The sequence below is a fragment of the Apus apus genome, chromosome Z, assembly GCF_020740795.1.
Source record: "Apus apus isolate bApuApu2 chromosome Z, bApuApu2.pri.cur, whole genome shotgun sequence".
Lineage (NCBI taxonomy): Eukaryota > Metazoa > Chordata > Aves > Apodiformes > Apodidae > Apus > Apus apus.
The window spans coordinates 59,611,609-59,755,787 of NC_067312.1; the positions used below are offsets into that span (position 1 = coordinate 59,611,609).

A 144,179-nucleotide genomic window follows, 5' to 3' on the forward strand; every position below is an offset into this window, starting at 1 on the left:
ACCATCATCCCTGCTTTACAAAGTTGCAGTAAGATATAGTGGCAATTCTTACAGGCACAGCTTAGAGCAGTAGTCTGTCCCACAGTCTGCCAAAACACGTGCCTGTTTTTCCCCACGCTGGCTTAGAGGAGGAGACAGAGCAGTGGGGACATTCTTTTCACCACATTGGCAAATCCTATATAACCTTATTTTGTTTCCCTGCACATCTTGAATAGGATTAAAAAATAGAGTTTTTTCCTTTAAGCTCCAATGAACTTTACTAAGATACTCAGAAACTGCATCAGAAGTTTTAAATAGTCCTTCTCAATGGTGGTCTCTTGGCACCATCATTTCTAGTCTTAACAGAGGCACTGACACTTTTTCAGTGACAGTTCTTCTATAGCTTCACCAGTGTGGATGACATATTAACTTTAAGCAACCTAGATATTTTATTTGCTGTCACAGATCTCTTTAAATATTGACCTCTTTAAACATTAAACATTACAGACAAATACCCCAGAACTGATGATGCAGGGATTGCAAAACACATTACTGTTTAAACCATGGAATGTGCAACATGACAGTTCAGAGCATCTGTCAGGGCCACCTCCAGCTGCCTTCTGGAAAGTGCTCTTACCAGCTGTGAGATTTGTGCTAACAGTGGTTTTAGACTTATTTCAGGAAGCATTATTTTCAAATAAGCATTTTGATTAATTGCTTTAATGACTCCAAATAAATCTCTTACTGTCTGCCCTCTGATTGCTGGAGTTATTAGTTTATAAAAAACAAAGTGTTGTTGATCATTTGGACACACCAGAAATGAAAGTTTATGACTCGAGATTTAAAACTTCAGTAGTGAGGGCTATATCTTTGTCATTTCCTCTCCTGGTAAAATCTTATTGGTCAGATCTGGTGCTGAAATCACTTTGGCATTCATGTCTGTGTTGCCTCAGGGAGCTCCCCAACGTCCAGTTTCAAGTTCTCAGAGTCAAACACTTTGCTGGATGAGGGAGAGCAAATTCTAAGCCATTACCAACCCCTGTCTGAGTTTTCCTGCCAGATCTGTCTCCTTTTCACTACACTTGAAAAAGAAGTAACGACTGTTCTCTGGCAACCCTCAGAAGAGTGTAAACAATGCCATAGTTACATGCCATACACCAGATACTTTTTACTTCAGCTGAGAAATAATCTTTGCAAGCAAGTTTACCTCTAATCCAGTAAGAAGACTTTTAGCAAGGGAGGAATTCTCAAGACCACATCCAGACTCAGCGCTTATTGCAGGACGTACAGCTGATGATACGTCTTCAGGACAGAGTGAAAAACCATGCTTCTACCTTACATTTTAGGTGAGATCAAGAGTGCAGCTTCAAAGCAAAACTGGTTTTGTTTGTTTGTTTTGTTTTGTTCTGTTCTGTTTTGTTTTGTTTTCCCCACACACCACACCGCAGAGAGGTCTTAAATAATATTAGCTGGATTACCTGTACCTAACACTAACACAAATGTGTCAATGGAGTGCTCCAACCACTAATGAGTTTTCCATTCACAGGTCAGATGAGAACCAGTCTGAAGTAAAACCAGTCCAGAGTACCAAGTGCTTTGTTCTACAGTTGCACTCTTACTGCGTTACCCTACCTGTCAATATATGGATAACCCAAATGTTCTTTTGATATCCAGTTACCATATATTACATTTTCAACTAGATTATCACCTTCAGTAAGTGTTGACTAATTAATAAATAATCTAGCAATACATTTTTTAAACCACAAAGCAAAACAAAAGAAATGGTCTCTGGTTCAAAACAGGCATGTCACTTCTCCCTGATGCCTTTTTTTCCACCACTGCAAAATCTGTGAAGGAAACAGCAAGAGCCAGGGCTTCCAGCTGCAGGCAGGGCTAAGGCTTAGATAGTTAAGACCACTTACTTCACCAACTTTGGTGGATGAAATAACTGCACATCCCAGATGAAGGTCTAGACAAATAGTATTTTGCTATAAGCACTGACTACATATTCAAAACTCAAGGATAGATGTAAATGACTATAAAAAGGACACTACACTAGGACAAATAACAAGATCCACCCAGCTGTTTTCTGTTCTCCGTTCCAAGCCACCATCTTAACTACATTAATGAGGACCTGCTGGAAGGATGCCTGGTGAAAGCCATGGGAAACAACAGCTCTATCCCATAATGGTCCACAGACCTTGAGTCAAAACCCTACTCTTTAGGTTTCCTGTTGGGTGTTAAGTGTCTCTGTATGTGTCCCTCCATCTATTCACATGCATATATTCTCAGCTCAGTCAGTATTTAGAAATTACTTCTGCCTCAGATGTTCACATTTCTTTCTTCCAGTTTGAACAATCTTGTTTTGATCTACTTTAAACAAAGAACATGGGTTCTACCTCATATTTTTAAGGAGGTTTCTCTGAGTCTGTGTTCTAGTTAACGATATTCCTCTCAGCAGAAGCTGCAGGCTAGTTCTGCTCCTAAAGATTCATATTGCTACCTTAAATTTCCAGATTCTGTTTCTAAATGAATATTGGTATGCTGGAAAATAATCTACCTGGAAAAATCTCTTTCTGTTTGGGAAAGATATCACTCCTTGGCACCTGAAGTTACTTCAATGCCTTCCCCATACACCATTTTTCAAAGGCACTGGAGTTCCATCCCTCTCCTGCGTTTCCAGTGCTGCTAGGTCCTGACATTTCAGAGAATTTCTTCATTTTCTTAGTGACCAAAGAATTTCAGACCTTCTTACCAAGGGTAGATGGAGGTATGCAAAATGACTGCTATAAAGGGAATGCTGTTGAGTGTACATAAGCTGGAATTTTACTGGGGCTCATTGAATTTTAAAATCTAAGTGGAAGGTTATAGCCAGCTGAACCAACCTGTGAGGCCCTACAGATAAAAGGCACAGGTTAATTCAGCTGTAAATCTGTGCAGAATGGCATAACCACATGATAACTGTCCAAAGCGGGACTGTTGGTCTAACTTTAAGCAACTGCCGAAAACTATTTTCCTGAAAACATAACAAACCTAGAATAGACTTATGCCATCCAAAGGGGATTAACTCTTATGCAGAAGATGCCAGGTGACTAAACAACTTTCCCACAAACCCAAGGCCTAGGACACAAAATTTAACTTTCATGAGAGAATCTGGACTCCTAGACACCTCTGAGCAGACTGACAGCAGTGGTGCTGCTCTTGAGTCTGCTCGATGTTGGATGAGCTACTAACAATTCTCCTGCCACCTCTGGTGGAAATTAAAATCCAAGACAAGTTACAATAAAAGCAGCAGATGAACTGGCAGCTTTAGCCGATGTGCCCTTTAAGCCAAATGAGTCTGAATATTCAATTTTGCAAATGTGATTGTGCAGCTCAAGATAACTTCTGCACTTCTGTGCCACCGCCCTTTAGCTACTCACCACCTGCAGTATTTTCCACAATGCATGTCATTGAGACTATCCTGTAAAGATTATTATGAACTTATATGCATGAAGAATTTCCTTTGTGTATGTGAGGCTCTTCTTTTCCCACTGCCTCTTAAAAAGCCTGCTTCTCCTTCTTTGCCTTCATTGCTGCTGTCTGCACATTCAGAAGGACTTTACTGCAGGAATAACAGCATTGGTGGAGCCACTCAAGGGGGACATGCAAAACATCTCAGAAGCTGGCCAAGAGTTCAACAATTTTTCTCTCTTTAAATATAAGAATAGTTCAAATCATCCATGTATTTAAAGTCAGAGATATGTTTACATTACTTAATCAGGTTGGGACATTACACAGAAAAAGACTTTAAGTCTGACTTACCTACTGCTTTCTGCTGGTGCTACCAGAGTCAAGCTGAGCCTGTGACATCAAGTGCAACCAGCATATAAAAAAGGAAACAGCAGAGACTCCTGATTCTTTCACTTAAAGAAGTTGCTCCACTTGGGGATTTATTTGGCAGAACTTACAATATATCAGATGTGACTGAAGATCTGGAAACTGCTCAGTGACTTGCTTCAGTGTGAAAAAGAAACTGCTTCAATGCCTTGAAAAGGGAAACTTACCCAAGACAAGTACAATTAAGACTGCAAATTGTTTATGAATGTGAATAAAAATGCAACCAACCAACTCACACATCTAAAAAATGTGTTCCTAAGGCACACAGCTGCACTGTTGGGCTACCTGATGGTCAAATCTCAGAACACAAGCTTTCATCCTCCTGATAAAGAGATTCGATTTTAAAGAGTTTATATGGCCAACTTTCTAGCTGTGAAAGGTTGTTGAAGCATTTCAGTTTTGTTTTTCACACACTGTAAAAAGATTTTTTGTTTCAGCTTGCATGCTTTCAAAGGGACAACAGAAATATTTACAAAGGCACTATTCTCGTCAGTATTTAACTACTGATGGAGATCTCTTCTTCTGCTTGCTGGTGAAAGCTTGCTGAATTGTAGCTTTGACTGGAAGGAGCTAACAGTGAAACTGAACACCTCTTCTTCAATCCCAAATCTCTGCAAATCTAAAGAGCCTTTTGTTGAAAGCGCATTGAGTTTCAAAAAGCCAGGCAACAGGGGATTTTTTTTTTTTTTTCAGTTCTTTCCTTGTGCTTGTTGCTACAGAGCCCAGCTCTGACCCCTGAACTTAGGATATATTTTTCTACTGTCCTCATCAGCATGCCATCTGACAAGAGGTTGTTAGCTACTGTCAGGTATTTTGTTTCCTCCCACATCAGTTCAATGAAAGACGGACAAAGTTAAAATGCTGAGTGTTTTTATGTTTAAAATAACTATGGTAGAAAAAAAGAGAAGCTGATGAAATAGACCTTGTTAAGTAAAGAAACCCTGTTTTCTGTATATGTCCCTGGAAATTTTGCCTTTTCAAGGCATGAGCTAACAACTGAAGAAGTAGGTGTGTCGTTTTGGTTTCACATCTTTTAACACTAAGTGATTTCAATGTTTTTAAGCAATATTTGCACACAATTGTCTGCTAAAGGAAATTCAGCAAACTTTCCATAAAACAGCTGCCACTCTTACCTTTTTCTAATATTTTGAGCTTTCCTTTTTAAATCTCCCCTTACAAAACACTAATCTGAGTATTGCAAGACAAACATTGTGGACTTTGTCTATCAAATACATGGAAACAACTTGGCATTTGCATGGTCCAAGATACTTAGGAGGGCTTTCATATCAGTGGTGGACTTTTTGAATGCTTGTACAGAATCAGCCCCAATATTCTACAGTATAAGAATATAACAGGAGCAAGGGGTCTTCATCTACATTAGCATTTGAATTGTCTTGCTGGTATGAGAAGGACCTCTATAATTTAATGTTTCAGGATACTCTTACACGTCAAACAAGTGTGAAATAATCAAACCAACAGAAATATCAAGATTGTTATTTTTAAAAAGTGGGAAAGTCTGAAAACAGGAGACAAGCAGCAAAAAGAGAACAGCAAGCTATTCATAAATGCACATTTCCCATCCAGCATTTTGACAAAAAGTTTTTGTCAGACTTTGTTCTCTGGGTGCCCAATATTTTTGTCATACTCCTAAGTGTGTAAACTCTGAGAGAGAGTGACCTCTGTCTCAGTATTCATTACTTGACACAGAAAAGAGTTTCTTGCTCTTCACATTCTTTTAAACATCAAAGCATACTAGAGAGATGACTGTGGCAGTCAGGCAGAGGAGCCTTACATCAGCTTTTCACACGGTCTCTCCTAATAAATGACGTGTCTTCTCACATTCCTTTAGTAAAGTTGCTTGTGTCATCAGCCTCTGAACAGTCAGCATGTCTATGGATCTCTTTGCAACCTTACTGTGAAGCTTTCATTTGAAACTGCTGTTTCTCCTATCTGCCTTTTATTATGACTTTAAAAATGATATTTCTCCAAGTGTTGATTTCACTCCTGAAAAAAAATAATAATCAATTGAAGCCATAGTCTGGATAAGATATTGGGAGCACAATGGTAGAAAAAGAGAACTTTGAGTAGAAGGAATAGTTTTAAATGGCAGTTTTACCTTCCACTTTTCAACTTTTGCTGACATAAACTTACACCAGCAAATCTTTAAAAGAACTACTTTAAATGCTTTCAGAGGAAAACCAGGAAAATGATCCTGCCACAGTAAAATAAGAAATTTGTCTGAAGCTACGCAGACATCACTTTGGTAGGGCCCGTACTTGGGGTACACAGAGTAGCCCAAGACTAAAACATAAAAACCCAACACAACAACAACAACCCCACAAAATTTCTTAGGAATTCAAAAAGGAATTTCTTTCCCTGTATGTAAAAGGAAGCCTTCTCCAGCCCTATCTCCTCCAATTAATTTTGACTTACAATCCTTTCTTTCTATTTTATATGCATCTAAATCTTGCACATGCACATCTAAATATTTAGATGTGCATATAGGCATCAACATTATTTCAAATTCAGTTTTCCCTAAAGTTTTTTTAAATTCAGCCTATTCCAAAACTTGACTCCCAGGTTGCTGGAGGACTGTTCTAGCATCAGAAGCATACAGTCAGATTCAGTACAAGAGCCTGAAAATTTCACAGTGAACTGCACAAAATGGCTTCTGAAATGCATCCCTGGTTTATCAGCGTAAAGTGAGCTGTCACAAACATTAGAGCATTTTAAATAGACTTATTCTGTGGTGTTTTTACTCCAGCAGTAGCTGTGGTGAAGTGAGCATGGCTGTCTTAAAACTTCACCTAAACTCTCACAGACCCTTTTTGCCAGTAAAATGGGTTCCTCTTCTCCCAGTGTCTGTCTCAGTTCTGCTTCTAGAACCATCTAAAACTTTCACCTGTTTTATTGTTCTGGACAGCTTTTTTTACCTGCATTACAGGAGATTTAGACACACTATGTGTAGATATGAACACTAGCTCATCTGAACCACTTTGATTTGTCATTATGTATATTTTTACTTTGCCCTGCACAAAGCTAGGTATTACCCGAAGAGCAAAACAGACTGGAAAAATACTCCAGTGCCTCATCCAGGAGCAGTGAGGACAGTTCCACAACCTCTGTTAGCTTTTAGCCAACACTCTTCTTTTTTTTGCCTAAGGTTTTCTCTCAGAAACTGTGTAGTAATACTTCCTTTCCCCCAAAACTTTTCCTATTTTTATCTTCAGACACTAAGTACCTGGTGCAGAAACTTCTTGCTGTGTCTTTAACTGGAACCAGAGTGAGAAAACTCTGTCTCACCTTCCAATTTTTGTCCACTCTGTTGGAATGACACTAAAATAAATGCTGAAAATATTTGGCCAGTTCTGTTGAGGCCATTCACACAAACATTACTTTGGGCTGTTTTCAGATTTTTCTCATTGTGCAAAATAGTACTTTTATATGTGTTATTGCTAAGTTAGTTTTATCAGTTCCTGTATAAACACAGCTACTTACCATCTGAACGGGTACATCGTTTTTCCCAAGGTGTCTGGCTAGAGTGAATTTCCTATAAAAACTTATGTAATGCTTCCTCTTGTGAAACAGACAGACAGCTTCACCTGTGTCATCCCAGGGCCACGCTGCAAAGGCCTGTTTTTGTGCCAACAGGGCGATGTGACCTGTCCACATCATTTATGCAAAAGTACTGGCAAGTTTGGAGAACTACGGTTGGCAAAGTTAGGAGTTAGCTTTGTGACTTTCACTTGGGGCTCAGTGACTGGAACAGACGTTACACTTTAGACAAGCAAAAGAAAAGAAAAACAAGTTTAAAATGGAAAACGATTTTTATATATCCTCTACATTTAGACAAAAGCAAAAACTAATGCATATTCTGGCCAAAGGCCAAATGCTGAGCTCTGGCTGCATATGCTTGGCTCTTGTAATCAGCAGGAACTCTGTGTGAGTGTACCGAAGGTCAGAACTGAACCCTGACTTCAGTTCAGATCAATATAGCCACGTGATTTCACCAGCTTCATCTAAGTGTAATAAAGTGGAACTTAAACCATCATATCACTGATTAATGCATTTCATGTTTAATTAAAGATATAGAACTCAACTTGAAATAAATGGCAGTTCAAGGAAACAAAAATTGGTATAAACTTAATTAATGCCTTGCTGTACAAAATGTAAAAACCCAGCCATTTATCATAGTGTAGCTGAATTATTCTGAGTACAAGATAGCAAATAAGAAATAATAAGAGACATGCTGAGAAAAGAGACTGTGGAAGGAAAAAGCTGCAGAAGGAGAAGCAACTGATGAGTGGATTTGAGTCAAACATGTCACCTTGATGACAGCACAGAAGTTTAAAGTACAGCAAGGAATCTTTATCCTTTAGTGCTGATAAGAACTGAACACTTCCAGTTGGATCCAAGCAAAAAGTACACAAGCTGTTCTCCAGTCCCTCTGTGACTGAAGAGAGGAGTATTTTCCCTTTTGAGTGTCCTACTGCCTTGCATTAGTTTTGCATTGTCTATTACATCTGTGCCTATGATGGCAGCAGAATACTATGCCTCTTCCAGAAGATCAGTTTTCATCCCACCCTCTGCCTTGGCTGTCCCTTAGAAATATGACTGTATGAACCTCAGGGTCTGCTGTACAACATGAGTTAAACCCCTAGGCTGTCTGCACTTAGCAATGCAGGATTAGAAGTACAGGGCAGTTATAACTCCATTCTAGCAGAAGCCATGCAGAACACCTGCTGTAGCTCTGGCCACTCTTCTCTGCATCCTATGAAAGCAGCCAGGCAGGAACTGCTATCTAAATTCAGTTCCTGAATAAATAATTAATATTTTCTTTATTAACAGTCATTTATACAATCCATACATACAGATCTAGGAACAGCTGGTTAGAGCTGGTTGTTTTTACACACATAGATACAGTTGGTTGTGTATAAAAACCTGTCCTGAACTGGCACGTCTCCTAGTAATTATTTTTCTTTAAAAAAACCCATTTTTGGCAAAAAAAATCTTCCTTGTCCATTAAGAATGTATTGTTCAATTTACATGCTTAAAACAGGAAAAATTACCCTGCAGAACCCTCCCACTTTGCTTTCCTCTAATTATTCAGTTTAGCTGAGTGTATGTATTTAGAAAACAGGTTGTATTAGTAAAGCCAAGGAAAGTATAAAATGTTAAATCTGAAGTGTTTGAGAGTTACGAAACATTTTTGAAGTTTTGGTCTTTCCATGTGAAAATGGTGATTGTGTAATATGCTGTGATGTAATATGGGCTCTATTTTAAATTGTATTATGATTTAAAATATTATACAACTAGAGAAGAAGTACTCAGATCTTAAACAAGCCAGGCTTAGAGTAAGAGCCAGAAGTAATGAAACTGTCTTCCAGCTGCTACTGTGCAACATACCAGCATAGCCTTTCCTGTTGGCTGCTAAGGTTTATGTTACATTTAATGCTGAGCTGCTCTGGTAGTCTGGAGCCGTTTCTACTTCTTTACTCCATCATGGTCACATTAGTGTGATGATATATCATCAACAAGGCATAGCAAGGCATACCCCCCAGGTGGTACTGATCATGTTGTTTGCACAGACAGCAGATCTGGCTCTTAAATTCTCTCTTCCTGCTTCCCTGAGACAGACAAAACCTTTGTGAGTTTGGTCTTAAGCACTGAAAAGACTCCCAAGAAAGGTCTTGCAGATTATGACAACTCTTTATTCTGAAACTATAATTTCTTTGTTGTTTTAATACCCTTTGCCTTCAACACCCCAGTTGTAACCACAGCATCCTATCTATTTCACTTAAAGCAGGAAGCCTTAAGGCTAGCAAATATGAGGTCCCTAAGGGAAGAGGTCCCTCTTATGTGCAAGGGCTTGTTAGCCTTGATATAATGTCACAGACTAGAAGAGAGGGAGGCAAGACAGAATCCTGTCCATTTGGTACATTTAACCAGCAGGTTCAAGCCCTGAAATAAGATATAGTTTGAAGGTGTTTTAAAATAGTATATTAGAGGAGTGGAATTAAAATCTAAATGTCTTCCACACTAGATGTGTTGCTTTGCCTGTCTATTTAAACCATCCACTCTGGTTTGTCAGAACTTCTCCCCTTAATCAAATTTCCTATCCTGACTGTAGCTCATGATGCATTAAAAGTAAGGTGAAGGTGTGGGGTGTGGGGGAAGAAACTAGGAGGAAAAAAGGAGAGAAAGCAAGATGGAAAGAGGAAAAAAAGAGGAAATAAAAAGATTGAGAGCTAATACTATATTCTGACAGAGCCAAGATAATGAAGAATAAGGTTCAAACCACATCAAACCACTTTAAAATGCCTGTCTTATTTCCACTGAGCCAGAGAAATTACTGGTCAGCAAAGAAGACATCCTCTTAGCTTAAGAAAACATTCCTCCATACTGAGAAATATAGCCACAGACCAACTGATGTTCTCCAGTGACTAGTAATGCTACTTACCAGAGTAAGGACAAAAGTGGAAAAAAGAAAAAGTATCTACTCAGATCTGTAGAGGGAAATAATATGTCTGTGTGGAAAAAGGTCATTTCCGAGTTAAAAAATAATCAGGAAAAAAGCCTGAAATAGTGGAAAACAGTAAACAAATTCCTGTGAGATGAACTAACATTGTGCCCTGCAATGAAAAGTAGTTGGGAAGTAAAGAAAACAAGGAATTTAGTGCCAGAACATGACAAAAATCATCACAGAATCTCAGATTCCAGCTAGCCGAGGCATTTCTGGTGTGAGGCACCTCTTGGAAGAACAGTCTGTCTCCTATTTAACCCAGGAGAGTTGACAGGAACTTATAAATCCTAGCTGCCTCTGAAGGAGGGGATCTAACAGGTATAAAGAGCACTATCGCATTGGTGCTGCCCTTTCCAACCTCACAATGGCAAAAATTCACTATTACATCATTAGGATAAAAAACAACACCCCTGAATCCAATCCTGCTTCTATGGGAGTGAATGATAACACTCACAATTTGTTACAAATGTACTTGTCTGAAAAGCTTTTCTGAACTTAGCCATTGAGCCATTGTATAATTTTGCAAATCACGTTATTACTGGGTTTTGTTTATTTGGGTCATTATTTGTTGGCTGGTATTACCCTTCTATAAAAGAATCCCAACTCCCTCAGGAGTGAGATTGCCATCTTAGACATAACTTCATTCTGAGATGAAGTCAAATGTGTTCATTGTCTCCAAGTGGGAAAAAGTTGAATGTGCCAGAGACTTGTCCATCTTTCCTAATTGCACTAGCTGGTCTAACTGTGATGAAAAGAAGTATTGTTTTATTTTGTATAGGTCTCTGGGGCATTATTCTTATGAATTTATGCGTTATAAAAATTATAGGTCCATCCTATCACAAAGAACCCCCATCATGATAATCTGTATGTTAGTTACCTTGCCTATGCCTCATCCAGAAATATAATGCCAAAGGATGTGTGCATGGAAACTACTGATGAATCTGGGGAAGCCCATGGTAACCTCTAAAGTTACCCGAGGAGGAACCTGAGAAGGCAGCTGGCCTGTGAGGTCTGTGTCAACACACAAATAACTAGTAAAGAATCCGTGCTTGGGAGAAGTACCAAGAGAGCTGCAGCATCCCAAAAGCATTTAAGAGGACAGTGGGTACCCCAGAACAGTGGTCCAGTGAGTGTGCTGCAGCGGATTTCTGTCAATCAGAAAAAACAAACAGTCCAGATATACCTATGATTCGTGCATATGAGATGGTGATACTGGCTCCTATAACCCTTCATGTCCCCGCCCTTGCAGACAAGGCCACGTACTTTGACCTGTAATAGGAACTTCATGTACTTATTCAACAAAAATCACTTCTCAGCACTCTTAATGATTCTTATAAGCTATTTGCATCACAATAACATGGGTAGCAATAACATTGAGAAACCAGCACTGCTTTTAACTGCTCAGTCATTGCCCTTTCACCAGTCAATAATTCCAGATCTTTTCTAAGGGAATGCTTTCCCCAGAGTCCTCAAGGGAATCTTACATGGAGAGATCATATCTGATTATAGGAAGCAAAGACTTGCATAAGAAATTCATTTGAGGTCTGATTTATCTAGGCAACCCTGGTCTTACAACCTTGTGATTAGTGCCAGTAGGACTGCTTGATCCAAGGTCATAATCTTTCCTTCTTTGCTGCATGGTTCCTCATGCACGGATATTTAAATTCTGTTTATTTGAACATGGGATCATTTCCATGAACCTAGACTCTGGGTTAATACGTAGGTGTATCTGTGTGCAGACTTAACGTACTGATACTTTTCAATAGTGCCATAAGAAAGAGCAAGCTGAAGCCACTTCAGGCTACTGTACATTTTTAACAACCAGGCCAGAGCTCCTGTGTAGAGAGTTAAAGCAGCAGCTAGTTCCATGTTGTCATGCAGGAAGTAGATCTGATACAACACCAACATGTTTTCTTTCTTCTCATTCTAAATCTGAAGAAGGTAGCTGACAGCTGAAGCCGTTGCTCCTTCACTGTTAGTGGAATGTGATCTCGCTGCCACGTCTTCCTTTCCGTGTTGCATCAAGGGCAGCCAAAAGTATGTGTAGCTCCTCATGAACTTTGGTGATTTGCCACTCTGCATGTAACAAATCTGGCACCAACTTCGGTGTGTATTGATATGCAAAGCTGCAGACTGAGGTGGCTTAGAATCAGCATCATGCTCCAATGAGGCTCCAGCCTTTGGAAAACAGACAGATAGAGAGAGAGAGGGAGAGAGAGATAGCTGGAGATAGCAACTGCTTGGCCTGTCCATTTTAGATCAGTGAGCAATCTTGGTCCTGAGTGTTTCTCACTGAACTGTGCAAATGTCTTCACCTGGCTAATCCCCAGAGAGCCTGTGGTCCTTGGCAAAGCCTGAGTTTTGGAATTTGTCATACAGTACAGATGAATCTCAACAGGGGTCACAAGCCCAAGCTAGTGGCGCCGTGAACGTGTAGCCGTTTGCAGTCGCTGCTTGTTTTTTTTTTCAAGTGATAGGGAGATATCCCTTTTCAAATAATAGAGGGAAGTAACTGTTTCAAAGATATGACTTGAAATTAAGGTAGACATTTAATGTTGCAGTGACTCCACGACTCTTGATTTACTTGGAATCCTCTTACTAGCTGCTCTACAAATGCAACTAAGGGAATTCCAAAGGCAAGTCAGTATTTGGGTCTTGTTTTGTTTAGAACTAACTGCTTTCCAAAACCCCACCTTTATTTTAGTATGAGTCTGTGGAAATAATTTTTCACTTGTTTTGAATAATATTCAGCTCTAGGGAAAAGACCTGCACTAGTGTTTGGGACTTTTTGATTATGAAAGATGCTTTTATTGAATGTTATGATTGTGACTTCACAAAATATCTAGTATTTCTTTTGGAAGTGGGTTTTCTCTCTAAAGGAGCATCTGATATTTCTACATCTTTGTTCAAAATTTTAGTCTTACAATGAAAGCATAAGGTAACTGAATTATAGATGCTTTGTAAGAACATTTACTTATATTTTACCTCTCTATGGAAGATGATACTTTTTTAAGCAGCAACAGAAATACAGACTAGCTAAATGGATCGGAAACCCGTACAGGGTCTGCAACACTTTTGCAGACTTATCTGCCCTCTCTGACAGAAGGTTACCAATTCCACTGTGCCTCAGTTCCCTTATTATTAAAGAACTTAATATTACTTAACATCACCAGTCACAGCCTTGATACAGTAGGAATAAATATTTTCAGGGGCTTAGATGCTGCAGCAGTTAAGGTTCCACAAGTTACTTAGACATAATTTAGCTCACTTTGTGTATCAGAGTTTAATTTTCTAATACTTATATTTCCACAGACTGTTGAGGAATGGCATTATTTTTATCACATTGCATGTAAGAAGGCAAAAATAGTTGACACTCTTGTACCTTATGCATTTAATTTTCATTGAGAAACTTGAGTACTTTTTCTGCCTGGTTTAAGAAAATTCACAACTGGAATATTGCACTGTTCTGCAAAATGCCTGAACCACTGTGTTAACAAAAATTCTAAGCTTGGGGAGTCTGTGTGACTTAAGCTGTTTTTTCAAGTGCTTTGTGCCAACAGTGGAGGGGCCAGAATTCAGGCCACAAACCTTAACCCAAGGATTGTATTTTCCCAAGATATCAGAACCCCAAAGCGGGTACTACAAATGAAAGGACCTCCTTAATCTGAGTTTATGCTGCAGTGAAGCAATGAAGTGCAAAAGCAAAGAGGTGTGCTATTTGTTTTAAGTGATACAGTGATACGGGAAGAGGCTTTTCCTCTCATACTTGCCTTTTGTCCAAATACTCCAATTCTAAATACTCATGGCAAACATAAATCCTTGGAGGGTAAAGCCTTTCTCAAGCAACGAGGGGGTACCTCACCCAGGAGTAACCATGTTCAGGGAGGGCCACAGTTTGAAGTCTCAGGTAATAAATATAACCAGAATTAAGCACTCAGTCCCAGTAAAGGCTTAAAATAAGAACCATTGCTTCAATCAGTGTGAAACATTGCAAATTGGTTTGTGATGGCATTGCTATTCCAAAATATATTGAATAAAGATCCAGTCCAAAAAGGTGATGAGGCTTCCTCCAGCCTCTCAGTGTAAACATTGCTATTTAACACATTTATTTTGAAGCAAGCTTTTCCAAACGCTGTTTTCTTCCCTGTGAATATGCTCAGTAAATATTCTCACACCAGCAATTGCAAGCCTATTTGGAGCCCTAGTTACAAAGCTATGGGTTTTCAATATTCTAGTGTAAGGTTCAAACCACGGCTTCTACAACCATATGCAGCCAGACCTCAAGTGAACTTGGTCTTTGCTGTAGTAACAGACACTTATCATTTCCAGAGTAGTTCTCTAATCTCCGTAGGTACTCCTGCTCCTCAGGCTTTCCTGTTCTTACGCTGAGAACATGCACTTTCCAGGCCATCCTTTAAGCAGGTGGTTTACAGGAGGTCCCTGCAACCAGTGCCAAGCACTCTCGTAGCTGTTTTGAAGTTCTTTTAAGGGCAAAGCTTTGTGGCTACCTGCAGATAGGAACAACGGAAGAAAGGTTTTCCAGCATGTTTATTCGATCAATGTGCTGTTTGCAAACAGGTGATACATTGCAGTGTCCTTTACACCTAGGGAGAAAAGAGGGTTGTCCATTCTTCTGGCTGCTGCTTTCAGAGCTTCCTGAAACAATGACTTACAAAGAAAATCAAACACTTTGCATTCACGATGTGATTTAAAAAACAAACAAAAATGAAAAACAGAAATACTGACTTTCTGACTGTGAATGCTGAGTGGGAGCAGAGAACAGCATGTAGAGGTCTTCTGGAGCAGAAGTTTTGCTTTCTGGTCAGGCAATATGTTTTATTCAAGGTAGCTTTGTGACTTCTGTGGATCTCAGGGATTCTGGCCAGATTACAGTAGCATGTGCCACACAATCCTCTTACGGTGTTTTTCTCATTATTATGAATTAAGGAATTGAGCTAATAAAGTTTCATCCCCTCAGAAATACATTAATTCACATTCAATAATCATATTTTTAAATGTTCTCCACCACTGTTGGCCATAGATAGCTCCAGCAGTTAGTTAACCTAATCCTGGGAGACCACAGGGCCCTGAAAGAATACGCACTTAAAAGCAAGAGCAGGATAGGCATAAAAAATTAATCAGGAGCCTATGGACAGCATATATACTTTGTGGTCCAGAAAGGGATGTTTTTTCTTACTGGAAATGAAATGCAAATTGAGTTGATATTCACCTTCTGTGCTCAGTTAAACCTACAACGAGACAGGGAGTTGGCGCACCTCCGATGTCAGTAAGTCAAGCTTTAAGATAAAATAATTACTCATCTGTCTGTACCAAAGGTTTTTAGGGAATTAGAGAGTAAAAACAAAGAGAAAAACAGTTCTGAAAAATATAGATGTTTCATTATTCGTTAAGAAAAACCCCCAAACATTTCTTGTGTAGCATGCAGGAATGATTAATTAGGTTAGAAGAATTGGTCAGTGCCTATTTGGGGGTCATTAATCCCTGGAGAAATACAATGTAGCACAAAGTACCCACTGGATTCAAAGATTTGAGATCTAATTATTGAATAAAGCCTCGTAAGAGCTTCAAGGGTAAGATATAGTCTTGAAGGCCTAAACAACTAATCCAGGGTGGTTTTGCTTCATTAACAAGCCAGAGGGGCTGGAACTACTGTCCCTGCCTGGAACATAAGGCTCACTGACACTTAAGGACAGAAAAGTCTTTCATGAGCTAAACCAGCAGGAGCAGAATTTATTGTATGGTTGAAAAGTACTGAACTTCACATTGTTCTGCTTGTCTCTACAAACGAAGTTAGTGTAGGCAGGTCACCTTTTTTAACCTTAGGAAGGCTATAATCTTGCAACATAGCTTTCTCTTGGCCACGAGAGGCATGTGAAAATATAACTGTAAGGATTAGCTAGTGAGTAGCACATCTTATACCTGTGTGGTTCAGGGAAAAAAAGTTTGAAATGGAAGCAAGGTTATACATGGGGTGGACTTTGATTCTGCTCTGTTCCTCTATACATCAACAATGGAAGAAGACAAATAACGTTCAGACATCAAGAAACTCAATTAAGTGTCATGCAGGACTAAATAATCAAAATAATTCATGTATACTAAGATTTTGTAGTGAGTTAGACAGAAAGTGACTCTAGGCTCAATAATCCACAGGAACACTAAAACCATGTCTATGCAGCAAGAGACCCTCTCAGCAACAATTCCTGTTAGAGGTTGCAGGGCTCTCACACCTCAGGATGGGAAGAAAAGAGGGGGTCACCTGCTAGTTATACATATGTGGAAACCCCCGGAACACACATCCTGAGCTTCCATGAATCTACTCCTCAGGACCTACAGACACATAGGCAGGGATAGCATTTCCACTCCTGGAAGACTCCATGTAGTCAGCTTCTCCCTTGCATATAGCATATGTCTTCTCAGTCACTCTTTGCTACAGAACCTTCCCCTGTAAAACATGTTTGGTGAACAATTTACTTTTCTTGCAAAATTTATAATAATGACTCTCAAAAAAACCCCAATAAAACTACCAAACCCTTGCAATTTGCTGAATTCATCTAAATATTGCACTTCATGTCACTCTCGGCATTACTTGTCCCTGTGTCTTTCTGTTGAAATCTTAGTCAATGTACCAAACCATAATTAGATTGGGTTCCTCCTTCTGTTGTCAGTCAGAATAATTTAGTAGTAATAAAAGTTTATGGCAGTATCTCTTAGCACTGAAGGATTTTAGCTGCAACCCTGGTAAACTTTAAGCTCTCTTACATGTATGGTGACACTGCTCAATAGCACCTTCCCAAGACGAAAGCATATGAAATGCTGAACATGTGTTCATTGCCCAGTGAAAGCTAATTGTCAGTCTGCAGCCTCACTGCCTCATCAAGTAGCCAGCTAGCACTACTCCAGAGCTCAAGTACTTTCATATGCTAGCAGGTTTAATTCCTGGGCCATTCAGCCATAATAGTCTGCAAGTACTGTTTCGTTGTTACTGGTTTCTGCATTCTAAGCCAGCACAGGTTATGTGAATGTATTTGTGTGAATGAAACGGTAACTCTGTTTCTCATTATATTGCTTGATATTTATTGTTTAAATATGGCTTTTGGCAGGCATTAGCTTTGTGCTTGTGCCATACAGAGCACAAGATGCATAGCTAGTTGTGGAAGTAGCAAAGGTGGCAACTATGGTATGTGTTCTAAGGACTCTGGACCAAATTAATCATTCTCTTGAGGTTTGGGTTATTAGAGTCCTTTATGTTGAATAGGCTACCCCCTTATGTTTCCAGTATGCAGGGCATAAGTACCTGGTAAGTACCTAGTTCTGAAACACCAAAATTCCTTTATTATTCTGTGAAATGTATGGTACTCTATCTACCATGGCTAAACAGTGTTTGGACAACTTGGGTAGCTAGTTATCTTTTCTGCTTATGGTCCCTCTGCCTCATGCCAGGCATGTGTGTGGCTGGCTGCAGTACTGCCTAAGTTTCTGTACTAATGGAGCTTGGTACAGCTAGCTGCTGTCACTGTTGCTGTGGTTCTTGGCTGTCTCTCTCACTTTTCCACTTCCCCTGACCTGAGTGAACCTGTGATCTATAAGCTGTTGGGTTTGTCCTTCAATTTTGCCTTGTAAGCAAAAGCATGATGAACGTGGTATATTTGAAGTTAGTTAAGAACTGTTCATGCCCTGTGAGAAGGGGGGGAAGACAAAAGGCAGTGGGTGCAAGCTGAAATACAAATGTTTTGTCTAAACATAAGGCTTTTTTACCGTGGGGGTGGTCAAGCACTGGAAGAGTTCTCCCAGAGAGGCTATGGTGCCTCCATCCTTGGAGATACTCAAAACCCAACTGGACACAGTCCTGAGCTACCTGCATGCGCAGGACATCTGGGCTGCCAGCCTCAGCTGATCTCTGCTGCTGTGACACAACAGTTTGAATCATGCCAAATTAAGGTGCTCAAGCCCAACATCTGGCTTGACAACATTTTTCAGGAGTTGGATCACAGTGAATGAGAAAAAAGCATGCTGAAGCACAGGGAATTCTTTATGCCTGTGGCATTGCTCCTGATGCTTCTTCCACTACTGGGACACACATTCCCTCAACTCTTCGTTGGCCCAGCCTCCAAGTACAACTCATGAAGTCTCCACTTACTACTGATGCTTATCAATGTTCTTTTCCCTCTAGGCTTGCCTTTTTTTTTTTTTTCTTTTTTTCTTCCATGCCCCCTTTTTTCCTCCTTCCCAGCCTCCCCAAAAAAACAATAAGTAAAGAAAATAATTAAAATTGTAAAGCACCTAATGATTTCCCACAGGCACTCAAGGAGTAATTGCAGCCCAAGGGCATAGGTTAATTTAAAAACTGTTGCACTGCTAAAACATTCTTTGAAAATTTGACACAGTTTTCCTTGGAAACACGAAAGTTTTACTTATGAAGTAAGTATTTTCTGGTCTTGTCAATAAGGAGGGAAATATGTGACTTATCTAAAAACGATACTGTTAAACTGCTGCTGCCTCAGCTGGTACCAAACTAGGAGACTTGTTGCACATTCTTTACTTGACTTAGATACTAACTGCATTAATGAATGGAACAGTCTCAGCACAGGCAGCTTTCCTGATTTCGATATATTTAATTAGAGTTAACATTTTTCCAGATGGTTCTTTTCTTGTAACTAAATCTGAAGGATAAAACTAAGCATCAGTGAACTCAATGGCAGAATTCCCACCAACTTAATTGGGATCAAGATTCTTTGCATATTTTAAATACCTTCAACTTTTTAAAGCCTTTTCTAATAGTTTCTTGCTTGGAAAAGACTTAGATGTTCACGAGGCATGTGGATTTTGCTAAAGTGTGATGAATATTTTAATTATCAGGAGACAAAGGATGAAAACTTTGAAATCTGTGCACAAATCCAGTTTTATTTTGGTTACCTTCTTCAGTAGCTATAGAGAATACTTTGGAAACTGGATATTAGCTGAATTAAGTATGATTAGTCTTATTACAAACCCAAATCTCTGCCCAATCAGTTTTGAAAATCATTGTGCATGAAGCATTTCACCGCTCCTGTTTAAAACTAGATCTGGCAAACGAAATTGTAAAAAAAACAAAAGTAAAAAATGCACAAAACTATCAAAATGGCCTAGAGCATTAAAATCCAAAGATTTAATTTAAAAAAAAAAAAAAAAAAAAAAGGAGAGCTGCTGTTAGTTGTATCTAGTGTACTACCCATAGGTACAAGTGACTGGAAGCTTAGAAGTTTATATAGTTATTAATTACATTGAGAGCTTACACACATAGGCCTATTAAGTAGTGTCAGATTATATTTAAAAACCCTATTTCTGATATTCTTGGCTTGGTATCAGAAGTGGAATTAAAAGGAGTCTAGAATCAGAAAACAACTATTTTATTCTGATAGAAGCCTAAGAAAAGGCATGTAACCTCTGAAGTAGTTTATGGCTCTAGTTAGTTTAGTGCCCCATAACTGGCGTTTGCTCGGGGGAACTGGGGATGGCCTGGAAGCTGCCCTAGTGTACTTCTATGTACAAGGTAGAGAAATATAAGTGGCTGTCAGCCTTAGCCATTCAGGTCTTCTGTCCCTGGTTAAACATTCAGCAGGTCTTATGCAAATGCTTGCTGGTGCTTCTCAGTTGTTCTCCTGTGGCACTGCTGTTGCCTAAAGGGAAAGAGGAGATGGTTGCTGTTTTAAGGGAAAGAAACAGTCATCACCTGCTTCATGTTCTCAGCATGGGCCTTTACTCCTGCAGTAGCTCAGTACCTTAAAATACTCAGTGCATTTATTTTCAGTGATCCTTGCCGGAGTTTTATAGAAGGCACAGTGGACTTGACAAAATCACCCTGTCCATTGGTTGTGTGTGACCGTGAGCCAGCCCACAGCAAAAGGACAGATGAGGACTGTTTTCTCCTTCAGCCCGTATTTTCTTCCTGATACTCTGCTCTACTTTGTTTTGACAAAAACTGCTTGAAAGTCCAGCTTGAAAGACAGGCTGCAAGGAGAAACCACCTCACCCAGCAAAATTCCTGGCAGCAGGAACTGATGCACTGTGACACCCAAGATAAAACCAGTTTTCCCTCAGTGAACTTTTGCATTGCAGTTACCATGGTTTGTGCCTGAACTGTGCAAACACTTTCACAGGCAAGTCCTTGGACATACTAAATGCAATTTTAATTACTAGGCCTATGTAACTTCTCAAGTATTTACTGGAGATTTGGTTCACTAAGACTTCGTCATGGCCAGAAGGCACTAGGGACTTACCTGTGTGTTTTACCTACAGAAAAATTTGAGGCAAGGAGGAAGCACTGACTGTGCTATAGCTAGGCAGGTATACCCACTCATAAAAGATACACAAGTATACTTTATTCTCTTGGCGTTCTTAACTTACCGCTCTCTGTCTTCCTACTTTCTATTGAGATCTAGTAAGAAGAAGAAGGTTTGATTTTCCAGACAGTTATTCAGAAAGATGCACAGAGACCAGAAGGTTTTTGTATCATGAAGTCCTTTCAGACCACTGGGTGGCCCAGACTTGCTACCATTTTTCCCCTTACTGGAATTCCATTTACAGGAATTCATGAAAGAGACTCAATGACTAAGATTTCCCTCTCTCCTGTAAGCCAGATCCAGTTTCCCACAAAAGGTACAAAGACTGCCAGATGGTTACAGATCAAGGACAGGAAAACAGTCCAAGTCAAAACATCTAGTCACACTTGTTATCTTACATACTTCATATTCAATAAACACTTAAAGAACCCCAACAAATCAAACAAACACTGGGTTGTTGCATGAATATTGTTCAAATTTTTCCTATGTTTATTTCCCTTTAAAACTGTAATTACAAATTTGAGTTTACTCTCCCAAGGATCTTTGATACTTGGGAAGGTCAGTTTGTGTGTCAGCTGTTTGGAAAAGTTGTAATCACATAATGTGACAAACTTCAAAGAAATAATTTATGTGGTATTTGTTGATTAAATAAAACTTTAACTGGATCTTACTAAGGGCTCATGCCAGGAAACTCCTGAGCACTGAATTTCTGACTTCAGTGAAAGGTGAAATTGTTCTATATCTAACAAAACTGAACAGTCTTTGAACCTCTGTGGCTAAATGTCAAGAATTTGTCTTTTCTACCCATATAAGTAGCTATGTTTCCCAATACATGGAAGAGTGCTAAAAGGAACCCTGTTAAACACTCCCAGATGTTGTAGCTCGGTCACCTAAAATTGATCTTAAGATTTATTTTCTATTCAAATAGAAGTCTCATGCCATTGCTCAAGAATGCAGACAACAGCCAGCCAGTCTACTCTCACTCTCAGAACAAATCTGTGTCAAAATTTTGATTTTAGATAATTAAATTAACTTCATTTAAAAATTCTTTACTTTACAGTAAGCTACAAGGTTTAAAACAACTGACTTGAAATGTGATGCTTTTTGGCAGAACAGTTTAGCCAGGAAATGTTACACATGACTTAAGTTGGCCAAAACAATGTAGCTGCTTCACAGACTTCCATTGACTACGCTGAATTTACCATCATTTGCTGCCTAAAGACACTTAGCTAGCAGCAAAATTGTCATTAATCCTCCTCTCTGCTTGGAACTGCTCTCCTGATGATGAAGGAGGGGCAAGCTATAAAGTGGGGAACTGCGTAGGAGGGAAATGCAATTCAGCAAATTGCATGGTATTTGGAAACAGGCTTTATACTGGTCCTAGATGGGGATGGCCAGGGAAAGGCAGGACCTTCTGCCTGTCCCAGAGCACTGGCATCCATCTGGTGCAGGCGGGGGGCTGCCCCTTGTCCCCGTCCCTGCAGGGACTGAGGGCTCAGATCCTGGGGCTGGGTGGGGAAGTGTGTTATCTGGTACTTACACAGTGAGTCCTTTCTCCAAACTGGCTGTAGAAGGTCATCTTGACTTTGTTTTTGTGTCCAGTCCTCTGATCGAAGGTGTTGCAGCTGTCGAAGGGTGGGCTGTACAAATGCAGGCTGACGGCAGACTCTGTGTGGCTTATGTTCTCCACACGGTGCAGGCCAATAGAGTCTACACCAGCCAGGGCATGAAATGAGAGGTTGTGTCAGAGGGAAGATTTAAAAAAAAAATCTCAGATGCATGGAAAAATGATTTCTAAACCAAAACAGAGGAGTAAGCTAGTTAGGCATGCCCACACATTTAGAGGCAACAAGTGAGCACAGGGAATCTGACTGCTGTTCTCTAGCAGATTCCTAAATACAGTGGTAATTCAAAATACATTATTGCCTTCCATACTTCATGTAACTTCTGGATTACCTGCTACAGGATAAAAGCCAACAGAAATTCAGAGAAACTTAATGAAGGCCATGCCATCAGTAATTTTCCAGCTATCAATCTCAAAGGGCTTCTAAGTTATTTTCCTTGGAAATGCTGTTTTAGATGCTCCAGAAGCAGCAAGATTTGTATTTCTAAAAATTAGTGAGTGACTTTATAGGGAAAAAAGCTTTCTGTACAGCTAATTCTCAGCCCAGTAACAAAGATATTAGTCACATTAAAGGTCAGTTATGTGTTATTTGGGGCATGGACCTATGGACAGAGATAGAGCTGTCTTCTACTGCAGGCACCTGTTTCATTATTAATCCTTCCAATGTATTAGTTTGGATAACAGGCTTTCCATTTGTCTGCTCTTTTGACTAAAGTGACAAATTAGTAGTGATTGGCATACTTCCAGCCTTAACTGAATAGTAAGCGTAATTGAACACATAATAAAATAAGGCGCTGTCTGTTGCATGGTTACTGATGAAGTAGTGGCACTTTTTGCAATGTGGAGTAGAAAATCAAGCTATCATGCAAAAATGTAAGGTATGAAGAATCACATCCATGAAACAAACAATTTCCATTCTTCACTAATGTGGAGTTTTTTAGTTACTTGAAAGAGATCTCGAATTTAAATTTATGACCCTGCTGTAAAAACAACTCAGGCCTTTGTACTTGAATTAAGATGTTATATAATACTGAGGCCTGGGTTGTGCAATACAGGCATGACATCCTAAGAAGCATGAGTGCACTCTAAACTCTGATACATTTGAAATATAAGCCCTAAGTGTCATTAGCAGAGTTTACCTAAATAGAGGACGTAGGGGAAAAAAGTCCTAACTCTGTGCTCATCTAAGGGGAGACTTGAATAAACTCTGTTTAGTGGGTTGGAACCTTAAAAATAAAGTACAAGAGGAACTAAAGTACAAGAGAGACCAAGAAGCATGCGATAGAAACATCAAGGTCACTCACTATTGATGTAGTCAGGGCACTCAACACACTGTCAGTGTTTTCCTTCTATTTGTTTTACCTGTTTCTTTTAAACCAAAATATCTGTTATGGCAGAGATCCAAACTGCCTCAGAGAATCTGATACCAAATTTGTTTAAAACAACTAAGGAAGATTTGGATCAGATACACACGGAATGCAATTGCTTGCATCGGAAAGAACCAAATAGGTTGGAAAAAATGAGTTTGAGAACCCATGTGTCATGTTTTCATTACATGTGGCACACCTTCAATAGAAGGCTGCAGAGCACTAGTTTTCCTCCCCATAGTTGGGGTAATTTAGCCTTCCCATTATGTGATAGACTAAGCCTCACCTTGGCTTAACCCTTTACTCAATGTGAGGCTCCCTCCAACCGGGGAGTTCCCAAGCTCAGCCCCACAAGGTGTGTGCTCTGTTTTTTGCCTTATCACATACAGAGCAGATGGACCCCTTCTCTGGGAGCTTTGCCTATGTTCTGCTGAACTCATTGCTGTTCCACATGATGTGTAATGTCTTTCACAGCATCAGAATATGTAACACCCTGCTGGCCACTCCAGGGTGGCCTCCCACATAGTACAAGATGGTGATAGTTACAGATATGTCTAATGGCATGAATTTAGGTACCTAGGGAAAATTACTGGTAGAGACTCAGTTGTCTCTGAGCAACTGTGCAGTCAGGCATTATTTCTGTAGATTGGGTAGACTTGAGCATTTAAATTCTGCTGATGCTACACTTGAGCACTACAGCTATGATTGATTTGGGTAAGAAGTAGCTTCTGCTCCTCAATGGTCAATTTATTCCATAGACAGCTTTTATGTTTTTGATCTAGGGTTTCCATGACTGACCAAAATGATTATTTATTTGGAAAAAATCAAGGTGATTAAGCTACATAATCTTTGGTTTCCTTATTTCTCACAAAGTACTATTTAAGGTGTATGTTTACAAGCACTTTCAGGTAGTAATAGGTAGGCACAGTGCTGAAGGTTGTTTGGCCTCGAGGAGATACCTGGCATATGTAAGTATCAAGCAATTGCTGCAAGGTCTTAAGAGTGAGTTAAAAGGATGTTTTTGTTGTTTGTTTTACTGAATACAAATACAGGTTTGTACAGAATCTAGAGAGGCATGTGCTTAAACTGTGCACAAACCCATTAGCATTATACTGTTTAAGGTAGGACACGAGAGCAGATGAGCTTTTTCATTAGGAATAGTACTCATAGAAGGGTAGTTGTCAAAATTAATAGCTTACCATTGATGTAGGCACACTGATTTTCCCTCAAAACTCGTTCTGATTTCTTAGTCATTTCACCATTCCCTTTTTTCTCAGGCCACTCAAACAGTGTCTCCTTTAGATTTCCCTGGAGGATCTTCATAAAGCAGTGTGAGTCGGTGTGATCATGGATACTGCTATATATGTAAAAAAAATAACCAAACTCAGTGTGATATTCATATTTAATTTTAGTACAGCAAATAGGGAACATGGCATGGCACAGTATTATTGTGTCTGGACAGAGCACGAGAATGACATGCCATTGCACAAAAATCCTAGGGAAAAATTTTAGCAATTACTATTTAACTACTTAAAACTGTTACTTTAGAACTGTATTGGGAAAAGCTCACATACAGCAGGACTTGGAGAAGAATCAGATATTGATCAACCTATGACTTTGCCAGAGAGAAATACAAAGGAAGTCTGGAGGAGCAAGAAGGACAGAATAATTATTCAGAACAGAAGAATTCTTGTTGGCTAAGAAACAAAATCAGACTTTTCACAATGACCCCAGGGAGAGGCTGGTATAAACTTGCAAATATACCTGGTATTTGCAGATTCACCATGCTTGCTGCAAAAACAAGTGAAAAATCTGCTAATTTTGCTTATTTTCCATGGTCTCTTTATTGCTGGAGTGCACAGGCATTTGTTGAAGAAAAAATTCTGTACCTCTCACTCTGTTAGTAGAACCAGCTTCAGTAAGCTGTGACTTTCACTAGTTTGTAAAACTTGAACAAAGCCAGTAGGATCTGCCTCCTTGCTCTGAAGTATGTTTTAATTGCTACATTTGGAGACATACAGGCTAGATAAGTAGTTTAGTTGGGGTTTTTTGTTGGTTTGTTTTGTGTTTTTTTTTTTTAAATAGAGGACTAACTGTTACGGAAATCAATGGGATTAGGACAAAAGGGAGAGCTCTCCACTCCTGAGGGTTGAGGGAAAAGGGGAAATTTGACACTCCTGGAAGTACAGTGCTAATAAGTTTAAATAAAAAACTTGGTACTTGTACATTACTGTTCCCAGTAAACAAATGTCAGGGTTTCTTACTAACTGAGATGCCAAGAGAGCAGAGCTTGCTTCAGGCACAGAACAGTTCACAAATGCCACGTTGTCCTGCTCCTTCTGCAAGCCATGAGAACAATCTGGTCCTCCTCATGTAGGAAGCAAAAACAACTTGTGGTCTCGGTCCAGCTCTAGCAAATGCTTATCCAAACCATCTAGAGCTCGACATAAATTACAGGTTTTGTGAGAATAGACTGGAAGGAGTAGAGGTGGTAGGCTTGGTTCCTATATCCCTCTGAGTATAACATCATGGCATTCTCTAGACAATACTGTAAATGTTCAATTGCACTCTCGATTAAAAGACATTAAAAAAAATCATCTCTGATATCTCCTTTTCTATTTATATGTGAGAATAATCAGTCAAACCTGCAAGTTTTGTTATACTGTATTGTGTTTTAGTCAGCATTTTGTGAAATCTGTCCAAGGGACAGATTTTGCCCTCTGGAGGCCACAGCAGCAGTGGGGTCCATTTTGAGGGAATGGATGGGGTGCATGGACCAAAAGAACCAAGTAGTTCTAGAAAGGGGCTCCCTTCTCACAGCCTGCAGTCCTAAACCAAACCTACTCTTCTCATCTTGTTGGGATTTAAACACTATGAGAGAACAAAGACTATTCAAACTGCGTCAAGTCTTGCTTCTGCAACCAAGTCTTGTATGGGTTTGTTCTATGGGAGAGATTGAAAAGGGCCTGTTTGACCTGTTCTGCCTAAAGGTCCTGCAGTATCTCTGGGGCAGAAACTTCCTCTGCCAGAACGGGTGCTTCGATTCAGTACAAAACCAGAGTGATTTTAAAAGAGTGCTCTAAAAATGTCCATGAGGTACAAACTTGTAAAAGATATGGCAAATATTCAGGACTGTTACAAAAATAGGAGGTCTGCAGTGCTTTGTTTCCAGACATTTTCTGATAGCTCACATAAGGGCACATTATTTGTGTATTTTTTTATGATAGGGAAAGATCGAGTGGCTTTACATCTGTTTGCTAAAAACATGGTCTTCGGATACGAACCTGCCATGCCCTTCACCCCAGCACAAGATCATTAGGTTGAACTTTCCATTTCCATTGTCCACAAGATTTCTTGTATACCTGAAATACAAAATGTTTGTTTTTTACTGCTTTTTACTGATATGCCTATAATAAACGTAGTTATACAAAGATATTTATGAAGGAAGGTTGTATTACATAAAAATCCTTTATTCTTCTTTTTCTTGAAAACCAAGCTTTATTTGGAAAAAAATGAAATTGTATTTTTAAGCTTTTTTTTCTTTTTTTCTTTAAGAGTCCCTTTTCTGGGTGGAAAAAAATGGACATATTTAATATTTTATAATCATAGCACTTTTGAATTACATAGATGATTGGAGTTTGGAAACTGTGAGTCTGAGACTAGAGTAGTAGACAGGATCAAATCAAAATAGTTATTGAATGAAGTCACTTTGGCAGCTGGCTTATAATTAGAAACAGAGGACTGCACTGAAACAAGAAAAATACATGGTTACATTCTTCTGTAGTTCCTTTTCAGATATTCTTGGCTTCTGTTACGCAGCATCAGTTGTACAAAGCCAAAAAAACCCAAAAAAATAAGACCTCAGGCTTCCCGTACATGGTCCTTCTACTCTGTTCCTGAAAGTTCTACATCTTGTACTGTAGCAGTTGTGCATTTATGAATCACCTGTGAAGTAACACGTGCCACCACGTACTTCTGAAAAAAGTTTATCACAGCAGAATTTCTTTAAAGTTTTTGTTTTTGTTTTGGTTTTGGTTTGGTTTGGTTTGGTTTTTTTACGTAACTTGTAGGTAACAGAACAAGCTTGCTTCTAAACGCTTTTTATCAATAGGTGTGTCCTAGACCATGACTTGGTCTCAGGGCTTAAATAGCAACATCTTGTGTTTGTTTCCTTGTACTTTCCTGCAAGCCTGTTCCCTCCCTTTGCCCCTACCTGCCACTCATCTCATCCTATTGAAAAGTTCACTAGAAAAGGGACCAGGTTTTTGCTCTAGATGTCTTTTTCCATGGTGGATCCTCTGTCCCAGAGCTGGTGCTTCTAGCTGTTATGGTGCAAATAACCCAGTGGGACCTCCTGGTTTACTTTTAGCTTTAGTCATGAATATTCACACTCTGTCAAGTAAAGCAAATAATTATGTCAATGACAGGACACCTCACACTCACCTAAAAGATGCAAGCAGGAGCACACAGAAAGTGCACTGACGTGAAGCCAGTGTTAACCCTTCCCCACAAGACCACTGTGTTTTAATCAAGATAGAATCCCCATAATTAATTACTTTCAAGGCTTAACATATCTATGCTGACTCTCACTGCATCCACAACTCGTGCATGTATTAGGTAGACATGTTTTTCCTGTGATATCAGAACGCAATTAATGCTGGTGTTTGACTGAAATTTTCAAGTGCTGTTATTTCTCTAGAGCAGATTTGGCTGGCCAGAAATGAAAAGCAAACAAACAACCAACAATAACACCCCCCCCCCCCAAAAAAAAAAAAAAAGGCAAAAAAAAAAAGCACAGCCCAAAACAAAAACAACAGAAAAATGCAACCAACCATCAACTAACAAACCAAAAAACTCCAAAAAAACCCAAAGAAACAAACCCACAAAAAAATCAAACCCAACTAAAAGAAACCCACTCAAACAACCCAGGCTGCCATGCATACTTCTAATATTAGCACATTTTGGTTTTCAGGTTCTTAGTTTTCCTACGTCGTGTTACAAATTTAACCATTTGCTCTGAATGGAGGAGAGTCAACGCGAGGTGAAGGGAGGCTAAAGCAAAATTTTTAGAAAATAAAAATTAAAAAAAGCAGAGTGATGTTTTCATTATTTATCTTAACTTAAAAAATAAGAAAATGAAATTTTTTTGGCTGCTTCACTAGGGGAGCTCAAACAAGTACCGGCGGTCTCACGGCTGCGAGCCCGCGGCCGCGGGACCCCCGGTACCGGCTGGGTGCGGCCGTGGGTCCCCCGGTACCGGCTGGGTGCGGCCGCGGGACCCTCGGTACCGGCTGGGTGCAGCGGCTCTGCCGGGCCCGCCGGTGCCGCCATTGGCCGCCGCCGCCCCGCCCGCTCCCCGCCCCCGCCCGGCCCCGCCGCGGGGCACAGCGGACCGGCAGGGTGTGCGTGTGTCCTGTCCACCATCCCCCCGCAAAGCTGCCCCGCACCCTCTCAGGGGTCCTTTGCCCCGCTCGACAAACTCTGGGGCTCCCCGTCCAGGGTGAGGGGCGCGGCGGCGGGGTCGTGGGTGCTGCGGGGTGTTTTGTACCTGTACTGGTCGAATTTGGCGTACTGCAGCCACTCCTCGGGGTTGCTCTCGTACGACTCCATCAGCGCCTGCACTTCCTCCACGCTGACTTTGTCCTCGGCGAATATCCGATGGAGGATGCGGATCAGCTCCTCCAGGCTCCGCGCCTTCCACGTCTCCGTCTGCACCGGCTGCTCCATCACCGCCGGCTGCTCCATCGCCGCCAGCCTCTGCCCCCGGACCGGCCCCTCCGCCTCCCTTTATGCGCCGGGAGGCACGGCGGGAGCCTACCACCGCCCCGGCGGGCGGGCCCGTGGCCAGCCGTGCCCATCCCCGGCCCCGGGAGCGGGGCCACCGACCCCGGCGGGCGGGAGCAGCCCGAGCTGCCTGCCAGGGCGCGCCCCGCACCGCCCGCTCGGCCTCCCCTCCGGCCGTCTGTCCATCCGGGGGGACCGGGGCAGCTCCGGGTTTAACCCCTCGGCGGGGCGAGCGGGGGTTCAGCTCTTCGATACCCCCGGTGAATACGGAGAGAAGAAGTAAGTGGCGGTGGCTGCCGGGCGGGGTGCATCCCCGCCTCCACAAAGCTCCCCCCTGTCCCTGCCGAGCCTCTTTGTGTGAGCATCTTCATCCCGTCGGACGAGGTCTGCGGCTGACAAAGCGTGGCCCGGCGCTGTTCCCATTCCTTATGTCCCAGAGGAAGAAGCTTCCAGGCAGATGAGCTGCAGCAAAGCAGTGTTCATTTGAGGCTGGCCTTAAAAAAGATTAAATCTAGAAGCTCTATTTAAAAGCAAAACAAAACACACTGGTATCCTATTCACTAAGAAAACTGCTGCTGGAGGTTACATGAACACAGCCTGCCTGTTGAAAGTGCTGTTCCTTGGAAGCTGTACACTCTGCAGGCACATTTAGGGCTACTGTGACCACTAGAACTCAGCGTGTACACAGAAATGTAATGGTTGGGACAAAGGAGACCAGGCTAAGGTGACAGATCATCCTCACACCCCTCAGTCTGTCAAACCTACATGCTGGCTGGAGAACAAGCAGATGCCATGTCAGCTGTCTTCATTTCCAGTTCAACTTGTAAATAGCATGTTTATTAGTCATGACTTCTGGAACTCACTAATGTCACAGAATTGTGCTTTTAAAAATCCATCTTTCTGTTCTATAAAGAGTTTGGCTATTCACGTCTGCCTGGTAATTGTGGGGTGAAAGTAAGCACAGTGGTTGTGTGTCTGCTGTAGCTCTGAGGCATAAAGGTGCTCACAGTATTTGAGGCTTGTGGTTTTCCTTAGAGATAGGTACATTGAGGTATTCCTAGTGTGCCTGCTTGCTCTTCCCTCTTCCTGACCAGTGCATCAAGCAAGTATGAGAAAAAGAAGCACCATTAACACAGTAAATACAACTTGAGAGGCTGGATGAATTTCTGTCTCCACTGCAGTTGGGAATACATTCCCATAGATTTAAGTGGGGGCTGGGATCCAGTGCATTAAAGTGAAATATGAACGGATGCAATAGATACCTTGTCCAAAACCTCTCCTGGCACCCAGAAAGCAGACCCAATCTCATAGCTACTTTTTAAAGCAGTGACATTTGTGTGTGTGTGTGTATGAGAGTACTGTGATAATTTCAAGCAGACTTTTTAAGATCCAAAAGAACTGAAAACCACACTCAGTTTCTGACACTCAACCAGTATACCCTGGCACTGGTACCAACAGCCTAAATGTGTGGCTGAAGAAAAGGTAATCCTTCTTGGAGAACTGCAGGTAATGAAAAAACACATCAACTCCCTTAGTAATTTGTTCAAACTCTCAGTATAGAACAAGTGCTTTGCTTCCTAATGAAATTTGCCTCAGGTCCAACTTAGCTATTGCTTGGTGGCAAAAGATTGTATAGGAAAATACTTCTTTTCAGACTAGCTTGAGTATTCCCATATGGGCACCATTAAAACTGCTGTAGGTTGTGAAAAGACAGAACTAGGGTGAAATGCCTTGTGACAATTACTTCACAGTCAGAACTCACACCGTTTTAGAGGTTGTAGAAAACACTACCCAAAGAGCTAAAATATCTTAGAAGAATTAGGTAAGGTGTAAGGATGATCAGAATGGGTTGTGAAATGAACAGTGAGATAGGCTTTCAAATATTATTATAATTTTTTAATTATTATTATTATATTCCCAGGATCTGATTTAAATTATTTCCCACAAGCTAAATATCTCTCTGCTTACTTGTACAAATATGTGTTTGGTGATATTCTGGTATTTAAACCCAGAAAAAAACCAAACAACTAGGCTTCTACTGTAAATCCCAAAAACCTTAGAACTTTGATTGCCACAATGATGATGAGATAATTAGTGATGCTCTTAAATAATGCCAGTAAAAGCAAGTGGACATTTTATATTTTCCCCTATTACAACTGAGGGATCAGGTGGGATCTAAATATTGCAGTTTCAAACTGCTCTTGTTTCTATAGCTCATCTATAGTGCTGTACCAATTTGCCAGTGTTTTCCTTGATGACCAAAACCTGAAAATTCTCAAGTGGTAATAGAAAACATTATGCTTCTATTTACTCCTATTCAAAAGTGTTTACAGTTTTAAATTCTTTAATCTTTCATCATAACTTGATCCTGAAAACTTCTATAGGAGTTGAGTACTTGATTGTATGAATATCACTAGGATCAATATTTATACCTCTCCTGCTTATGTTTTTGCTAATACTCTACAGATAGAAATGGTGCAAGGATCTGAGCACACAGAGCAGTTAAAAGATTTTAGCGTCAGTCACCAAAGTTATCTGTCACTGAAAATTTAAAAAATGAAAAGAGGACATTGTAATCCACACAGCATGGAAATTGTCTTCACGTTCTCAGTTGTGTTTTATATACAGGAATGTACAGCATTTTACCAGTTTGTTTTTATTTCTGTAAATCATACATTTATACCCCTGTAGAAATTAGCTATTGCATGCATTTCTCAGCTATTCTATTATTCTAGAATAATAGTCTCTGGGAGGCTTTGTTCCAAGAAGTGCACAGCATGCTTTTTTATAGCAAAAAGCTTAGGTCCCTTTAAATTCCAATTACTTAATGCTTAGTTAAGTAGAAAAAAGGTCCAAAGTTGAGGCAAATGGCACTGTGATTTACATCTAGATATATTACAATGAGGTATGCAACACTGCAGCTGATGCTCATTTCCTTAGGAGCTGGATTGCACACCAGTAAAGGTACAATGGATAGCCACACATCAATGAAGGTTAAAAATCTACAGGAAAAATTACTTTTGATCGGAACTCAGTTGTACTAACATGTCTCACAAATTAGGTCTTTGGATAGCACCAGATCTCTCTGTCCCTGGCTTTTCAAGATTAGCAGGTACTTAGTACTATACTCCCATTAAATAATTAATTCTGCTAGAATTACATTTGCTAGCTCCTGTAATCAAGGTCACTTATCTTGTTCCTCTGATAAATGAGCTATTGAGCTTTACTTAATGATGGCACACCTTGGTGTTTCTTGGAGGAGGTATGTGATCACATTTAGTTCTCCTCAATGTGTATGATGCTATGACATCCATAGGATGACAAATGAGTACTTTGTACTTCCTGTGTACAAAACCCACAGTCCCTAAAGAGGATACATAATTTTGGAGCTACAGAGAAAGAATGAGCATGGAGCTCTGGGGAAGAAGCATAAAGATCTACGGTCTTTTCCTGTACATCATGTTATACAGCCCCTGTGAAAAGTACAGAACCATGAAAGGTTCACACAGAAAGCAAGTAATTCTTGTGTTCTTCATGACATAACTTCACTGAGAGGCAGAGAGGAAACCAAGAAACCATTCTTGCTGATACCCTGGCAGTTAAAACCCTGTCTTGGAAAATGGGAGTTTGGGCTTTAGGTATAGAAACTCTGCTTTATAGACTGATGCCCAACCACAAAACTATTAGCCAAAAACCAGTTATAAGCACTTCAAGCAATCATGGGACATGACACCTTACTCAGAGAGACCTACCAGCTGAAGTGCCCAAGCATATATTAGCACTTCATCTCCTGTGCAGCTCACCAGCTTTTTCTCCAAACTTACTGAGGGAAATCTTCAATTAGGATTGATGGAACTAATGAACTCCAGTGTTAGACACTTTGCACCATGTATTGGGCATGAATACATAGCTTGGAATTGAAGACTTCATGATGCATCTTGTCATTTGAAATAAAAATTGTGGGCAAGTCAAAAGCGGGATCCAAGATATGTGAATCCTCAGACTGCTACAGCAAACAACTACACTGTCTCTTTGGTCTGTTAGCCTGGAGAGATAATAGCACTTCAACCCCATAGTGAGCATTTACACCTCCTCCTCTAGACACTATGGCTTTTACCTCTTTAGAAATGGTATTAAGTCCCTGTTCACCTAGGCTTCTTTAGGTTTGCAGAGAGAACTTTTGTAAGAGAAAATGTGGATCTGCAGCTGTAGTGCAAGTTTTGGGGCTACATGACTCAATGGCAGTACTCCTCTGAGGACACTTATGAGAACATTTTGTCACATAAATCACAATACAGATGAAAGGTTAATAGCCTGCACCAGGGGAACTCATGTTACCTTAAGCATACAACAGTGTGTTGCATAGTTTCAGAGCATTTCAAGAGGTTTACTGACTTTTCCTTTCAGGCTTTTCATGATTTAAGGACTGCAACCTGCATATGAAAACCTTAAGTGCTTCAGAATATAGAGACCAGAGTTCTGTCCCTTTTATTTCACCTGAAGGTCTTTGAACTCTTGGAAGGATACCAATTGCACAGAAAAGACCTTTCATTTCATAATCAACAGGAAACACAAGTAAATGTTTGTTGCAGACGTCACTCAGATTGCTATTTGGAAGCAATGAACCGTCTAAAGCAGCACTTCCCAAACCCTGGTCTACCATCTAAATCTAAATGATTGTGGAGTCCTACATGCAAGTGGGATGACTCCTTCTGGGGCTGTGGAATAGCACTGCAGCTGTTCCTCAGTCATATAACCAGGAAAGTGAGATTGATCCCTCACTACACAACATATTTTGCATGAGAACCTGCTGCTTGCACAGTGATTCGCAGAAAAAAAAGCCTGAAAACAAATTGTATCAAGCATAGATCATCCAGTGAAACATCTTCAGGTTACAAAATGCAGTAATGACTGAGTGAAATGGGGCACCACATACCAAGTCATGCCATACAGTGAAGACACTGACTACTAAACAGCATGTGTACTGCTGAAGGAAAAAAATAAACCACACTGAAGAGCTGTGTGGCATTAAACCACACAGCACAGAAAGAACTCCTGGAAGAAGTCAGTTTGATCCTCTTTTGGTGGGAGGTTAGTACACTATGCATGTGTTCTTAATAAAATATTGATATTTCTGTGAGAAAGATACTTGAAAATCAGTTTCTTTTTATTTCAATTTGTGGTATTTATATGAGAAAGCTAAAGTGCTGGCTGGCCTTCTCTGCACTGACAATATTTACTGTTCAGTTTTCTGTTGGAGCCCTTTTCTTCTTTGAGGTTTCCTGTTTCAGACCTCAAGAGCTCTTAATGCATTTTAGTTCCCAAGAGTTCTTGGGGTTAGTTCCATTACCAAACTGGGTTTGAGAGAAAGACATTTTTGTCTGCCTTTATGTCATATAATGATTTTTGCAATTGGAACATGTAACTGAACACCTCCCTCCCCCCCCCTTTTTTTTTAATTAAAAATTATGCTTAAACTCTCCATGCAATTACATTAACTCATTCCAATTGTTATATATTTATATATAAAAAAATACTTTCACATGGAAACATTCCATGAGACAACACAGAGCAAGGACACTGAGACTCCTGTACTTTTTCCTCAATGTTACAGTGTTTGTAGTCTACTTCTAATTAAAAAGTGAATTGAGATGTGTAAGTAGTAGTCCCTCACCATCTGGGATCTGTATCCTTAACAAAAAATGTTGCAGGACCTAGCTATTGGCATGCATTTAGATCAAGCATGTATGTGATAATTACATGGAGGGAAAGTGGGAGGACCACTTAAAAAAAGCAGTTCTGAGAATACTCCTGAAGTTCCAAGAGGGACAATGTTTTTCTCCCCAAGGTTTAATTCCCCTCAATATGCAAACAAGGGATTGAAACTCACCTGAAATTGGGACTGTGTCTGTGCTAACAAATGTCCCAAGGACTGCCCTCTGGCACAGAGGCCAACTTGCCAAGAGCAGTTTGCATCCACATTATTTACCTTTCAGCCTCCAGAACAGGCTGGTTGTTTCCAAAGTGCCCACCGGGAATGGTACCTTGCTAACTCCTGAACTGTGCACTCCTAAATCTGTGCCAGCAACTGTTACACCAACTAAGTGCACAGATGAGCAAGCTACAGTGTGCCAGAAAATTTTCTGGCACTGAGTCTACCAACATAGATCAAGTGTGACTGGCTTAAAGTTAAGCCCTTAACAGACTTATTTTGGTCTCTCCTTAGCCAATAGTATGATTTATTCAACATTTCTTAACCATCCATTTTAGGGTGAAACAAACTATGTTTTTGTCCTTCTAGGTATCTTGGCATCAAGTAAAAAGTTTTCTCACACACAAAAAAAATATGGATGCCCCATCCCTGGAAGTGTTCAGGGTCAGGCTGGATGGAGCTTTGAGCAACCTGGTCTAGTGGGCGGTGTCGCTACCCATACAGGGTCATTGAAACTATATGATCATTAAGGTCCCTTCCAACCCAAATAATACTTTGGTTCTATGAAAATACAGTGAGATGCATCTGATATCTCATGGTGTTGTGGTTACTGAAACAAGTGCAAAGCAGAGACAAGCAGAATATGTAGAATTTTATGAAGAATGGATATGTGAATTTCATCCCCCTCACTCTGATTTTACTGTAGATCAGTACATTCAGGATTATGCTGTGGGAATAATTAGGACAGACACATATTCTGTTAATGTCTTAGCAGTAATTCTTCAAGACATAAATGTCTATATAACATTTGCTCAATATGCACACAGGTGACATGACATCATTTAACTCTCAAGGTAACTTTGGTTTCACTTATCTCCTTCATCTTTTCCAAGTGATTTTAAGTCTAGTTCAAGCCACAAATGAGTAATACATCATTGATGCTAGTCTCTAAACCATTATCTCAGCAATAACTGATATGAATAATGCCTCCCAGCTCAGAGAGTTAGAACTTAGTGATTGTTACCTTGGGAGATCAAGGGAGGTTCTTCCACCCCTCCACTGGGCCTTGGTGAGACCTCACTTGGAATATTGTATCTAATTCTGGGCTCCTCAATTCAGGAGGGACAGGGATCTACTTGAGAGAGTCCAACACAGGCTAAGAAGATGATTTAGGGACTGGAATACCTGCCTTATGAGGAAGGCTGAGACACCTGGGGCTTTTCAGTCTGGAGACGAGAAGACTGAGGGAGGGTTTAATTAACATCTATAAATATATGAAGGCTGGACATCAAAAAGGCAAGCTCATCAGTAAGCTCTTTTCACTTGTGCCCTGTGATAGGACGAGGGCAACAGATTCAAACTCGAACGCAGGAAGTTCCACCTCAACATGAGGAAGACCTTCCTTACTGTGAGGGTTACAGAGCACTGGAACAGGCTCCCCAGAGAGGTTGTGGAGTCTTCTTCTCTGGAGACTTCCAAGATCTGTCTGGATGCCTTTCTGAGTGATCTGCCCTAGTTGTGTGTGGTTTTTTGGTCCTGTTCCAGCAGGGGGGTGGACCCGATGATGTCCAGAGGTCCCTTCCGACCCCTAATATTCTGTGATATTCGGATGTTGTAAAGTAATAAGTCTTTCATAACACCAGTATAATAACTCTGCTTTCCAACACTTATCTTTATTTATCAGTCTTTAAAAATTAGTTTATTTACTGAATTTTTTCAATTTACCAATTTTTAAATTCTATTACATAAAATCAAGCTAATTAAATTATATTGCAAATATTGGTAGTTCAGTGCTCTACCATCTCTGGATAGAACACAATACTTTTCTAAGTTAACTATTTTTGGGTTTGTTTTTATTTGCCACTCTCACAGACCTGCACAAAATGCCAACCCTTGCGTTCATACCCTTTTTCCCTCATGCTGCAGCAACTGAAGTTACTTTAACCATACAGTGAACACCTTTGCTCAAGGCAAACTGAACAGAGAACATATTTCATGTTCTACCTAAGATTTGGATGTTTCCAATTTAATGGAAATATTATTTTTAAAGAGGCAAGTACATATATTTTAAAGCAGGATCATATATGATTTTACATGCTAAAAATGTCACTTCTTAAAACAGGAGAACTAAGATGTCTTTTGCAAGCTTTGTCTTTTGCAAATTCTACAAGCAATGTGCTGCTAACAATTTAAATGTTCACGCAATATATCCTATACCTGGTATCTTTGCAGTCTAGTCTGCTATTTAAGAATATGCACAAGGAAAGAGTCAAGCCCTGGCTCCAGACAGAGAGAGCCCATGGTCCTTAAGGAGTTACCAGAGATAAACAAGCACAGATTGCCTCCCTGATGTGAGAAGGCAGAAAACTATAGGGAAAATTGGCAAAAAGGAGGACTGGCTCTGTAAAGAGGGTACAGAAGCTACACAGAGGAATTAGTGAGATTGGAACTGGCAGTCGTTGAAAGGAAAGAAACAGAATAAAAGCAGCCACTTAGAACATTCAGGAAACAGAAAGCAAGAGCAGGATCAGGTGAGTAGTGGCAATGTACTGGTAAACTACGGCCAAGAAGTAATTAGTTAGGGTTGGAGAAAAAATAAGAGCAGAAAAATGCTGGAGTAAACAGTGATAAATAAATACTGTTCAAGGCACAAGCTGAATCTTAAATAAATTAATACCTCAAATCTGCATAAGTAAGTTATCCAAGTTAAAAAATGTACATGGTGAATAAAAGAAATGCAAAGCATTACTCTTCTTAACATTAGTGGACTATTACCTTTGAAGGGGTCAAGGTAAAGATTAAATTATCTACGGATTCAACATGAAAGACAACCTTCTACCTTTAGCTAGATATCACAATCTACAGTTCTCCTTCACCTCAAGATGTAGTAGATCCACACTGCATCAAACACAAAATCCCCCCAAAACCACACACACACAAACCAACCTTCTTGCATCACTTCTGAAGAGCACATATGTGTTATATTAGTAATTTCATTTGTTAAGATCAAATGAGGTGAATGGTATGAATAGAAAATTCTTTAAAGAGAGCCAGACTCTCCCAGTAGCTTATCTTAAGCAAACACACTGCCACACTGGAGAACAAACTACTTACATTTGTAAGGCCAGTAGGTGGACATATTACGAAAAAGACTGGGGGGGTGGAGCCGGGAATCTAGGAAAAACTACACAAATACCTTAGTCCTTGTGTACCCTCTAGTGGCCGTGCAAGGTGCTGTTGGCCTCACCGCAAACACCCAGCATTTCCTTAAGACTGCACCAGAGTGCTTACCTCTGCAATAGCTCTCTCCTATAGACAAGAGATTAATGAGATCAGGGTTCTAAGCAGGCAAAAGTATGGATTATTTTGAAATATTTACGTTCACAACCAATTCTGCTTTTAGCTTAATGCAATTAATTCAGGCTTTTCGCTTTAAAGTGGTAAAATACATCAAGCTATTCCCAGAGCAAACATTCAGGGCATGTGCACGTGTTGCTATGCCATGCAAACTGCAGCACCATCAGTAAATTAACCTGATAATAGTTCTCCAGAAGTTCTTTAAGGATGGAAACAATCTGCTACATAGGTTGCAGAAACCACCTGAAGCAGCAATGAACTGCTGGAGACCATGGTCCCAGCATGCTTTGAACTAGAGCTGGTTGCTTTGCCTGCAGGTGCTGAGGAAGTGGATTACATCAGGGACCAGAACTGTATCCAGAACAACACTTGGCCAGCAAACAGCTAACATTTAATTTAGTTCAGTTTAGACAAACAAGGAAGATTGTACAACAGACATTGAAAATAAACCCACAAAAAAAACACTCCCCACACCCAAACCATCAAATAAATAGAAGAAAGGTCAGTACAAGGTAGCAGTTCCTCTTCAAGACCAAAAAAAAAAAATAAAAATTATGATGTTATGACTGAGCAAAAGGATATGAAGTGCATTGTTTTGTTAATGGAACATGCAGCTGGTGAAACAAGAAAATAACAGCAGCCAAAACAAGAATGTAGAATGTGTAAAGTAGGTTTTTAGCACCTGATGTCTCTTCATTAGACGTAACAGCCAGATGCATTGCTTGACTAACAACACCAGTCATTAAGCAGTACCAGAAGAAACATCTTGGCAACTGCTGAAGTGCTCAGCCTTCAACAAATCACTTCACAACTGGGGTGGGATGAAACCATTTCTGAAGCCTATCATTATGTTGTGCCACAAAAATGAGGTACTTACACTACCAATACAATGAAGTCACAGGACAAAGGAATTATACTATGTACCAACACCTACATATCAATGATGAGAAAAAAAAAATAAATCACAACACTGTCCTGAAATTACATAAGGCACATTCAAGATTTAAGACTTCATAAAGAATAGGACACACATAACAGATATACATCTCAGAAATAAACTGAAACCCAGGAAACACATACAATAAACATCCCTTTTAATAAAAAAGGAACTTTTATCTTCAGTACAGCACACAGAATGACAGCGCTGGCCAGTCCTCCAGACAACTATGAAACAGCTTCCCTTCAGATGCACCTCAGCAGCAAGAGAGCTGGCTCTACTTCACAGACGGCAGATGCAGGGGAGTTTTTCTGTATCCTATATGTACATCAGAAAAAAGCTTCAAGCTACATGATCATATAGCCTAGGTTTCTAGGCTAGGTAGAATTCTCTTACATTATTCATCTGCATCATTTTTATAAATGTACAGGCATAAGCAGAAACACAAAAATCCTTCCTTCCATGTGTATACAAGTTGAGTTTAAGAAAGTTAGTCCCTTTTCCATTTTTGAAGAACCTTCAACAACTGTGTTGCTTGTCATTCATCCCCATGCCTGAGTTTTGCAATAATGCAGTACAAGCTTGCCATCACTCCCAAAACACTGCAAGAAAAAAGAAATACACACACACAAAACAAGAGCTGTTATTCAAGGGCTAGTATATACATGAAGCAAAATCAAACAAACCCCACCTACCACCAGATAACTGAGTGGTGGAATGCTGCTACTGCTAACAAATCTCTCCATCACGACAGGAGGCATGCTGACATACTGCATGAGAAGGAATGCAATTCCAGAAATTGTATGAAGTCATGTCTCCTTAAATCATATTCATCCAGGTCTGTGAACATCAGCTACATTACAGTAAATGCAAGGTATTACCAGCATGTCTAGGGGCAGTAACAGATGTCAAATGCCAGAAGTATACCAAAAAATTCTTCTAAGCACATCTGAAAAGGATATTTAAGATGCAAGTCACCTCATAGAGGGTGCCAACTTCTTGGTCTGGAGATGGAGCAAAAGACTGGTTTACATATATGAACTGCAAGAAAAGAAAACAGAAGACGGTGATCTCCCCATAGCTCTCATAGATCACATAAAAGAAACATGATGCAGCCAGAGGTGGATTAATCTGTCCTCTGGTCACAATTTCTTTTACAGTCTTGACAGTGCACACCAAAATACCATGAATTAGCATTTTCATTACTATGTGGAGGGGCAGCATGACTTCCAGGAGTCATCTCTGACTAGCCAGAAGGACCAAGCTTATGTGCTGACTCCCTTCTGCAAGCTGACCCACCAGTCTCCCATGCAGCAGCTCAAAGTGCACTCACTGGCTTAGTTCTTGCTCTTATTTCAGGGTATTCAAACCATTCCTGCCATTCTAAAGTTGCTCAATTAGGAAAGCAGTCACAGAAATCAAAGTTATTTTTTTCTTTTTTAAAGTAATCCTTCTCACTTCCTGCTTCAAATGTATATACTCACACAGTAGCTAGTTTTTAATGTCAGAGGGCCTTGGGATCTGCAGTGTGAGATGGCAAAGTGTAGTAGGGTATCATGTGCTGTTTCCAAACAAGAGTCCTAACACTCCTAGGGCTTTGTTCCTGAAGTATAGACTTAAGCTTATACCACACGGGAAGACTCCATGCTCCTACATTTTTTTCCTGAGACAATGAGATGGCAGTTAATGATTTTTACTGTTGAGAACATCCATGAACAGTAAAAACCTGAACAATTAATATTCTTTGAGACATTAAGCCTTGTGAAAAAGAAACATGTAATGATTTCTAGATGAAAGAGATAACTAGCAAAACCATTTGCACCTACATGCTTAAATGCCTCCAGACCAAGAGCAGAGTTATTTCAACTAAAGTTTAGCTACACATTTGACTATTTTAATTAGTCTAGCTTCAACTGTGTATCTTAAATGAAAGTTTGGAAGTGTATTGATCTTGTGGGCTTACTGCTCACTGCAAAATTAGTACAGTCACAGTTCTGAATCTGCTCCAGCTCTTCCAACATGACCAGGAAGCCACTTGGGTTTCACAGGAAGGAAGATGTGAATAGTACTGTTAATTTGCTGCCAAACTGCAAACATTTCTAAGCCACTCATTTGAAAAGAGAAATCTGTCCCATGACAGTAATTAAACTGTTTGAGAAGTTATGAAGGAAACTGATTCTGATATTTAGAAAATCACCCTCAGGCACTTCAGGCTTTTCCCCAAACACTCCTTCCACACACCCGACCCCTGCGGTTACCCTGTGCGGGTGAACCTCTCACTGAAGTGCACCCAGACAGCTCTGCACCGCCATACAAGCAGCAGCAACAACCCGAAGGCTGGAGCTGAGCACAGCCCGACTTCCCCAGTTCAGCTCGTCTCACCCCGCGCACTTGGAAGAACTTCCCTGGTGCCCCCACGCCAAAGCTCCCCGCCAAAACCCGCAGCCCGGGCGCACGGAGCCTCCCTGCCGGGCGGGACCGCCCGGGTGGCGCCGGGCTGACCGGGCTCCCCGCACCGGGACGCGCAGCCGCCTGCCCCTACCAGCTGCTCGGACGCCATCAGCTTGAGGAACTTCTTGATGAAGTCGACCAGGCCCTGGATGGTCCGCGTGCGCTCCACGGCCCACTTCTTGGTCTTCATGATGGGGGTGTCGCCCACGGCCTTCAGCAGGACGTCAACTGCGCGAGCCGCGCGTCAGCCCGCCGCGGGCCCGCCCCCCGCCCCCATTGGCCCGCGCCGCCCGCGCCCGCCGCCGATTGGCCCGCGGCCCTGCTCGTCCCCGAGCCAGCCCGCCCCCCGCCCCCCATTGGCCCGCACCGCCCGCGCCCGCCGCCGATTGGCCAGCGGCCCCGCTCGTCCCCGAGCCGTCCCGCCCCCGCCGCGCCGTGCCCGCCCACCCCATTACTTTTCTTCTTCGTGTCTCCCGCGGGCTCTTCGGCGCCCGGCGAGCCGGCCGGAGCCGGGGCCACGTCCGCTGCCCCCGCTGCAGCTCCGCCCTGCGGGCCCTGCTCGCCGCCCTCGCCCTGCGGCGAGGCGGGACGGGGCTGCTCCTCCGCTTCCGCCATGCCGCTCGGCGGGCAGCGGAAGTGACGCGCGGCCGCCAGGCACGCGGCTCCCGGCGGGACACCGCCCCGGCTTCCCGTCAGGTGACCGGGCGGGCGGGTCACGTGCCGCCCCGCGCCTCCCGCGCTGGTCTCGCGCTCGTCCCGCCGCCCGGGAGCGGGAGCAGCGGAGGGAGGGAGGGACGGGAGGGAGGGAGGGAGCAGCCCCCGCCGCACCATGATCAAAGCCATCCTCATCTTCAACAACCACGGCAAGCCGCGGCTCTCCAAGTTCTACCAGCGCTACGTACGGGCCGGGCCGGGCGGGGCGGGGCGGGGCGGCCGCGCTTCCGACGTGGCGGGTGGTTCCCCCCGCGGGCCCGGGGGCGGCTGTGGGGCCCGGGGGGCCGTGGGGCCCGGGGGCGGTGTTCCCGGGGCGGTGTTCCCGGGGCGGGGCGCGGGAACACGGGGGACGCTTCCCAGGAGGGTGCGGACGAAGCAGCGTTTTGTCCGTAGTGCTCGGGGCGGTGCCCGACTCGCGGCTCTGGCTCTTGGAGAAGTCGGATTTAACTTTGCTGGGAGGGACGTGTCTTCGTCCTGCGTCTCGGGGCAGAAGCGAGGGCTGTGCTGCCCCAGGTGGTGCTGCCAGGCTTCTAATTACAGCAGTGCAATCGATACGGGTCGTTGCTATGAGACCACTGAATTTGATCCCTTCTCCTTTATAAAGGCAGTATTGGGAAATTCTGATCGATGGTTTCGACCCAGTTTCCCTGCTCATCACTTCTGGGTTGCCAAGCAAATGTCTTTCCTTTGCCATTTTGAATGTAAACATTAAAACGGAAGATCCTTACCTGTACACAGTGATAACTGTTCCCCTTGGGTGCATCTCCACTGTCCTGGTACCTTCCAATGCAGAGCTACAATGAATGAGTACAGAAGTTTCTTTCAGTTTATTTTCTTTTTTTTTTTTTTTTTTCCTGGCATTATGGAGGGTAAATGCATAGGTAGCTGAAAGACTCTGAGAAAGCATGCAAAACTAGCACTGATGCCAAACAGTTAACTTCTATTATCATTTTCCATTCAGATGTATTTAATGTTCTTGTGTTTTCTATTACTGTTGTGTGATCAAAGTCCTGAGAGGGAGAGCAGAAGGACAGGAGTGAATGGCAGGAGGGTATGAGATTTTTCTTGTCAAGTCCACCCTGCCCTGCCCATTTTCATAACTGGAATTAGAGCAAATCCTCAATGCTTGAAGGAGGGTAGTAAGTCTGTGTGTAAACAGGACACCTTGAAACTTTGAAAATGTGAATACCACATGAAACTAAGAATTTATGTCTTTTAAGTGGTTTCCCTAAAGCTTTGCAGCGCACAGACACAGTTGTAGTTGGTTTGATTGTCTTTGTGTGACTTCAGCAAGGCAGGTTTGTTTATGGACTCCTTGACACATGCTTTAATCTTGATGGAACCAGTGCTGGAGTCAAATTTAGGGTTGTTTTTTTCTTTTTCTACAAATGGGAGCATCTCGTGCTTTCTAGAGAGATCAGTTTGGTCAGATCTGTGAAAGAGGTATTTTTGTGCATCACAATACCACCTCTTATGAAACACGTGTAGCATTTTTCCCTGATATATATGAGAATAGAAAGAGTTTAGTTTCTACCGCATAAAAGGAAGTTAATAGTCTTTGGCAATGGTGTAGCAAGGTAACATTTCATGGCAGTTATATAGGAAGATGTGTGCCATGGTTTTATGTTACAGAATGTAGAACTATGACCATAATTACCACGTTAAAAATAATTTTCTGAACAACTTGTGAATGAGGGCAGGTTCAGTATCTCGTTTTCTTAAGGAAAAAAGGCACACTGCCTTCTTCCTGCAACTGTAGAAAATACATGGAAAGTAACTGAACTGACTGTGGTAGAGAACAGCAGGGACTGTTTAAGGCACACAAGCCATAGAAGGAGGAACCTGCAGTTTCTTGCTCTCTTTTATGAAGCAATTTACTTGTCCTGGAGCTTTTTGAGGATGCCTTTGTGGATTCTTGAGGTCTGCAAAATAACACATGGATTAAGATGACGAATACAAACCACACCAATGCCAGGCTTTGTTTAGCAGATATGCAGGGTACTGCTTTGTTCCAGCTGAAATAATGTTTGAGATACATGCACCAGTTTTGATTAGATTGTTCATAAAAATGGTTTAAAATGCTGACGTGCATACTCAGGCAGGGTTGGAGTCTATTTGTCCTTAATAACTTCAGGGCTCTGTGTTGAAAAACAGATGTAGGATTTTAGGAACTGCATCTAGATTTCTTTCACTATGGACATGGAAACTTGTTAAAAATGAGTACACTCTTACAGAAGAGTAGCAAAAAGCAGGTGTGTAGGAGTGCTGGAGTTGCAGTGGGGGCTCTAGAGGAGCCCAGTGAATTCAAACTCAGAAGTGATGTTTCTGATCTGCTAGCTGTTGCTCATGATGCTGTTGTATTTAAAGCTATTTCTGAAAGTTATGTATTGTTGGAATTTTAGCTTCCCCACCCTTCAAGCTTTTGAGACATTGTTTTCCCCCCTGTTCATGGGTGAAAGTAGTTTCAAGACATTTCTGTAGCTGTTCAGGCTATGGTGCAGATAAAAAAAATCCAGAATACTTGAGAAGACTTCCCACTTACTTGAAGAAAATGTTTTTTAAAGGGCTTTTTTAGATGTTTCTTAATCTTTTTCCAGCTGCTTCTCAGTAGTGTATAAATCTAATGCAACTTGTAAAAATATCTGCAGCTTGTAAATTGGCATATTTAAGGGTTCAGAAGTAGATAGTTTGAGGGTGCTAATAAAGTTTGTGTTCTCTTTATTATGTCTGTGCTGTGCATTGTTGAATAATCCATTTTAGCTTTATAGTAAAATATGTTTTCTGTCGTAGAGTGAAGATACGCAGCAACAAATTATCAGAGAAACTTTCCATTTAGTGTCAAAACGTGATGAAAATGTCTGTAATTTCCTAGAAGGAGGACTGTAAGTACCAAGTTTGAAATAAATTCCCAGTACTTACTGGCTAGCAATATAATTACGGCTGATTTTAGTATAACTGTTTTTACAGTTATAATGTAAATGCCATATCACTTGAGGTATTTTAATACACAACGAATAATACCATGTTGCACCAGGCATACTTGTTCTTTACTAACTGAAGCGTACATATACATTTTGTTTGTATGTGTATATATATGTATCCAAATGATGAATAAAACTGTATTTAGCTGTATCTAGTGCTAAAATTGTTTCAGACACAAGATGGGGAGTAAACAGGCAGATGATACCTGACTAGTTTCCCTATAATCAAGCCAGACATTTCCGGTCTCATTTGAAGTGACGTTGATACTTGCCATTACCCACTGAGAAAATAAAATTATTTTGTAGCTGCTACTTTCGCTTGAGCTCCTAAAATTTGAGTGAACAGCCCCTGATAGTAGGATTCCTCAGCCTTTTTATTAGGGTTCAGGCTTGCTGTGTAAATTGGGAAGAAAAAAAGTAAGCTTTAAATGTGTTACCTAAAGCAGTTTTGCCAGTCTTTTCTTGTTAATACAGGTATACCAAGGTAGGAGGAAAGCCAGACTTGCATCTTCTGTCTGTAGAAGACACGCCAAAATATTCCTTCTGGAATCATCTTGGTTGTTTTTTAATGTGGTCATCAAGAGTAAATGGTTACAAAGCCACCTTCTAGGAAAAGGGGTCATAATTGAGGGAGTAAGCTTGTGATCTCCAAACTAAACGTAGAGATGGCCGGAGCCTGTACAATATTGTAATTGTAGAAATTTATGATTACTTAAAGTTAGCATGTTACTGCCTAAATTTTCTGTGTGCAGTTAAATGTGTAGCTGTACCATGTCAACTCTGATGTCTTTTTCTGATCAAGATGATTCCTGATTTTTTAATTTGATTTTTTTTTTAAACTAAAATAATTATCTTTCAGCTGTTCAACTGGTGATTTTATCGTTAGGTTCTTGGAGATAATTTCAAGCTGCAAACATACTGGCTTGAATTCTGTAGGTGAAAGACAAGCCATTTTGAGGCCTTTTAAAAAAATCACAGCTGTGGGTTCTTCCTCCCCCACCCAAGCATTAATGCAAAACGATGTGCTTAAGCAAAGATGACCTAAAAGATTTAATGTTCTTTTTATTTTTTATGTATTCTTTTCCTATGATAAAGGCTGGAACTAAAGGGATGAGTTGTGGTACAACAAACAGGTGATTCAGTTCTGGTACAGAATTAAGAGAGAGTTATGTTTGATAGTCATGTAGATTCAGGCTACAAAATGTTTTCTTTTTATTTGAGCAGGCATCCTACTGCTCCAAGTAAATGGGATGAACTGAAGAATATCTCTTCTTATGATTTATGTATGTTCTTTGTAAAGGCTGTAGCAGAAGGGTAGAAGGAAACACCTGTCAAGACCTCTTTTCTTCTTGTTCAGTAACTTGATGATTAGTGTTCTGTGAGTTTAGCATTGCATCACAAACTGTTAGTTGTAGTACAGTCTTATTTCTCAAAATATCAAACAGTTTGTAGCACAAGAGTGCTACATGTTCTTGGTTAAGTGGACCATAAACCTGCTTTAAGGCTTTTTCTGTAATCCAAATGGCAATCTGCATTACAGTTTTATTTTCCTGTTGATGCTCCTCTGAGAAGGGCAAGGAAGGATTCATAGGCATGTGCCCTGTTAAGCTGTAAAGCAGATTAATCCCTGCACAGTGCCTGCTAGTGTGTGATTGAAGTACATTTAATATTAATTTTCTTGATGAAACTGAATTACCTGTTTTAATGTATTATAATAAAAAAGGTGCATATGTTGATGTAATTCTTATCCATATGGATAACAATAACTGCTTGTGTGGTAAATGCAGCTTGGGCTGACTTGGTTCTTAGTTTTCTTCCCTTAAAAGCTGTGATACAGTTGCATTTGGGAAGGCTGCAGACAGCCATTAATAAAAGGGCTCCTATTAGCTGCAGTAACTGTGAGGATTTGCCCAGCTTATCCTGAGATGCTAAGTAAGCTTTCTTGTTTTCTTTCCTGTTTAGATTAATAGGTGGATCTGATAACAAACTAATTTACCGACACTATGCCACCTTGTATTTTGTCTTCTGTGTGGATTCTTCAGAAAGTGAGCTTGGCATTTTAGACCTCATACAAGTAAGTGGTTTTTTGCTGCTTTGTTGGGTTTTGTGGTTTGGTTTTTTGTTTGTTTGTTTTTGTGGGGTTTTTTATTATTATTTTTTGTTGTTGTTGTTTCTTTGTTTTGTTTTTGTTTTGTTTTTTAATGTGTGGAATTCTATTTTTAGTAATTAGAACTTCAATATTTAGCTGTGTCTTTTTCTGTTAATATTTGGAAGTGAAGGTGACTTTCATTCTGTCAACACAGCCAAAGTGCTGAGTATTACTTTTAGATTGTTTGCTGTTTTCTGGATTGTCTTTTTGAATACGTCATATCCCAGGTTGGTGAGAAAGCAAGGAAACTGTTTGGAACCTACTGAACAATCAGCAGCTATTTTCTGCTGCAGCTTTTAAAGGCCTTGTTTTGGCTGCAGATAAAAATGCTGCAGTTCAAATACTTCCTAGGTAACTTTAGATGATGAGCACCTTAATACATAGAGCTGCGTGGGTGTGTATGCACACAAAGACACATGTATATGTATTCACTGCAAGTATGTAATAGATTAATACACGCAACACATCAGCCACTTTGGATTAAACTTTTCTTGTGGCTGTCTATTCCCAGATGATCTTCTGATGAGAAGCTCCTGCTGCACTTTGAGGTACAGGCAAGGCCATGCAGGTGACATTGTCACCAGTAGCAAGTGAGAGCTGCTTGTTAGGCTCCTCTGTTACAGTGAGCTGACTGAGTTTATCCTTCAGCCAAGGAATCTGTGCAACAGAGCACAGGCATGTGCTTACCCAGGTTAGGTGTGGATCACCAGCTCCTAAACAATGATCTCTTGGTCAGAATCAATACATTCTACTCCTTGATGCACCTGCAGTTTATCTTCCCCAAGGCATTGTAAGTTATGGATACGTTAATAAGATACAGGCTTCTCAGGCCCAGTAGAGGAGGCATGGCCTGTTCAAAATCACTAACTTGGTGAATACAGTATCTTCTGCTGGCCTTCAAATACATGTGATTTAAACTGTTAAATATGTCTCTATGAACTCAGCAACAAAAATAATGTCTGGTAATGTGCACACTTCTGTTATGAGAACTCTGACTACACCAGTGATTTGTCAACATAAATTTGCACATAAACAGTTTCACTTACGATTGTTAGTGTAGTCAGATGGGGCAAAAAAATGGATCTTTGAGATACATATATATATATATGATCTGCTTACTGTTAAACCTTTTAAAAGCTTATCAAGATAATTAATTTATTATATGTAAGCAAAATCTGTGGTATCCTGAGACATGGGCCTGTATCTATTGATAATTTCACTGCAGAAAGCACTGTGAGCCTTAAGGGCCCCACAATTCCCTGCAGACCTGTCTTGAAGCTGAGTATCTTCTCATAGTCACCTACTAGTGTTTAATGCTTTTTTGAACAGTAGATCCAAATTGCTTTCTGAGTGGCTGTGTGGGTGGCAGGGAACAGAACTTTTTCTACATTCTTATATAATATTGGGTCGTAGAAACATTTTTGCAGGATCCGAACAGTGTGAGCTACTGATTGTTACAATGGACTTACCTGTTTGTGGCAGTTAATTGGACAGAGTTGCTTTCTTGCTTAGTGTGTCTTCTTACTTGGAAGTGCTAAAATACTTGTGAACTGGGAGAAGATGCATGTTAATATTTAATTTGATTCAGGATGTTTTTCAGGTGAAGTGGATATTGTAAGTATCTTATGTTTAATCAGATAAGAAGGATAGGATTTATGTAGATTGATCTGGCCTGTTACATTTTGCAGGCCCATTATGCATGTTCAACTAAGCTATTACTCATTATGGTATATTAAAAATGTCACATCAGTAGCTTCCAATTATTTTTAGTGTAACTGTGTAACCTAACTTTAAGGTGTTGAAGGAAATTGTTTGAGCCTACTACTACCTATGTTTTTGTAGCTTTCAAACTCTCTGAATTAGGAAGATCTTAAACTTTTCTCTAAATAGTTTTCCCTCTTATGCCAGAATTATTTTGATGGATTTTCGTCTCTCAGGTTTTTTTAATTTTTCCATTATCCCTTGATGTTAAATTACGTGCTAGTATAATCACTTGCAGAAAACAGAAATAATATTTATAGAAATACTTCACTTTTTTCCTGACCTTTATAATTTTGTTTATAAATGCAATCTTACCACAGTTTCTGCACCTGTTCAGTATTCCCATTTCTCTAGCTCACTGTAATTCAACCATATGATTATAGTTGAAAATATACAGAGATTAGTTAAACATTTTTAAATTTCACTCTGGCTCACAAGAAGGATCTGGTTAATCCTCTTAGCAATAGCCATCAGAATTAAATGTATCTTACCCCAGAAAGTCACCCACAGAAAGTTTATTATTACATCTCAACCCCACCTGCAAAACGAACTGGCAGTGTATACACATACACACCTACTCAAGCAAATAAGCTTTGTCTGGTTTTTGTTCAGAAATGTTGAATCATTTTCAAACATCTTTGCTTATTATAGTTCAGAGGCAACACAGGTAAGACCAAGCCATTTGGACTTTTTTATGAATCATACATACACTGAATTGTTTAAAGTAGAGGGACGAGTTTACGTAGAGGGCCAGTTTATGATCTCATGAAAATAAACTGATAAAATTGAACTTGTTTTGGTTTTTTGGAGGCGGCTTTTTTTGTGCTGCTGGTTGGACTTTGTGATCTCGGAGGTTCTTTCCAACCATGATGATTCTGCGATTCTGTGAATATTAACCTAGAACTCAGTCTGGCACTTTCGAGTTCAGTGTCTTGTAAACGGAATAAATCTTTAGCAGATTAGATTACATATGGTAGTCTCCAGTTCTTTCCAGTGTAAAGCTTTTCTGCAGTACTTAAGATACTCATTGAAGGCCACTTACATCACCATTAGGTCAGAGCTGTTTCACAGGAAAATCTTCTTGGCTCGGGCTTAACAAATGGACTGTCTGTGTTACAAATCACCTCAGATTTTTTATTGTGTTCAAACTAAGATGGGTTGGAACACCTCAGGCAAATGCATACTGTTAATTTCTGTCCATTTTCTTTCTTTTGTAACACAAACATAAGATTAAGTCTATTGGTTTTGATTAATTGGATGGGAAATAGGTCAGCTACTTGGTAGGTTTTGCAGTCTTTCTTTTGAATGCAGTGTAAATTGCATCCTGGGTTGTAGCTGTTTCACACTCCATTAATCAGCCTGCGATGTAGGTTATTGCACATGGAAATAAAATGCATAAGAAAATATGACTAGCTGTTATATTGTGAGGAAAAACTGAGTGGTATTTACATACCTGACTATCTTACGGACCTAAAAGCCAAGTCCTAGCATTTTTGAGAATTTAGCCCATTGCTGTACTTCCAAGACATGTTGACTTGAGTAAGCAGCTGAATCTGTGAGATCAGTCTTCCATGAAGAGTTGTATATATCCTTGAAAGATTCTGTTCAGTGAAATGTATATGGGAAATGCAGTGCAATTTATGAAAGATGTTTTCCTCAATTCTTAAAAGGTAAGTCTTCCAGACCAGAGATGCTTTTATGCTAATTAAATAAAAAAGGAAAAGGCATATGACATGGATACCTATTTTGGCAAAAAATCCCTAACTAGTTCTCAGTTAATGCTAGTATCTTACGTTGGAATTAGGTGGAAAGTAAAGGGCTGGAATTACGAACAAACAAACAAAAAAAGTTTTGACCTAAAAAGCCTTATTGTAATACATTAAGTCTATTGGTAGGTCTGCTTGCAAAACCTAACACTGATCAGCAAGACTTGTACAGTCTTTCCCGTATGCTGCAGTCTTGGCATCCTCTGTATGATATATAAATAGTTAAAAGAATATATATATATTTGAAGAAAACTGGGATGTCAGTGTAAGTGTGGGGAAATGCAGTGGATACGCCAAGGATTGCTCAGTTAGAAAGGCTATGCAAACACTGTAGTTGTTTTCATATGCTTGGAATAATATGTGAGTGATGATTTACTAAAAGCAGAAGGCAAACCAGACTTACGTATGGACAACAGGCTGTATGATCAGACTATAATGCTCTAAATTAGTTGGCCTCTCAAGTAGCATTTGAACAATCAAAAACAGTGAAGGAGAGGACTCCATTGGCAGATTGAATTAATTTTGTATTAAGGTTTGACATTGCTGTTTAGCCTAGGAAGAGGAGTAGCATATTCTTGATAAGAATTACTCGTGTTGGTTTTACTTCATCTTTTGTACCTACTTTTGTTAGTATTTGACATTGTCTAGCATCAGATGCATTTAATGGATTACGTGTTCTGATTTTTCTGCTAGCCTTGTTATCTTTCCAATATTAATATATATTTTATTCCTTTGTCATCTTACTTGCCTAATTAAAAAACAAGCCCTTTGTGGTAAAGGTGTTTTACGTTTTGATATATTGCTGCGTATAGGGAGCTCCTGGCTTGTATATATGCAGTAGTAATTTGGTATTTTGATTCAGGTACTTTACTCTCTGGCTGTGTACCTGGCTTTATTAAAGCGTATTTACTACAAAAGAAAGGCATGGCAGGGTTATTTTATTTTTTTATGTTGCATGGAGATGTGAATGGGTTATTCATTGAATTGTAAAAGATTATTCCTTGAAAAATTAAACACAAGGGGGGGCTAGCAATTCAATATGCTTTCATCCTTATTTTTCTGCTGTTTGACTCATTCATTTATGTTTCATTTCCGTTAACATCACAAGGTGCATTTAAACTGATGGGTGTGTTCCCTGAAAAAGTTGGTGTTTTCTGATTATTTTGATCTACAAGTTTTTAGCATCTGAAGTAATTACTGAAGTACTGAAATTCTTGCCATAGTATGCAGTTCATTTGACCCATCTACTGAAGTTATGATGCAAGTGTCCCTGATTTTATTTTCCGTATTATTATTATTTGATGTTGTCTTAAAATAGGTCAAGGAATGTTAATGTAAAAAGATCTACATTGCCTTGTAGACTAATACTTTTAAAGACCAGCTATTTGTGGTAGTTGTATACCTTGTCAGAGCTGGCTTTACTCTTGCTGAACTCTCCATCATGAATAGGAGATTGAGGAAGTTTCCAAAGTTTCCATGAAAAATTCTTAGCCAGTGAAAAATCCCTCTGAAGAATATTTAGTGCCAGCTGATTTCCCTTAGATTAAAAAATGTTTAGCTTGCATTACTGATCATGCATTGGAAGCAGAGATCTCTTGAGTTGATTCAGTGTGTGGTGGTGTCACTAAGTCATGGGTAAAGGTTTAAAAGTAACTGCTGTAACTATGAATCAAGTATTTATTATAGAAGAAGCCCTAGTTCCTGGAAGAAGGTCACAAAAATAAAACTTCTGTGTTGATGTGTGGGCATACACATTGCTAATACGTGCACATATCTGTTGGGAGCCCTTTTGGAGGATTTTTGGGCGGTTTGTTTTTTTAAACATATTCCTTTGTTTTCCAAGGAACTAGATGGATGTCAAAGTCAGAGTATGTAAATCTATATGTGAACTTGATGATGTATTTAAAAAATAGTGTAAAACTGTTAGCTCTGTCAACTAAAACCTTGGGATAAAGGTTACATTTACACTCTATTTCCAATCTTCTTCCTGCAGCTAATACCAAACAGCACTGTCCTTGTAACCACATTCTCCTAAGGTGCAAGGAAAGTAAGAGAACATCTTGGTCATTTGTCTTGCTGCACTTAGTTGTGAACTGTGTAGTTTATTCTGCTTAACACACACATTCTTTTTGTTTGCTCGCGCCCCTTCTTTGTAGAAGACTTTTTATCACAACAAATTAACAACTGCTTAAAGACAAAAAAAAATCTGCTTTGCTTAGTCTCAGTATAGTTTAACTAATAATTAAGATTAATAATGAACCATGTTAATTTACTTAGCTGTTGTCAGCGAACCTTATTGTCTTGAGTCTGCCTCTGAAAATGCACTGTGTTCCTCATTTTAAATTACGGATTGGTATTAAAGAATAATTCTTGTTCTAAATGCATGGAACATTAGTTAGATCTTGTTTAACTTTAAAATGGAGATTTGTAATAGTTGTAGTAGCAACAGCACCACGTGATCCTCTTTTATAGTGTAAGCAGGATCTGGGAGAGGGATTCAGAAATGGAAGACTTCTATCTTGATATGCAAGGTAGACAACTGGAAATGCCTGTTATCAAGTAGACCTGTTTCTCTGGGTCTGTAGACCTAAATATGTATCAATAGAAGTAGGCCTTTTCTTAACTTTATTTTTGTCAGCAGAACATGGCTTCTCATTCCTATTTCTCTGGGCCTAGGCAGTTTGAAATCTCATTCCTCTCAAAGACTAAGATGGGGTTAATAAACCATGCTGAAAAGAGAGAGAATGAAAACCAGATGTTTAACTTCTGCCGTGTTGCTGTTTTAGGGTTTGAGTTTAGAATTGAAAAAAAAACAAATCCCAACAGTGACAACTTAATAAACAATATTAAATGCATATTGTGACAAAACAACTTTGAAACCAAGATTAAAATTTTTCCAGAAGTTGCAGTTTATTTGCTAGTCATTAATAAGTTCTTACAGAAATTATTTTTGATTTTAAGGACCAGAAGCTCTCAAGCTTAACCATATGTTTAATTTGAAGGTCTTGGCATCTAAGTCAGTAGGAGTTATCCCTTGCATGAAGGAAATTGAGCTTATACATATCTTAAGACTGGAGTCTTTTGTCAGCACTCACCACAAACACACAGTGATTGGAATTCAGGAGTTTTGGAAGTGCAAGTAATCTTTTCATTATCTGGCCTAACTGGTAACTGGGATGCTTTTAGTGTACCAAAACTGGCTAACATGAATGCCAAGGAATCTGCTACAGAAGTACCCAGAACACAGCAACAAACAGTCAGTGTCTGTCAGAGATCATCATTGGCTGGATTTCAGCAGCTGCTTGGATTTTTCTGCTTTGCGCACTTACATTCTAGATTTCAGGGAGGGGGTTATTTGCCTGCGTACAAACTGCTGGGCTTTTCTAATTTTATGTGGTGATATCCCTGAGAGGATCAGGAGCCAGCTACCTTTTTTCTTGTTCCACCCTGAATTCACGAGGTGAAAGTTTCTGTACTGTTGCTGGAAGCTGTAATGCTGGCAAACTTGCATGATGCTGGCACTTTGCATTGCCCATGTGTCTCTGTGTGGCAAAGTAAACAATAGTCTGGCTAACCAGAAGATGCCTGTAATCTAGTAATTGTTAAAAATTATTATAATTAGTATAATTATGAAAAAAAAACAACTAGCTGATTTTTTTGCTGAATAGTTGGATTCCAATGAAATGGGAAGGAGCAGTTTGAATCTCACCTGAGAAAATTGTAGCATGAATGATGTGACCCTTTTTCAAGATGCCACTTTTGTTTAAAGTCATGACTTTTAGCAGACTTATAACATAAACTGACTTGTGCATACAGTTTTGCCCTGTACAAATAACATGCCAATGACACAGTAATGTTAACAAGTTAATTTCTATAGATGCTTTTAATGCCTCAAAGTCTGCCCAGTGTTCATTTCCTGTTTATTTGCATTTATTAAACCTCACACCTGTTGGAACTATTGAGTTTCTGTTAAAGCTTGACCTCTGGTGTTTTTTTTTCCTGTTTGCAGGTATTTGTGGAAACACTAGACAAATGTTTCGAAAATGTCTGTGAACTGGATTTAATTTTCCATGTAGACAAGGTACTGTGATGAGCTCCTGTAATATTTCTCGTTGGGCAAAATGTTTAGTTCAGCTGATACTTGGTATTAAACTCTGCAGCAGTTCTGCTTCTGTTGTCAGTGAAATTGAGGCAGTTTCTATCAGCATATTATTTTTAAGACTTGAAAGCTGTGATGAAGCATGGTTTTTTGAGGAAGAATAATGTGGAAGATTTGCAGAGTGTTATTGCACATCTCATTGTCAAATTGCAGACATCTGAATATTCTTAGGGTATGACTTAGTGTCAAGAAGTAATTTGTTCTGTTTTGTTTATGGTTAGGTTTTACATTACTCAGAACTGAAATTGTTACAGGGTTTTCCACTTAGGGCTGGCAGTTGCCCTTCACATGCTATGATTATGTAATTTAAATGTTGTCTGAATCTTTTAAGTCTCAAACAGGTACTATGTCTTTTATCAAACATGTATAAACAATCTTCTTTGAATATTCTCAGTTATCAGGAACAAGTGTGCTATTATTAATCTAATTTTGAGAAATGCCATTACTATAGTAATCTTTCGTTTAAAAGGATCTTGGCACATCTTGGTGTAAGATGTAAGACGCTGAGAACTGAATATATAGAATCTATTCCTTCAGTTCCATTTTATGCCTACTGTTGCTTTCTGTGCAGTCACCTTTCCTCATCTGTGAATGTTTTTTTTGCATCAATAGCAAAAGACACAAAAGGAGAATAAGACCAAAAAATAATTAAAAGTGGACTAAAAATAGTAACCAGTTAAGTATTGGAAATAACCATTTGGAATTTACTCTCTTTTTTTCAAAATGAGGAAGTTCTTCTGGGAGAAACACTACCTTGACCAGACAGTGAAATTCAAATGACCTTGAGTAGGCATTTGAACTGACAAATCATGAGCTGGTCTAGTCTGTCTGGAAGTCATTGCCTGTTTCCAAAATGGCAGATTAAAGTACAAAAGAATTTATTGGTGGTTTATATGTTGGCTTCAATCTTAAATAACCTGAATACTGGGGATTTTGATCTTTAGATGCAGTTGGAAAAAATGTCACAGAAAGCTATCGTAAGCATCTTTTACAGCTAAAATACTAGAATACATTCAGCTAGGGATGTAAGGAAATACTTTTATTTTTCCACAAGTTTTTGTTTCCTAGTGAAATACTCCTGGGAGTATCATGGTCTCTTCCAAGAGTTTATTATCTGATCAGAACAGTGAACCCTCCAGAATCAGATTGCAGCTTGAAGACAAGAAAATGTGTTTGCAAAATTTTCCTGGGAGTGTTTTCTTGATGCATTCCTTCTCCACCATTTGTTAAAGCATGTGTTCTTGCTTTTAGACAGAGCATAGAACTGAAGTAGGAAGCACTTTTTATTTTTGTAATAACACCTCAGAATTATTACTGCTTCTTCACTGCATCTGTCGTAAAGTGGGTAATGGCAATAACTACCAAAGGCTGGGTATTAACACCAGTCACACAAGAATGCTGCTATCCCTATAATATTCAAGTCTTCTGCTGTTCTGTGGGCAGCAGTGCTATGATGGCCCAGAAACCTGAAGTTTGTCTTCTGCCCTTTTGTATCTGCAGGCAGTGCTCTCTTGTCAGTTACTTCTTAATCTGTAGCTTGCTTGCATGTTTCAGACTTCTTTCAGAACTTATACCAAGGGGAATTCATGCCTTGGTCAGATGCATTCTTTGAACCTGTGAATCTAATCCTTTCGCTTGTTATGCGGTGGTTGGATTGTTGCACTTGAGCTACAATCTTACTTGTATAATCAGTGGTCTATGTACTTGAGAAGCATTTATTTTTTTTCTTTTTAATTTATAAAATTGTAAAACAGTTCATCTTCCTTGTTCTTAGAAGCACTGAATAATTCATACTCGAAGGGACCTCTGGAAGCCATGTGGTGTAGTTCCACTGCTCAAGCTTGGCCAGTTCTTGATTTTGTTTGTCCTCATATTACACAAAATGTCAGATGGGTCAGATCAGTTGTTCCCTGAACTGTCATACATAATGTGAACTTACTGTAGAGACCTTGCAGCATTACTTTTTTTTAAGGTGATGTTAACAGCTGGCCCTCTTGATGTCATCTATTAATCAATATCTGCATCTTCTACCAGGCTGGAAAAAAAAGACAGCAAACAATAAACCAAGCCAAACCCCCCAAAACCAAGTGCAATCCACAGGCATTTGTTAAAAACCGTATGCAAAGGTGCTATTGCACATGCTGTGAATTCATAGTTGAAGATGTGACGCTAAGTAATATACTCAGTGAGGTCTAGTATCTCTTTCAATCCAAGTGATGATAGGGAACATTGATATTAATGATACTGTTTTCAAAAACCTTTGGAGATTTGTTTGGACACGTGTATAACTGCCATGATCCTGCCACACTTGAGAAGTAGTAAGTGTTTGTTTATTCCTGAGCAATTTCATAATCTGGCTTTTATCACAGAATCATAGAATGCCAGGTTGGAAGGGACCTCAAGGATCATCTGGTTCAGTCTTTCTAGGTAACACTGAAAATTTCCTACTCGTCAAGAAGTCAAGGCTGGATAAGCCTTTGCAGAAGCTTAAAAACACCACTGATCTTGGAATGCAATGTAATTGTGAATGAAGCTGCAAATCTGTCTACTTCTGAAACACATCTCTTGTACCATCTCTTCCCTAAGAAATTACCAAACCTAATTTTGTAACTTTTTTTTGTAATTTATCAGGGAAAAGATTTCAATTTTGTTTCTGAGGTGTGGCACAAAACCACAAAAGTGTGAGGGCTTTTGTTATGCTACTTGGAATTAATCTTTAGAATTGTTTGATTTAGAGATTTGCTTTTATCCTTGATCCATGGGGAAATTGTGTGAGTATCCAAAATAATAGCAGAATTATGCTTTGAAGTACCAGGTTGCACAATGTATTTATTTCAGAAAAATAATGTTCCTTGTCTTCAGAACTACAATGGGATTAAAATATTATACATTACATAATAACTCTGGATTTTTACTAGGAAATATGTGGAAGTGTGCTTTTTTAAAAGAAAAAAAATATCTTTTAGATAAGATGCAAATACAGACTCTGAAGCAGAGAATCATGAACCAGGGGTCACATCCCCAAATCAGGGTTGCAGGGCAGAGGGGTTTTACATGAACCCATTTTATTAATGTCCCCCATTGGCTTATGTAGGCCTTCAGTTTGAATCCTACCTGTCTGAGTCCTAGACGCTGAAGGCTCCCTGTTTTATGGTGTAACTCAGGTGTGTCAATTCTTCTCTAAGCCTAGTCTGGGTAACTGGTGGCTGAGCATCGCTATGTCTCTCTTCCTTCATATGCAGTTGCTATTGGTTCTTACACATCTGCGAACAATTTGTTTAACCTTTTAGAACCTGTTGCTTAGATGTATTACTACTGTTTTTTGCTAATTGGAGCTTTTGTCTGAAGCCCTTGAATAGAAAACATGTACTGAAGAAAGATGAATGTGAAAATTTCCTCTAGCATTGATAAGCAAAGTGGTATAGATAACAAGTTTGAACACAATTATGAGCAAAGAAAATACTGGAGAAATGAATATCAGTTTATGAGCTTTGTTCCCAAATGGTTTTAAATAAATTGCTAACATTAACTAAGTTACAGAAGGTATCTGTTCGTGTATGGATGATTCTAGACAACATATGTCCAGATGTTTGTATGACTTTTTAAATTTCAAAATTTTCTTTTGTTTGTTTTGTTGGTTTTTTTTAGGTCCACAATATATTAGCTGAAATGGTCATGGGTGGAATGGTTTTGGAGACCAACATGAATGAAATTGTCACTCAAATTGATGCTCAAAATAAACTGGAGAAATCAGAGGTAAGAGTGACACACTGTGTAGTTTCTGAATGAAAAAATGCTTGTAGGAAGTGCATGCTATATAATGCTGTTTCTCCTTCAGTTGCAAACTATATACAGCTGCTTGCTTATAATGCTAAGAACTGACAATGTGTTTTTAGGTTAGGATGTGGTACCCTTTCATCATAAGTAATAATTGCTTACAGTCACTGCTGATTAGTTTTGCTATTTGTATCTAATAGCATTGTGTGCCATTGCAATTGAGATACTTCTGTAGTTGTCTAGGTTTCTCTTGCAGAAAGCATTTTATTTACAGTTTATTTATTATACTGGACTAGTGACTATAACACTTAAATTAAATAAAGAACCAAAGTGTGTATACAAAGATGACCTATTCCTCTATGCTAGTATCTTTCTAGCATCTGAAATAAATAGCCTATTTAGTGTCAGAATAATACTGCAATACAAAGTAATAAATTGGACTGAAATGGACTAGATAGATTTTAAAGCCCAGTTTTAGACCCTATAAAGAAAATATAAATTCTGCCATTTTAGGAATCTGAACATGTAGTTTTCAGTAGACCAGATTTGAGTGGGAAAATGATGTTCTGTATATGCCCGTAACAATCTGAGCAAGGGATACTCACAGAAGTTGTGGGAAACCCTTTTCAATTCAACAATTGCTGAATTTGTGTTTCAGAAAAAAACCCACTTAAGACTAATAAAGGATTTTAGAAATACTTTAGCTATGGCACAGAATAATACAGCTCCTTTCATGTGTCCAGAAGTGCCTCATGAGCCAAATTACTATTAGTACATCTCAGTAGTTTCACAGAACAACAACACATCATCTAATTTTTGAAGTGTAATATTCAAACTTCTAAAAATTGGAGACTTCTAAAGTTGAAATCGTTTGAGTAGATTAAAATATTGCAGGTGGCATGAATATGAACTAAATGACATTTTAGAAGACTCAGAAAACTTCCTAGTTTTAACTTTAGTGCAAAAAAGAGAGAAATGAATTCTTCAGCTTTTTTTGTGGTACAATGAGTACTGTTCTAATTCTGCAATCTCGCACTCCACTATCTCAAGTCTTTTAATACCTTTAGTTGTCTGATTTGCACAACTTCCAAACTTTATTCAAGAACAGGACAACATTGTGGGAAAAACAGGAAAAAGCTAGGTATGATATGATACATTATACATCCAGAAAGATTGTATTGTATATTATGAAGATGTCCAATGTTCCTTTGAACATTTTTCGCAAACTCAGAATGAACTATTGATCATAAAAATAAATATTTGGGATTAATCTCACAATTTTTACTGTGTTTTAATAACTGATGTATACATGTTCTTTTCTGTATTTGTTGAAAAGTTAACATAGTGTCCCAAAAGCTGAACTTACTGAGCAACTATGTTCTACCATGCATTATTCACATAGCAGTTTTACCTAAAAATATTTAATAGGGGTATTTATTCTTAATTATGTAAATTCTGTTACCAAATCAACTGTAGACAAGTCTCTGAGTAGTAATCTGAAACACTTCAGTGCAGCCAGCACCAGTACTTGCTGTTTTCCATTATTCATTAGTAAGTAATTATTTCTTTTAAGATGCTTTTAGTATAAAAAAAGGTTGTAGAAGAAACCATGTAGAGCTTGGAACATATGCAAGGCAAGTAAGAAATTGTTCCTTTGCATTCAGCAATGAGATGTAGAAGGTAAAAAAGGACCAGTGATAAATTAAAACACTCAGTGACTGGGATGGAGTAGAACATTTCACAATCTGCTCACCACAAATGTTTTGTTTTGGTTTTGGTTTGGTTTGGTATTTTTCTGTTTCAGTGACTGTTTCTTTTAAAATACAACAGTTACTGCAATGCTGAGGTACTTCACGATACCTGGTAACTATTTCCTCAGATCATTAAACATTTGTTTCATGTATATCCACAGAAATTTCCTGATTGGTGTATTTTCCTTTTGTCTTTTTGATCAAGATTGTAAATCTTTAAGCAGGTTTTTCCTGAACGTGTATTTTCCAGATACAAGCAAATCCTGTTCATGTGAATAAAAATCAGTAATAACTTCATAATGTCTTTGAAGGCTGCTCACTAAGAAATCAAAACTAGTGCATCTTCTTAGTTTTTCTTTAATATTAAAAAAATACATTATTTTTAACATTTATAAATTATTATTGATATAGTCTGTAGTTCATAGGACTGCCACCTATGCCACAGCACTCCTGCTTTAGTCTGTTTCGCTTGCTAGATCTCCGTCATAATTCGTGCATCCATAAAATAGCTGCTTTAAGGTTAAATTGCCTGTTCTTTTATAGCTGAAATGATGAAGCTAATAAACTTGTAATTGAGCTGCATTTTCAGAAATATTTTAATTTTTTTATTGTGTCCATCTGCCTTCCCCTCATATACAGAATTTAGCCATTTAACATAAGTTGTGTCTTAGGTTTCTAAACAGTCTTTCAGTTAGGATTTAGTGAAGCAGATTAAATGTGTTAATTAAATTCACAAATATTTGAGCAAAGTTATCAACTTGAAGAATTTGTTAATGCTTTCAACAGAGATTAGTTATTTAAACCACCATGAGGGAGTCCCTAGCCTTTGATTTCTGATTCAGCTCTTATATTGCTTGGGTGAGCAACAAAGGAAATTCTGTTTCTGTCCTTAGAAATGTTGTTTTTAATGCATTTCTCTACCATTCAATTTAGTGTTTATCTGTGAATGGATTAATGGTCAATCCTCCTAAAGCCAAAGGATCGTTGTGATTAAGGGAGGGAATTTCTGGGAGAGGGGTCATTGGGATCTTATCAGGAGCCTTTGAAAGTATTGTAGGTAAACCTGGGACACCTCTTCTCTATTTGGAGTGTTCAACTGCGTGTGATTTAGACTTTTAAGTCGGACCTCATTTTTTTTGAACCTCCTGATCTTTTCTAGCTCTTTCCATTCTTCTCTCTTACAGACCTTTATCTTTCAGTCTCCCAGACAGGACAGGTAGACAAAGGTATTGCTGACTTTTAGAAAAAATGTACTTTTAACAAAAAGGGAAAGCAAAATGATGTCAAAGGCAATAAATTATGTAGGCCAGACTCAAAAATTTATGTGTAAAAATACCCATACTAGTCTTTGTAGCCTACTTTTTGTGCTAGTTTCTTCTTGTAGTTCCCTCATCTTTTTATTGGCTCTAGTGTATTTTACTAGCTTTCCATTGACACCACATTTTTTATTTTATTTATCTTCCTGCATTTTAGAATTTACCTTTTCTTTGTATTATTGTTTAAGAAACAAAGGAATATGAACTTGTATGAATATTAACAAAAAGCTGCAGAACTAATTGAATAAAAATTGAACATACATAAAATGTGACATTATGATGTTATAGAAATAGCTTCCTTATTGCAAGAATTTGGAACCTGCTAGTCTAAAGTAGGTAGTATGAACGCTTGCTTCACCATAAAGTATTTCAAAATGAAAACAAAGAACCTTTATCTGCTTGCAGAGAGAAGTTTCAGAACTAGTTTCAAGTGAAAACGCTTAAAAAAAAACCCCAAAAAACCAAGAACCAACAAAGCCCTACAAATTCAAAGAATTTTATGTGTACAGAATAAAATTATCAGTACAATTTGTAAAGAGGATGTAGAAATTTCATAGCTGATTTTTCAACCTGAAGTGTATCAAACATAGGATGAGAAGGGCTCTCAGCACGTACTCAACTTCAGTTGTACATTTGCTGCCCTTGCAGTCTGAATCACTGGGTTTGGCTTTCAGGTATCTTGTTAGCTGCAGTCATGGAACATCAGCAACAAAAATAACTACTGAAAAAGGAGGAGGCAAATGTATGTTTGAAGTTCAGTTTATGGTCATTGTCCTCCATCATTTGCTGTTTGAAACATTTAGTTCAGCTCAACAATTTGAATGTCAGTTGATGTCAATTGCAATACCTCAGAATTCATTTCCACTCATTTTAAGTATCTGTGTATTCAGGTATTTTAAATAGCTGAAATTTTAAAAAGCTGAAATTGTTTAATTTATGAATAGCTTTGCTCTTTGCTTTTTACATTGTATTCCTAGGATTAATTAATGTAATACATCTAAGATCTAACAAATATATTCTGTAATTGGATTTAGTACCACTAAATTGTAAAGCATTAGCTAAAAATATTTTGGAGTAGCGTGCAAAAGTTTTACCCAAATTTGAAGTGTGCTACAGCACATGAAAAAATTAAGCAAATTACCTTCCTTTGCCTAATATGTCAACACTTGTAATAGATAATCTGTATTTCCTTGTAAGAATAAGGAGCTTGATTTCAGTTTGGTTTTTTTTATTATTTTAGGTTTTTTGTTTTGTTTTTAATTCATTAAAAGCTGCTTTTCTTTCCTCTGTTTCGCTCACACATGTTCTGTTTTTATTTTTGGGTCTGGCAATGAAAAACAAACAAACAAATAATGAATCATTCCCATCCATTACTCTCTTTGTGATTCAAGTGCTTAAAATTTCTAAGAGTATGTCTTAAGTCTTCTTATCTGTTTGGCCTCATTTTGATATACTTGCAGACTTCATTTTGTTTTTTCTCTAATTATGTTCATTTATTTAACTTCATAACCAGAGGACATGATCATTCCTTTATATTATGTATTGCATCCTTTCATTTCATAACCCTGCTGCTTTGAAGGTCATACTTTTTCTGGAAAGAAGCATTGATACGAAACACCAGCAGCAGAGAGGTCCTAGTACCTCCAAAATACCTGGAAAAGGGTGGCTTATTTTGCAAAGCATTAGCCTTCATTATTTTGTTTTCCAGTGGGCTGTGTATTTTATATGTTTATTTCATTGATAGCTAGCTCTGTGTAGAGTTGTTTGGGATGGTGGTTTGAACATTTTAAAATATATTTGTAAATGCCTATAAACTATATTTGTGATGTGCAGTGCTTTTTCCAAATGATTTACTGAATTTAAAGAGTAAAACAGTGTTTCTGGGATCACTTTCTTACAAAGTTATCAGTGGCATATTATGAGAAAGGATGATGATAAGAATGAAGAAAATTGGTTATTATAGTGATAAATAATGACCTAAGTAAGCTAACAGCAGCTGATAATTTCTCGACAGACTAGGACCAATAAAAGAAAAGCTTGGTTTTCAAATGTGTCTGTTTCAATATTTAAAATAGCATTTTTGTTTTGTATCTGTTGAATTGCTCTTTCACTCTGAAAGTGTATGAACAAGTTTACTTGCATTTTTCGCAGTAACTGAACCTAAAATTTCAATGCACAGTGTTTCAACATTGAAGTACAACCCGTAATCATAAATGACATTGAGAATACAAAGCAGCTGTGGGAAAAATATGGTGTATTGGCTTATTGTAATACCAGCTGTATGCAATTCGTACTGTATTTCTGAAATTTCATTAGTATGTCTTAAGAAGTTTCATTTTCACTTGCTCAAGTCATTTGCTTGCTGTGACAGGCAATTCACCTTTCACTGCATGTTTAAAGCTTCCTATGTGTTTTGTTTTGTTTTCCCCAAATGAAACAGTTGTTTCTTTGCACCTCACCAACTTAACCTGCTGAATTATTTGATAAAAAAGGCAGTTGAAACTTGGCCAGTTCAGTGTTACAGTGATGGCTCTTTTTACCAGGTACCTCTATAAAACTGCTTAAATGCACAGTGGGCTGGAAATATTTCTTGTAGTACCTTTGTGTTTGCAAATACAGTTCACTTCCTGTAAAAGAAACAATAAAAAAATAGAAGGGCTGCATACTGGTTCGCTATTTGACATGCTAAAAAGGAACAGTTAAGGCACTTGGATATAATAGCATTTGCAGTAATGTATTATCCAGTTTGGGAATTTAAGTACTTTTCAGTCGTTTCATCCACATTAGACATTTTAATGAACTGTTTGGTCTCTCTTAGAAATACTGTATGACTATATTGTTCTTGACAGGGTTGACATTAATTGTGATACATAGCATTCTGCAATGCATATTATGAATACGTTGAATTACAAACCCTCTTTAATATAAGACAATTACAGGAAAAGATAATGTAATAGTTTGAAAATCTCTACTGCAGCATATCATAGTGAATACAATCTCAATGGCAAAAAAAAAAGAAAAAGGAGAGGAAAAAAAAAAAAAAAAAAAAAGGAAGAGGTAATTTGAAGTTCAGAGTATGTTTGTCAGGGATCTTTGCTGATCCTGATCCAGAATGGTCATAATGAAACGTGGCTGTTGGAAGTTGTGATTGTATAGGGGGGTGGAAGGGCAATGGTCATGTCAACTGTGGTATTATAAATAATTCTCAATTGTGTCTCCATTGTATCCTATGCCTTTGGGGCGGGAGGCAGGGACTGTAAGTCTGTGTAAAGAGGATAGCTGCAGGTAGGTAAAAATAATGACCAGTTATACTAAAACTTTTATTTGTCCATTAAGAGTGATTAACTTTCATGAAATTAGGGTAAGGAATCTCCATTCTAGTCACCTAGAAGGCATCTCTCTTTTGAATTGCCAGCCATGCCTGTTTGTGTGGACCATGTCCATCACTTACAATATTTTTCTGGTTTCCCATTGTTTCAGTTACAAATTGTATAATTCATTGCTTTTGTTACTACTTTATTAGTATTTTCATCTTCTCTATGGAAAACAGTTTACATTGCCCCACTTCTGGTTTTGCTTAAAGAATATTTCTCCAGTAACTGAACATAAAATTTAATGGATAGAACCAAACAAAAAGGAATTGTTTGTTGTTTCATCTGATAAAACTTCACTGGTAGTTAGTTACCTCTTGATTTCAAATTAGCGTTTCCCTGTTCTCAGATATAAAGGGACAGTGTTGAGCAGCTTCATATCTTCTGCAGTGTTTTTTAATAAATAGCAAGAAATAGCAGTGTCTAATACTACTCCTTTAAGATACTGCAGAATCAGGGATGCAGATTCTGGATACTTGCATTTCTTAACACAGCTAGTGTTAGGTCCCCAATTTCCCCATTATCAAGGTAGTGGAATTGAAACAGCCTCTGAAGTGAATGACCCAGTGGGCTTGATGATGTTAAGGGGAAAAAAGGAAAAAGAGGCTTTGACAATACTTTTTTTGCACCTTTTTAGTTTTACTTCGTGTGTACTTCTGAGAGCTGATAATTTGGATTATCACAGAATCATCGAGTGGTTTGACTGGTTTTGGAAGGGACCTTAAAGATTATCTAGTTCCAATATGTCAGGGCCAAAGTGAGAGCATTTTATTTGGTTGTATTATTGGAGATTTAAGATTTCATTAGCTTTCCTCTCTACCCCCTCATGCCTTTCCCAACTTTGGCATCTCTCATATATGAGTGTTTGGCAGGAGGGATGTTACAACAGATGATTCAAGGCTTTCTGGTCTCTGTTCCTGGTACTGGGAATCCTCCTGTGACTAAAATCTAGGGATTTATAATGCTTTAGCCTTTCCACGTGATATAAAAGGGTGAATTCAAAATCAGAAAGTTTAATCTGTTTTATTTTTACTATGGGTTATGTTTTTGAAGGGAGAAGGAGAACAGTTGGCAGGATTTTAAGTGGAAATCTTATGTTAATTTGACCTTTCACTTATTTCTTTTAAAAGAATACTAAAAGGGGGAAATTTTTTTTTTAATAGTCTTAAAAGGTAGAGTTGTTATCTGAGAAATAAATGGGGTGTCCGTCCCCTCATGTGTAGCAGTGCAGATGGACACCGTGGAAGTTGGGTACACTCTTCAGTCTAATGATGGCCTTCAACTGAAATGAATTTCAGAGAATATGCAGAATCTGGAAAGGCTATACTTAAAAGTAGTAGTCAGCTACCAACACTATTTACTAATCAAATATGACACAGACTTTCCCAGAAGTTTTTCTTTTTTGTTTTGCTGTATTTCTTGCACATAATTATTTTATCAGCAAATGCAACAGTTTCTTAAGTCTTTGACATTCTTATAATGAAAGACTTTCCATTTCTACAGCGTTAGTCTTTTGTTTAATCAAGTCTTGGCATGTTGCTTGGTTTCTTGTGAATTGCTCTTTTTTACTAGGCCTGAAAGATGCTACACTCTAAAACTGCAGTAGTTCTGAAAATAACTTTGTAGGTTTTATGCTTTTTGAATAATTTTAATACCACTTTTAAAACATCAAAATAAAAGGTGGGGGTTTTTTTACATGTTCACAGCATTTGGTTATGACATCTTTTTCTTCAAGTAAGAGCTCTGTTTTCAGAGTCTTTCAGGCTTTACTTTTTTTTCAAGGAAGAAAAATACCATTTTTACACTTTTGTGACAAGCCTGAAGTAAAACCACACAGCTAATTCTAAATACACATAGAGAATTTGAACTTCAAGGAGAAACATTTCCATTCTTAAAATTAATCGTACCTTTTCTACACAACATCAAATACAACTTAATTACTGGCCTTTTTCAATAGACTTTAAAATAAGATTTTGAAGAGCTGTTCTTCAGAAGCAATAAGAAAAGATCCTGTTCTCTATGTCTTCAGGCCTCTGAGCTGTAAATTGTCTTTGTTGGCAATTCAGTAATATACCCTATACCCTAGTATATAAACTTTTTATATACTGTATACTATATTTTATCTGAAAGGCAGAACTGAATGGAACTTGCTGATGATCTGACCTCTGTATTTTAAAACTTGCATATTTACATGGAAAGGCTCTGACTTTAACATACAATAACGTCAACATACAGTAGAGGACTTCAAAATTAGTACTTCAGTGGTTAATTTGGCATAACCAGGTTATTTTGTAATGCTCCAGTGTGCCTGCAGGTTACAGATAAGTTAGCATATAACTAGATTAATGGGGTAACAGATTACTCCATTTTGTCTATAGAAATGATCTGTCTATTAAACACCTTGCATTAAAGGTAAATATCCTTTTCATTTAGACTAAGCCACCTTCAAATATCACATATGTGTATATATATTTATACACACACATATAGTTCAACTGATATGCAGTCACTTGTCTCTTGGAGGTTACACATTCTGAACCTGTAACCAGTGTTAGTCAACTGTGAACCATGTGAACTTTAGAATAGGTAAAGGACAAAGGCAGCATATTGGGCTTTAAATATCTCCAGATTGTCCGTTCCATAACCTACACATTACACATGCTTGGATAAGCCTCCTGTTCCTTACTGCATACTTTTCCATCAAGTTGGCATTACATGTTTTACCATATAAAAAGGAACGTGTGAACTGTTTTCTCTTTCTGGTTTAATATTTCCAAATAACCCATTTCATTCCAAACACAATTACCATCTGGTCTTTCTAATTGTGTAACCATGGAAATACTTGAAAAGTTAGTTGTCTGTGTATATTGCTAGTGAATCTTCTTGTGACCAACTTTGCCTGACTTGCATTTTTCCTCACTTTATACACAGGCTGGTTTAGCAGGAGCTCCAGCCCGGGCTGTTTCAGCTGTAAAGAATATGAATCTGCCAGAGATCCCAAGAAATATTAATATTGGTGACATCAGTATAAAAGTGCCAAACCTGCCCTCTTTTAAATAACATGGCTACTCCAGGTAAAACCAAGGAAGAAATGTAATAGAAATTTACTGCATTATTGTTTACTAAATAAACAACATGTCTAACTTCTACTATTTGGATAAAACTCAAGGTACTGTAAAGACATAATTTGAAAAATCAGTGTGTGGAGTTGGATGTTGCATTTGTCTTATTTGTGAAACTAAAGGAAATGGGTAGTTTCCCAGTGATTTCTAAATTACATTCCTATGCCCTTGTAAGGCATACATCACTGTGTCTCAGCTGCTGCAGTATTTTGGGAAAGTATTTAAGATGTTCTTTACTTTGTATAACCTATAATGCTGAGTTTTTTGTATTTTCATTAAGGTCTATAATTAGTGCATTCCTTAACTACTTCTGCTGTTTGTCATGATTATTTAAGACTGAAGTGCAAATGTTGCATGAAAACATTAAATTCTTGTTTTGTTTAAGTAAAATCATAAACTGGAGTTCTAAATACCTGTTTGTCTGAAATCTACTCTTTGCAATAAATCAAGTAATTTCCTATTCATCGAGCCAGTTGACTACATATAAATACTGTTGTAGCAAGCATTGATGTTGTAGTTTAATCTCTGGAGATTTTACATGGGGATATTTTATTGAGCATACTGGCTCTTTACATTCTTCACAAAAGCTGTTCATTATTATTCTAAAGGAAAAACTGCCTTTACTGAAGATCCGATGACTTTGTTTACATATAGATGTTGAGAAGATACTTACACAATCTGATAGACTTTCCCTGATGGTCTGACTTTGTTTAGAGAAAAAGGGCCCCTGCTGTTGCTCTGTGTGTTGTGAGAAGTGCAGACTGGGCTGAGGAGATTGGGCAATTCAAAACTGTAAATGTGAGTGTATCCAGTAACATTATAAAGAAAGGCATGCTGGAAAGATAAATGATACTTCAGAAGCCTGATGACGTTTGTTTGTTTACTTAGAGAATTAGATTTGTGAGATGTAATATTGTCAGGACCTCAGAAAATCTAAGTGCTATCAACTCTGTGTAAGTTGCTCAACTCTTCCATGACTTAAAAAAAATAAAGAGGGGTAGTGATTGGTTTTTATAATCATGCTCTTAAGCTCTGTGTAATGTACAAGTCTGTTTAAATGAATAATAAAAACATCATTGGGATATTTAAGAATTGCTGTAAAGTTGTGGATTTTTTTCTCCAAAAAAGTATGCGGTTAATACTGTGTATAAAAGTACAATAATACTGTTTCAGGGACAGCACATTTCAGGACTAGTCAGAGGGGTCCTGTGTTACTTCAGAAATCTGGATTTGATGTAAACCAAGCATTCTTCTCCTTTGAGTTGAATGTCAAGGCATAACCCATAGGATAAACTTGGAATCACATCTCATTCTCTGTTTGATCCATTTTAACTGTCATTGTTGCCTTTGAGAGCATTTGAAAGAGAAAAAGATAGTGAGAAATTACTTTTGAAGCAGAAGATCTGGTCCAATCCAAGGAATTTTAATGTGTGTCTTAAGGAAGGAAAAAAAGAAACTTCATCTGTATTGTTCATATTAAATTTAATAAGGGTGAAGTAATAGTATTTTATAAATGCTTTTGAAAACAGAATTTGCATCCCATACCCCTTGATAAGAATATGTATTCTTCCAAATTAACTTGTTTAGTTTGAGGCTTCTTGAAATTTCATGTGAGATTTAAGCAGAAAACTGCCCCTTTCCCATTTCCACTGAAGAAATTGAGACAATGAAACATGCAGCATTTTTTTTTCTATGAAGCAGAGTATTCTTCAGTATTCCCAAGTTAGACAGCCTAGCTAGTACAAACCTGGAGCTTTAATAATTTCAACTTTTGCCAACTTTTGTTTTCCTGCTTAATTCATAGACCATGTGATATCCAAAGTAAAGACGTTGAAAATTTTCCACATTGTTTCCCCTGTGAGGGTTTAGGATTGCTGCCAGAGAATGAATAGGAAATGTTGAAACATTTGGTACTCTGACCTATAGAGACTTCTGGCTATTTGTGAAAGGAGCTCACAAGTTCCAAGTCCTCTATTTTTGGTCTTACTTTTTTCTCTGATTCATTTCTCTGATTCATTTTCAGACATGTAAGCTTATGTAGTTAAAACATTTTTCATTCCTTGCAGATAAATCTTTCCTGGGCTTACTTGGATCAAACATTTTGCCAAATCTTTCAAGAAAATGCATCTGAGATACATCTTGACATGAAGCTATTTCAGATTTAATTTCTCACTTATCTGTCAATAGTCAGGCTTTCATTCACTTTAGTGAACCTTACCTCTTAATAACTGTATGACAATTAAAAAATCTTTGTGTTTGTTTTTTTGATTTGTTTGTTTGTTTGTTTTAGCTTTGTTTTTTTGCACTACTGTTTACACCACCTTTCTCTTTCCTGACAACATGCCTTTTGCCAGGAAGAACTCTTCTCTGGACAGCTTTTCCATAGACACCAGGCTTTTCAAGAAGCTTCTCTGTTTGTGACTGGCCCACAAATATTTAATGTAAGTAACAACTTGAACTTCCTTACACAGAAAATCCTTGGATGGGAAGAACTTATTTCTGAGATTTTTTGCAATAAAATCACACTCCTTTCTTTCAAGGAGAGATTCTCTTACGGAAAGCCATAATAGTAGTATTTTTTTTTTTCTTAAATAAAACCAACTGTGGGCTAAATGATAATGTGGGCTTTCCTTGGGGTAGCTGAACCTGTTTGTTTGCCACCATTTTTCCGAAGGAGTGTCATTAGTTTGCCAGGGAGATCCCCTTCTCCTACCATGTCATTTGACATTTTACTGAAGTAAAACCAGTCAGAGGAAGATGGGATACTTGGTTGATAGAATTGGTGGAAATTGTGTTCTTACCCTTGACCTTTGTGGTGGGTTGACCCTGGCTGGATGCCAGGTGTCCACTGAAGCTGCTCTGTCACTCCCCTCCTCAGCTGGACAGGGGAGAGAAAACACAATGAAAGGCTTACGGGTTGACAGGGAAGTCACTCACCCAGTACTGTCACAGGTAAAAACAGACTCAACTTGGGGAAATTAGTTTAATTTATTACCTATCAAATTAGAGCAGGGAATGGAAAATAAAAACAAATCTTAAAATACATTCCCCTCACCACTCCCTTCTCCCTGGACTCAGACTCCCTCTCAATTTCTCTCCCACCCTCCCCTGCAGTAGCACAGGGGGACAGGGAATGGGGGTTGGGTTCGGTTCCTCACACCTTGACTGTGTTGCTCCTTCCTCCTCAGGGGAGGGACTCCTCACACTCTTCCCTTGCTCCAGTGTGGGATCCCTTTCATGGGAGACAGTTCTCCACAAATGTATCTGATGTAAAACCCTTCCCACAGGCTGCAGTTCTTCACAAACTGCTCCAGCGTGGGTCCCTCATGGGCTCACAGGCCCTGCCAGGAACCTGTTCTGGGATGGGCTCCTCTCTCTATCAGACGGCAGGTGGTACCAGGAGCCTGCTGTGGCACACACTTCCCTCCGGGTCTGGCCTCCTTTGAGTGGCTCCTTCACCACCAGCTGCTGGGGAATGTCTTCTGCTCTGGAGCCTGGAACACCTCTTCACCCTCCTTCTCCACTGACCTTGTTCTCTGCATAGTTTTTTTCTCACATATTCTCATTCTTCTCATTTGGCTGCTTTTCTGCAGCTGGTTTTCTTATCTCTTCTTAAATATGTTATACCAGGAGCACTACCACCATTGCTGGTGGGTTTGGCCTTGGCCAGTGGCAGGTCCATCTGGGAGCCAGCTGGCATTGGCTCTGCCATACATAGGACAATCTTCCAGCAGCAATAATTAATAAACATTAATCATATGGATTATTAATTAAGCCTTCAGGATGACTTAACTAATTATTTTTCCTGCATTTCCCCACAACCTTCTGCTGTCAGGAAGTCCCTGAATTACAGGTGGTTTACTTGTCGCAGTATTCCACAGGATGCATGTTTCCACATTTGTTTGTATTCTGGGGATGCAGGCTGATGTGCCCTCAGGAAGCTTGAGGCTTGGGTGTAGTGGCTGTTCAGACTGCTTGTCTCCAAACTGGCTCTCTCTCATTATGAATTACGCCTTTCAAACTCAGAGGTATTTATTGTGAAACTGAGTAATGGGGAGAAGATGATGTCTGATTAGCCTGTGAGGGCAACTGCTAGTTCTGGCAAGTAATTTTTTTGTCTTTGAGAAGAAAAAATTATAGGGTATAGACTCCTTCTCAAGTGTTCAGGGGAAAGGTGCTGGAAGCATTTTCCTTTCAGAACCCAAAGACTTTCTCTGAAGGTCTGCATGGAGCAGACATGATTCTCTTCCTTCTTGCAAGACGAAACCTTCTAAACAAACTGAGAAAGGGCAGAAAGGTTAAAAGTTCCACAGAGTGTGTGCTCATTTCCAGCTGCCTCCATCAACTTGAAACAGAGCAGCTAGGGGTAGTGAGTACACAACAAATCTTCTGTGTCTCTTTAGCTAAAAGAGAAGTATCTCATGTTAGAATGAGGTGAGAATGCTGTCTGCAGTATTGACAGTACAGGTACTGTGCCAATGCACTCTCCTCTCCTCCCTCAATAGTGGAGCACTATTTTGAATATATTTTGGGAAGAGGGAATATTTTAAAACACTGGAAGTGTATACAAAACTTCCTACTCTTAAACAGATGTTCCTGCTCCTAATTATTATGCTTGACAGCAGTGGGTGGAAGAAAGTGTCACTTGTTGCAAGGGAGAAACAGGTTCAAGCCAGAAACTCAAATTAGTGCTGCCTTCATGTAAGCCCCTTTGACATTTTCTTTCTAGTAGCACATTCCAATAAACACTAAAATTAGTCCTGAGTTTAACTCAGCATAGGCTGACAGCCAAATGGGAACTTGTTAATGTTCTAAGGGTTGCCTCATAAAGCTTCTTGATGCTGAGTTATATGGGGCAGAAAACACTGAACAAACTGGAAATTAAAATGCCACAAATCAAATCATTGCCTGTTTATAAAGAAAAACTGCCTAAGTCTTGCACAAAATACATTTCTCAACTTCTGCACAGAGGATTCATAATTTTACTAGGAGCAAGTAAAGCAGCCAAATACTGCAAAAACTGACTAAAGGTGAACATTTAATTTCACACACACACAAAAAAGAATCCTTTTCATTTCATAGAATCAAATAATGGTTTGGTTTGGAAGGGTCCATCTAAAGATCATCTAGTTCCAACCCCCCTGCCGTGTGCAGGGGCACCTCCTACTAGACCAGGTTGATCTTTAATGAGCAGATTTCTTACTTTAATGATAATCATATAAAATTGAAAATCTCTCTTCCTCAATTTAAGGAAATAATCTGTCCTTGCAATTTTTGGTGTTCAATGTTTACACCAAAATGCTCGGTGAGCTCAGGTAACATTGTCTCCACTCCGTAAGTGGAAATGCAAAGGTAGTTGTGCTGCAGTGTCAGCTTAGCAGCCAGATGTCTCATCTGCAGAAGTTTTGGCCCTGTGGCGCAGTATGAGTTGTTGTGGTGGTGTGGTCTGACTGAGAGGAATCCAAGGCCAAGGCACCTCCTCTTTGGGCAGACTGAATATACCTGAGGCTGGAGTGCTAGATGCATGACCCATCATCCATCCCACGAGGCAGGGTGACAGGCACATTTTGCCATATTCACTGCTTTGCTGCCCAGTTTGACTCTTCTGAAACTCAGCAGTAGGCACAGGCTCCAAGTGTCCCTTTCTGGACTGGCTCTGTTGTGTGGCTGGCCAAGAGGACTGCACCAGTAGTGGACCAGATCCCCTTCCAGATTCTCTCTTAACAGGACTACAAATGTGCCACCAGAGCTGGAGCTAAAAGCAGGCCTGTAGTGATGACTGAGCTGCTTGGATGGAGGAGTGGATGCTCTCCCTGTTTTCTTTTGGCTTTCACAATCCAATCCATGGACCTTCTTCTGGTACGATTTCCACACTCTGCAAGTTTCTTAGGTTCCTGTGGGACCCAAGTCAAATTACACAGCTTCAAAAGTTTGCAAGATACCTGCATTATCAGTACTCTCTGCGTGTGCATCTAAGAAACTTTTGCCTTTGGTGTAGCCATGGTTAGTGGCACCCACATCTTTTCCACCAAACGTGAAGGTGTGAGCCCTAGCTGTCCATCAGACCACCTATAAACCAGTGCTCCACTTGAACTGCCTCCCCAAAACTCTCATCCACTAAAAGTTACAAAAAAGAATAAGATCTGATGAAAACTCTGAACAAGGGGCTAGAGTTTTTTTTAATACAAAAACCTAGAAACTCTAGGGAGGGGAGAAGAGAACAATTTTATTAAAGTAAAGGAAACATCAGGTGTAATAGTCAACCTGGGGACAATGTATTATCATGTTATAATGTATTTGCACTGGTCCTGTGCTGAAATTCTGTGTGCTAAACAAGCTCTTTGCTTGGTCACTGAAACTCCCAAACCTTTGGCACGTTTATGTGTAATAAAAAGACTAAATAAGACTAAAAGCCATTGGCAGCACATTTTCTGGTGATGGACGGTCTCTGTTTACTGCTTGTCCTAACTTGAAACATCCAACATGCAGCCTCCCCAGTGCTGTGCAGCTAAGCCTCTGCCTTTCCCATCCACCACGGGATGGGTCTGCAGCCTGAACCCATAGCAGCACATCCTCAGCACTCATAGATCTCTCAGCCTCATGGGACTGCATGCAGTTGCCACCCCAACTGGGAAGAGAAGGGAAGGAAGGGCAATTGCATAGCTCACCTAGTGAATCCAGGCTTGGTGCTAATAGTGCCATCTCCAGCGAACAGAGATACAATCTGCAGGATCAAACTATGAAGAAGCACATGCTTCCACTTTGAAAACTCATAACCATTCTCATCTCCATTAGTGATTCTAGCCCTCTCAAATGGAGCAACTTTCCAATATATCTGAACTATTTGGAATTTCATTGCTAAATGTGATGAGGAAAGCCAGTGGGAGCAACAAGGAGAGGCAGCTGAAATTCCCCAAGCATGTGCTCCTAAGAACAGGTACGATTGCCACAGCATGTATCAGTGAGTGGATGTTATTTGCCCTTACAGTTAGAGATGGTCAGCAACTCATAACAGCTGAATTGCTAAATACACCTCCAAAGTATTAAACTTCTTATTTTCACTCCTGGTTTGGATCAAGTGTATTGTGTTGCATATATGCTTTTCTATTTCAGTTCTTAGAAATCTAAACAGTATCTTAAAACTTAAAAAACTATAGTTCAGGCAAACTTAGTGACTTTGGAATATTGTTCATCCTTTTGTTGGACAGGAGAGAAATGTTATTAAAAGGTCATCTAACTTGCTAATGTCAGACTCTTGGCACTAAAATTAACAAACATGCTGAAGGAATCGAATCCTCCTCTCCTTTTAGACTGTCATTTGCTTAATAGATAGTACTGCTAAGAGGGGGCTAGGGGAAAGGGGAAGCTAGGGAACCCATCTGTTATCCCTAAGCACCTTGAATATTCACCCCAGCAGCAGTCCTACTACCTTTTTATGTCAGGAAGTGCAAAAACACAGTGTAATAATATTTTATGGTTGCAAACACTTTAAATACTATGTAGCATTTACTACAAAACTGCAAGTTTTCTCTTTTCTCATATTCAAATCTATTTGCTTCCTTCTTGTGTCTGTTACTGCTTCCTCATCCCTTATGTTAGCTTTAGATATACATTAATCAGAAAAGTAAAATTAGCCCGACTGGTAACTGTCAGAAAAAAACGCCATGTATTTTAGAAGTTGTTTAAAGCCTGCTGCCTTTGTCTTTACCTGAAAAAGATCTGTTTTTTCCAAAGGCTTGTCCCTTTTTCTATATATATCAGCTAACCTAATAAATTCTTTCACAACGCTGTCACACTTCTGTCCCTAGATGATAAAATAACCTGTCTAGTTCCTTCTTTTTTTACAAGCTTCCTTATCCTTTCTTCTCCTGCCTATTATTTTGGGCAGCACAATTTTTAAGCTGCTCTGAAAACTATCAATTTCTTTTAACCCAAGCCCATCCCTGAATATTTTTCTCCTGGGAAACATACATGACATTGAGCAGGAAGCCCTTCATCATACATACCTACATCTCTTCAGGATGCTGGTTTGGAGAGTCCCTTGGGAAGCAGCCCTCAATAACAAAGGAGCCCAGGAAAGCTGGGCTTACTTTAAGAATGAGATTATGAAGGCACAGGGGAAGGCTGTCCTTGTGTGCTGAAAAAGGAGCTGGCTGGGAAGAAGACTGACCTGGATGAGCAGGGAACTACTACAAGAACTAGAAATAAAAAAAGATTGTATCAACTTTGGAAAAAGGGGCAGGTGAATCAGGAAGCTTTTAAGGATATTGTAAAGGCATGTAGAAAGAGAATTAGAGATGCAAAAGCTCAGTTAGAACTTAATCTGGCCATTTCTGTAAAGGATAATAAAAAATGCTTTTATAAATACGTTAGTAACAAAATCAGGGTCAGGGAAAATCTTCATTCCTTATTGAATGAGGGGGAGAACTTAATAATGGAGGAAAAGGAAAAGGCTGAGGTGCTTAACACCTTCTTTGCCTCAGTCTTTAACAAAAAGAATCATTACCCTCAGGACAACAGGGCTCCTGAGCTGGGAGACAGGGATGGGGAGCAGAATCCCCCTCCTGTAATCCAGGAGGAAGTAGTTGGGGATCTGCTGTGCCACTTAGATCCCAACAAGTCCATGGGTCCAGATGGGATTCATCCTAGGGTGCTGAGGGAGCTGGTGAAAGAACTAGCTAAGCTGCTCTCCATCATTTATCACCAGTCCTGGCTGACTGGGGAGGTCCCAGATGACTGGAGGTTGGCCAGTGTGAAGCCCATTCACAAGAAGGGCTGGAAGGAGGATCCAGGGAACTACAGGCCTGTCAGCCTGACCTCAGGGCCTGGCAAGATTATGGAACAGATCACCCTGAGTGCCATCAAGCAGCATGTAGAAGACAACCAGGGAATCAGGTCCAGCCAACATGGAAAGGAAGGTCCTCCCTGACCAATCTCATCTTCTTCTATGACTGGTTGACCCACCTATTGGATGAGGGGAAGGCTGTGGATATGGTCCACCTCAGCCTCAGCAAGGCCTTTGACACAGTCTCCCACAGCATCCTCCTGGAGCAGCCAGCAATCCACAGCTTGGACAGGTGCACCCTTTGCTGGGTTAAAACCTGGTTGGATGCCCAGGCCCAGAGAGTGATGGTGAATGGAGCTGCATCCAGCTGGTGTCCGGTGACCAGCGGTGTCCCCCAGGGATCAGTACTGGGCCCAGCCCTGTTCAACATCTTTATTGATGACCTGGATGTGGGGATTGAGTCCCCCTTCAGTAAGTTTGCAGGAGGAGAGTGTCGATCTGCCAGAGGGTAGGAAGAAGCTGCAGGAGGACCTGGACAGGCTGGGTCGATGGGCCAAGGCCAATGGCATGAAATTCAACAAGGCCAAGTGCAGGATCCTGCACTTTGGCCACAATGACCCCAGGCAGCGCTACAGACTGGGGGAAGAGTGGCTGGGGAGCAGCCCAGCACAGAGGGACCTGGGAGCACTGGTTGACAACCGGTTGAACAGGAGCCAGCACAGTGCCCAGGTGGCCTGGGAGGCCAATGGCATCATGGCTTGTATCAGGAATAGTGTGGCCAGCAGGAGTAGGGATGTGATTCTGCCCCTGTACTCAGCACTGGTGAGGCTGCACCTCGAGTACTGTGTCCAGTTCTGGGGCCCTCACTTCAAGAAGGATACTGAGGTGCTGGAGCAGGTCCAGAGGAGAGCAACAAGGCTGGAAAAGGGACCAGAGGGAAAGTCTTATAAGGATAGGGTGAGGGAGCTGGGGTTGTTTAGCCTGGAGAAGAGGAGACTCAGGGAGGACCTTATCACTCTCTTCAACTACCTGAAGGGAGGTTGTAGTCAGGTGGGGGCTGGGCTCTTCTCCCAGGCAACTAGTGACAAGACAAGAGGCCATAGCCTCAAACTGCTCCAGGGGAGGTTTAGGTTGGATATTAGGAAGCACTTCCTCACAGAGAGGGTGATTAAGACATTTGAATGGACTTCTCATGGAAGTGGTGGAGGCACCATCCCTGGAGGTGTTCAAGGAAAGGCTGGATGTGGCACTTGGTGCCATGGTCTGGCCGATGTGGTGGTGTTGGTCATAGGCTGGACTGGATGATCTTAAAGGTCTTTTCCAGCCTTGGTGAATCTGTGATTCTGTGAAAGCATGAATTTAAAATATTTACTTCATGCATGATGCAAAGCCCTATTGCATTACTACTACCCCACCACCTTGTCTTCCCTTGTCCTACTACCTGTCTTACTCTTGGTTGGGATAGAGTTAATTTCCTTCACAGTAGGTCATAAGGTGCTATGTTTACATTTGTGACCAAAACAGCACATGTAGCACTCGCATGTTTCAGCTGTTGCTGAGCAGGGCTTACACACCATCAAAACTTTTTCTGATGCCACCTGCCACTGACCAGCCTGGAGTTGCAGAAGAAGCTGAGAGAGGACGCAACTGGGACAGCTGTAATTTCTGTTGCTTTGCTAACTGACACCACTTGGATATTAGCATTTTAATAAACTGCAGTCTAACTTAAACTGAAAAGATACTATATTGGCATTAAAGTACTCAAGCGGGCATAACAGATTCCTAATTGAAATTTCCAGGGTCAAAAGGGCTCATTTAATGGGGTGAGACTTTTAAACTTTTGGAATCTGTTGTGCTGATGCCAGGAGGAAGAGGATGAGCACTATTTCTTACCTTCCTACAGATTTCTTGGGTGACTCTAAATTGTAAAACACTCTGGTTGTTCCTACATGCTCTTGTTGGTTTTGTTGGTTTTGTGGGGTTTTTTCCTGAAGATCATCCCAGCTCTAGCACCTCTTGCTGGAGAGCTGCAACTCAGACCATCTGTAACACATTATGCAGTTTCCTCAGACAACCAGTCTTATACTGCAAACTCACCTGTTGATAGGCTCTGGCAAGACACTTTCCTATTCACTGTCTTCCTCCTTTGCCTGCACCATAACTCCAGCATGCAGGTCTATATAAGAGCTTGTCCATTACCAATATTTATCTGTCTTTGTTTTCAAGTGAGCAGGAGAAACCTGAGCCAGGATGCAGATGCCTATACTAATGTATTTCTATATAGCAACATATTCTATAATCTGCCCATGCAATGGCATATTGCATGAGTGCACAACACCTTGGAATGGGCATTTGGTGTAAGAGATGTAAGATGTAAGAGAAATTTGTTAACTTGTGAAATTTCTAAGCTAATGTCAGGAGTGGGCTTAGGAAGGATAGATAGATAGATAGATAGATAGATAGATAGATAGATAGATAGATAGATAGATAGATAGATAGATAGATAGAGATTAGATATAGATATAGATATAGATATAGATATAGATATAGATATAGATATAGATATAGATAGACAGACAGATAGGCAGGCAGGTAAAAGTGCAATAAATAATTTTCCTACTACTTCTCTAAATTATTTTTCTAACTATGAAAATGTACTTTGTTCAAGCTGAATAAAACAGCCTGACTTACATTGCAGTTTTGCTAAGATGACTGTGCATCATACACATGGTCTACCATTATGTGGCAGTTGAGGAATAATCCCAACTGTCATGATTAAACTTAATTTCCCATCGTCTCTTTGCAGTTTTAAACAACAATTCCCCCACAAAACAGATATCCACAACATCCAATTTAGGTAACCTCTATTCTCTTTCCTGTGTTTTCTTAATGAACAGAATCTTACACAAGTTAAGCAATCAGGAAGTTACAGTTGTAGCTGTCTAAAGTGCACATCTAATCTGAAAAATCATATGCCCATAATGAAGAAGTAACAGCCAAATGTTGATCTGCAAGTGGCTGTGAAGACCATTATGTGTGAATCCCTGTTTTGAAGTCTGAATTTGTTTAAATATGTTGTCTTTTCTGTCCCTTTTTATTATGGGGAGAACCTGGACAAGTAGATTTTAAAGTGTTTTTGAGGTTGAGCTGGTCTGAGTAGGTGTGACTGGGGTGTTTTCAGATCTACTAATGTAGTAGTACAGTTCTTAAGCTGACCATACACAGCACTCATCACTTGGCACAACCAACAAAGAGGCTGTCTTACTTCCCTATGTAGCCCTTATACAGTGACAGTATAAATGTCCCTGTGTAAAGGATACCAAAGATTGTGACCTAAACGTCCTGGCTGGGATGAATGCTCCTTAGTGATACAGCTGTGCTTGGGGAAAGGAAAGGGACAAGCACACGGTTTTGAAGAGGCTGACATACTTCGGACACACAAGAGTATCCTATTAATTCACACTCTATTGTGACTCACTGATTTAATTAGAAACACATTGTGTTTATTTGTATCTCTAAAACTAATGAGCTTTACGCCTCCTTTAGGAATATTGAGATCCATCTTGTATTTCAGTGGATCATGAACAGAGGCTAGCATTTTCATGCTCAACATCATTGTTTGTTTAGAAATGTCATAATTCCCTACCACATAGTAATTCCCAGATGCAACCACTCATAAATCAATATAGAGCAGCTTGTTTATCTTGGGAGAGAGGCATCAATTCAGCAGGTTGGGAATTTTGCAACATAAGGGTTTTGGAAAACGGTGATTAGTTGCAACCACAGCTGTTAATGAGTGAATCAGAGCTGACAGGAATTTTTGCTGAGGGTGTTTACTGCACGCAATTTCTGCTTAAAAATAGATGAACTCCCAAAGCAGCACCTGTGCATGGGTTGGTTATGGCCTGCAGTCAAATAGTAATTCCAATAACAAAATGTTGTTCTACCCTGCATTTCTCATTCTCTGTTTCTTTGCAGGAAACCTTGAAGGATCAAGATTTTATCCCTGAATGGAAGAGGAACAATTTTCAAAGCTTGAAAAGTTTCCAGACATTCCTCCTAAACATTTCTGAAATGTAATTGTCTTAAGATACCATATTTTAAAATTTTACTAGTAAAGCTTCCTGCCCACTCATATTCAATAAACAAGATGAGCAATGTTTGTTTTTATCATACATTTTCTTAGTGAAACACGAGTATGGGAGTTAAGGGGGAATTAAGGTAAAATCAGGAAGATGTGGATCATGAGGAGGTTGGTGGGGTTTAGCAAGGCAGGGTGTTTCAAATGGAGCCATCGTGAATGACCAGTCCAAATTAGACTCATGTAAGAAAGTAATGTATGATAAACAGATTTTCATTATTAGATCCTAGTGAATCATGGGCATTCTGTGCAGGTTCTTTTCCTCCTTTGTGTGTTAGTATTTAGAACATAAAGGTGCATTTTTCCAATTTTTTATTTTTCAGAATTGTTTGCCCTTTTTGTGTTTGAGACCGATCATGTCGGATGTCAATATTTTCCTATTTTATAAATATGTGATTGTGAAATAAGATACACTACAGAGCCTGCCTTAGTGTAATATGACTACTCCATCATAAAAACCAGTTTGTTCTCCCAAGATCCAAACAAACAAAATATGTTCTGTATTTACTTCATGGCTTCAACCACAAGAAATTTGACCTTCACTTAATTTGCATGTTTTTTCTCCTGAAAACACACAACAGCTGACATACTAATCTTTTATTATTGATTCAGTATGTAACACCTCAAACTAATAGAAGTAGAGCATTTTTATTTTCTCTATAGTGCAACAGCAAAAATCTAATATTTTCAAATGACAGAGAAGATTCTTAATTTCAGGTGGCAGTTAATGTTATACAGGAAAAAAGGTGCCTGTGTTTATAGTTACCATTGATTGTTTATATAAAACATTACATCTTTATATCATTCTCCATATCCCTCCAACTTAATTTGGGTTACGAAGGTTGAGGGAGTGGTTACAAACGTGACTATTGATTTTGCTTGTTTATGCCATTTATAGATTTTTCTTTCTTCGTCTTTGGTACCAGGAGATTGTGGGATCAGGAAATCCAGAGCACTGACCATGGAGAATGTGGGTTTCAAAAAAATCAAGCTAGTTTTAACAAAATACAGAGATGAATTTGGCAGCAGTGCCAACCATTCAGGATTCCATGCAGAGTCAATGGGAGCCATCAGCCAGTGTAGCTGCACATTGGGAAGGAAACCAATAAACCTGCAATTTATTTTTCTGAGACTAAGCAGTTCTGATCAAACAAGCTTCCTTGACATCTCTGCATGTCAGTGCATTGGCCTGGGACAGGAACAATGGAAACTGAAAGCAATATTGTGCTGTGAAGCTAGAGAAGCTTTATTTAATTAAGTATTTACTTAACTGGACTAAGGGGTAATTAAGTTTCATAAAGGATCTTGAAAGTAAGATGGAAGGCTGAATCCTGTGACCAAATTTGCCAATATTGCTCCATGCATTTCTGTACTCTTTCTTCTTCGTTTGGGACCTCTGTAATTCCCGAAGCCTCTTAGATGTTGCAGTTTGCACAAACTGCTCTAAAGAGTGCAGATTACCAAGACTGGCAAAGAATGGTCTAAACAAATCTGTCTCTCCAGGGTAACCTCAATGACAAGCTCAGCATCATTTTGAAACCACAGGCTATGTCAAACCACAAATCATAACATTCCTAGGTGGTTCAAAATATGGCTGTGTGTGCAAAGACAAGAAGGCTCACAGGCCATGTTTAGAAGGCATTTGAACACGTAACTACTATCGCCATAAGCCTAGGTTAATAACGTGACTTTCAGCCTCTGCTTTTGGTGCTCTTTTTAATAGGTAGCAGTTTCTGTTTTCAAACAGTAAAGTCCACAGAGAAGCAGTCTACATTAAAGCTCTCTCCCACACAGCAAAAAATCCCTGCCTGTAATTTGCTCGGCTCTGGATGAATGTACCAAGAGGTTCTGCCTAAACAGAAGGAACTGGAGGTCTTCATCTACCGACTAAAGTGAATTGGATTCCTGAGTTTAGAAAAAGCAGAATGTTGAACAAGATTTAAAACAAGAAAAAAGGATTGAAGTACATTCCTGCTTTCTAGATTTTATAGCCCAGCTTCTCAGCAAGCTAGGTGGGTGTGTTGATCTGCTGGAGGGTAGGGAACCTCTACAGTGGGACCTAGACAGGTTAGATGAGTGGGCCAAGGTTAATTGTATGGGGTTCAATAAGGACAAGTGCTGGGTCCTGCACTTGGGTCATAATAGCCCATGGTTAGCTACAGACTTGGTGATATGTGGTTGGAAAGCAGCAGGTTGGAAAAGGACCTGGGAGTATTGACTGACAGTGGACTAGATATGAGCCAGCAGTGCGTGCAGATGGCTAAGAAGGCCAATGGCATCCTGGCTTATATTAGGAATGCTGTGGCCAGCAGGAATAGGGAGGTGATCGTCCCCTGTACTTGGCACTGGTGAGGCCACACCTTGAATATTGTGTTCAGTTCTGGGGTCCTCACTATAGGAAGGACACAGAAGTGCTGGAGTGTGTCCAGAAAAGGGGAACCAGGCTTGTGAAGGGCCCAGAGCACAAGTTGTATGAGGAGCAGCTGAGGGAGCTGGGTCTGGAGAAGAGGAGGCTGAGGGGAGACCTCATTGCTCTTTACAACTACCTGAAAGGAGGCTGGAGTGATGAGGGGGACAGCCTCTTCTCTCTGGTGTTGTGTGACAGGACCAGAGGGAATGGATGCAAGCTGCACCAGGGAGGTTTAGGTTAGATACTAGGAAGCACTTTTTCACCGAAAGGGTTGTCAGGCATTGGAATAGATTGCCCAGGGAAGTGGTGGAGTCACCATCTCTGGATGCACTTAAGAGGCATGTGTACCTGGTGTTTAGGGACATGGTCTAGTGGCAAGCTCGTGGTGTTAGGTCTAGGGCTGGACTGGATGATCTTGGAGGTCTCTTCCAGCCAGGGACATTCTGTGATTCTATGATTCTCCAGTGGATTTGGATATCTAAGCTTCTGAGAGTCTATCCTCCATAGCAAGGTAATGCATGGGAAGTTAGTCACTAGAACTGCTAAAGAAAGAAATAAGGTTTCAGTGTCAAAAAAAGCCCAACAACTGGTGTCTGGGTGGCTGTGTCTTCCTGAGCACATAGTGCAGTCAAATATGCCCTTGTTAACCAGTCAATGAAAAGATGCCAACATCCATGACACCAAAACAGGTGATTCTGGAAGGCACTGCATACCCTGAAGCTTCCACTGACCTGGTGTTTTTCAGCATTCACTAAGCATCAGAGCATCCTGACTTGGGATTCGGTCCATTATCAAGCCAATTGGCAGCTGTGAAGGCAAACAAAACATAGGTTGGTTGGAATATCAAACAAGCACAACAGATTTTGAGAAGGGTAAAGGTATACTAATATTTCTACTCCTAAATTAATCTGATTATATCTAAAACAATGTATTCCAGCTGCAAGGAGAATGCAGACAGCTGCATGATGTTCTCAGATTTCCTGTTAAATAGAGGTAAATGGATGACTGTAAAAGGGAGAAATCATCTGTCTGGGGCTTTTAAAGGGTGTGGTTGCAACAAGAACATTCTTCAAGTTTAAGCCTTGTTTTTTCATAATTTGTAAATGTATTTTGCCTTCTCCTTTCCACACAGCTGGGCACATGTGTTGTCTCCTGGAATTGGAATGATCACCCATTCTTATCTGGACCACTTTAGCTGAGCATCACTTTTGAGCAGCAGTGTCCCATAACACCTTCATCTAAGGCACAACTAGAAAAAGAGTTATAGAGTTGTCAGGGTTGGAAGGAACCTCTGAAGTTCACCTGGTCCAACCACTCTGCTAGAGCAGGATCACCTACAGCAGATCACACAGGAACACATCCAGATGGGTTTTGAAAGTCTCTGGAGGAGGAGACTCCAAAACCTCTCTGGACAGCCTGTTCAAGTGCTCTGTTGCCCCCACAGTAAAGAAGTTGTTAATTATGTTTAGCTTGAACGAACCCATTAGAACACTGTGCATAAATATTTGCATAACTCAGAAGGTTCTATTGCAATAATTATGCTCCATATGCTTGCTGAAACTTGATATGTAAACCAAAAGGGAGGACAAGTTATTCCACAAGCAGCAGAATTAATGAAGCCTGACTTCCTCCAAATATGTATCCTCTGTACTCGCTCCAGCACCTGGATATCTCTCTTGAATTGAGGTGCCCCAAACTGGACCCAGTACTCCAGGTGTGGCCTCACCAGTGCTGAGTACAGGGGGACAATCACCTCTCTGCTTCTGCTGGTCACACTATTTCTAAGACAAGCCAGGATGCCATTGGCTTTCTTGGCCACCTGGGCACACTGCTGGCTCATATTCAGCCCCTTGTCAATTAGAACCCCCAGGTCCTTTTCTGCCAGACACTTTCCAGCCACACTTCCCCAAGCCTGGAGCGTTGCCTGGGGTTGTTGTGGCCCAGGTGCAGGACCTGGCACTTGGCCTTGTTGAAGCCCAGACCATTAATATTAGCCCAACGATCCAATCTCTCCAAGTCTCTCTGTGGAGCCTCCCTATCCTCATGCAGATGAACACTCTCACCTAGCTTAGTGTCATCTGCAAACTTACCGATAATACACTCTATGTTCTTATCAAGATCATCAATAAAGATGTTAAGCAGAAATGGTCCCAACACTGAGCCCTGAGGAACACCACTTGTGACTGGCCCCAGCTGGATTTGACTCCATTGACCAGCACTCTTTGGGCCCAACTGTCCAGCCAGTGCTTGATCCAACAGATCATGTGCTCATCCAGGCCATGAGCAACCAGTTTTTTAATAAAAGTCCTGTGGGGAACCATGTCAAATGCTTTTTGGAGGTCCAGATAGACAATATCCACAGCCTTTCCCTCATCCAATAGTTGGGTCATCAGGTTATAAAAGGAGATCAGGTTCTTAGGATTGGATAAATGTATTTAGAGTTTGGAAAGTTTTGTATTCCATCACCCAGGCACGCTAATTGTGTTCTGATAAATAAACATTGGTACATGCAGTCATTTAAAAAGCATTCTAATAGATTGCATCTATGGGAGTTCTGATGTCATAACCACATGGCACATGTTATTATCATAAGATCTTCATCTTCAGAGGAAAAAGAGAAAAGTGCTTTAACCCTCACATGAATACTAATCCTGATTCTTCTTGTATGAATTCATTTCCTCCCATGCTTAGCAATTTTTTTTGCCATTATGAATTTTCACATTTGAAAAATGGTTTATTGGAAGTCCTTTCTACTATTTCTAGCTAGGTATTAAAATTTTATTTGTATGTTTTATATAATCCACATCACTGTATGTTACGTAACTTGACTATTCTCAAGAGGTCTTTTCATGTTGATGACATTGGGAGAGCTTTCTCTATGTTGCTAGGGCAATTATATTCAAGTCTCAAGAAATAAGACAGTATGCTTAAAAAGGGGCTATTGGATCCAAAAGTATAAGCTAATCTGCACAAGTAAATTCCATGTCACAGAAACATAAAAGCAACCAACTTGAAAAATTCAAAATTATATATGCATTTCTTACAGCTCCCAAAATAAATTTTAATAATGGCTGTTGCAGCAATTACAGATAAAATATATTTCTGATTCAGTCACTTGTTTATGACAAAGTTACTTAATAGACAGACTTTTACCATCACAGAAATTCAAAAGTATGGAGAATTAAATATCTATCTATCATTTATTTATGATGGAGAGAATTAAGTATCTCTCTCAGCTAAGATACTAAGTTTGTTCTCTAAATCAGGCTGAAGCAAAATCTGCTACTCTGAAAGGGCAAAAAATTTTCATTGCGTTTTCTAACACACAGCCCTCCCTATTTTTTGCCCTTCTCATTCCTTTTGCAACAAATATTTTCTGTTTGGCAAATGGATGGACCATCCATGTCCATTATGCCATTTTAGTAGCATCTGCTCATTACTACCTTGACTTAACTGCCCGGAGAGGGCCAGCTGCTTGCTGAGTCCACATTGTATGATGCTTTTCAGAACCAGACAGATTGTACCATAGCACAAGACATTATTCCCTTGTAAGGTCTCTTAGGTTTTGTCATTTATGCATAACAGATTGCCAAACTGCTCATCAATCTGAGGATGTGTGCTCTGTGGTTGTGCCAGGGTGTAACCTGCCTCTCTTCTCCAGTCTTGGGAGGATTCAGCTTTAGCAATCCATTAAAAACTGCAAGGGTAAGGCAGATAACCTGCAAGAAAAAGTGGAAAATAAAGGGGGCTCCTGAGAGGAGATGCAGAGACAGGTGCAGTATAGAAAGTATGAAAGGGTAATTCAAGACAGCAGCCTCATGCTGCTTCTCAATTGTTTATAGGACCAGGAGCACACCAATATGCCCTCAGACAGGAACTCTGCTTTTCCATGGCCCCAGAGCACACAAAAGAGCCGCTGGCTCAGGAAATATAGTGTGCCCTTTAACTGTATAGCTTAGCCATGTCTGGAGGGGTTTGGCTTGATTGGTTCCTAAACAGCAATAGCAGAACATAAATCTTAGACGAAGCTTTCTAAAAAGATTCTTCATTCCCATGATTTCCTGTCTGCAAAATCTCCTGATAACTCTGATCACAGTCTTCCTCTCACCTATCAAACCCAAGCGAACTAAATCACTGCAGCATCAATCAGCCCAAAGGGACCTTTTGTTTCTGGGTTGTACAACCAAAGGAATCCAACAATTACATCAGCCATTCTACTGGAGCAATTTTTAAGTGTTTTTCTAAATCTTCACATCTATCCTGTGGCATCCATTTTAAGCAACATCAAGTTGATATGTAGAGACTCAAATGGTGGGCCTTCTTCAGGTGTTCCTATGGCAATATATGCTATATAATTTTTCTGATAAGTTTGGGTGGACAGTTGATTTATTTAAATATATCTAAGACAAGGGTAAAGCTCCCCCTGTTAAACAATCTGTGATGATAAATGAGAAAGGAGTAAAACACTGAAACAAATAGTTCTGTGACCAGGTGTTTCCAAACACATGGTAAAGTCAGAATTGTGTCTGCACTGACTGCTGTGTTTTTCTTACCACGTGCTGGCAAAGAGTTTGTGGCTGTTTCAACATATCCTGTCTTTTGAGCAAAAGCACAAGCTTCTTATGGTCTATACATTGTGCAGAAGTCCTCCCAACCATTCCATACATCCTTTAGATTTTTTCACAGGCAGATGGTTTACATTTAAAAACCAATGTTGCCACTAACAAGATGAAGCAAGATGAAATTACACCCTCCTTGATACCACAGAGCTGAAGATTTGCTAAAGTCATGCAGTATTGTTCTTGCCTCTATGTATCACATCCAGAAAGCAGAGCTAGATGCAGCAACAAATCAGATTGGTGAAAAATTCCAGCATTTCTACATATTTTTCATTTCACTTTAGTTAAAATATTTTCTGAACTTTAAATGCTTCACTTTGAATTTAGAGCTTTGTGTATTTCTTTTATTCCTTATTTTTATAGTATACATTTAAAAGTTACAACGTTATTATATTTCTGTTCATAATTACTTTTTGTTATTAGAATTACAGTAGGTATTTTGGTAACAAAAATATTCAGTTTTACTCAGTATGTTAATTATTGGTGTTACATTCATATATTTAATTGTTCACTGTTTCATGACTGATATTTAAAAAGATAATGCATAGAAAATGACTATATAAAATTAAAATGTGAGCCATTTAAAATATTTTTCAAAATGAGAATAATTTAAAAAACTGCACAGTCCACTGCTTTTGAAATGTTCTACTTCATATTAACTCTGAGTGTAATTTTAATTTTTTTTCAGCAAAATTAATGTTTCCTATTTGCTACTGAAGATACACACATATTCTACCACTGTCATGCAGCAAGATTTGCTTTGGTGGGTATACTAACTGCTGTACCTATGAATTTATGTCTACAGTTAGCACAAGTAAAGCTGAGGATTCAACTCTGAGCATGACATCTCAGTTTTGAGAGGCTCTTGAAGAGGGGTTAAATAAAAAATAGAATTAAAATAATTAAATACAAAACAGAAGAAAAAAGTTGCAATGCCAGCATGCCAACTGCAAGCCCCTAGTATTATTTTGTTACTTACAGCCTCTATCTCTGAGCTATTTTGTAGTTAGCTATTTTGGTGGACCCTAGCAAACTCTACTTGCACAGCTTTTCTTCATTTCACCAGATGGCCCCAGGGGACTGCAGGGTCAAGAAGTGATTTCTGAGGCTATTGGGAGGGGTGGTCCTTTCTGTATGATAGGATGCTTAGTTAGCTCTCAGTGTGCATTTTGCTGTTATTTTGTTGTGGTAACCAGTTTTATACTGAAGAGAAAAGGCAAGATCCTTTTGGAAGCAAGAACAAAGACCTTTGCAATTGAGTAGAAAGGAGAGTGTTTGCATAAAGGTTTTAGCATAAAAGTTGTAACATTAGACTTCACTAATTTCTCATTTGGTTTTGAGGCAACAATCTTTCTACATGTACTAAAACATGTAATGTAAGCAAGTGAGCAGATGTTTTTGTTTTGTGTTTTTTTTAGCCCTCCTGTTAGAAATCTATTGTTCCAGTTCTCTGATTGTTTGGATCATTCCTGGAATTCTTGTTTTCAACTTAAAAATTCCAGAAATGTTGTCTTGCTGCTTGTCTGCTTCTTTATTTTACAATTGTAAACAAAATTGCTTTGTTGACGGTACTTACAACACAGAATAAGAAAATCTTTAAATGCCTGTAACCAGCTGTGTATGTTCACATTCAGTGTTTTTCTTTTAAATAATCATGTGGAAAAGATGTGGCATGTTGTAAAGGTGTACCGAGACCTATTTCAGGTTCAGCCAGCAGAAGAGTAATAATAGAGATACATACTTAGAGCAGTGCCATGCTAAACTTTTATAAAGGGTTCTCAGAAATTTATGCTGTCTCAGTTAGCAATATCTATGATATTCGCAATTAGAGATAGATAGACACCTTCTTTATACCTATAAAACTCATACTTTACAGTGCCTCATCCCATACTTCTTTCCAGTTCCAAATTTGTCACCCAGTTCCCTCCACAGTACCTCTCTCCTCTCTTGTTAATTTCAAGGTCATGAAAATGGCAAGTATTGGGGTGGCAAACCACTATACCAACCACACCATGTACCCTCAGATTTCTGCATGTGGAATTGCATGTGATTAGGTACCTTTCTGTGGAAGGTTTGATGGTAGATGGGGCAATAGGCTCATTTTGGTTCCTGAATACTGCTGGTTGCTTCAGATGTTGGTGACTATAATTATTTTACAATTGCTGGATAGATGTTTGGAAAATAAAGATTTTTAGAAGCTTTTCAGTGTGTAAGCAATACTAGTGAGACTTCAGGCAAGGAAAACTGATGGCTGCGCAAGTGGAAGATAGCTCCAAGATGAACTTTTAGCTTGGTCTTGTCTTCTCTATGCTGTAGTAACAACTGCTCCACTGAGCTGTGAGGTGCTAAGGTAGGGGGGAACCTATCTGATACAAGCCTCTCTGATTTTTGAAAGGGATATAGCATGGCAACAGAGAGGGCAATAACAATAAACACAGTTGTTGGGCTATAGTCTGCTTGGTTGCAGTTTCAGAAGGACAGCCATAATGTTAAAATGAAGACATCATTCCCCATAGTGAAGTCTTTAGTTCTTGCAAGATCATGACTTTTGGGAAGAGGACTGAGATAATTCTTGGGATGCTCTCCAAGCTCCATTATTTCTGCTACATGCTACCCACAACATGGAAACATTAAGATACTTAAAGTGATCCCAGATTGTCATTTTACGACACAATAAAATACGTTTATGCAACTGAAGTTCTATTACATGGAGAAGGGGAAAAATGATGAAGTAGTATAACAAAAGTGACATACTGGCAGGGATTTGGCTCAGTTGGTTTTTTTTAAAGATACAATTGTGTTAATTCAACATTGAAAATATTCCCAGTTTGAGAAATAAAACCCATCAAAGTAAATATATGCAGTTGCTCTATTCAGAGGAGTCCTGCAGAGTTGCACTTGGTCCAACAAGTTTGTCTGGGATATTTCTCCTAATATTATTTTGAAAAAATTACTCATTGTCTGAGAAGATTCCCCAGCAAGAGGACTAACCCCATAATGTACACAGAATGTGAACAGGAAAGTAAAGAAACTGAGAATGGAGTAAAACATTGTAGATTGGTTTGCATTACATTCAAACAGAATTAGTTAAGGGAAAAATAATTAACAAGCAGAAAGAAAATGACATGTATTCAGAGAGGTGGCTCCTGAAGGGCTAAAGGGAGGGTTAAAATGATGGCAGATCTTTCTTTGGAAGGTGTATTTTTCACTGTGCTCTAGGGTGCTTCTTCCATTTGACAGTATTTTTCTGGCCCAGAGAAACAGTAGTTAACTACTGTACACCCATTCAATATCAATTGCGCTGTTGTCTATTTGTGTTTCCTGACTAGTCTGCACCCTCTCTGTATCTCACACTGGCATTGGCCAGGGACTACAATCCAGAAGCTTGCAGAAGGAACTCAGTTGATGTGAGGTCTGCATTTTGCCCATTTTGCTTCCCAAATCCAAATGGAGACAAGTTGTTAGGGTTCAACATTTGGTATTCTCATGCCTTTTGAAATGAGATTGGAAGATTACTGCAGAGGATTGGGTTCTAATGTACTCTTATTTGTATCCAAGAAAGACAATACTCACAGCCCTAACAACAAAAATATGAAAAGTGGAATAAAGATGAAGGAGAATAGAGCCAGATTTGGCAGAACAAAGGTTACATTTGGGGTTATTCAAGTTTTGCAAAGTCAGACATCCTAGAAGCTGAAGAAACATCTGTAAGGGCTAGTCCACATCAAATGAGTATGAGGCCAGTAAATAAACTCAGAGAAATGAAACTGGAGTTTTTCAGATCACGGGTTGTGGATCATGTTATCTTGATTCTTGAGCTCCACCTATGAGTTTGTGAATCTCAAGGATCTCCTCATACAAACATGGAGTAAATGGTGCCTTTGAGGAGCTAGAAGTTCTAAAGAAGTTCTAAAGAAGGCATAAAGATGTTCTCAGGGCCTAACCCCAGGGTTAGCAACACACTAAAGTGAGCAGAAGGAAAAGAGTTGTGGACAAAACAGATAAATAAAACAAAAAGTGATTATTTTTTATGAGTGCTTTTTCATTCTTTACAAAATCTATACTGTTCTTGCGTATCAATATAGAGCATAAATTAATCTGATGGAGTAAATGTGACACATATGTCTAAATCAATATAGGACAAGAAAGGTAATACTCTTTGTTCAATGTAGGTGACGTCTCAGCAACGTTTGGGGGAAAATTTTGCAGAATATGCTTTTATGTAATCCATGCAAAATAGGAGTGTCTCAACTACATGTTGTGGGCCATCTTTGTTTTGAAATATATAATCTCTGTTTTCATCAAGATGTAGAGAAAGAAATGGGAATATCAGCAAAATATGAGTGATGTTATTCTACACAGTGGTCTCCAAAAACTTTCTGCAGAGAAGGCCAGCACTGGTATCACTTTTTGGCAGCAGTGGAACAACTTTCTTGTCTTCCACCATTCATGCCAAATAATTCAGTGTTTTTACACTCTCACTGTCTTTATTACTCATTCCTCTGCATGTCGAAATGTCTTGATTTACAAAAAAGTATCCTATCAAGGCTCAATGTAGCTATAAACTCAAGATGTTGCTCAGATGTGAAGCTCAGATTCAGCTTTGTGTATCAACCACAGAGGGAAAATAAAACTTTGCTGTGAAGCATCTGTTTATAAACCCTGAGATGCCATTCACTGCAGTAGAATATGCAACAGTAACCATCTGAAAGGAAAAGAGAACACTCTGTTATGGTATGGAAATAAATGCTTCGGCATTCACATTTTATTGGCACAGGCACAATTTTGAGCACATTGTCAGGAAAGGAGTCATGCAATGAGGGACTGAGGGAATATTAAATTGGTAGACAGATTGAGGATGTGCTTGAAAGGGGTAATCAAAACCAGGAGGGCTTTACACTTTAGAAAAGGAAACATTACAAGGCATAGACTGCTCATCCTGAACATCACTTGTAACACCCATAAAATAGGTGTGGGGTTAGTAATAAAAACTGAGATTGCTTGAAAAGCATCCAATAGCTTCCCATGAGGTCCCCAAAACAAAAGTTATTTTAAAATTCCTTTTTCTAAGTGACCCCATTATAAGCCTGGTGCAGCTATGTTGGAGATCTGCTTGGACTTCCGGGTTCTTCTCTTCCTCAGGGTCAGCTTCAGGGTGGAGGACATGGATCTTGTGGGATGCAGGTTTTAAGTTCTGGTTAAAATTGCAGTTGTGATTGTAGGGTTACTTCATTCCCACCAAGAGTGACACTGGGGAAGAAAGTAAGACCCACTCATTATGAGAAGGGCAGCAAGTGAAAATTGCACCCGTTTAGGCAAATTGCATCTATGTGTGCATCCATGCAATGGATTGTTGTCCGTTACTGTTCTTATGCAAGAGCCCTTTCTTTTGCCACAGCACAAGAGCCTTCCCTGGAATTACCTCTGTCCGTTTTCCTCATTTTACCTTGCTCGTCTCTAGATCTAGGCATTACAGTGATGCTTCTGAGATGGGTTGTGAACCCCTGCTTTCCCCAAACCATAAGGAAACATACGATCTGTGCACTGTTCCTTCTAGAACCAGGGGTTCTAGATGTAAGGCCAAGAGTTACACGTGATGCTAGCAATAAATCCCTGGAAGAGAGGAAGATCTAGGTGCATGCTGGTATTAAAAGATGGACATGACACTGAATCAGTATCACATCAGAGCAGTAAAGGAGGCATCGTGAACGAAAGAGGTCCTTCAAGATATTAACTATACCAATTTGGGACATTTGTGGGAAAAGTGCCTTAATGAATAAAGTTGATAAAAAATACAACAAATGTTTTCCTTTCCAAGTAATTGAGTAGATAATTTGATTTCCCAGAAGTCACTAGCTGACAATTTCAAAAATAATAGCAAGATATGATATAGAGAAGCCATAAGAGAAGGAAGGACACGTGGCTCATGCAATTTGTTTAACAGCTTCTCTTTCCCCATGCTGAGTTGAAAACACAATTTCTAAAAACCTGTATGACTGGATCACTGGATGAGGTCTAGTCACCACAGCAAGTCATCCCAAAGGCTCACCAGGCAGTGGGGTGGGAAGAAGCCTGGGGCCACCCTCCTTCTAAGTGAGTAGCAATACAAAACTGCTCATCCCCAGTGTCAGCATCAAGCTCCACATAGCCTGAAGCTTTGAATTGTTTCCCAGAATGTACTTGTTTTTTCCTTGGTATTTGTTCTAGTCTATCTGCAGCTTCCTGCTCTTCTTGCCTTGCAGCTTGATTTGCTAATTTCAAAGTGAAGACTGTGGCTTTCTGTTTCAGAACAAACTAGTAACTTATATTGCATGCACCTAAACTGTCTCAGGTTAAACTTTTCTTAGTCTTAGGTCATATTTTTAAAATTTTTTATTAATTTTTGGGGGTGCAAGGGGAGCTGTGATTTTGTCATCCCTGTAGCAGACATGAAGGATTTGGGATCTTCCCTTTAATCTCCCTCACAGAAATTTGAAAATTTGATGCTGTAAATTGATTATAAAAAACACAGCTTCCTCATCCTGACTCTCCCTGGCTATAGTATTCCTGCAGCTGGGCTCTGATCAATTAGAAACCATGACCTGACTAAACTAGTGCTGCAGTCTGCTGCCTTCAAAGCCCTGTGGCTTCCTACCATATCTCAACACCTTGCCAGAAGCTGGGAGTTGTCTTCTCACTGATCTTCATTATCACCATCTCCATTTTCCTCAGAAGTACATCCTGACTCTGTTCTCCTAACACTTGTCCAGGATCTTCTCAGAAGCCAACACAGCACACTTACGAGTCAGTGGCATGGACCAGCCTGCAGTCCCAGCTCTCCAAAAAAGAAAGATCAGAAATATTTACTCAAATCTATTTGTGTAGTTGAGCTATCTGCAGAGCACCTACTGTATCACTAGACCTGCAAGAAGTTCCAGCTTTTGTAACTATAGTTTTTAAAACACAAATGCACAAAAGTGTTTATTTTACTAACAGAAGGAGGCATTCAGAGACTGATCCATATCCTTTATTCTGTTATGATCTTTTGTACACTGAAGATACGTCTAATACCCAGAAGCATTATTGGTTTAGACACATTAATTTTAGGTGAAAACGTTATTGCTATGCTGTTGTGAGTAGGGACATCCCCTTTCCACGTCCTGTTCTACATCACATTCTCTGTAAGGAGGTGACCTGTACAACAGCACAGGGTACATCCACTCCCCAGGTCTATGCACACAAAGGTGTATGAATTATAATTCACAATTCATGCATTTTGAAGCACTTACATTACTTATGCCATATACATATTTTCTTGTGTTATGTTGCATGGCACCAAGTACAGAGATTTGCCAAAAATATTTAAACTATTTGCCAGTCAATCATATAGGCTTCAGCAGAGTTCTTCTTTTTTGTCTGGATGGATCAGAAGTTTAGGGACCCGATGAGATCGGATTAAAGTTTTGCAACAGAAAACCTGGCAAGTAAGAATGGAGAACTGCACTGGGATTGCAGGCTGCACCAAGATGAAAATGCTAAGCAAGCATGGAGCTCTGAGATGCAAGAACAGGATGCTAAAGAGTTAAACTGGAGACTTGCTTTATTCCATTTATAAACCAGTCTCAAGCCTTAGCATGTTTGCACCAAAAATCTGCCAGGAAGAGGCCCTGGAAAACAAACTCTCTAGAGTCTGTAGGGATACACAGCCCTGGCCAATTTGATCACAAGTTGACACATAGCCACATTCTGTAGTGAAGCATGGGTTTGTTGGACAAAGAAAGATGTAGGGATTGTTTTGTGAACTTCTTCAAGCAAAGTGTCTTGCAAAACATAATACCCAGATTCTGGGGATACAGACTACCTGTAAGCTTTAAAGATATTGAAGTCTCGGGTGCTCAGTTCTCTGCCAGCTTGTTGCATAGTTTGATTGGTTTAATTGAGATTTTAATAGGGAAAGCAATTGTCCTCATCTCTCAGCAAGTTTGCAAAATTTGGCAGATCACAAAATGTAGAAAACATCTTGGTTTACGAGCTAAGAGGACAGATTTAAAAACAGTCTTTCAGTACCTGAAGTATAGATAGAAGCATACATATATAGGGCTTTTTAAGATGATGAGCAAATGGTGCTTGCTGTAGACATGCAATAATAATGCTCTGTTGCAGAGCTAACTCTCAGCACAGAAAAAGCAGCTTCCTAGGATAGTGGGACACAAAAAGTTAATTAGAGCGATACAGATAGGTTGGCCCAAGGGAGTAGATCTGTAGAGAAACGCAGTTGGTACAGACAACCCAGTCCTCTAAACATATGTATTTCCAGGGAGTTAACTTCGGATTAGCTGTGGTGTCCTGGGCTTCTCTCTTCTGGTGTCCTGGACTAAATGCCCATCAGTGGTTGGAGTGCATGAGGTGCCCCAGGATATCGTTTTCAAACCCCCCGACAAAGACAGAGCATTGTTCATTGTTCTGGACAGACAGGCTGGCTGGCATTGGCCAAATGTGGACGAGGAGGTTATTTCCAGCAGGAACAGCCATTGCTCTCTCTTCTGCTATCCTCCTTGGAGTAACAGGAGAGCAAGCTGGATGCTCTAAGGTTCTGCTTATTTTCCTTCCAGCTCCCCGTGCAGCTCTAGGGATGAAATAAGCTTTGTGAAGCATTTCCTGTACTTGGCTGTTGCAATCTCAGGCTTGCACACAATCCAAGAGCCTGCTTGCAACCAAATACAATTAAACAAGAGAAGACATATGTGACCTTGGTCCAACTCCATGGGTGAGAAATAGTTTACAGTATCTCAATGTCAATTCTTCAAACTTCAACTTGCTGTTCCTCCTAGAGAGCTGATAAATCTCAATATGACTAGCACTCAGGGGACAAATACCACATTCCTGGTTCATTTCAGTGAAGCTGCCAGAAAACTAGCAGGCATCTGAAAGCTTGTAAAACACTTAATAAAAAGGGCCAACAACTTTGAAAATGCCACCATTCATCATATCAAGCAATATCAATTTACTAACATTTAATAACATTTAAAAAAAACCCACTTGCAAGTTATTTCTGGTAAACTGTTTGCTCATGTTCATACAGTCTCACCAGGCACATGCCTGAAAAGGTTCGCATATTTGGAAAAAGCTGATACCTATTCAATTTAAGTGCAGTATCAATCAGAAAACACTAAACTTTACAAAGAAAAAGTTAAATGTCATCTGGAACAAAAACTCACACACTGCAAATGATTCATGTGTTCACTCATCCTTTTTTTTATTAAATCCTTGACTTTTTTTTTTTCGAAACTTCATTTCAGTGCTAAGCAAACTGGTGGAAATGTGACACATTTCTTTCCCACATATCCTCATTTGCAAAATTTGGTGTATCAGTCCTACTGATTGCCTGCCACACCTTTAAAGCCAACGGATAGAGTTACCAAGTGATAGAGTTACCAGCTAGACAAAAAATTACTTCTAAAACTGCAGCCTCCTTAATTCCAGCTAGGATAGCCTGGTGCAGTTTTGTCTCCTGGTCATATTCTGGATAGTGGTTTTCAAGTTTGCTGTGGTTGCTTCTTGGTCACTTTCCACATTGCTTTGCAGATCTCCTTCTGTTCCCAGGAGATGCTTTACTGACCCTCCCCTTGGAGGGGGTGTCTATTTCAGAAATTGTACCTTCAAACAGGGCTTCAGGCTTCTCTTGCTCCTTTGTGCACCCTGAGCTGCTTGGAGGGAGTCTTCTCCAGCCCTGAGTGCAACTTTGCTCATTGGAAACACTGATCATTTTGTTAATGGCAAGTTTTGTAGTTCATCACCCCATTTTACCTATACAACTTAGGGATTACCCCATTGTCCTCCACAAGCAGAGGTATCCGAAGAAATTGCTTGGTTGTGCCCCAGTTGCTGCCTTTTCTCCACTGGTGAGAATTGTTGCTCCTACCCACTGTTTGCTGTGTAGATCCAAACGAATGCATTGGCACATAGCTCCACAGAGGCAGTCAGTGAGGCCCTAGCAAAAAGCTCAGAGCTGGTCCATTGAACAAGAACAGAACTTAAAAACTAACGTTTGCATTGTTTGGCAAGAGTATTATCAGTGGCCTTTTGGTCCAAAACACCAAGGAATCCATTTGAATTAAAGCACAAATGAAAGTTCAGTTACAGCATCAGACATCACTACAAATAATGGCAACATTTCAAGCATGCTTCGCTACACACAATTTTTTAAATTAGATGCATGACTATCAATGGTGAAAGCACTTTCCTTGCACATATAGTGACCACCATCCAGTGACACCTCACTCCAAACCATTCATCTGAGTTTTCAATATCACATTTTTTGACAATATTCCAATGCTTGGTCAAATTTGACTCTTTTAAATTGGAAGTTTTCTCCACATTGCCCTTCTGTACTGGCCAGTTCAGACAATCTTGTCAATATGAATACAGACCCATGTTCAGTTACTACCATGCCAGCTTATAAACCTTATATATGTCAGACCCATACAGGGAGCATATGAACTCTCTTTAGGACAGACACATTGAAACAGAGGTTTTGATGGTGGGTTTTTTGTTTGTATGTTTGCTTGGTTGTTTTTTTTACGGAAAGGAAACCTCATAATTTTAAGTCTAATTCAAAATATTTGGCAACTAGTATCACCTGTGTTGGCTTTGATATTGAAGATACATACACAATGAAGGAGGATATAAAATACTGATCCTGAGCCTGCAGGAAACCTGAGGACTTCTTTGACATATCCAGTAAGAAGTTATGATCAACTGCTCATGCTTGGCTCATGTGCTTAGCTGCACTTATTTGCAGCTGTGCTAACCATGTATGTCCACCTATAGCCCACACTTAGTTAAGATGGCTGGGAAACCTGAAATACCTGCTACATCAGACCTCCAGAGCAGTAGTAAAAGTCTGCAACTTCAGTATCTCCTATGGAATAGCTACTGCCACAGATACATTCAGGCACTGTAATACTTTCAGCTCTGATATGTTATGGGCTCTGTTAAAGGAGAATCAATGATGCAGAGCAAACTACAGTGCATAAAATGAGCAGACCAAATTAAAAAAATATATAGGGATTTCATGCATGTAGGTGGTGTACATGGATCCCTCATGCCTAGAAGGAGCATTGGTCTGACTTCTGACTTCCTAAACATAGAAAAATTCAGGCATCTTCCCAAATCCTGAAGAGGAAACCAGATTTACATTTCTAGTAAAAACAACATTTCAGGAGTGCTGATCATGCCCAACTCCTATTGTTGGAATTGCCATACATGACATTACTTTGAACTTCTCAAATTAGGTCGAACAAATCACTAATAATGTGATTTAGAGAATCATCTTTCAGCCTAGCAATTATTTCACATTACTTAAACACGTGATTATCCTTTTCCTTGGCACCCAGTATACACAACTTATGATGATACTACAGCATTTCTTATGAAAACAATAATATTTATCTGAAAATCTTGATTAACTTTAAGGATGTGTCATTGTAATATTTTGCAAATTGAAATTTTGTGTCAAATTTCCTGACCAGATACAACATGAACTGTTATTTACCTTACTGCACCTTAATGGATAGTACATCATATGTGACCTTTTTCTGTTGTTTAAAACTCAGTGAACGCTGATGGGACTTGGAACAGCTAGTGAATGTGGCACAGTCCCCTTTGTCTGGAACAAGACAGTAAAGTTTGTCAGACACTTTGGTGTCCTTCAGAATGACAGAGCTGCCTGACTCCTTTTAAAACAGGTGATTCACTTCTACCTTCAGATGTGTAATAGAGGCTTTTGCTGACTTAAATAAAAGACTCCTGTTTCCATGCAAGGTCAAGATTTGGGCTGAGCTATGGACTGAGCAAAAGACTGCAAGACATGACATGGCCCAGGACCACATGCAGCTTCACCTTCAGAAACATGTCATTTGGACATGTTAACTCTGCAAACAAGTTCAGCAGATTGGTGAACTGTAATATTTGCAACATAAGCTACTCACATGTTTTGCACTGCATGTTCATAAGTGTTTTCCTATTTCAAACACATGAGTTCCCACCAGGAGGGGAATCCACAGCTGCGGATTTGTAAAACCATTTAGTCTTTTTAGAACAGTTATAAATTAATTGGAAGAAAAAGGTACTTAAGAACAGTTTGTAAAATACCTAATGTAAATCGTAACTATTGTGTTTTTATTAGGTGTTAATTGAGGAAAGGAGCTGGTTTGAATACTCAACTGCAAACAAGAGCAAATAAAGCATATTTTAAGGAGATGAACTGTAAACTTTAAAACATATCCTGTACCATTACAAAAGGCAGTCTTCCCATGGGCTTATAACTTAAGAGTTTACAGTGCAGTTCTGCTGCTTTTCACAGACATGGAATGAAATGCCTTCCAGTTCTGGGTTTTGCCTGTGCCTTTTTTTGAGAGGGTGAGTGTTGAAGCATGGTTTTAGTGAACAATTTGAGGGTGTATTAAAACGTTTGGAAAACAGGCCACTGAAATCTTCAAAATTTCAACATCTGGGGTCTTGCCTTAGGAACAGTGGTGCAGTTCTGTGATTTCTTCTTCTTGTCATCTACTTCTTTGCAGCCTTTTATTTCATGACCTTTCAGGGAGCTCTTGATCATTCATCTTAGTCAGTCTCAGTAGTGTGTTAGCACTTCCATGGGATGGAGCAATTCTGTGGACTGGCACAACAAACTGCTTCCCAAACTTATGGTAATAAAAAGAGGGATAAGATGCTTTCCTAAACACTTGAAAACATTTTATGTGAAATGTTTGAAGTGCTATGCAGCAGGTCATACTTGACTGAGGGCACTTTATTCAGGGTTGCTCTGTGGCTGCAGGTCCAGTGACCTCCAAGAAGGTTGTTGGATATTGTTGTAAAGTCCTAATATGAGAGCAATATAACAGATGCTGCAAAACATGCCAGGAGAAAAGGGAGAAACTGCTGATGTGCAAGATGAAGAGAAGAGGTATGCAAGGCATGTGCAAGAACAGAAAGGTGAAAGGATGATGGGTTGAGTGGAAAGAATACAGAGGGCTGAACAGCAGAAGTAGAAACCAGTCCTAGGGTGTGGGTGGGGAAGACTGGAGTAAACTGAGTGGTAAATGAGAACAAAATTACAAAAGAAGCACACAAGTCAAATCGTGTGAAAGACTACAGAAGATGGGCCAGTGCCAGAAGACAGCCTGTTGGGAAGCTAATGGGTAACAGCAGCACAGGCATTGAAGCAGGCAGAAAATGAGACAAGAAGGGTGGGAGAGACAAGAACCAGCAGGATAGGCTGGCAGAAGGGATCCTCTCCATCCCTCAAGTGACAGGCAAACAGCAAAATATGGTCTTCTGCTGGGACCAGGAACTTCTTTGTTCAATGGCTCAGAACTATTGCCTAGACCTGCCCTGTCATCCCCAGTGTGAGGGAAGCAATGGGTTTATTCTGTACATGACCATGGAAAAGGTATCTCTCCCAATTAAGAATTAAATTAGATGGAAGGATAACCTTTAGTGTTAGGTCGTTGAGCTGAATTTACTTTAGCCAGCTTGGCTGTAACTCTGAAAACAAAACAGACTGCAATACCAAATCCAATGCCTGGATTTTGCAAACAGAGCTCTTTGGTGTTGGGGGTGGCTGTTGTGTGAACTACAAGCCCAAGGGAATTGACTTGGGTTCAAAACAAGGGGGGGGGGGGGAAATCCTGAATTAAAAAAAAAAAAAAAAAAAAGGAGGGGAAAAAAACTACTTGTAATCCAGATTAAAAAGTGCTCAACGCACATGAGTGCCACTAGTCCTGGCTATTGCTCCTGTTAATGCATGGCTCACAGGCATTTGAAAGGGGAGCTGCAACTAAGCAGAGCCAACAGGCAAGTTTTACGAAGTGACAAAGGTTTAATTTTGCAACCTCACTCTCAATCTGGCCTCAATTCGGCAAACCCTTTAAGTATGCGTTTAACTGGGAACACGGGATTAATCCTATTGATTGTAATGGGGCTAACTACGCTTGTACTGCATGGTTACAGTCAAAGACTCAGCTGAACTACGCAGGGATTTGAGGCTATAAACAAGTAAGATTTATTAGAAACCCCCTTTGGTCACGCTTTTTTAATGCACCAAACACTTCTCCGATTCCATGTCTTTCCCCAGCTGTTCTAACGTGGATTTCCCCCAAAAGCGAATCTGCCATAACCAAACCATTCTGCATACTTCATGCCGCTGGTTTTCTCATCCTTTCTCTTGAAAAAGTACGACTATTTGTGGGTATGGATTTGTGTTCTGTTTTCCGGGCAGCCGCTCCCGCCGGGGCGCGGGCAGCCCCGGCCCGACGGCCGCCCCGGGGTACCGGGCCATTCGGCTGCCCTCGAGCCGGGTGTGCAGGGACCCGTCCCGGCTGTGCAGCGCCGTCTGCCCGGGCAGTGCCGTCGGTTCGGGCGGTGCCGGTATCGCTCATTCTCGGGCGAGGACCCCAGCCAGCATCATCGCCCACCCCCGTCCCCTGGGGTCTAGGAGCCGCTGCTCGGCTGCCTCCCGTCTCGTCCCACCCGCAGGCTGCTTGCTGAAGCAGGGGGGAAGGGGCTGCCCTCGCCTCAAGCTGCCCCTCTGCCCGCCGCGCCCCGCTCCCCTCCCCCTCCGCGACGGTCCCGGAGTTCCCGGCTGCCCATCCCGCCGGAGCAGCCCTCCTGGGACCAGCTTCCCTGGGAGGGGAGGACCCATCTCCCCTAGCCCGGCCCGGCCCGGCCCGGCGCGGCGCGTCCCGCCCTCAGACGCGCTCACTCCCCCGCGCCGCCACCCCGTAAGTACCGGTGGTCGCGGAGCGCGCCGAGCGGCGGGGATGGGTCCCCGCGGGCTGTACGTGGGGCGCCGGGCGGCCGCCCTGCTGGCCGCGCTGCTGCTGGCCCTGCTGGCCGCGCTCCTGGCTCTCGCCGCCCTGTACGGGCGCTGCCGGCAGGAGGCGCCGCCGCCGCCGACCCCCTCGCCCGCCGCCCCCAGCCCCGCCGCCCCGCCGGGGCCCGCTCCCGTCGGCGGCTCCGGCCGCCGCCTGCCCCGCCACCTCCTGCCGCTCCACTACGACCTGGAGCTGTGGCCGCGGGTGCGGCCGGGCCAGGAGGGGCCCTTCTCCTTCAGCGGGCAGGTGAACATCACGGTGCGCTGCCTACAGGACACGGGCTCGGCGGTGCTGCACAGCTCCGGGCTGCGCAGCCGCGGGGCCGCCGCTGTGCGCGGGCCCTTGCCCGAGGCGGTCGCCGCCGTGGAGGTGGCGGGAGTGCGGCTGGAGGAGGCGGACGAGGTGTTGGTGCTGGAGCTGAGCGGACAGCTGCGGGCAGGGCACCGCTACGTGCTGCAGCTGGGCTTCCAGGGCCGGCTGGAGGAGGACCTCGACGGGCTCTTCCTCACCCGCTACACCGACCAGGGACGGAGCAGGTAGGCGGTGGCCGCCGCCCCGGGGACCTCGTTCGCTCGTTCCCCTTCGCTGACGGCCCCGCAGGTCCCGCAGCCCCGCAGCGGGGTCACCCGTGACGTGGAGGCGTCGTATGCAGCTCCGGGAGCTGCTGCATCTCCGCAGAGAGTGTTTCATGTGGTGCCAGGGCTGGACGGGCACTTGCGGCAGCATCTCGTTGCCTTGGGTGGTGAGAGAGGTGGCTGCTTTGCACGGCAGGGCTGCCCGGGGCGGGGTCGCCTCTTTGCGCACCTTGTCCCCAGGTGTACATCACAGCCTGCAAAGATAACTTATCAGGAGCTCATGTTTGTGTTCCCTGATGGTCGCTCTCCTCTCCAGAGAGCACCAGCTAAGTTGCCCTGGCTTTCCTTCAGCAGCTGACTTGATCCAAACCACCAGCCCGCGGTGGCTTGCAAAGTGCTGGGGTGATGTACAAAGACCTCCTCGCTCGCAGCGGCTGGCGAGGAGCTGCCTACTCCGGAGTTAGTCTGGGAGAGAGCTCCCTTGGAGTCTGTCAGGCGGGGGAGGGGTCTGTCTTTGTCAGAGGAAAGAGACTATCTCGAATGGTCAAGCAGTGTTTTCGGGACAGTTTCACCGCTCTCTCAGTGTCCCTGCCTGGCAGCAGGGAGTCTGGCAATAGCTGTGCCCAGTTCCTGGGAGCCATAGGCTGGCTCAGAGTCTTCATCCTGGCCTTGCACATCCATGTCTGAGTGCACTGAGAGCTCCTCACCTCCTCTACCCATGTCTGTGGGGTGCATGTCCTTATGACACGAAACCCAGGATTTTGGATATGTGCTAGGGCATGAGTTTAGAGGTTTTGACCACCTGCAGTTTCAGAAGTATGATGAATTGGGATGGGTGGTTGCCTTAGGCTGCTGGACTTTGTGCTGTTTCACATGACGTTGTCATCAAACAACCAATTATTGCCATTTTTTCACCCACAAAATAATGCTTGCTTCTTAATTTTTTTATTTGGGATCTTCTCAAGGTGAGTGGAATCATAAACTTCTGAATGTGAAACTTGCTAAGGAGAAGTGAAATTTAGGATTATGATTCAGATTGTCCCAGTGGAAGACAGATTTCTCAAATAAGGGAGAGCTGAATAAATTGCTCCTTTTAAAGTGAATTAATTTTTAATAATTAAAGATGTAATGAATTCCTGAGGATTAGCAATCAGAAGGAGAACTAGAGTTAAAGTGTTCTTGGCTCCCATCAATGAGTCTACTATCTCAGCAGTTCACAGACTTCTTGTTTAAGCAGGTAATATTCAGTTACCCTCAAGATCCATACATGCAAGTGCCTGTATGAGCAGCAATAATAAGAAACCACAAAATAAAGTTAATAGTTTTCATTGAAATGGAGAAGAACTATGTGTTTTTTCTGCAACAATGAGTTGGCTTTTCAGCTGCCAGTTCTGGTGGAAATCCTTACTGATATTGTTTGACACATCTGGAAAATTTAACTTGTGCAAACTTTTTTTTTTTTTTTTTAAAAGAAGGGAGGTAAGTTTGTTAGTCTTTGGGAAAAATGCAGTATGGTAGCAGGTATTTTTTAAGAAATATATTCTGATTCACTTCATTTGCTATTTCTTCATTCACGGAATTTTTTGTGCAATTTTTGTGATAAGGAAAATCTAGAACACTTTGCTTAATTTACATAATTGAAGAAAATTCCAACGAGTGAGAAAGGAACAAGCACCTAATTATTTAATATTGTATCAGTGCATTCTCTGATGCTGTATTAATTCAGTTAAGTCCTATCTAAAAGAAACTGGATTAGATTGGCATTTTCTGAATCAAGCTGTATAACAGTCAGAGGATACGGGGGAAAAAAATGCTAATGTCAGCTGTGCTGCCACTGTAGAAAATAAGAAAGAAAAAAAAATCATTAAAATAGTGTGTATAGTTCAACTTCCAGCTGTTTAAAGGATTTATGACAATAGTTCCATTCTTAGCTCATCACAAAGCAGTAATGAAATGTGAGGCCACACTCTGGTTAAAGAGATGTTCAGACAGTAAAATAAATCAAGGGAAATCCACTGATATATTGTTTTGGTTACTTGTTCCTGCCCACATTCCTGATATTCTTGACTGGATTTTGCATATCTTTTTCTGCTTTAAAAAGGCTTTCTCTGAATCCAGAGCATGCAACAGAATCTTGTTATTTTTTTCCTCCACTAAGAATTAAGTTATTGTTTTACCAGCCTAATCTGGTGGGATCCAGTTACATCGAAAGGGTTTTGCCTTCCTTTTAGTTTGGAAAAGGTGTGTTTTGAGAGATGTTGTCTCTAAGCTCTACCAAGCTGTTAATGACGGAAAAAGTTGGATTCTAATGGATTATTATAGATCAGGAGTGATTTTAAAACATTCAGTGCCCTTCAGCTGTAAGTACAAAGCCCATTACTATGCTGTGAGGAAACCACTATCTCCAGCAGACTGTCCTGTAGTTTTCCTGGGTGACTTGTACCTGGATCTGAAGACCTTTGGGGTCTGATTCCTGCCTAAGCTTCTTAAGCTCATAAACCATCAGCTGTGACAGACAATGTGCTGTTTATCTGCAGTCATACTGTCTCCTGTGTTTCTCGCACATTCTACAAGTCTTAAGTGCTTTTTGTTATTTGTGCTTGTGAAATCACTAAACACTTCTCATTTCAGAAGAGTAAGCACAGAAGGGCAGTCTTTCAGTAAACAGCTAGATCCTAAAGAGAAGCTAAGTCCTTGAAATATTTGTTCCATCTGATCTTTGGCACCAGCTTTTTTCTTGGTCAGATATCCACATTGTTATTGGCAGAATTGTATAGCTGACACAAAATATTCCCTGTCCACTCTCCAAGTCAGAGCAGGAGCACAGTGGCAAGGTGATAGGGGAAAGCTGTACACAGAGACAGTGTAAAAGAGAACACAACAAAGCCAAGACTTCACTTAATTTCCAACACCAAAATTTGTATCAGTTTGATCATTGATGACTGCATGTGTTTTTACTGTTGACTATGTGTACTACCCATCTGATCCAGCCTTACATGCATAGGAAGAATAATTTTTTTTTTTACATAAAACATTTCTTCTATAATTATGCTGGTTTTTTATCAGGTGAAACAGCATCCACTAGGCATTAATGTTCTATGCAGGATGCATTCCTCATTTTCCTTTTCTTGTTTTTGAAATAACAAAAATAAATAAACTAAAAAAAGAGCCAGTGTAGTATAAATTGTCAAAGATTTAGGCTAAGAGATCCTGTTATCTGTTTTGTTTTCATTATTTTGGAGTATTATGGCTTGTATTTTGTTTTACTAGGGGGAGAAAGCATTATACAATCATTGTGAAAAAAAGAAAATTAAATCAATGTACAAAATTGTAGGCTTAAGAGAGGAATTTATTTGTCTGCTTAGGAAACATAACGTTTTAAAAAAAAAATTTCCTTTTGGGTGCTAAGTTTTATGATAATATTGCAGTGTGGAAAAAAATACTATTAATTCAGTTCATGCTAATACCTTCACCCTAAAAAATAAAAACTAACCACCAAACAAGAAAAAAGCTGCAACAATAATTAATAATTCTGACAAATAGTATGAGGTAAAGTGTGTTTGAAACACCAGTTATTTGCGTAACATGCACAAAAGATTCCCATTTTTCTTTTTTGAGTCCTGCTGAAAAATAAAATATAATCCATCCTCGTGTTTCTCTTTGTATCACAATGCTTTTGCCCAATTATAGGCTGTCTTGTATTCTTGAACAAGAATTTATTGGAGGCAAATTTGCTAAGTGTTTGCATCTGTTTCTGCTGGTACAGAGCCTCCTGAGGTGGTAATTGTGCTGATGCAGGGGAATTTGTGGTTGTGGTGTTGCTCAGTGTTTCCTAGAACCAAGCTGGGACTGACTGCACAACTGAAAGCGCAGAAGCGTACTTTGCTGCATGAGAATAAGTAGTTATTTTCAGTTATTTATTCCCTCAGTGAAGTTGCCTGTTACTTTTGCTGCTCCTGTGCAACCCTGGCAGAAGTTTAAGTCGCTTTCTGTCATTGGACAGGATAGAGAAGGAGAGGGGGTGATACTTCTGTCACAGGTGACAAGCAAGGCAGCTGATGGCTGGAACAGCACACACTTGACTCTGCAGGGAATCAGATCTACAAAGAAAATCTTCCTGCACTGACAGGCAAGAAGTCCCCCTGTATAGCTCTCTCTCTTGAGCCATTCCTTGCTTCAAAGACATGGACAGTAAGGATTGAGTGTATCTTTGAGCCTGGAGGAGACTCAGGGCACCTTAACACCCTCTACAACTACCTGAAGGGAGGTTGTAGTCAGGTGGAGGTCGGGCTCTTTTCCCAGCTAGTGACAGGATGGGAGGGCATGGCCTGAAGCTGAACCAGGAGAGGTTTAGATTGGATATTAGGAAGCACTTCCTCACAGAGAGGGTGATCGGACATTGGAATTGACTGCCCAGGGAAGTGGTGGAGGCACCATACTTGGAGGTGTTTAAGGAAAGACTCGATGTGGCACTTAGTGCCAAGGTCTAGCTGATCTGGTGGTGTTGGTCATTGGCTGGACTTGATGATCTCAGAGCTTTTTTCCAGCCTCAATGATTCTGTGATTCTGTGATTCAGCAATTCAGCAAGTTTGCTTATAATACCAACCTGTGTGGAGCAGTTGACACCCTAGAGGAAAGGGATACCATCCAGAGGGACCTTGACAGGCTGGAGAGGTGGGGCAATGCCAACCTCATTTAAGTTCAACAAGGCCAAGTGCAAGGTCCTGCACCTCCATCAGCGCAACCCCAGGCACAAATACAGGCTGGGGGGAAAATGTATTATGAGCAGTCCTGAGGAGAAGGCCTTGGGGGTGGTAGTAGATGAGAAGCTTGACATGAGCTGCCAGTGTGTACTGGAGCCCAGAAGGCCAACTGTGTCCTGGGCTACATCAAAAGAAGTGTGGCCAGCAGGGCCAGGGAGGTGATTCTGCCCCTCTACTCTGCTCTGGTGAGACCCCACCTGGAATACTGTGTACAGTTTTGGAGTGGGAGAGGGTCCAGAGAAAGACCATGAAGATGATCAAAGGGCTGGAGAGCTCTGCTGTGAAGACAGGCTGAGAGAGTTGGGGCTGTTCAGCCTAGAGAAGAGAAAGCTCCAGGGAGACCTTAGAGCACCTTCCAGTGCCTGAAGGGGCTACAGGAAAGCTGAGGAGGGGCTTTTCACCAGAGAGGGCAATGATAGGACAAGGGGTAATGGTTTTAAACTGAAAGGGGGAAGATAAAGGTTAGACATCAGGAGGAAGTTCTTCACCAAGAGGGCAGTAAGGTACTGGAACAGGTTGCTCAGGGAGGTTGTGGAAGCCCCCTCTCTGGAGGTGTTCAAGGCCAGGTTGGATGAAGCTTTGTGCAACCTGGTCTAGTGTGAGGTGTCCGTGCTCATGGCAGGGAGGTTGGAATCTGATGATCTTTAAGGTCCCTTCCAACCTTAACCATTCTTTGTTTCTATGATTCTAATCATAACTGTGTGTAAACATGTGTTTAACATGGGTTCTTTTAAATGTCATAAAATGTGGTATGGTACAGTATCAAATAAGTGTATTAAGTGCAAAATGTACCATATTACGAGAGTACAGTGCTTTTACACAGTTGTCCTGTTGTTATTAAGTCAGTTCCCCAACATCATCAATGAGGATTACATAGTGTAGGTGAGCTGTTAATGCTTTCAGCACTGTGTTCATCTGACTGGCTTTAAGCAGGGTTAGATAGCCCAGGTATTAAGATGACAACAGTTAAGTATCTTTCAAAAGAAGAGGGTTCTTGGAGGGCTGGCCTTGGAAAGAGGGTGGAAAGCATTGCAGGCTTTTGTCAATGGAAGCAGGAAGCTAATGACTCTTCTTTGGCTTGAGTCACATGCAATGTCTTCTGCAAAGTGGTGCAAATATCAGGAGAAAGATAATCCATTCATTTCAGGTAGCAATAAAAAGGAATCTTAAATCACGCAGTGTTAGAGTTCAGACATGTTTCCCTGCTGCTGATCATGATCAGGAGCAGTCATGCTGTGTTTGTAGGGTAGATCTGACTTGTTATTCCACTGTATAGTGCAGATCTGACTCATTATATGCTGTTAGTTAATGTATGGATGCTGTTCTGATGGCTTCTGGCTCATTTGGGTTGTCTCTGCTTAGCGTAACCCTTAGTCAACCTGATGTGATTGCACTACTAGGAAATACCTCAACCACAGCTGAAAATAGTAGCCTTGTGATAGTACTGAGGTTATTGAGAAACTCCATTGCCTGTGTAATTTTTCTAATTCCTGGTAAAGATGCCATAACGTGAACATCCCAGATGGTAGAGCTCTTATTTGAAACTTTGGCAACAGGACACAATAATTTATCTTTTTATTCCAGCCAGTGTATATTGCAAGGGAAGAGTAAGAGATCACTCAGACAGATGTGATCTAGTAGTTAGTTTGCTGAGTTCTAATCAGTAAATTTAGCTATGTAAAATATTCAATATATACAGATGAATTGGTGGTCAATAATCTACTATTGACTACAATTAAAAGTTAGTATGGGACACAAAGATTATTGTGTAAGCTTACAATATGTATCTTAAATGCTAAATGCATGCAAAAAAAAGTCACTTACCGACCCATTGATGTCTGATGTCAGGTAAGGGATCTCTCAGCCTGGAGGGGTAACATAGGGAGGCATCCGTACTCAAAGGGACATCGCCATGCAGCCAGATGTTGGGAGAGAGTTCAATGGATCCTGATGGCTGCAGATTTTTATAGCGTAAAGGGGTTGATTTGTAAAAGGATTTTCTGCTGCCAGGGCAGTTGCAGCCCAGTCTGCAGACAAACCCGTTTCTTGGGCTTGGGGCTGATTTCTCACCAACAGCCTCACACAATGGGATTAACTTGGGTTAGGTGTAATTGCTGAGCAGCTGCCTAGACCAAAGTTAAAGTTAGTTGGAACAGGAGGAGTGCCTCCTTCACCATGTGTCACAGAGATCTGCCCCAAGAGAGGCAAGGCTCCAGAGCAAAAGGTAGAAAAGGACCCTCTCGAGGATTTTCTTGGGCTTGCCAGTGCTCTGGCACAGCACTGATCCTGCTTTTGCTGGAGTTCTCTCTGTGATTTTACAGACATATGCAAATACATATGTACACAATTACCTAACAGTTACAGCATTTTTTCATTAAAATGGGCCTTATAAAGAGTGCATGCATTAGAGGGACATGCAAGTGTATGTAGAGATTCTAATTATGAAATTAAAGTTGGGCATTTTGTCACTTTTGAGCACTGGCCAGCTGCATACAAAACTTTAGTTAACTCTCTTAATAAAACAATCTGGAATTGTTCAAATATTTAAAATATAATACCTGGAAAAAGGCCTTTGAGGGGAAAAAAAAAATTAATTTTAGAAGAGTGCTTTTCTCTAGAAGCATCCAAACTGAACTGTTTGGTACAGGGTTTTAATCATGGCTGTAAAAAACAACCAAACCTCTTCCAAATCTGAATTATCTATGTGATTCACTTTTGGCTTTTCCTGATTTGGTGTTTTTATGCACTATATATTGATTTTGATCAGCTGTAGCATGCTGGATTAATCTTACTTGTATTTTTAAAACAGTATGCTGATTGCCTCCCAACTGGAACCAGCGTATGCCAGGACAGTTTACCCATGCTTTGATGAACCTGCCATGAAGGCCACGTTTAATATCAGAGTTGTCCATGACCCAAGCTATGTGGCTCTTTCCAACATGCCTGCTATTGGTAGGTAAACCATAAGTAGACATATATTTTTTTCCGCCCCTAAATTACTTTTTTAAAGGGTGTAATTTATCTGAACAGCCTATGTCACCTGGTACAATTGTCCATGTGCTAATGCCTGGAAAATGTACAGAAAATCTCTGAACTTAAACATTTTGAGAAAGTTATTAATAATTGATGTCTCTGATGGCAACAATTCCGTAGTTTTGTCAGTTGCTCTCCTCTGGTTGCTGGAGGCTGCGTAGGGTTTCATTCCTAGCATTTGCTGATTAGTCAGTGTGTCTGTCTTACCGCGTGCATCTCCTTAAAACAAAACAGAAGCCTCAGTGTGTAGAGCCTGTAATTGTGGTATTGAGGGATTCCTTTCATTCTAAGTAGATTTTAAGACGTATTTACAACATACAAAAAATTGTTTTACCAGGCAGAGACACTATAGCCTCCTGTGTACTTACAAAATAAGAATGAGAGGGCTGTAAGGCTCTAGAGATGCTCCTTCTGTCTGCTGCTGGGATCTCATGTGGGTGCACGTGGGGCATAAGTTTCCAAATGTATTCTGTAAATGAGTGTTTGTACAGAAATCTGTTAGATTTCCTGCCTCCTTCTAACTATTTTTTTTTTTTTTTCTGGAGTTCATTGCCACTAATCTTTATTTTTCATATAGATAAATTTCAGCCATAAAATGGAAGTTTTACTAGATTTGCATGGAAGCTAATTAACTAGGAATTATAATAGATGGGATCTCTGAGAATTGCTTGAAGCATTTCCTTTCCTGACAATCTTGTCCATGTCTCCTTTATTTAGAAGGAAAGTATCTGATTAAGTATTTCATAACTCGTGGGCACACATGACCTATATTTGAATTATAATAGATCCTTCATTTTAGAGATATGCAGCATGATATAAGTTGTCCACAGTTTGCCTACATCCTAAAGCTGCTGCAGTTTGATATCCTTCCAAGACTTCAGTTAGGAAGCTCAAGAGTGGATTTTTGGTATTTGCATGGAAGGTCATGACTCTGATACATGGCAGTAGCAATGAGTCTGGTTGATTGCCTTCTACTAGAAACATATGGAGACAGTGCAAAAATGAAGCATATTGAATAGAGGCGTAAAAAACATGCAGAAAACACAAAATTCTTTCTTATGGAAGAAAAATGGTTTGAATATTTCTTTGATATTTTTTCTAGATGTATCTGAAATGAAGGATGAAAATGGAAGCCTATGGACTGTTACTACATTTAACACTTCACTGAAAATGTCAACTTACTTGACTGCTTTCGTGGTTTGTGACTTTGATTATGTCACCAGAACTGAGTGGGGAAACGAGGTAAGTACAAGGCTGCAAAACACATTATAGCAGTTTACAAAAGAAGGTGGCTCTATGGTGCGTCATGTGATTTAGAAGTTATCACAGACATAAACTGTGCTTTCCATTCCAAAACTATTCCAAAACTGCTAGCATTTCTCCTGCAGATATTTCTGCAGAAATCTTTCCTTTAGGATGATCAGTTATTGTCCTGTCCTGGTAATCTCAATAATTCCACAAATAGATATGGGCTCTGTATGTTAAATCTTCAGAGGCAGCTACTCTGCAGAAAGTGCTGGTCATAATTCAGGGTCTTCTAATCTTTTTATCTCTCTTAGTTGGAAAAAATAACCGTTTTCACTCATGTGACAAACCACTGAAGTTCAGTGCTTGTTCTTCAAGGCTCTTTGAGAAGCAGTGTCATACCATCAGTAGGAGCAATGCTCTGTTGTTTTTATTTCTTGTTATCATACTCTATTTGATTGGTAATAAATTAATTTCATGAAGTTGAATCTGTTTTGCCCATGATGGTAATGGGTGAGTGATCTCTCCCTGTCCCTATCTTGACATATGAACCTTGTCAAAGTATTTTCTCTGCCCTGTCCAGCTGAGGAGAGGAGTGATAGAGCAGCTTTGGTGGGCACCTGGTGGCAACCCACCACAATGTCATACCTGCCATCCCCTGTATAGAACATGTCGGATGCTTATGGCTCTGACTGTGGTGTCTTTTTCAAAGTTTGATATGTACTGACAGGAGTCATTAAAGCAAAGCATTTGGAGGAGCATTTTTCAGAGGGAAGAGTCACCACCCATGTTCTGTGAGATAGAGGGGAGACAGTATTTTTTATTTCAGACAGAGATTCTCAGTTTCTACCTCCACAGTATTTCTGTGAGGATGTTAATTGTATCTGTTTTGTAATTTCTGGTACGTAATTTACTGCCTGAAACTCCAGTATTATAACTCAAGAGTTCATACCAAGATTAAGATTTTAAGTCTGCCCATTGTGTTTAGGTTTTGCAAAATGAAGTCATCTGGTCTTTGAATCTCCTCTGAAATCTTGGCTGAAAAGATGGACTCAGGTGCTGAGGATACTCTGCTAACTGATTATTCTTTTCTTTTTCCCTTGTAAATTGAAGCCTGATGCTTCCCAACTGTGCTCTTAGTTTTTGGCTCTGCAGGTCCTTGGAGACTACGTAATGCATTTAGTTGCAAGAAATGTGGGGACGTTGAGCTGTTAGTACCTGGGGGGGGCTCACATCCAGAGTTACATGATGGAGACATGAACCTTTTCGCAGTCTACTCCATCACCTTGGGCAAGTAGTTGTCCTCTTCAGCAGCATGACAAAGCAAATGGGCACAGGAAGTGAAAGTTTTGCTTGATGCTTCTCACTCTGTTGCTCAGAATTATGGATGTCATGTGCTCAAATGTCAACTGCTCTCCCAGCAGCAATAGGAAGCCAGTTGTTTGTTTCAGGCAGTGAGAATGTTTAGGAGGAGAGAAGTTGTATGTTCGGCAGTAAATGCTCTCTGAACATCCGTTTCTCTCTCTTAAGGGAAAGAGTGAAGGTCTGAAGGGAAGTTTGTCACCCAGACTCACTGGCTGGAATACATTGACTTAAGATGTGTGATTTGAAATAATTTGATAGCATTTCCCATTTAATAAAAGAAAAGCCAGGAGTCAGTTTGTTCCAGCAGTGTATAGTTGGACTCAGATTTTGGCCCTTTTTGAAGTATTGGAACTTTCCTAGATTTTAGCAGGATTAGGCTCTGTGCTACCTTTTGTTAGGTCCACCAAAACTTGAGTTAGGATGTTTTTTTTCATTAAAAGCTTCATTGCATGGACTGCTGTGGACAGACAGCATTTTCAAACAATGATTCCCAGAAGAGAAGCAAAGAAAATGAAAATATAAGGGTTGTCTAAAAGAATGCTTCACTGTTTTATTGCAGATACGGATTTGGGCTCGGAAAGAGGCTGTTAAAAATGGATATGTTGACTATGCTTTAAATATCACAGGCCCAATATTTTCATTTCTGGAAGACTTACTTAACATCAGCTACCCTTTGCCAAAAACAGGTGAGATCACGTATATTCTTAAGTGGACCAAAACCAGCTGCTGGTGGTGTAACATTCACAGAACAAATGGGTTCTTTTGCAGTGTTCTCTTTTTACAGCTTGTTACATTCATAGCTTGAACTAAGTTTTAACTCACAGAATTCTCCTTCTTTCATCATGCACTCTTACCTTCACATCCCACTCATTATTTTAAAGCATGATTTCCTATTAAAGAAACAAATAGGGCTAGGAAGTCGATAGAAAGGAGTTGTTCAGTCACATGGCTATTTCTGGGATGTATTGACCATACCAGGCAAGGATGTTGCAGTCCTGACATCCTGCCAGTAAATCCTGCTGTAGCTCGTGTCTCCCCAAAGCATTCCTTGCTTCCTTCAGTATGTCCCTGTCTTACCTGTGAGTTGGCTGTTTATTCCTCTACATTAACACCCCCTCCTCCAGGAAAAAAGATTATTACAGGAAAACATTGTTTCTACTTAAAATGGACATGAGGTAAGTCAGTTAAGTCAAGCTTCAGTCAAGAAAAAAGGGTCCCATGGCACAGTTCCACTGTACCTTCTGTCCACTACTTGTACTTGGATTCCCAAGGACGTTAGCATTAACATTGTGGGAAAACACTTTATTTTATACAAATGTTGAATAGAGAGCACAGAATATTGAGAGCATGGAAAGCAGTTCTTTAAAATTAGTTTTGGACATGATCTTAGTGGATTGCAGGACTGTGGGAGAAGAATTTAACTTGTTTCTTAACTAGATAATTTGTGGATTTGTCAAATCTGTGTTTTGGTACTTGAAATAAATAAATTTTCATCTGTGTAAATGTATTACCTGACAGTGTATTTAGAATAACTTGTGGAATTGATCACAATGTTTGCTATGGAAAGTGTAATATATGCAGTGTTCACTCATTAGATTTTATTATTGTAGTAAATATAAAAACTACTCAAGGGCTGTAGACAATTCTGTGTCATGGTTGCATTCTATTTAGCAGCAGTGTCAATACATTAATTCTTCAGTATAAAAATGCGACAAAATTGAAGTAGAAGAACAGTACCACAGGCTTCCTGTTAGGTAAGATTTCAGATTTGCAGGATGTTGTAACACAATTACGATCCCCACTGTAATGTCATGCAGCACCAGCTGCATTTCCCACTGACTTTCTTTGCAGTTTTTCTTAAAAATTAATAGGATTAGATGAACAAAGAATAACTCCTTGTAAATAGTAGAGATTTCTATTGGGAACTCATAATGTGCAATTGAGAATAAACACAATTAAAATCAGGGGTATTTCAGGATTTGTCTTCACCTGATTTTAATGCAGTTGTAAGTCAGCTCTCTTGCCCCAAGCTGTCTAGATGAGGGCTGCTTTACCAAAAGTGAAATACCTTTGCTGTAAGCCTGGGGGGATAAGCCTGGCTGAGATGGAGCCTAGCTTTGCTTGAGTTCAGCACCAGGCTCACACTAACTGGCTTTCAGACTGGAACTGGCTCATGGTCAGTAGGTTTGGAGTACAAGCTTGTGTCTGCTTCCAAAGTGCTCTGTATAAGTTTTCCAACTTCTGCTCTTTGCTGCATATAGACTATCTTTCTTGGAGATCCTTGATGTTTTGTCCAACTCTCACATTTGAACTAGAAAACTGCTCCCTGTGCCCAAGGCAGAAGGGTAGCTACAGAGCTAACAGCCCTGCTGTGGAAACAAAGAGGTGATGTTTCTAAGGCGCCTTTCAAATAAGAGTGGAAAGGATCCCTCTACTGAGTGAGATGAAAGGGGAAGGTGTTTTTTTTCTCAGTTGTTAAGCTGAAGAAAGAGGTAAGTGTCATCTTTCTGAAACACATGAGAAAGTCGTAGAGAAAAAATTCTAAGAGCCAGAACTGAATATCTTCTCTCCTAGCATTGATAAAATACAGCCTTTGTTTTTGTTCAAAACATTTGTATGTACAAGGTACAGTACAGATCTGTGCTTTGTGGGATTTTATTATGTGGCTTCCTGAAAGAGTGTCAATCATAGATGAATAGTATGATGAACAAAATTTCAAACCATTTGCAAGTGTGTTCCCATAGTACTGCAAAGAACCACTAAAATGTAATATCCTTTAATTGCACACTGAACCAGTGTGAGCATTAAAATGGTGAGCATTTTACTTCTGAAATTTTTAAAGATACCTTTGGTTCTTTTTGTTGTTTTTTTTTTTTTTTCTCTGAATCAATTTAGATCTGGTTGCACTGCCTGATTTTGGAGCAGGTGCTATGGAAAACTGGGGGCTAATGACTTTCCAAGAATCATCACTGATGTACCTCCCAAGTGATAAATTCACAAGCAGAAAGGCAATGATTGCCATAATTGTGTCACATGAGCTAGGACACCAGGCATGTGGTAAAAAATTCTGTAAATGTATTTGTCTATGAGTTTGTTCCCTTCTGGTTGCTGGTAATGCAGTCACTGATTAGCAGGAGAAAAATAGTGACTTGGTAGTAGGGGGTGTGATCTATTTGATCATAAGTTCCACTGATAAATCAGTATAAAAGAGGTTCTGTTGGCATACTGACTACACAGGACTCATTGATACAAAACAGTAAATTGGCTGCTTATTTTTTTCTCACACAGTATCTGAACGCCATACTAGAAAATAGAATAAGGATGTAGGGATGACGCAGTACTTCATAGGAGAATTAATGTGCTTAGTAAATATTCTTTTTAAGTGGCAGTGCATGTACATATCGGAAAATGTATTTGTTTTTTCCTATAAGAAACAGCCTGTGCTATGATTGAACAAAATTTACATGAATGGACATAAAACTGTAGCTGGACTTTTTTCCATTTTTACAGAAATTTTAAGAATTTTTCATACTTGGTTTGGAACTGTAATGCAGTTTAACTTTTTTATTGACTATATTTAAATGGCTGTTGTTTGCCAGAGCAGCAACTGTTTGTACTTAGACATCAATGTTAATGAAAGAGTTTAACTTTGCTAGTGCACTTGCATGCCTTTCTGACAAGGTCTGTAACTTTTCAGACCTTCAGGTGAGCATTTTTATTGTGGGCCAATAAGACAAATGTTAGTACTTAATTAAACTTTATTTTAAAACAAAGTTGTAGTTCAAGTTTTTAAGAATTAACAATTGCAATACAAATCTCTAAGTGATAGTATTTTGTGACATATGAACAGCCAAATATGGGGATGTAGCAGCTGTTGTGGAGATTGTATTTCTTGCCAGGATAGAGATTTTCTGATTTTGGAAATGGTTATTTTCCCCAATTCTGTTTAGTATTCCCCTGATAATTTCCCTTTGTTAAGAATATGGAAAGGTTGTTTTGTAATTGCCTGATAAAAATACCCTATTTTTAATCATCGCCTGATAGGATCTTTTAGATATTTAAATTTTATTGGGAAGTGTTTATAATTCAATACAGTACAATAATTACATAAAGGTCTGACATACATACTCCTGGTATGAAATTGTAGATGAAACAATTGAAAAATAGGTGCCCTGAACCTCTGATTTTCTCCAAGGTGCATCTTTTTCTATTGAATTTTCACTGTCTGAAGGAATATCCGGTAGTTTATTCAATTGATATTTGACACATTAAATAAAGTTTCTACAGCATAGGTATGTATGTTTAAAGTGCAAAAATGAAAACAGCAGACCAAAAAGATGATGAGACATTTTTTCTTTCTATTAAAGTGGTTTGGAAATCTTGTTACTATGAACTGGTGGAATGATCTCTGGCTTAAAGAGGGACTAGCATCTTACTTTGAGTACCTGGGAGCTGCCTTTGTTGAACCCAAGCTTTCACTGGTAGGTACTCGTGCTTGCTGAAGTAAACTGAAGTAGGAAATTTCCAACATGTAGGAAGAAAAGGAAGGTGCAGGAGATGGGATTTAAGTAAGCCATGGCATTAGTAACTTAACTTCCCTGGGAAAGACCAGCGGGTCTTGATTCTTCCCTGGAGGGTCTCTGTCTGCTGGGGGCTGTGATCATACCCAGCTCTTCTACAGCTGACACAGAGGATGGTCAGACAGCTGTAATTCTGCAGTGACAAGGAGTTAGTGTCATGTAGCAAACCTAGCTTTCCTTCCTAGGTCCTTCCTGCTTGTTCAAGCTCTTTTCCAAGCATCCCATAACTCCAGGCAGTGACTAAGCTGGGCCATTTTGAGTCTGTTTACCTTCTGGGGATACGGCCAGTAGAATGCACATCCTAGCACATGCTAATCCGACAGCAGGGTAAAAACCCTTCCCAATCAGCCCAAATAGGAATAAGCAGAAGTCCAATGGCATATTAGAAAACTCCATCCATCTTTAAACTCTGAGACAGGAGGATAGGTGCTACTAATTGTAGCCATCAAATGAGGTGCACTTGCCTGTGCAATCATAAATGTGCACAGTCCCCTCTGCTTCTGAAGAAAGGAAGAGCCTTTAGTCTGGGCAGGCTGAGACTGCAGTCAATCCAGTCAGCATTTTATTTGGCTCAGGTCAAATACTATTTGCCACTGTCCTTTTCTAATTCAGCAAAGTACTTAATTACATTCTTAATTGGAAATGAATATATGTATGTCAAGCAAATGCTGTCAGAAGGATTTTTAGGTCATGGGATATGCTAATCTTCTGCTTTGGACTTCAGCAACAGCTCACTTTATTCTCTGTAGGGCAGCATAATTGAAAAGTATAAAGTCCAACAAATTTTGAATTGGAAAGAAATCCTTGACGCCTTTTTAATTTTAATATTTTCATTTAGAAGCTTGACTTCCTGAAAATCAACAATTGCTATTTATTTTATGTCCATAAAATAAATTTTAATAGAGGGCAGTAATTCTATTTGACAAATTAGAGTTACTTGATGTGTCTTGGAAATCCGGAGTAAATTACACAGGTGTGAGAATATAGGGCATTCTTGTGTGGCACTCTGGGCCATACACATTTGCAGAATGACAGAATGGCTGAGGTTAGAAGGGACCTCTGAAGATCATCTGGTCCAACCTCTCTGCTCAAGCAGGGTCACTTACAGCCAGTTGCATGGGACCGTGTCTCCAAGGATGGAGACTCTAGAACCTCTCTGGGCAACCTGTGTCAGTGCTCAGTCACCTTCAAACTGATAAAGTGTTTCCTGATGTTCAGAGGGAACCTCCTATGTTTCAGTTTGTGCCCACTGCCTCTGGCCTTGTTACGGGGCGCCACTGAAAAGAGCCTGGCTCTGTCTTCCTTGTACTCCCCCTTTGGGTATTTATGTATATTGATGAGCTTGCTCTGAGCCCTCTTTACTCCAGGCTGAACAGTCCCTGATCTCGCAGCCTTTCCTCATAGGAGAAGGTGCTCCAGTCCCTTTGTGATCTTTGTGGCCTTGGCTCAACTCTCTCCAGTAGGCCTGTATCTTTCCTTTACTTGGGGACCCCAGCACCCAGATGTGTCCTCAGCAGTGCTGAGTAGAGGAGAAGGATCAGCTCCATCAATCTGCTGGCAATACTCCTAATGAAGCCCAGGATACCATTAGCCTCCTCTGATGCAAGGATATATTGCTGGCTCATGTTCAAGTTGGTGGCCTTTGTGTCCCCAGGTGCTTTTTCACAAAGCTGCTTTCCACCTGGGTGATCCCCAGCATATACTGGTGCCTGGGGTTATTCCTACTCAGGTGCAGGACTTTGTCTTTCCCCTTTTTGAACTGCCTGAAGTTCCTGTTCCATTTCTCCAGCCTCTCAACATCCCTCTGGTTGGCAGCACTACACTTTGGTATATCAACCACTTCTCCCAGTTCTGTGTTATCTGCAGACTTGCTGAGGGTACAGCATGCCTGCCCCATCATCCAGATCATTAATGAAGATGTTGAACAGGATTGGACCCAGTATTTACCCCTGGGGTACCTTGCTAATTATTTGCCTCCAACTAGACTTTTTCCTACTGATCACCACCCAGTTGAACCTGGAAAATGACATTTACTGGCTTTTTACAAGGAGAAAAAATAGTCAGCAAATTTGATCCCATTAATTGGAAGCCTGTGTTTTCCTTCAGAAGTGCTCAAAGTGGCCTGCAGTGTTTTAAAAATTTGCCTTTGTAATGCTATCATTTTCTGTTCCATCTTAGGACAGACACACACCTGGGGGAAACTAGAACTTCACTGATTTACACCAAAGGAGCCATTTTTCCTCCATATTTATTACTGAGTGGCAGCAGAAATGCTGCATAGTTAAGCATTGCTACCCTCAGTAGCTTAGTTTTTAGGTTATTGCTCAGGGTTGCATCAGGAGAAACAGAGAATTTAAAAGGAAACTGCTTCCATATTAATGACACAAAGATGAAAATGAGGTATGGGTTTTCATTTTTCAGAATTTGTTCTTTTGCTGTTTAATATAGCTGACTTGTTTTTCCCTGAGGATTACACTTGTATTTGTCTTTTTCAGGACTAAGCCCACAGTCTTCTCAGATGTAAAATTTTCACTGGTTACTAATGTTGCATGTGGAAAATGTTAGGATCAGGCATATGGTCCCTTTTACTTCATGGGAAAGTTAGAGAAGGGGCAAAAGGATCGTTTCTTGTTTATTGACAGACCATTTCTATTAGTGCTAATCTCATAATCTACATTCTCTTCTGAGAATAAGTATTTTCTGTTCAGCTTGCTTAGATTTTTATTTTTCTTGCAGGATAAAATCTTCTATGATAATGTTGTACAACCTGTCTTAAGGGTAGACAATGAAATAGGAGTTCGATCACTGTCAGAGAGTGAAGACAAGATCAAAGGATCATTTTCCTTACTGGCTTTGTTTGACATCATCACATACAACAAGGTTAAAAAACTTAAAATTCTTCCCATTTCTTGTCTTTTCTGAACTCATGGTACAAAGCAGGTTTGATAGGAGCTGTTGAATTACACTGCTTTTTGTGGATTGTTTTGTCACTCAAAATTTGTTCCTGTTGAACACAAAATTCATTGGATGTTGCAGATATATTTGGCTATGAAATAAATGGTAATAAAACTTTTAACTTCTGTGAAGTATGAAGTGTAGGAGTAGCCTGGCTAACTTCTCTAGAATATAGTTTGAAGAAAACACTGCAATAATAATTGCACAATAATTCATGTTTTCTCATAGCTTATTTTGCTCTTTAGGGGGCTTCTATTACCTGGATGCTTTCAGGTTTCCTGACTGAGAAGTTGTTTATCAGAGCACTTACTGTAAGTTTGAAAACCTAATGCCTTCATCTTGATTTATAAGCTTGAAAATTACAATTGTACAAATTGCTGCTTGCCTTGCTGATGTTTTTCGTTAAACCCTAAAGAATTCTGATGCTTCTGCTTTTTTCCATACAGTCGTATCTGAAAGAATTTTCCTTCTCAAATGCTAACCAAGATGATCTCTGGACTCACATACAGATGGTACTCATTTTATCTCTAGTATTCTTGTTCTTGTTTGGCACAGCCCAAATTTAGGACATATACTGTTTGTAGAAGACTTTTCTGGAATATGACTATCCCTAGTGTAGTCTTTCTCTTGCATAAAATTTGCTTTGCTGGTTCTTTTGGCTAATGTCTTCACAAGTGTGTATTTGGCTGCTTAACTGAAGTTGAAATCAGTGGAGCTAAGTACAAGGAGCAGAGAGATGAGATGGGAAGTCAGGACCAGGTAGAGTTTTGAGTTTCATGGAGATTGCCTAAGCCTACATGAATTTGCATTAGCCTATTCTGGCATTTAAGTTTTGCCACTTTTGCTTTGGGATTGACTATCAGAGATGCTGATATGTCACAGATCCAGCAAAGTCTACACCCAGGGCAGTAGCTCAGCATTTCATCCTTTGCTGGTTTTGCTAGAGATCTAATAAAGAAGATTAGAAGCTAATAGTAGGTTTATTTTTTAAAACTCCACTTTCCTGTTTCTCTGAAGAAGACCTCCTCTGTATTGCAGGCTCGATCTTAGGTTAAGAATGAGAGTGCCACAATTTCAGATATGCAAGGCTGTTACATCTTTCAAGCCAACAGAGTCTATAACAATTCACAGTAGTTGGAACTCTAGCTTAGTATCCCTTCAATTTGTCTTTCCTATTCAGTTTGTTAATTAGCCAGTCACTTGAAATTCTTTGTGTTCTGGTTCTTTATTTGAATTAAATTTAAAAATCAAGTGTATCATAGCCAGACAGAGGCGTAAGTATATTAACACTAAAAAGAGAAAGGTTAGTGGTCAGGCTATAAGAATGAGAAATGTCACCTCAGTACTTCATAATTCCTAAAAAGACTTACGCTGTCTTTATTGTGATGTCAGTAATGTCCTTTAGACTTCATTACATTGATTTTTTGCATGAATCAAAGACCCGCAAACTGCTAAGCAGCTGTATTTTCTCTAATATGATAGAACGACCCCTAGAGTGTTGCTGAAGCAGTATCAGTAAGTACCTGTTTATTGTAAATATTTCTAATTCCTTTTCTCTTGCAGGTCATAGATGCACAGGATGAAGTTCAGTTGCCAGCCTCTGTAAAACAAATAATGGATTCCTGGACATACCAAAGTGGTTTCCCAGTGTTAACATTAAATCTAACCACTGGCACCATTAGTCAGGAACAATTCCTTAATAAAAAGAATGAAAACAGTACTGATTCTCACAAGTACGTTTTTACTGTATGTTTATATCCTATTTTTTGCAAGGTACCCTTCAGTTAGGACATAATGATTTGACCATCTGATTTTTTGGCTGTTATTTTTCTTGTCACAAGCTGTCAAGTAAAATCTTGAGACTGGAGTTTGCAATAGGTCTGCAACCTGCTTGTTTTGCCAAAAAGTTGCTTTCCTCCAGAGTAGTGACTTTTCCAGACACCTAATGTGTTTGTAAGGACAGACACAGACCATTAATAGGTTGTAGGGCAGCAGTTTTGCCTGACATTTTCTTCTTTCCTCATCCCTCATTTTTATGGACTGGGAACCTGTATGAACCATGCTGTGCACATATTCCCAGTCCTTTCTGCTTGGCAAGGAAAAATGGGTTTTGCTTTAAAGTACTTATATAAATGACCCCTTTCTCAGAAAATACTGAGTACCTGACATACAGCTCTAAAGTTCCTGTCAGTGAGCACTGTTGAGTGCTTGGTGCTTTTGAAAGCTGTGCTGCTTATTTAGATGCCTAAGAACAGTGATGGAGCTGCCTTTGGTCACCCACTTTGTAAACTCATGGTTACCATTTGAATTTTCATGAAGTTCACTAGTTGTCGTGAGTGTTGAGATGCATTGACAGGGCCCATAAGATGACTTCTTATGTGGGAATAAAAGTATAAAGGAAAGCAAACCCCAAAGCAGTTTTACCCTGGCTGCTATTGGTGGTTATACAACACAGGGAAGAAATTTTAACAAGAGCTACAATGTTTCCTTTGCTCCCAAGCTCCAGGAATTGCAGAGCATTGGTCTGTTCAGTGGTTTTGGTTAGCTCAGATAAGGAGTTCCAAGTTACCAAAGTCAAGTCCTTGCAAGAGGCAACACCATGTGGATGTAAGAACATTCAGGACATGTCTTACAGAATTTTTCAGGGTTTTGAAGCTTTCATCTGGTTTCTCCAGAGTTTTACATTCCAGTTGTCAGAATTACAGTTGTTTTGATTTCCTGGGGCATTTTTTAGTAGATACCCTTCTGAAAAGGAGAATTGATTATATTGTCTTTTTGCTGTTTTGTTAAGTAACACGTGGATTATTCCTATTTCCTGGATGAGAAATGGATCATCACAACCCTTAATGTGGCTAGACAACAGCAGCAGTAAGTAATATATTTGTTCACACATGTTCAAACCAAACTGATAGAAACACCTAACTCTACTGCAAACAAAGCATATATTTGAATTGAATAGAGAAATAAAACTTTATTACACAAGTGTCTGTGTTTATCTGTTGTGCTAATTTTATCTTACAATAGCAATAGATTTTCAAATAGATATATATATTGTTTTTTCTGTGTTGCACTGAACATCAGTGTATGTTTTTTAATAATATAGTAAAACATATATTATGAGTAGAGATTTATTCACAGAATCACAGAATTTTTTTAATTGGAAGGGTCCTTAAAGCTATTCCATAGCTTCTCTCCATATAACTGTGTTGGTCACCATCCCTGCTAGAGAAATCTGCACAGCAAAAGGATAGACACCAGGAGGATGGTGCTCCAATGGTATAACATGTTTCATTCAGCTGGAGGATTGGAAGAACATAACTTCTCTATTTAGCTGGATCTAAAAGTGCTCTTGCTTATAAGCAAAGCATTGCACCAATATGCCTTTATAGGGGAAGCACTGCTAGTGCCATATTCTAGCCACTCATGGTGCTTCTAAGTATCTAAGCCAGTATCTGGCATGTGCCACTTTTCCATCTCAATTAACTAGTGAAGATGACTGAGAATGACTCCTGTAGTAGTTTGTCAAAATACATGGAAGTCTCAGTCTTCAGTTAAAGCATTGCTGGGTCTAGACTACTGACCAAGATTGATTTATTGTCATAACAGACTTTGCCTTCTTAAAGTAAGATGATCATAGCCAATAGCATCTGAATCCTCTTCTGATGAGGCAGCTTAAGCCTTCAAGGCTGCACTGGCTACTTCAGATATACTGTAGGCTATCAGGAGCAAGTAATCAGACAAGCACACATAAAATAGGTACAAGTGAGATAAAATGCGGGATTCTTTTTGAGTCCAACCTCAAACTTGTGTCTCACATCTCAGAGGAGTACTGAAACCAGTGTTTATAAATGCAAGAGAATATAGCAGTGTGCAGAAGATAATGATACATTTTAATGTCATTTTTACAGAAGTCTTTCCTGAAATGCAAGTATCAGAGTCAGAATATGACTGGATCCTGCTAAATGTAAATTTAAGTGGATACTACAGAGTGAACTATGATCAGTTAAACTTACAAAGATTAGCACACTTGCTTGAAAGTGATCCAAAGGTAAGATCATATTTGCTTCCTCAAGCTCATAAACAGACTCCATATAATTCTTCTTGCATTTCTTATCAGCAATCACATTGGTGAAAATCTGGAATAAGGAGAAACTCATGTATCGCATGAGAAGTGATGGTGGAAGAGGAACATGCCAAAACAGTTTCACATAAGCATGAAAAATAACTACATGAGATGGCATTCAGTCTTCAAAGTTGTCATAACAGCTTGTGGTTCTTCCAGTCTCTTAAACTTGGCTCAGTTATCAGTATGGGTGTGTGGCTGAGCTTTATCTGCTATTTGGTAAACATGAAGAAGGAAAGCTGGGAGAAAGCTTTTTATTTCCATATTTCCTCAAAGCACAATTTCTGCCTGTGAAATGTAAAAAGAATAATCTGACTTGGGTTTTTAGGCTGAGTGGTGGGTTGGGTTTCTTGGTGGATATTTTTCTTAGAAGGCAAGTTTCAATTTGTTCTACCTGGGCTCTTTCAGTCCTTCTTTATAGACACTGCAGACAGAGGAAGTTTCATCTCACCTCTGACTTGCTTTCAGCTTGGGCTGAAGGTGAAAGTAATACAGAACAGCCTATACATGCGACTATATATGGATTGCATAGTATTTAATGTTGCTTAACCCTAGGGTGAGCCAGAGGCTCCAGTGATAATGTTAGCTCATTGGTTTTGGTAACAACAGTGAGAAAGTTTAAGCTTTCAGCACAATAGTGCAGTTCAGTGACTTCTCCAGAAGGTCAGGACGCGAGGCCAATCAGAGCACATGATGTGGTTAAACCTTTCTGCAGCACTCTGGCTTCCTTTCTTCTAGGCTTTTTTATTTTGAAGTGTGTGCTGACTTGGGGCTGGTTTTGGCACTGGTAAGTGGGAAGGTTCACTTGAGCAGTGGCCAAGCTGAAGAGGTATGAAAGCAGGGAGGGGATGAGGAAGGACCAGCTGTTGTGTGAGAGCTCGAGCTGTAGGCGGGTGTTCACCTATAGCTCTGCCTTGGTAATTTAATTCACGATAGTGCCCAGTACTCTGCTCTGGACTAATCTTGAGTACACATTCTAAACTGAAGCCTCGAAAGGAAAAAATGTACTGAAATGATATAACTTGGCTATTTTTAGGAAATGTAGCATTTCCATATTTTAATTTTCATTACAGTATGCAAGTAATAGGGGTCATGAAATTCCATGCTTAACCTACTGTAACTGTATAATTATATACATAAACATCCCTAAAAGCACATACATCATTTCAGCTTAAAATGCAGGATCCGTTTAATGATGTTTTATAGAAGATTTTGGCCTAGAAAAGTGTTAGGGAACTTGTTTCAGTCTTCTGAAACATAGTAAAGCTTTTTTAAACTTAAATGACAAGTTTAGATCTATTAATGCCACATGAATGCTTTCTGCAGGCTATTCCCGCTGTCAGCAGGTTCCAACTGATAGATGATGTTTTTGCATTGACACAGTAAGTATATTTCAAATATGTCATAGAAAATTATTAATCTACTTCTTCTTTGTTCCCTCCTATCCGTAATGTGTCTCATAAGAACAACAGCTCTTTGGACAAAATGGTAAGGGAGTTAAGTATTTATTACATTCTTCTGTCAGTGCAGAGTGATTTCTTTCAAACTTTATTTTACCTTTGTTCCAGCTCTTAGGAAGTAGTTTAAATAATGGCACTGCCATGATTTTTTTAAGGACTAACTTATATTTGTTGTAACAGAAAAAATATTCAAAATTAACATTCTGAATTTTCCTTACTTTATTCTGGGCTATCTTAGCTGTGCTGTCCTGCATCACTTAATACCTCTTCCGTTTCCCTTGCTGATGGATGACTTAGTTGTTCATGTCTGTGGTGCTAGAGAGGTCAGCAGTACAGTGAGGAGCTGAAGAAGCAATAAATACGTCTGTGCCTCCGACATACCAGAGATCCCAAAAGCATCAGCCACCTATGATGTGGGAGGTTAGGGAGGAGGTGGCCAAAGCATACTGCCTCCCCTCAGAGCCTGTGGAGGTAGCTCTGAGAGGAAGAAGTAGATTTTCCCATTCCTTCTCTCATTCAAATGCTCTTTCTCACAAGGGAGCTCAAAACTTGTAATAAGGACTGTAAGTGTGAAGTATAGAACTGTGCTCCTATGTAATTACAGTAAAAGTGTTTCTGTTCTGGAGGAGAGGGGCTTGAATTGGAATTTTATTGGGAAAGAATGAATTCCTTGCTAATGCCACATTGAGGCACAGAAATGCCATGGTGAAGCTGTATATTCCAAGAATAATATGCATGTGAAATAAGTTGATTTTTACAATAATGTATAATCCACAAAAGAACCTCTAAAAAGATAAATTGTTTAGCAATAAAAATAGAAATGTATTATAACTCAAAACTGTTCTTAATTTCTTTCTAGGGAGACTGACACATGCTGTAAATGTGCCTATACTATGTCCTGCAGACACAAGCAGAATACAGTCTGCATACTGCCGTACTTACTGCCACGATTGTCCTGTTACTTTGATAGTGGCACTATGCACTGTAATAAATGTTTTCAGATTTCAGCTCTTAAAGACACTATTGTTTTATATAATTTTTTTTTTCCAGCGTATTTTCTAGGTCACTGTCCATGCATTATCCTGATGTTTTATTGCCAGTTTCATAAATCGACAGAAGTCTCCTGTAGGTAATTAATGTGAAGAGGTATGTTCAAGTATGAGTTTTTTTAATCTTCAAACAGGTTTGGATACATTCAGATTGAATCAGCACTTCAACTAACAAAGTACCTGGCCAGAGAAGATGAACTCTTCATATGGAATGTGGTGTTGTCAAACCTAGTACCTGAGAGTTTGGAAAGTACTCTGAAGAACTATCGAGTATATCCACTTTTAAAGGTACCAACTTTTTTGTTAGATAGCAAAGATACCAGAACATTTAAATAAATCAGATTAAAATTAATGCAATGATGACTAAGATGGGTCATAGTTCTTGTCATTTCTTTTGCATGATTTTGTCAACTTTGGGCGTTTTTTTTAATAGTATATACTAGTCAATGATAAATATAATTCATGAGCAATTCTTATTGTAAAGCAGAAATCTATTCACATTCTTTGTATTAAGCCTGATCCTAGGTTTTTTTAAAACCAAGGATCAGGAAAATGCAGCTATCAGTCAGTATTAAATAGTCGGTAATAAGTAATGAGAGTAACACTGCTATGTGTAAAAGGGACAGAATGTATGTGCACTGTGGTTTGTATTGCCCTCCAGTTCATCTTCCTGGAGAGAAAGAAGGAATTTGGTTTGGATGCTAGATGAGATTATTGTCTCCCATATTTGAGCTACTTGAGATAATACTGTCTTACTTCCCTTCTATTTGAAGAAGATTTCACTGTTGTTTAAATAGCAGTTACACAGTAGTAGCTGTCTTCAGTCCTAACGTAAGGATATGTGTAAAACATGTGAGAATAACTTATTTTTATGTCTTTTTCTCTGAGAATGACCATGTATTTTCTTTCATAATTAGTTCAAAGATACTAATGATGTGAAATGGTAACTTCCCAGTTTGAGTGGATGTACAGGTGTATTGAATATTAGACCAGTTAGTAAACTTTATTTTAACGTGCTGTTCTGACAAGAAATTAATAGTGGTGAATTTTTAGAATTAATCATAGCAAGTAAAGAAAAATACAGTAAAATAAAAAGTTGCATCTAAATTAAAGTATTTTTTCTTTCCCTTCTTTCAAAAGAAATACCTTTTAAAGAGAATGTTGCCAATATACCATTATTATGCAGGTTTTATTTGTCAAAATGTTGATGCTTTGGAAGATGACTATTTTGCTCAGTAAGTATTCTGTTTTAATTTGAATGTAATGGAATTGTTATTTTTACTGTCCTATAAAAGTATGTTAGTTATGATCACACCTTTAATGAAACTGCAGTATCAGAATGGTTTGGGATATTTTCAGTGTACTTAGTGTAAAAAATGACAGCTTAATGATCAGAGTGGTAGCTTTTGTTTACAGGAGAACAGGCTCAACAGGCTGCTGCTAGCTGGGGTAAAACTGTCAGCAATTAACTTCAGATGTGGTGATCAATCACTGGAACTTAAAATAGTTAATTTTGCAAGGCTGCTGAAGCCACAGTCTTGAATGTCAGAATGATTTGGACTAGATGCAGCTAAACTCTTAAGACTACAAAAAACAATATTAAGCACAAAAACCTAAGAAAAATTACAGAACATTGGTAGTCTCACTGAGGTCCATGAATATTTGTGTCAGGAGCCCCTTAGTAGTAGTTTATATTTTATTTTTATTAAACTTCAACTGTTTCTAGTAGAGGTTCTCCTGGGTTAACAGCTTCTGTTCTATGTGCTGAAACTGTACTGGCCATGCACAGTTCAAATACTCTAAATGTGGCATACGTATCTTTTATTCTTGCTGTTTGGCTTCCCTTCAAGAATGTATTTGGAAAAACTTTTTGACACAGCGTGCTGGCTGGGCCTCCAAGACTGTTTGAACCTATCATCTGAACTGTATGCTAAATGGATGGACAACCCTGAGTACAAGTAAGAATGATAATGTGCTCTGAGAAGTGTGTGTGTGTGAGGTGGACAGTTAATGGGCTTTTACATGGGGGAGGCGGAATGAAAAATGCTGCTGTACACTGCTCTTCTTTCCCTGCAGAATGGTAGAATGTAAGCCTATCTGTGCTTCCCCAGCTGTCTCCTCTTCCCCAGATCCCAGCTTTATGTTGATTTCATAATTGTTGCTTTTTACATAGACTTTGCAAACTGGAAGATGCTGATTTTTGCCGTAAGGACCAAATTCTATGTAGCCACAAACCAGCTGAAGCTCAAAGTAGGGTCAATATCCCATATTGTCCACTTTTCTGCAGTACAGCCTTAGGGTTATCATGTATACCATCTCAGTTTCTAAGCTTCTCTTAGCAATACTGGGTGCAATGATGTTTGCATGATACAGGCATCTGCCTGCGATAAGCCCAACAAATTGTCTTGCATGTTCTGTATTCAGGAAAAGAGGTGATGGGAACATCAGTTTTTATGCTGATATTCGAGCCTAGTGATCAGGTTTATGGCCTGCAAGGATGGGGTCTGGGCTTTACCAGGATCAGACTTTCAGTATGTGAATATTGCTTTGTTAGAGAAAATTTATGATGTTTTTAAATTCTTATTCTCTTTTCCTCCCTTCTTCTTTTGCTGTTTTTCTATGCAATACTCAAATAGTATTGGCACTGGTGAGTGAATATTTATAGTTTTATTATTATTATTTTATTTGCTGCAGTTCTAATAAATATTTTGTTATTACTTGTGTGTCTATTGATATATGAAGTTGGCTAAGTAAACTGAACTTGTATTTTTATGTTTGTTTTTTAAATAGCTTTGTGGTGATCATCCTTGTAAAAAATAAACTGTGCTTTGGAGCTAAACTGAAAAAATTAAATAGCCTAAATACATTATTTGATGTCCCATGGTGAATATCCTTATTCTCCCATACTGAAAGCAACGTTTTGCTGAATTTTCAGACTGTTTTCAAAATAGTCACCTATCTTCCCATATTAATATATTCTTTTTTTACTGGTGTGATACTACATACCTTATCTGAGTTGAAGAGCTGAAAAGTCTGTGAGATTCATTAGCTAATTTGAATGGAGATGGAGAAGATTAATTTCACTGTTCTTACTGGCACTGAGATAAGTTCAAAGGGACTGTACAGCCTCACACTTCACATGGCTATATGTTTGGAAAAAAAATGCAGCTATGGGTTCTGTTAAGTGAAAAGTATGGTCATGTTTTACAGAAAAAAAAAAAAGAAAATAGGAGATCAAAACTTACTATGTTTCAAATTACATATCACAGCACCTGTTCAGTTAAAGGGGAGCATGTTCAGATGCTGGATAGAAAAGGAAAAGGGTGCAATAAACTTGAATCCTATTTTACAGAGGGACCCCTTAAATGCTCTTATGTTCTCCATTCTGAGAGCAAAATTCCTAACAGCACACTATAGCAGTTCTGCTACATGTGGAATCCAGTAGAATTCTGGGACATCTATAGAAGGAAGTAATGCCTTTCCCTTTCAGATTATATTATCAACTTCCAGCTAAACATTTCCAGAGAGTTCCTGGCAGAACTTAACTAGACTTCATAGAGTGCATTTTATCTGTCCTGTGGAGATAACGAGCCAACAGCTATGATTCCTAGCCAGTTTATCAGTTTTACTCTTTTTTTGCTTATAGGAATGGAGCTGGCTAAGCAGATGACAGATAGATGACTGTTTTGCTCTGTGGTTCTGTTCTTGGCTTGTCTTCTTTTAAAAGAAGAAAATCAGTCTAGAGGGAGGGACAATGTTGTTGTACATTTTGGTTATTTACTAAAGGTAACCACATACTTCTGTTGCCCTCAAAAGCTAAGAAATCACTACATCCCTTCTGCTCCAGGAAGATGACTTATACTAATCCACCCTTCTTACCAGCAGCTTTTTGCATCTTCCCCAAGATCCAGAAATGAGAAAATCCTGGCAAGCTAATAATCTCAAACCACACAACTATGCCTAGAAAAAACATCAAGATTAATAAATCCTACCCCTAACCCCAAGCTCCAAAGTCCCTCTGAACCTCAGTGGGCTTCCTCAATGAATTACACAACCTAAACCACTTCTGGGCTGCCATAGCAGTCACCAGTCAGTAGGTTGCCTATATAACCTACCTTGAATGCTGACCATCAGAGCTGAACCCAAAAGATATACAGAGCTTATCTACTTGCTCTTCACCCACAGCAGCTTCACACTCAGTAACAAACATTTTCTTGAAACTATTGGAACAGCTGCAGTAGCAAAACACAGCTGTATTTTAGCCCAAGCACTTTTCATGAAGCATTGTGAAAATAATATTTTAACTAGCTGTATACCCTGTTACCACCCTACCATTGCCTCTTTCTTTAGTGTTATGAAATGATTAAAAAAATGACTAGACCTTGACATAACCACTCAATCTCAGTAAGCATCATTCTCAGCAGCAAATTTCTTATGCCCCAGCACATATCTAGGTAAATTAATCCCAATTGTTTTTTGCAGTAAATATAAAACATGCCCACACTTTCTGTTATTAAGCCAGTGAAATCCCCCATGCACTACAGGACTATCTAAACCCCTGCATCTCACTTCTTCACAAGCAGTGTCTGCCATCCAGAACACCTCACTACCTCTGTCACTCCCAGCAGTCCTTCTTAGTTTCCAAAGTTTATTAATTGTCTCTACCTTTTGCTTTGACAATTGCTGCCATATAGCCTTTCTCCTGACTTACATTTTTTTTCTGCAGTATCATCCCCATTTTTTCTAGGATGGTCTAGTGAAACTGAGGAATTTTTTTCAAATTATGTTTAAATTTCAATTTGCTGCTCCTTGTTTTGAGCCTGAAGAATGGCTTTTAAGACCAGAAAATTCTCTGTTTCTCCCAGTCTATCTCCTGATCTAATGGAAGCTAGTGTTTATACTTCTACTTAGAATCTTGATCTTGTGTAATCCTAAACAGATTAATAGTATGCCATTGGCAAGTTCGGCATTTCATTTGTAGCAATGGGATCCATTCTCCTACAGAGAATTAGTCCAAAATGCCATTAATTTAAACTGTTTTCAGGTAGCTTGTTTAGTAGAATGCATGGCTGTCACTGGAAAGAGTTGACAATGTATTCATGTCAGGGCCACAGGAGAAATTTTCTGTTCAGCCTTTGTGCCTGGAGTATCACAGTGATAAAGCTGGCATTTAGTTCCTGTTAGGAAATTCATCACCATGTTGAGGACTGTCCCCTGGGGTGGGAGTAATAGGAGGCTGTTTGTCACATGGAGAAATGCCCCTTCTATGCCCATTTGTGCCACACATGGCTCTTCCCACTGCGTGCATTCACCACGGAAGCTTTGGAAAGGCTTGTCTGGAATGATGCTTATATGCATACCCTCTTTAATGGTGTAACCCACGTCCTAGGATGTGATGTAAAAGAGAGGTGTCGACACCGTATGTACGAAAAATAGCTTGACCCAACTGTTTTAAAAAATGTTTTTTGTTTGCCTTTAAACTGCATGCTTTTAAAATGTTTAAATAATGAATAAAACAATCGAATTTCCTACCTTTATTTAAATGGCTATTTCTATTTCCTTTCTTGTGCATCTTTAACTGTAAATAAACATTTGTTTTTGGTTATGGGCTAACTGCTGGTTTTGACTTTACATCAGCATAGTACCTTTTAATAATATTTTGCTTTGCAGAATTCCCTTTTTAATTAGAAGGACGGTCTGCTGCTATGGTGTTGCAGTGGGAAGTGAAAAAGAATGGAATTTTGCATGGGAGATGTATAACCATACTGACACTGCAAAGGAAGATAAAGACATCCTGCTGTCTGCCATGAGCTGTGCCAAAGAATCATGGTTACTTTACAGGTGACCTTGATCAAAGTGTATGTTTGTGCATATAGAAGTAAATTATGAGAATACAAGGACTGTAATGTGCAAATCTGGTGGAGGCTTGCCTGCCACAGAAACGTGGCAGACCATTTACAGACCACTAGAAGAATCTTAAAAGAGTTTTCTTACAGGGAAAGTATGATAAATGGGGCAAACACAGACAATCCTTCTGCTGGTATAACATCCCAGATGCTGGTAATCTCTGTGAAAGGGATTTCCTGAGCTGGTAACTAGAGCACCAGGTCTAACACTGGGCCTGTCTTCTGCGTGTCTTCTAGTGACCTTTTTGAATTCAAATTACACCTTCAAGCTTTATAGCGGACTATGGCAACACATCCCATACTATAATTGTGTATCACATGAAAACATTATTCCTTTTGGTTTCTTTTAAACCAATGTATATTTCTAAATCCCACCCAGAAATTTTTTGGGGGTGAGGAATGTTAAGCTGTGCTTTTTCTGGCGCTCACTGTATTTTGATCACTCTGTTAAGCATGGTGGTGGCATGCAAAGCAGAGAAACTCAGCTTTTTCAAGATATTCAGGCACTGACTGCCACTGTCATCATTGGCTGATAGTTCCTTAAATACTTCTGAAGTCATGCCTTAGCCCCCATGAAAGCATCCAACACCTCTTGTTATTAGGTCTTGTCATAGGGGTCCCTGTAAAGAGATTCTGTAAAGAGATAACAGAGTGTCTCTCCACTGGCTCGCTTTCTAGGCTCCATGTCACAGCAAAGTGAGTCCCAGAAGCTGGAAGGGCAAACTGCTTCTGTCTTCCTGTGGTTGTCTTTCTGTAATACAGATAAGAAAAGCACGTATATCCACCTGATGTGCTACACCCTCATTTTACTGAGAAGTGGAGAGTCATTGTGCAAGAATCGGGCATTTCACCAACATAAGGACAAAATCTAAGCTGAGTACACAGCTCAGAGTGACATCACCTTTGGTATAACCTTCCACATTCTGGCATTTGTTAAGAAAGGAATTCTCAGCAATTATTATGGTATTTCCAGATCATCACTGTGAAATACCAAGTGATAGGTACAATTGTTATCTCCTTCTCTAACAGATACTTGCAATATGGACTCAGCGAGACATTATTTTCTTCCAATTATACTTCAGTCATCATCCTATATGTGGTGACTAAGGATATTGGGCACCGTATAGCCTGGGAATTTGTCACGGAAAACTGGCCACTATTAAGTGAAAGGTATGGTAAGCAACTAGCTTTATGTTCCCTTTATTTCTGTGTCTCTTAGGCTTCTTTCTCCATCTTTATAGCTCAGCTGTAAAAATTCAGATATATATTTTCCTTCCAGAGATGGCTTTTTAAAAATTACTGATAGAACTCCTTAAGTATGCAGAGCAGGATTTTCAGAAGATTCAACTCTGACCAGGGCTTAATGACAAAGTAGAGCTCAGACACAGAATTATTTAAAAATTAGTCTATTCCTGACTGTTTCAGTGCTTTTAACTGTTAAATTTACTGGAAAATCTCACTCTAAAATGGGTTTATCTGCTATCATTTCACAAGCATGGATATAAAATGCTGGAGTGAGATTGTAACCTCTTGTCCAAAGACAGTACAGAGAGATGAAGTGTTGAAGCATACAGGTTTATGAGCATTGCAAGGACCAACTACAGTATTATTCCCTGACTTCAGTCCTAACCCATTTCCAGCCTACCTATAATGATGCAGGTAAACTGCAGGTGAGCTTGGGCTCCCTGTCCTGAGCAAAGCAAACCTTTTGATGTCTGTTCCAAGCTTCCTCTCTCCTTGGCCAATAGTGAAAAGCAGCAGGGCTGTGACAAAGTACATTCTTACCACCTTTATTGGCAGAAGAGTCCATCAGGACCCTTTAGTGTCAGCATAACCAAGACCAGCTGGTCTTAGAGCATTCAAATGTGTATCTATATGGCTAAAGCTAGAAAAGGCAAGTTGTAGCAGGTTTGTGTCACATCAACTTGTTCCCTTATAAGTTTTCCTGTATTCCATATTGATAATAAATTTGCTGGGAAACTGGCCCATTATTTATAAAATAAAAGAGTAGTGTGTACATTAATTTATATGCTATCCTCAAGATACCAACAAACAGTAAATTGTTAGAATCATATCTAGCCTTTCTAGATAAGTTTGGCTGTATGGGCTCACAAAGATTATCAGTTTTAAGCAAAGAATTCAGGTTACCAAAGTCAAAACCACACATCTTCCGGGGAGACGAAACTGAAGGGTTATTAGTGTGCTCCAGCCTGCTCAAATGTCTACATTAATTATAATTATTTTAAAGGGGAAAAGAGTACACAATTGCAAGCTTCAGCTCAGTTGATATTTCCAACCTGGTAAAATAGTGGCAGTATTTTCAAATGAGATTAAATTTAGTATATTTGTTAACATGCTATTTGAAGGACCTTTATCTCAATTTTACAGGTATGGGAAGGAATTATTACATGATGTATTAAAAGTAATGGGAAGATTTGTCAATACAGATGTACAGATCCAAGAGGTAAATCAGTGCAGCAGTTAGTTTCAACTTGATGACCAGTTTGTAAATACAGGTTTTTAATTGTTTAAATATTTTTAAAAGAAATAATGAAATGTATTGTAGGATGGGGCTGTGTTGAGACATTGAGAAAAATGATATTTTCTCACCTGCAAAATAAACATCTGAACATGCACACACAGCTGTGCAGCCTGTGTGCGCAGTTGGTTGTTGCATGGCAAGGGAAGGGGTAGAAATGTTGTCCTGCTCTGTGGCTGCAGCATAAGAGGCTGCCTGCCCATGCACCGAACAGATGGCCTGCACATTTGTTACAGTTCTTTCCTGCCTGGCAACCCACATGAGACCATGAACAATAGGTTTTAATTGGGCTGGTGTACTTCTGGAAAAGGAGAATGGGCTTGGGGAAACCTGATGAAGGATGGAAATCTGTTGGAGGTGGCTGTAGGCTGTCTCATTTTATTCCTCACAATAATTCACGTATTAGTTCCTGGAAAAAAATAATAACCAGCACTGCTTGTTTCATTCTCTTTTCTTGTTCTTATGCCTCTAGTCCAAGTCTCCCTAGATTATTTCCCAAAATATTATTTTCTTTCCTCATTAGCTCAGCTTTTGTGCTGTCTGCACATGATACACATTTCTGTGCCAGTCCCAAACTGCTAGTATCTGTCATTACAAGCAAAATTTTACTTCCCCTTTTTCCTGTTGATTGATGCATGCATACAGGAAGTAAATGAGAAGAGCAACTCTGAGAGCTCCTAAAACCAAAGAAATCTCTCTTGAAAATTCATGAACTCTTTTTAAGTTTTTCACCTTTTATTCTTCAGGGCAAGTTATGTCCTTGGGATGTCAAAAGCAATAGCCCAGTGCTAGCATTTAAATTAACCTTCATCTTTGGAACTGAATGCCAATAGATAGTACCAAAGCTCTTTTTCCTCTTTCAAATCTATCTGTAGAGATCACCTTTGCCATGCTGTGTACAGGCAATGTACTAAAGGTTGGACTGCTGGCATATTAGGTTGCTGGTTGCCATGCTGACATTAGTCTCATTTCTCTTCTTGTTCATTTCCTGGTCCTCCCATGTATTTCTTTGCTATTCTTCAGTCCTCTTTTGTCTTCTGCTCATTAGACTGTTAGGAATTACTTACTTGTAGAACAGGCAGCACAAGAAGATTAGGCTACCCAATTAGTCCTAGCCACAGTGTAGTACCACCAGTACTAGTGAAGCTGACTGTACTTGAAAAGATTTTGAGGGATGGCAAAAGGGTACATTCCTGTTGGGCAATAAACTTTCCTGCCTTTATGTTAATCAGTAAACTTGCTCCATCCCCTCCTTAGTGCCTGTCATCTCCCTGCCAGTGTTCTGTACACTTCTGTCTAAAGCATCTGCCAGGTACTCAGTTGCTTGCTCCAAGTGAAGTCATGTGAAATGAGCTCATATGCTTATTTCTTCAGTTGCAGGTTTTTTATAATGCTACACTGGAAGAAGATGAAAGAGTGGCTACTACACTACTGCTGGAGTTTACAAAATTTGAAAATCTGGAAAGGAGAGAACTGCTAATCAAAGTTGCCAACTGGTTACAGAAAAATATAGATTATTGACTCAGAAAACAATTTCCAGTATATTTTAGAGTGCCATTCACTAGCATTTTGGTATTCATTTTAAGATGTAATTAAAGATAAAGCACATTTTTATGAGTCCTGTGGTTGTCTTCCCACCTGGAAAGTCAGACTAAAATTATTCACAAGGAAAAGGAAGATTCAGCAAAAGAAATGAGAGATATATTTCCATATTATATCAAAATTAATTTCCCACTGGATGAGTTGTTAGTAGGGATGTGTTGCTAATAATTATCTAAATATAGACACAGTCCTAGGTCCTTCATTTTTTTCTGAGTATCAGAATGAAAGGTGTGGTACAAGAATGTGGGAAAAACCCAAGAGGGAGCTGGGAAAGTTTTATATTCTATTTTGCTTATGATTTGTACTGGACCTTGGGCAAGTAACTTAATCTGTCTCCTTCCATTTCTATGTTGGTAAATTGTGAAGAGGAAAATAATATAGAACAGTGCTATGAAAAATAAACTTAAGAATGGCTTCAAAGCTGTAGGGAGGAAAGGACTAAAGAAACTTCAGATTTTAATTGTAATAAATGAATGCCTTGTCATTCAAAATTTATTTTTCTTTAGAAGATTTATACTTACTGTGTCTACATTCACATTTGTGTTTGATTAGGAATGTACTTTTGAAGAGACCATCCCAGTTTTCTTCATTTAGCATGCTTCAACCCCCAGGACAGTCTTGGAATGTGCAAACTGGATTCTTTTTGGATTAAATTTATCTAGGAGATGATGAGCTCCTGGGGTGCAGCTGATAGACATCACTATCGGTAATGGTAATTTTGGTAATTTTGTCCATGGCACTAGAGTACAATTAGTATAAACTAATCCCCCTGGAACATCACCAAGTTTTTCCATTCTTGCTGCACTGAGCTGCTTGCTGATGTAGACACATAGTTAATCATCTTGCTTCAGCAGCATTTTGGAGGTGACAGACAGAACTAGTCCATTTGTATTAGTAAAGCATATTACCTTGTAGTTGAAGATACAGTAGATCCTCAGTCCATGCAATTTATTTATTTGTGGAGTAATAGTATGATGACAAAATTACTCTACTGATGCTCTGGTTAACACAGAAAACAATGTTATGTGGGAATGCAGGAAACCCAAGAAGGTTGAGTACTGCACTATGAGAAGACCAGGAATGAAAACCAGACTTAATAATACAAATAATTTTTCACTGGCACTCTCAAATTCACCAAAAACATTGCCATGTTGGCTGCAATGAATCTCTTCTGGCCCCCATGGCTGCAAAGAAAAACTGTCCGAGGATCCTTTCATGGAGTGCAATTACTAGGAAGTGCAGCCATGTTTGTGCTGGAATTGTTAGACCTCTTTAACATTTGATTGAGTTAAGGATAGAGCCAAATAAAATTGTGTGCGTTCCTGACAGTGTTCATCAGGCTGATGCAGAAAGCAGAGGAAGTCATCAAGGCTGTGACAAGTTATGTTTCAACATTTCCTGTGACTCCCAGTAGTTAATTGCTGGCTCTGCATGCCTCATCGAATAGGCCAAGCAAAGCTCAAGAAAGTAATTGTTGAAGGATTTATGACTAAACTTCCCATAACCTCACTTTGCCCCTAAAGCCAGTAGGTCTAAACCATTTAATTCCAACCACTCCTTCTTTCTAACCACTTTTCCTTATTACTCTTTTGTTATGTTTTTCTTCTTACTACTGAAAGAAAACTCTTGATTAGAAATGTTAATATATAAATAATTGCTAAAACAATTTTAAGTAAGTTATTTTTTAATAACGTGCATCTTGGCTGACATTTTTTACTGCAAAATACCAAAACAGTTATCATGACAGATGCAAATGGTGAAGGTGATTGCTAGGCAAGCTGCCTGTCTTGGAGCAGATCTGAATCGCTCTTCCTTCCGGAGTCCGCACATTTGTACTTGCTTGGCATGTAACATTCATAGCTCTGCAGTGGCAGTTCTTGCTGCTGTGGAGTACAAACTGAGTACAGAGGTTTGGAGAATGGCAACTAGAAAATGCAGCAATGGAAGGAGAGGTGCATGGGAGGGATCCAGGGCAAGCTGGGAAAGCGGCTTTATTTCAAAGAGAGCTGAGGTGAAGGGAAGTTCATTGAAAGTGAGTATGAAGACATGGATGAGACTTTAGGAAATGCACTTCCACAATACTTACACAGGCTGTGTAGGTGTTGCAGGACATGTAATTGTGAAGGTGTGTGTGGGGGGCAATTTCTGAGAGGAGGTGTGTCACTGATAGACAAGATGTATTTGGTAGACCCTGAGGGGACAAATTTAGATTTTATGGGAAAAGACTAGCTTTTTGCCTTAAGTCCTGCTCTCTGCCCTGAGTGTTGAAGTAAAAAAGTTACGTGTCCTGTCTTTACAGCACACATGTATGACAGGGCAGGAGGCTCTGGGGAGATGGCAAGGGTGGGGAACAGACTGTGCAATGGAAGGAGGGAGAATCAGAACCTCAAGAAGAGGTGGAGTGGTTGCTCATTGTTGGAAAGAAATAGTTTGGACCTGCTGGCCTTAGGGGTAAAAAATTATGGAAAGTTTAGTGCAGAATAGTTGGAAAAGGAGGATGAAAAGGGTTGAGAGGACCAGGGGTCCAAAAAGGAGACAGGATGAGAAAGAAAATGAGGGAAGCTTCAGGAGCAGGGGAAAGGCCAAGAGGAATGAGAATAAGGTAATTAGGGAGAAGTTCAGTCTTCTCTTCAGTGCATTTCTTGCCCTGCTTCCTTTCCCAAGAGAAATTTAACCTGAAGTATCTGAAAGGAGATGTGTCCCTGGCACAGTGCTGGTCATCTGCAGTTTCTCAGCAGTGTCCCTCCCTGGTATAATTTGTCTACAGGTCTCAGCTGGCTCAGAGGTTTCCGTCCTCTGGCATCAAGCACAACCTCCCAAGTGTGCCTCTACAGCTGTGTCCATATCTTCCACGTGTCTCCTCCAGTTTGTTTCTTTCACTTTCTCCTGCTCTCCTACCACTCTTTCTTAAATATGTTTGTGCAGTGGAATTATGTGTTCTCATGGCTGGCTGCAGTTGTGGTGTGCAATGGGCTGTGTTTGTCCATTGATGAGCTGGCTGGCTGCAGCTGTTAGGGCACCAGGCAGTTCCTTGTCCACCAGCAGCTTTCACTGCCTGAACCCTGACAGTGCTGTGATCATTACAGTCCCATAGTCTCTGTTGCAGCTGCCATCACCAGCTGCCCCACAGCACACGGCTTCCAGCTTTGCTCCGAATGCCAGGGCTGGCACTAAGAAATTCTGGTTTGCTGCTTGTTCCCCTCTTGCCATGTACTCTTCCTGCCAGTATCTCCATTCACTGCGAGCCAAGATGTTCCCACTAGGATGAGAGGCTTCAGAGCTGTTTTAAGTCAAGGTTCAAGAGCACCAGCCAACCACTTCTCCACACCTCCCTACTCTGCCTATGACCTTTTTCCTCCCTGGCACCAAGCCTACCAAGCAGGTGTGAACAAAGCAGATGGTTGTATGGCCTGGGTGGTCACGGTGTGAGCCCCATGCCACCTGACTGAATTGATGGCACACATGGATGAGGCAGGTGAAGTAGCCTGCTCCTTTCAGGGCTGTTGCAAGTCCCAGAAGGGTGAGTATGGAGTAGGGAGCAGTGGACAGGGGCTAAAGTGCTGTAACTGAAGTGCCATAACAGAACAGCAACGTGGCCTCGCCACATTCCTGTTATGCAGTGACTCACAGAGGACAAAAAGAGCTGTCACCTTAACATTCCCTGGCCAAAAGTGCAGGGGCTTCTCTGGAGAAGGATATGATGGAGAGACCCAATTCTTGACCAAACTAGTGGCAGTTTGGTTCAGGCTCCAAGACAGTAAAGGCCTGGGCTATATAAGCAGGCCAAGAACTTCTCTAATTCCAACTTGTTATCTGAAAGTCTACGCCGGAACAGGGTGACATGGCATTGATGCATATGAGCTTGGAAACAGCAACACTGACCATGTGATTAACACAAAAATAGCACATGGTTCTTCCAAGACTCATTTGTCAAGGAACAAAGGAAGTTGTAGGTATAAGGGGTCTCATGCTTACCTTTGCCATTGCATGTAATTCGACTGTGAGCCAAACACTTCATTCCATAAATATGACCGCTTAATTGAGCCTTTTTTGAGCTTCCCCTACTAAGCAGCTGGCTGCACGGCAGTGATTTCCCCTTGAGCTGGGATGCCTTTCAGGGTTACTCCTCAGGTTAGCAACTACGTATCTTTGGTAAGTGACTGATACTGTGCATAATCTTGTATTTCAGTGCACTAAGATTTTGTATGGACAACTGAATCATTATTATATCCTCTGTGCAGTAAGCCATAGCATGAACCTTGCCATCTATTACATCTCACTTTTCCAGTATACTACTTCAATGAAACCGCTGTTGCTGCTGCATTTGATGGTGGTTTTTTAAGTGGTCAAAATCTCCCCCATGACAGAGGGACAATGGGCTCTGGTCTTTTGGGTGCTGATGTCTGTCATTCTTTGTGATGGGATGTTCTCTGAGGCAAGGACGTGAGTGGGGATGGTGGGCTGATGTTGACTGCCTGTGGGGTGCTCATTCTGATGCTCTCCCACTCAACAGGACATGGGGAAAAATGAGGTGAAAAAGCTTGTGACTTGGAGACAAGGACAGGGAGGTCACTTTACCAGTTGTCATCACAGGCAAAACCAGACTTTCCTTGGGAAAATTAATCTGATTTACTGCCAATTAAAACAGACTTGGATACTGAGAAACAAAACACAAAACGCCACCTCCTCCCGACCATCCCTCTTTCCCAGGCTCATCTTCACTCCCGACTCTTCCACCTTCTCCGCTCCCGCAGCCCAGTGGAAAAGAGGAATGGGGCTGATGTCAGGCCACAACCACTGCTCTCCCTGGGACGTGGTGTGTCCCTGCCGCAGGCCACATGCAATTCCTCCAGAGAATCCCCACCTGCTCCCCTGTGGCACCCAGGGCGGCCGCCGGGCACTGCTCCTGCAGCACTGCCCCTGCCCTGCCCCACCGCCCGCGGTGCTCGCACGGCTCTTTCTCACCGGCTGTTTTGTTGGTTCCCCCCCCGCCCCCTCCGCCTCAACTCCCCTCTGCTCGCCTGGCACTTTTGGCCTTTCGTAAGCAGGCTGTTCCCGAGGTGCCGCCAGCTTTGCCGAGAGGCTCAGGCGGATCCTTAGCTGGCTGGAACCCCGCTGCTCGGCACGGGCCAG

The 144,179-nt window shown here is 40.0% G+C and overlaps 4 protein-coding genes across 5 annotated transcripts; 2 read left to right on the forward strand and 2 right to left on the reverse strand.

The window, feature by feature from the left end:
* Positions 1-19,283: 19,283 nt before the first annotated feature.
* CDO1 (cysteine dioxygenase type 1) lies at positions 19,284-29,485 on the reverse strand. Its single transcript, XM_051643287.1, has 5 exons — positions 29,261-29,485; positions 26,997-27,074; positions 24,912-25,069; positions 22,262-22,431; positions 19,284-20,058 (listed from the first exon to the last, which is right to left on the reverse strand). Exons 1-5 carry the CDS (start codon positions 29,455-29,457, stop codon positions 20,029-20,031), a joined length of 633 nt encoding a protein of 210 aa, XP_051499247.1. The 5' UTR covers positions 29,458-29,485; the 3' UTR covers positions 19,284-20,028.
* Positions 29,486-39,154: 9,669 nt separating this feature from the next.
* Positions 39,155-42,803, reverse strand: ATG12 (autophagy related 12). The gene is made up of 4 exons (XM_051643261.1): positions 42,629-42,803; positions 42,265-42,401; positions 40,701-40,763; positions 39,155-40,324 (listed from the first exon to the last, which is right to left on the reverse strand). The coding sequence occupies exons 1-4, from the start codon at positions 42,786-42,788 to the stop codon at positions 40,265-40,267; spliced, it is 420 nt and encodes a 139-aa protein (XP_051499221.1). The 5' UTR covers positions 42,789-42,803; the 3' UTR covers positions 39,155-40,264.
* Positions 42,804-42,987: 184 nt separating this feature from the next.
* Positions 42,988-70,132, forward strand: AP3S1 (adaptor related protein complex 3 subunit sigma 1). 2 transcript variants are annotated; one of them, XM_051643199.1, is made up of 7 exons: positions 42,991-43,071; positions 45,678-45,769; positions 47,831-47,942; positions 55,554-55,625; positions 59,352-59,459; positions 62,416-62,457; positions 68,850-68,911. In XM_051643199.1, exons 1-6 carry the CDS (start codon positions 43,003-43,005, stop codon positions 62,449-62,451), a joined length of 489 nt encoding a protein of 162 aa, XP_051499159.1. In that variant the 5' UTR covers positions 42,991-43,002; the 3' UTR covers positions 62,452-62,457; positions 68,850-68,911. The 2 variants fall into 2 exon arrangements, with proteins under 2 accessions (XP_051499158.1, XP_051499159.1); XM_051643198.1 differs by lacking the exon at positions 62,416-62,457 and having other exon boundaries at positions 42,988-43,071; positions 68,850-70,132.
* A 33,664-nt stretch (positions 70,133-103,796) lies between these two features.
* On the forward strand, positions 103,797-139,052 carry LVRN (laeverin). The gene is made up of 20 exons (XM_051642739.1): positions 103,797-104,386; positions 111,999-112,141; positions 113,325-113,464; positions 115,392-115,518; positions 117,728-117,882; positions 119,200-119,313; positions 122,149-122,292; positions 122,613-122,678; positions 122,814-122,879; positions 123,931-124,100; positions 125,159-125,235; positions 126,276-126,415; positions 127,817-127,872; positions 129,134-129,287; positions 130,140-130,234; positions 130,850-130,957; positions 134,670-134,840; positions 135,935-136,075; positions 137,294-137,369; positions 138,819-139,052. The coding sequence occupies exons 1-20, from the start codon at positions 103,797-103,799 to the stop codon at positions 138,963-138,965; spliced, it is 2,880 nt and encodes a 959-aa protein (XP_051498699.1). The 3' UTR covers positions 138,966-139,052.
* The last annotated feature ends 5,127 nt before the right edge of the window (positions 139,053-144,179 follow it).

Coding starts and splice junctions, on each gene's coding strand:
- CDO1 (XM_051643287.1), bottom strand. CDS start 29,457: ATGGAGCAGCCGGCGGTGATGGAGCAGCCGGTGCAGACGGAGACGTGG. Junction 27,075..29,260: donor GCCAAATTCGACCAGTACAG/GTACAAAACACC, acceptor TTTGTATTTCAG/GTATACAAGAAATCTTGTGG. Junction 22,432..24,911: donor TCAGTGTGCCTACATCAATG/GTAAGCTATTAA, acceptor TGGCTGGTGTAG/ACTCTATTGGCCTGCACCGT.
- ATG12 (XM_051643261.1), bottom strand. CDS start 42,788: ATGGCGGAAGCGGAGGAGCAGCCCCGTCCCGCCTCGCCGCAGGGCGAG. Junction 42,402..42,628: donor GGGAGACACGAAGAAGAAAA/GTAATGGGGTGG, acceptor CGGCTCGCGCAG/TTGACGTCCTGCTGAAGGCC. Junction 40,325..40,700: donor AAGTTGGCACCCTCTATGAG/GTGACTTGCATC, acceptor TTTTTCTTGCAG/TGTTTTGGGAGTGATGGCAA.
- AP3S1 (XM_051643198.1), top strand. CDS start 43,003: ATGATCAAAGCCATCCTCATCTTCAACAACCACGGCAAGCCGCGGCTC. Junction 43,072..45,677: donor CCAAGTTCTACCAGCGCTAC/GTACGGGCCGGG, acceptor TTTCTGTCGTAG/AGTGAAGATACGCAGCAACA. Junction 59,460..68,849: donor ATAAACTGGAGAAATCAGAG/GTAAGAGTGACA, acceptor CTTTATACACAG/GCTGGTTTAGCAGGAGCTCC.
- LVRN (XM_051642739.1), top strand. CDS start 103,797: ATGGGTCCCCGCGGGCTGTACGTGGGGCGCCGGGCGGCCGCCCTGCTG. Junction 115,519..117,727: donor CTACCCTTTGCCAAAAACAG/GTGAGATCACGT, acceptor GAATCAATTTAG/ATCTGGTTGCACTGCCTGAT. Junction 124,101..125,158: donor AACAGTACTGATTCTCACAA/GTACGTTTTTAC, acceptor TGTTTTGTTAAG/TAACACGTGGATTATTCCTA.